Consider the following 144,179-nt stretch of genomic DNA (forward strand, 5'->3'; position numbering starts at 1 on the left):
AAACAAAGTAACAACAATATAAGAGATATAGGAAATACGAGAAAGATGTAAGGTATTAATACACAGCAGATAAAGCCCATCATCAGTAGTTGATCAATAGCATCCTAAGACTAACTCCTAACTGGCTAGTCTCACTCTAGTGCGCTGTAAAAAAGACATCACAATTTCCCTAACCTACAACCTTAAAACATGTAGTAAATCAGATAATTAGGCCAATTTTAATAGTTTAAGCGACCGTGCTCGAACCACGGAACCCGAAAATGCTTAACACCTTCTCCCGGGTTAACAAAATTCCTTACTTAGAATTTTTGGTTTTAAATAAAGTTGATTTCCTCGATTTGGGATTTTAAAAATAAATCGATGACTTGGGACACCAAATAAATTATCCCAAGTGGCGACTTTAAAAGAATTAAATAAAATTATCCCATTTCGAATAATGTCACTTAAGCTGGAAAAACTCCCTTATATCACCCTCTCAGGTGGTAAAAAAGGAGGTGTGACAGCTCTGGCGACTCTGCTGGAGATCAAGAACCCAGAATCTCTGGTTTAGGGTTTAAGAATTCGAGCTTAGAATAACTGTTATATTTGGCTTTATTTATTATCCGAATTCTACATGGTTGTGCCTAATGTGCTAAATGTCATTTTTTACCGCTTTGATATTATTTGAACTGTATATAAACTGTTACGAAACCCTTCTCTTCTTGCCTTCGAGAATGTGTACGCTGGCGTGAGTCCTCTTCTGTTAGTTTCATACCTTAAATTAGAGAGAGGCTCGGACAAGTTACAAAACCGGATGGCCTTTTGGTTCCCGGTACGTAGCCCCCCCTACGGCTCGAGTTGTCCTCTCAGGTACACCAAGTGTAGAACAATATACCCAAGTTTTAAAACCTAGAATAACTTAGTCTCATGTCGGATCCTTAGTAGGAAAGTTTGTTTGAATCATGTGCATTTGATTTTGGGGACTCAACACAGGGGTTGGGTCCGTCTAGGACGGGTGGATCCCAGAATCAAAAGACCATTCTGATGCATTTTTTATGTGCTATTTGTACAATTATTTGCTTCGGTTTACATGTTGACTGGTTGCTAGAATAAGTAGGAAGTTGGAAAAATAAAATTGAGGTATGAGAGAGATGATTACCGCCCTTTGAAAAACCTAGTGTCCAAAATATACCAAAACTCTGCCGAAATTTTGAAAAAAAAAGAGAGAAAAGAGAAAAAAGGAAGAGAAAATGGTTTCAAAATACTTCATGTTTTCTGTTATGTCAAAACTAACCAAATTATGCGAGTTTAATTCTTACCGGATGTGGGATACGTAGGCAACCCTCATCGAGTCCAGCCCCGTTTTTGCAAAAATAACTAAAAAATTTGAAAATGTTGTCATTTGTTGTCAAAAATAAAATGGTGATGTCGTTTTTGTCTTAATGAGCCAAACGCCCCGACGGGGCGCCGGAAGGCTGTATTTGCAAGAATAGTCGTCGAGGGTTTCTTTACCAATTTTTTTGCTACCTAGCAAGCACAGCCCTAAAATCTTCCTTTTCGAAGTGCTGAAGGGCCGTACATGCAAAAGTAGCCATGTTTATTTAAATTTTTTTCAAAAATGACCTCTTTTATCAGTTTAATAAAATTCACTTTGTTTTAAACCAATCATCTTTATCTAAATGTGCAGAATGAGCACGAGTCAAAACTTACCAATGAAGGTCATGACCAATAATCCTTTGGAACTACACATGTGGTGGGAAGATTTGGGTAAGCAAGGACGAGACATGGTCAACTAGTATTTGGGAGCGCTCACCGGATTACTAAAGATTTAGCCTAGGGAGACATAATAAAAGCATTGGTTACATTTTGGGACTCGGCTCACAATGCTCTGCATTTTTCGGACTTTGAACTCACACCTACTTTGGAGAAGATAGCGGGATATGCTAGGTGTACTGAGGCTCTAAGACATAAATACCTGGTCGCTCCAAGGGCTATCACCCCGCACAAGTTTCTAGATTTGCTAAAAATAAGCAGGCAGGTCTAGTATGCAGATTTAGATAATGTGTTTTCCACTCTATACTTCATATACCGGCGGTACAGACACATAGGGGGATTTGAAAGCCCGGAAAGCAGAATTTGTATTAGAAGGAACCAACCAAAATGGGAAGAGCATAGATGCTTCGCTTTCATGGTGGCATTCTTGAAACTTCTAGTATTTCCCAGGAAGGACGGGAATATTGATCTACGGGTAGACGGAGTTGTCAATACTTTGATTACCAATGCCAAGAGCACTGTTGCACCTATGATAGTGTCTGAAACATTCCGATCTCTCATCGCTTGCAAAGCCGGATTGGATTTTTTGAAGGTTGCAATTTGTTGCTACAAATGTGGATGATTGAGCATATATGTCATCATCCTCGGTACATGAATTACAGGTCGACAAGGAAAAACTGCATAGAGGAGTTTGATACAAAGGTCGATGGGTTCAAGATGCCGGAAGGGGTCGTAGATTGGATATCTTGCCTCCGCTCCATAACTAATGATAAGATAGAGTGGACTTTGGGTTGCCTTCCTGTTAATGAGATTATATACATGCCTTCCATCGGTCCTCACTTCCTCCTGATGAGTCTTGGAAGTATCCAGCCTTATGCACCTTACCGGGTTTTGAGACAGTTGGGAAGATGCCAAATAATTCCCAAGGACAAAGACCTTAGCATTCATGCAGTCGAGATCCGTGTTGATGGTCAATTTCATAAAGCAGTGGATCGCCAGATCTGGAGTGAGTGCCAATACCTTACAGCAAACACCCGAGTGCGTGATTTATCCAAGGGTGAAGTCTCGTCCGGTTACCTTGCTAGGTATAAAAGAAGTGTTGAGTTCGGAAGACCAGCCAAAAGACCCCACCTCCAAGAATTTATTGAAGCATCAGAGGAACAATGGGATTGGCTGGCTAAAGAAAATGAGTATATGGCCACCATAAACAAGTTGGAAAAGCAAATCAGGGATCTTAAATTTGATAATGGTTTACAAGTTGCTGCAGATAAGGGTGAAAATAAGAAGTTGGCCCAAGAAAATGAAGTTCTCTAAGCCCAGATCCAAAGAATGAAGATAGCTGTCGAGAATCCGGAAAGGATCCAAACAGATGAAAGACTCATAAATGGTCTAAGGAGGATGATATGTGAGTACGGGAATGATTTGGAAAAATTCGAAGGTAGTCTGGAAAGAGCTCGAGCACAGTTGGCAAAGAACGTAGAGGGACGAGCAGAGTTTGTTCGGCAATTAAAAGGGAAATATGATAGAGAAGTCGCAAGCCTGAAGAAAAAGCTAACTACCCTCGAGAATGAAATGGCTGAACAAGCAAAGAACTTTAAGGCAGAAAGGGAACATTGTTATGCGATGATGTCTCGGCTAGAAGAGGACATGCAACAATTGCAGGGGCAAAACCATAAAGACACCCAAGTCCTGGAAGCGGGGTCTCAACAAATTGGACGCTTACTCCAAGAGAAAGGCATCATTAGGGAAAGGGTTCGAGCAATTGCTGACAATATCGTCATGAAATGCCATGAATGTGAAGACATGACTAGATCTACCTTCTTCGCCGCAGTGATGACCTTTGTTTGCCAAATAATGAATGACCTGGACCGCATCCAAGGAGATCTTTCATGTATGCCCGTGGCTTGATCGACTGATGTCCCGCGGGCCCCTGGAGTAGCTTTGGAAGCACTCATGTATTCTTGATTTTCTTTTCGAGTCTGTATTTCAGTTTCCATTTCTAGAGTCTATTTCGAGTCTGTTTTTAGTTTTTCAAGTCTTAGAAAGGTATGGTGGAGTCATTGCAACAGAAAAATTAGAAATTTTTATTTTAATGAAAAAAATTTGAAAAAAAACAAAAAATGTTTCTTTCTTTTAATTTCGAATTTATTCCTTGAACTAAGTGATGATCTGATTTATGCAGCATCGTGATATGTAGGCAATCCTCATAGGATCCGGTCATGGTTTTAGATAACTCAAATAAGAGAGAAAATGACGAAAAGAGAAAACCAGAAAAAAAAAACCAGAATAAGAGAGAAAACAAGAATAAGATAGAAAACAATAAAAGAGAGAGTGCAAAGAAAAGATAGCAAATAACAAGAAAGAGAAAAAGAAAAGAATGATGCAAAGATCTGGGAGATAAACAAAAGTCGGAATGAGACACGCAACCGCTGCAAAACATGTAGAAACACATTTAACTGTCTAGGTGCATTGCATTCCCCAATGTGTGATTCCCTATGTGTTAATTGTCTCAAACTAACAGGTTTGTTGTGTATGCTGATGAGATCAGGTTATGTTCTTTAAGGTGGTTGGTTTTGTGGTAGCCTGGCTTCGCACCCGTACTTTACAAGGTCCAAAGGAAGTGTCGAAATGACGTCAAAAATTCAGCTACCAACAATTACCCCCTCATATGATAGCTCGTTGTTGGTGATCCCGATGTTAGAGTCAGCAGCCGCTGAAGAGAACAGGTCACTGCGCCGCCGCATGTTGGAAATGTGGGAAGCTTTATCTAATCATAGAGAGCCGCCTAGTGCAATACCTGGTTTTCCTGAACTGATTCCCAGAACAAGTGGGACCTCCAACATCCCTATAAATTACCCGTCCACCCCATTCGGATACCCCACTATGTCAGCCCATTTCACCAGAACGCCTTTTAAGGTTCGTCCCCAGACTCTAGTTTCGGGAGTGTCTTCTAACATATTCACCACACCACAAACTTCGGCTACGATACGGTTAACATTGCCCATTCCAAGTTTTGAGTTGTCATCCTTTACTTTCCAAATACCACCTTTCCAATCAGACATGGCTCATTTCACCACCAATTCTTACCCTGAACAACCTCGGTATGAGTTTACCGTGGGACCAGAGAGAACAACAAAGAATCATGAGCAAGAGGAAATCACTCGAAAAATGAAAAGCATGGAACAAAGCCTCAAGAATATACAAGGCTTGCGTGGCCAGAAAAGTGTATCCTACGCTGATTTATGTATGTTCTCGCATGTTCATTTTCCTATCGGTTTTAAGACTCCCAAGTTTGAAAAGTATGACGGACATGGGTATGCCATAGCTCACCTGAAGAGGTATTGCAATCAGTTGAGGGGAGCGGGCTGGAAAGAAGAGCTCCTAATGGCTTACTTTGGAGAGAGTCTAGTTGGAATTGTGTCCGAATGCTATATGGACCAAGACATCTCCCGCTGGCACATATGGGATGACTTGGCTCGAGACTTTGTTAGACAGTTCCAGTACAACGTGGACATAGCTCCAGATAGAAACTCTTGTCTAATCTCAAGAAAAGGTCTTCGGAGAGCTTCCGAGAGTACGTCGTCGAGTGACGTGAGCAAGTTGCCAGGGTGAAACCCCCGATGGATGAAATCGAGATGGTCAGTGTCTTCCTGCAAGCCCAAGAGGTTGATTACTTCCAAAACATGATGTCCGTTATGGGCAAACCATTTGTGGAAGCCAAAAAGATTGGAGAAATGGTAGAGAATGGTTTGAAAATGGGTCGCATCCTGATCCATTCGGCTATAAGAGCTACTTCTCAAGCAATCCAGAGTAGGTCAGGGGGCGCGGCAAACCAGAAAAAGAAAAAAGAAGTGACAATGATGGCCTCAGGTTTGAGAAACCCCCGTCAACCCCGAGGTTACTTCAGTTCCTCCTCAAACACCCCGCAACATTATTACCCTTACCAAGATGTGGCATACGCCATGACTCCTCAGCCATATGCAGTGATGAATACCAAGCCATACGCTTGGCCACAACAACAGTATAACCAGAACCGAGCTCCACCTCTCGGAAATAACCCTCCTCACCAAGCTCGATATAATCCCTGTCCCCCACAAAATAATTTTCCATATAATGACCCTGCCCGTGAGCCACCCAAAAAGAACAACTTCACACCCATTGGTGAGTCGTATTCCAGCCTCTTCCCAAAGTCGGTCCAAATGGGTCTGTTGCAGCCCCTACCTCCAAACAGACAAAATCCAGAGTCGCCCTCCTACTGACCCAGTACCTGTCGTGCTTATCATTTAGGAGCAGAAGGGCACGACACTGAGGATTGTTGGACCCTAAAAAGGGCGGTTTAAAACCTGATAGAACAAAAACGGGAAGTAATAAGAGATGAAGAGATCCCCAATGTAACCAATAACCCATTACCAGCTCACAACAATGGGATGGTTATTGGGATGATCTGTGAAGACAAAGAGTTTGACCCGGCTTTGAAAGTTATCATTGCTATTGCTAATGTTGAAAAGAAGACCAAAATGGTAGCAAAGCAAGCTAAGGATGAGAAGAAAAGCAATCTCATTCCTCAAAGTGTAGAAAAGGTTGTGGAAACCAAGACCAAGGCAGTACCTTCTAAAGATGTCGTTCTATATGTTCCTAGAGCACCCAGGAAAGAAACGTTTGTGTTAAGACCCCCCAAAAGGTTTGAGAAAAACAAGGTCACGCTGACGGTAACGTACTAAATGGGATTTATGTGGTGCGGGGGCCGGTAATTTCACCCAGGTTGACTGAGCCCATGGTTATCAGCCGCGTACCACAAAAGCCTGTGAAGGATCCTACTGCCATACCTTGGAACTACAACAAAGCAGTAGTGACGTACAATGGAAAAGAAATCATGGGTGAAGTGAATGAAACAAACCCGTCTGGGAAGTACCTCAATGTGGAAGAAATGAACAATGACAAATAGAAGCGTTTTCCGCTTAAAAAGCCAGTCAATGCCGAAGAGGCAGAGGAATTCTTTCGAAAGATGAAAACTATGGACTACGATGTAATTGACCAACTCCTAAAGTCTCCTTCCCAGCTCTCACTTTTATCTCTACTCATAAGCTCGAGTGAATATCAGAAAGTGTTGATAAAAACCCTTAATGAGGCATATGTTCCGGTCGAGACCACTATTGAGCAACTGGAAAGGATGGCGGAATGATTCTTTGAAGTCAACCAGATTTCATTTAGAAGAAATGACTTGCCACCGGAAGGGGCTGCCCATAACAAAGCTCTTCATTTGATAGTTAAATGTGAAGGGTACTATGTGAAAAGAGTCATGTTGGATGGCGAATCTGGGGTTGACATATGTCCTCTCTCAACTCTGCAAAGAATGGAAATTGGGACTGAGAGAATCAGGCCTAACAATGTTTGTGTACGTGCTTTTGATAGAGTCAAGAGAGACACAATAGGGGAGATTGATTTGATCTTAACTATCGGTCATGTGGATTTTGAAGTCGCATTTCAGGTTTCGGACATGGACACCTCCTACAATTTTCTCCTAGGAAGGCCTTGGATCCATGCTGCAGGGGTCGTACCTTCTACTCTACACCAATTTTTTAAGTTTGAACACGAAGATCGGGAAATTGTGGTTCATGGAGAAGATGAGCAATCAATTTACAGGGACCTGTCAGTCCTATGTCTGGAGACTAAAGAAGGTAGCGAGCACATAGTCTACCAAGCTTTTGAGATTGTGGTCGCATACCAATGTGAGGAAGCAACCCCGTGTCCTCAACCCTTCTTGTCTAAAACATCATTCATCATGGTTGCCAGTGAGATGATCAGGCATGGCTACAAGCCCGGGAAAGGGCTCGGGGCATTATTGCAAGGCATTATGAAGCCAATCACCTTGACTTCCAGTGAGAACTTCTTTGGTGTTGGTTTCCAAGCTATAGAAGCCAACGTGAAATGGGCTAAAGAACGTAAAAAAGACGGGTGGGTTCTACCTCAGTCGGTCCTGCATCTCGCCAAAACTTTTGTTAAACCAAGGTACATAGAGGAAGAAGATGGGGCCTTCACAGCCGAGGAAATTGAGGACATCTGTAGGACAATGAGGCAAATATTATATGAGGCTCACATGGTCCAGCTGGGTGAAGGCTCGAGCACTGCTGAGGTGCAGTATATGGGGCCCAATGCCAAGCTTCAAAATTGGAAGGCTACTCCATTCCCAGTCAGGCGGGAATCCCGATAGTTCAGTCTTGCCATCTTTTCTACATTCCGAGTTATTTCATGGTGTAACTCGAATGTCTTTAGTTTATTGTCTTTAAAATTCCAATGTAAACCCTTCTATCTTCAAATTCAATGAAATGAAATCAATATTTCATCGTCTATGAATCTCTTTCTTTACTCTTTCTGATTTTGTTATTTTTCTTATTTCTTCTTTCAGTTCTAATAATGCGGACTTAAATAGCATGACATACTTGCGGACTTCATGCCCATATCCTAACACGCTGTCTAACTGTGAAATAATGAATCAAGAACCAGAATACGATAAAGATGAGGCTTTTAGGGAAATAAATCGAGAATTGGAACAATTTGAGAATAAGACTAAGCCAAACTTAAATGAAACTGAGCAAGTTAATTTGGGTAGTTCAGAAGAGGTCCAAGAAACCATGATAAGCATTCACATGGATGAAAGGACTAGGGATGCATTGATACAACTTTTGTTTGAATTCAAAGACATGTTTGCCTGGTCCTATGATGATATGCTAGGACTGAGTGTTGATTTAGTGGTACATAAATTGCCAACTTACCCTGGTTACCCCCCTGTTCAATAAAAGCAGAGAAAGTTTAAAATGAATATCAGTGACAAGATTAAAGAAGAAGTCACCAAGAAGTTGAAAGCGGGTGTGATCCGAGTGGTCTGATACACCATATGGTTGGCTAATGTGGTCCCAATGCCAAAGAAAGATGCATAAACCCGAGTTTGTATTGACTATCAGGATTTGAACAAAGCAAGACCCAAGGACAACTTTCCATTACCAAACATCCACATCCTTACTGATAACTGTGCCAAACATGAGATACAGTCTTTCGTAGATTATTATATTGGGTATCATCAAGTCCTGATGGATGAAGAGGATGCAGAAAAGATGGCCTTCACCACATCTTGGGGTACTTATTCTTACAGAGTCATGTCGTTCGGTTTGAAAAACACCAGGGCAACTTACATGGGAGCAATGGCTGTCATTTTCCATGACATGATGCACCAAGAAATTGAGGTGTATGTGGATGATGTGATCATTAAATCAAGAACGCAAGATGACCATGTGTGGGATCTGAGAAAGTTCTTTGAGCGTCTGTGTAAGTATGACTTGAAGTTAAATCCAGCCGAGTGCGCATTTGGAGTACCATCTGGGAAAATTTTGGGGTTTGTAGTCAGTCAGAGGGGAATTGAGCTAGATCCAACAAAGATAAATTCTATTCGGGATTTGCCTCCTCCGAGAACCAAGAAATAGGTTATGAGTCTGTTGGGTAGCTTGAATTACATCAGCAGATTCATTGCTTAATTGACTTCCACATGTGAGCCCATCTTTATGTTGTTAAAGAAAGATGCGGTGATTAGATGGACAGATGAGTGTCAGGAAGCTTTCGACAAAATCAAAGAATATTTATCGAATCCGCTAGTGTTGGTTCCACCTGAGTCGGAAAGGACTTTGTTTTTGTACTTGATAGTGCTTTTGGATGTGTTCTCGGGCAGCACGATGTGACCGGGAATAAAGAATAAGCCATATACTATTTAAGCAAGAAGTTCACTAGTTATGAAGCCAAATACAGTTTGTTGGAAAGAATTTGTTGTGCCCTAACTTGGGTCGCTCATAAACTTAGGAATTACTTGTTGGCCTACACCACTTACCTCATAAACAAATTGGATCCTTTGAAGTACATATTCCAAAAGCCGATGCCCACGGGAAGGTTAGCAAAATGGCAAATCCTGCTCACCGAGTTTGACATAGTCTATGTCACCCGCACAGCAATGAAAGCTCAAGCTTTGGCGGATCATTTAGCTAAGAATCCTATTGATGATGAATATCAGCCTTTGAGTACTTACTTTCCAGACGAGGAAGTAAAGTTAGTTGAGGTAATTCCAGAGGACACTAATGCTTGGAGAATGTTCTTCGATGGAGATGTGAATGCAAAAGGTGTCAGTATTGGGGCAATTTTCATTTTGCCCACTGGTCAGCACTATCCGGACACAGCTCGACTTTGATTTTTTTGCACGAACAACACTGCCGAGTACGAAGCCTGCATTATGGGCATGAACATGGAAATCGATCAGGAAATGAAAGAATTGTTAATCATGGGAGATTCTAACTTGATTATCCGACAAGCTCAAGGTGAATGGGAAACTCGAGATGTCAAGCTTCTTCCATATAGGCAACATATGGAAGATCTTAGCAGACGGTTAAAATCCGTCGAGTTCAGGTACATTCCTCGGTTTCACAATAAGTTAGCCGATGCACTAGCTACTTTGGCCTCGATACTGCCATATCTTGGAAATGTCCACATTGACCCATTGGAAATCCAAATTCGAGAAAGACATGGTTATTGCAATACAGTTTAGGTGGAACCAGATGTTCAGCCATGGTATCATGATATGAAAAGATTCTTGAAAACATAGGAATATCCCGAGCAAGCTAGTGGAGACCAAAAAAGAACCATTAGAAGGGCTTCTTCTTGAGCGGAGAGGTCTTGTACAAAAAGACTCCAGATCTGAACCTTATAAGATGTGTGGATACCCAAAAGGATGGAAGAATCATGAATGAAGTGCATATATGAGTGTGTGGACCCCACATGAACGGATAGGTCCTTGCAAAGAAAATCCTTTGGGCAGGTTATTACTGGATGACTATGGAAAAGGATTGCTTCAATCTTGTCCGAAAGTGTCATCAGTGTTAGGTAGACCTATTCATGCACCGCCTTTAGAATTACACCCTATGTCAGCACCATTATCGTTCGTTGTTTGGGGTATGGATGTCATTAGGCCAATCGAGCTGAAAGCTTAAAATGGGCACAGATTCATATTTGTTGCCATTGACTACTTCACAAAGTGGGTCGAAGCAGTCACTCTCAAAGCCGTCACTAAGAAAGCAGTGGTGGATTTTGTGCATTCCAACATTATTTGTCATTTTGGTATTCCTAAAACTATCATTACGGACAATGCTGCAAATTTGAATAGTCATTTGATGAGGGAGATATGCGAATAATTTAAGATCATGCATCTAAATTCTACCCTTTATCGACCCAAAGCCAATGGTGTTGTTGAAGCAGTAAACAAGAAAATCAAGAAGATCCTTAGGAAAATAATTCAAAGTTCTAGACAATGGCATGAAAAGTTGTCGTTTTTATTGTTGGGATATCGCACAACCGTGCGCACTTCGGTTGGAGAAACACCATATCTATTGGTTTATGGCACTGAAGTCGTAATACCCGCATAAGTTAAAATTCCATCTCTTCGAATCATCGTTGAAGCTGAGATTGAGGATAATGAGTGGGTAAAAACCCATTTAGAACAGTTGACCTTGATTGATGAAAAGCGGATGGCCGCAGTTTGCCACGGGCAGTTGTATCAACAAAGAATGGCCCGTGCCTACAACAATAAAGTGTGGCCTAGAAACTTTAAATTGGTGTAACTCATTTTGAGACGTATTATCCCGCATCACAAGGAAGCAAAATGAAAGTTCGCTCCAAACTGGAAAGGTCCATACATTATTAGAAATTTTTTGCCGAAAGGGGCGTTGTACTTGGGAGACAGTGAAGGAAATGACCTGGAAACAGCTATCAATGTAGACGCGGTCAAAAGCTATTACGTTTAACCTTTCTACAGTATCTATATTAACCGATTGGGATGACGAAGGCTTTCATTCCCACTACCCTAAACACTTCAACCCTTTCCTAACCCTTTGAGTTGGTTACCTTTCTTTTATTACCCCCTTTGGAACCCCAAAAAGCTTGTAAAAAAAAGTTTCTCTGAACTACGTTCGACTTTATTCTGAAAGGATACGTAGGCAGCCTCTCTCTGGGGTTCAGTCACACCAAAACAAAAATCCACATTCCCCTCCAAAATTGAAACTGGGGAAGAAGTTATAATGGTTTGGAGACGGTTCGCCAGAAGGGTTCCAAAGTTGTAATTCAATCCAAACTCTTCTTACCCTAAATCCTATTCAAGTCCTTCTGATCAATCAGTGAAGATGTTCAAAATAGGAAGATGTTGGTTACTTGGATCTAATACAATCAAATGAGAGAAATAAAATGAGAGAGTCTTATTGGTAAAAACCCAAACGGGCACCGTAAGGCGATGGTGAGCAGAGAAATTGAAAATGAGATAGTCTTGTTAGTGAAAACTCATAAAAAGCACTATAAGGCGATGGTGAGAAGAGAAATGAGAGAGGTGAGTTGGTGAAAACCTGCAAAGGGCGCCACTGATCGAAAAAGGGAATCACTTACAACCATCGGCACTAATAAGAGTCCTGGCAAGGTTTCTCGGTTTTGAGATATGGAATATGAATGGTCTTTATAAGATTGGGATGGTTGCACGGATCGGGTATCCAGTCCAAGAAGCATGTCATGTCTATTGAAGTTTGCATGCACTCCAGATAAGTCCTTCTTTCCTTCCCCAAAAGGGACACTTCTCGTTAAATTCATTATCATGTTCGTTGTTTACTTTTCTTTGAATCCCTTTCGGTCTAATTTTCCTCCAAAAACTAGTATAGAGAAAATATGGCAAGATTGGTTTTACAGGGTTTTGTTTGACAAAGGTTAAAAGTCAAGGAAAAACAAGCACCCAGCCTCAGCAAGTGCATCAACCCGATCCCGACTGGCCATGTTGGCCGATGCTCTGGAGTCCAAACGTTTGAAAATAAAGTCAAGTAACCATAAAGGCAAAATAAGATGGAAAAGGCCAAGACCCACACGGGTTAATCATTAGGCAGAGTTTGGGGAAGACCACGTTCCTGGGTTTAGAAAGGAAACCAATCTCCAAAAAGCCAGCGAGCAATGGATATTTCCATCGAAAGAGTTGGGCCGAGATCAAGTGATCAAAGCAATCAAGGCCACAAAACTGACCATCGTTTCGAACTAACAAATTGTTCTTTGATTTAAAAACAGGAAAATAGGTGCAGTCTAAAACAATCTTGCAAGAAGCAGGTGCAATCAAAGTAAGTTAGGCAAAAACCAAAACGGTTTTGTAGCTAAAGTTGACCTGAAAAAGGAAGTCCCTTTTCAAACTCTTCATTCATTCTCCTAAAAAAAAAGAAGAAGAAGAAGAAGAAGAAGAAAAAATTCAAAAAGAATCATGGTAGCCTAGGGTCCCCAATCTCTAGCTACGTTTTTCCAACATAGGGTCCCATTCCCTAATCGCTGCCAGCATAACCTAGTAATCTTTTCGAGTATAGGGTCCCACTCCCTAGTTAACCTCCGACATAACCCAAGGACCTTTTTCTGGCATAACTCGATGAGTTTCCTAGCATAACCAGTGGACCTCCCCGGCATAACCCGATGACTTTTCCGGCATAACCTGAGGACCTTTTTCCAACATAACCTGATGAATTTCCCATCATAACCCATGTACCTCCCCGGCATAACCCGAGGACCTTTTTCTGGCATAACCCGATGACTTTCTCGGCATAACCCGTGGACCTCCCCGGCGTAACCTGAGGACCTTTTTCCGGCATAACCTGATGACTTTATCGGTATAACCCGTGGACCCCCCCCCCTCCCCAGGCATAATCCGAGGACCTTTTCCGACATAACCCGATGACTTTAACGGCATAACCTATGGACCTTTCTGGAATAACCCGGTCATTTTTTCCAGCATAACCTGGTAATTTTCCAAACTTAGGGCCTTCAATCCCCATTTGATTTCGTTTTAGATATAAGACTCCACTCTCTAATCTCTTTTTTCCCAAGGATACACAATCATGATTTTATTACTTTCAATAAATTAGTTTAGATTTTTACAATAACTCACAAAATTTTCCTAGTGAAAACTGGGGCAGAAAATTTCATTTGTTTGTTTGTTTTGGTGCCTGATCAGGTTTTTACCTTGACGCTCAAGTTTCGAGACACCAAAAGAAGAAGTCACAATCCAAATAAAAGAAAATAAAAAATAAGAAAAGAAGTTGAACTCTAAGTGAAGAAGCGGAGAAAAGATGTGGGCTGCTCAAAACACGGTTGAAGTCACAAGCTTTGCATGTCCCGCCTTGATCCAAAAAGCTGAAGAAGAAATGAACCAGCGGTTGCAGCTAACGAGCATCAAGATTTAGGTCAGAGTCTGCAGGAAGAACTAGCCAAGACTCAAGATTAAGCTTTAAAGGGTTTATAGATAGGAATCTTGTAACTCATAGTTGATAGGATTAGCTAGTTTAGCTTTTCATCTTTTATTTCGGTGTAATAAGGAGCTCAGCAAGTAGAAACAGTAGTGAAATCACAATTTTCCGGTAGTCCCAACTAACAAAACTTCAAGAACTACACTGACCTAATTCTTTTATAGCCAAGGATATGTAGGCAACCTCCGAAGCAAGGTTCGGTGAGACTTTTTCAAAAGATGCTTCTCATGGAGTTTCAAACGAGCAAATATCGCTCATAATTGCTCATATTATCTTTGCCCGAATACCCTTCGTATTTTCGAGAAAAGAGGGGCAGTTGTGAGCATGTGATTTTTGCCCTATACGAAATACTCCTATAAAATCAAAGAAAATAAATTTTTTCAATTATTTGCCATTTTATAGGATTTTTGTAGGATTTTATTAATTATGTGCATTTTTGTGCACGATTAATTTTTGTAAAAAAAAAAATCAAATCATAAAAAATTGTCAAAAATATCATGCATTGCATTTAGATTTTGTTTATTACATTTTTAGAATTAATTAGTTAATTATTTGTTTTATTGAAAATGAAAATCACAAAATGCCTCATTTTTACATTTTTTTTAATTCTTAGATTAGTGATTTCTCTCTTTTAGTGTAGTTTAGTAATTGCTATTAAATTTATAATTAGATAATTAGTTTAATTTTATAATTTAGATTAATTTAGGATTTTTAATTAAAGAAAAAGAAAAAAAAACAAAAGAAAAAGGAAACAAAAGGTTAATTGAAAAGAATGGATTTGTTTTGAAATTGGGCAATTTTAATGCCAAATCCGTTCCCAAATTTATCCAGGTCCAAGCCCAAATCACCAGCCTACCTGGTCCACCCCTGATGAAATGAAATGACTTCGTTCGCTGGTTTTTCAATCCTAGCCATTGATCTCCCATGATCTAATGGCTAGGAATTGGGCTTTCAATTCATTTATAAGTGTCCGAACTCCAAACACCCCCTCCCCCCCCCCTTTGAACTCCCCTCATTTCCCCTTCGTCTCAATCTCTTTTGAAACCCTAGCCGCCCCTCATTCCCTCATCGGCTCCGCCATCGGAAATCGCTCCACGACAGTGAAAACACTCCAAACACCACCAAAATTACACCCAATAATCCCCTTTCCCTACCCTTTCCAAATCTCCAAGCCATCGCCTTCAAATCCTTACCAAACGCTTCAAATTTTAGATCTAAGTTCGGAATCCAAGAACCCTAAATCACCCAAATGGCCCTAAAATCACACCCCACAGTCCTCACACCCCTTTGAACCCTAAACTACAATCAATTCCCTGTTAATCAGTCCCAATCTCCTCGAATCTTGAATTTGAGACCCCAGAAACCCTAAATTACCCTTTTCGATTTTTGTTTGAGGATGGGTCATATGAACCCAAAACATCCATTAGTCGATTGTTCTGAACAAGAATAGTTGATTAATGGTTGAACAAGTTCATATCTCCCCCTTGAAAACGGGTCGAGTTCATGGCTGGTTGCTCCAACACGAACCTCAGGTCGTTTCTTCTTCTTCTCTTATTCTTCATTTATGGTATCATCTCCGCCTCTTGCCTTCATGTTCGATTAGCCTTTGTTTTAGTTACATCACAAATCATTATGTCTGTTACTGTGTTTAATATTTTCCTATATTTCATATTAGTTAAGAGCATGATGAATTTCATAGTTTTTTAGGAGTTTAATTTCAATTACCTAAAAGTTAGGATAATTAAGTTAATTTTTAGGGTTTTGTTAAAATTTGACAGTTTTGTTTTCTTTTTTGTGTTTAGTTTCCTCTTTGTATCCATTTGTTGGATGTGCATTGATCAGAATGGTTTAAAGGAATTCAATCTATTTTGACAAATCTCTGACTAGTTATTAGAAAACTTTAGCTCTAAGTTAATTACTCTGTCTGATTGCATTTAATTAAGTTAATTGTAGGTTTCTTTGCATTTGGCATGTGTTTGTTTAGTTATTGTTTTGCTCTAGGCTTAAACTTAGTATTTATGCAAGTTTAAATAGATGAATTTGTCATTAGATCCTTAGTACCTTAGACCTTAGTTTAATTCCAGAAATAAATACCCTAGGGCTGCAAATTGAAACATGTTTTAAGAAACCCTAATCACTTACTTTGTTTCTAGAAGGTCCTAAAAGACTTCTTGATTCACAATAGGATCAGATTTGTTTAGAATTGAAATATCTAGCAAATTAAAAGGGTAAAATTGAATTTTTACATAGGGTAAATATTAGAAGGTTCTAGTATTTTGGACAGCATGGATATCCTCGAGGGTTTCCCTTCGAGATTTATACTGAGCATATTCCTTGCTTCTGCTCTCACGGTCAAGAGCCCTTCCCAGCTCAGCTCGAGCATCGGCAGCGCCCTTCAAATAGACCGCCACTTTCTTGTCAGCCTTAGGGCGGCTCATTACGGCTTCGGCCCGAGCATCCACAACTTTGGCCTTCATCTTTAAAAGCTCATACTCGAGCCTTGTAATCATATTCGCTCGGACAGAATTGTTTGAACGAGCATTCCGGAGTTGCACCTCGAGGGCGGAAGCCTTATCCAAAGCATCCTCCTTGGTCGCAACTTGGACATCTGCCTGAGCTTTCAACTTGTTACACTCACGTTTGACCCGGCAAACATCGCCCCAAAGTTGTTCCAGCTCATTCGTTTTGTTCTTCAATTGAAATATCGGAATATTAATCTCCGAAAGTGGAAGGGGAAGCATACATCGATACGAAGTGTAGGTTACCTATCTTTTGAGATGGCTTTCGTAATTCCGACTTCGATTCGCCTCATACCACAAGTATACCAGCTCATCTTCCTTTTTCGTGCAAAGAAGCCTAAGGGACTTCTCCCCATCCAAAGCTTTCCGCATCCTGGCCTCACAGCAAAGTAGATCGGACTTAATCTTGTTAAAGGCATGCAAAAAAAGCTCAATTAGAAAGACACGAAACTGAAAGAAGCCTATACCATCTACTAAAACATACCATGGAGCTAAGCTGCTGAGCCTCACCAAAGGTCGAGCATACATCCGATGGCTTAGCTTCCCCCAAAGTGCCTTCGGTAGAAGAAGAGGGAGGCTCCGGATGACCCTTGTACCTCGAAGTACCTTCGATGGGAACAGGAAATGTTTTTTCGAAAACAGAGACCTCCAAAGCCGGAAGATCGGCCGACTCGTCCCTTTTGAACCTCAGAGAAGGACTCGCTCCATCGCGAGCATCCTCACACCTCGAAGACTCTTTCCGTTTATTATTGATCCTCGACCCTGAGGTTGGCAATCTCTCCTCCTCCCCTAAGGGACACGGCCTTGTCTCAGAAAAACCTCCAACACCTGTGGCGGCAGAGTTAGTGTGCTAAAAAGAAAGTACCTTTCTAAGGAAATAAGACACTAAACACCTACCATGATGCTTTGCCTCCCATCTCCCTTTGGACAAGTCTCGCCATTTGCGCTTATCATAGGTGGAGCAAGCTGCCAGCTTACGAGATCATTCAGCTAGGTCAGGAACCTCATTCCGCAAAGTACCTTATCATCAGCAATATCTTCCAAAGATATGGGTGAGCCTGCGCCAGGGTAACCTGATACCTCTTACAGATGTCAAGCACGACATGGGTCATGATGCTCTCCTCCGAGGAAGGTACCTACAGTACCACTTCTTCTCCCCATCCACAATATTTCCTAATCATCTCGAGATGTTCCTCCCCTATTGAGGAGATGAACCTCGATGCATTCTCCCGATGCCCCTGAACGTTGGGAGGTCTCTCCAACGTAAAGTCTCTCCTCGAGACAAAGCACCTCGAGGTCAGCTCATTGGAAACCGACAGTGTACCACCGACCGAACGCAGAATAGAGGCAGAACTCTCCTCTCCTTGATGAATGGATTTCCATGTGGCAGCCATGGCTACGGTTAAATAGGAAGAGGAGGATAGTCTTTGAGTTGAAATGATGAGAGAACTAGCACAAAGAACAAAAATTCTATGAGAGGGATAGTTACCCAGAGTAGCAGAATCCCCAGTTAAGAAATGAGCAAATGCATATATAGAGGCGAGCGGCGACTGTTCACCTATCCAGAAGACCAATTAGGTCTTGCCATGACAGCACCACTTTTTGGGAAATGTACTGGTAGGACCACCCTGGGGGACCCACTACGGTGTCACATGAATAATGTTGTCACTCGGTGCTTGGGAAATATTAAGACCTCGAGGATTTCTGCTATTATAAGCATCAGCCCCAAAGGAGTTATCGACCTAATCTCGAGATGGTTCCCGATCTCGAGGGTCCCGACTGCCCCCAAATATGGACTCCTAAGAGTCGACATCAAAATTTGAAGATTGAATTCTGCATGATCGCTGAAAAATAAAGAATGCAAGGTTGGAAACAAAAGATCTTTTTTTTACATTACCAAAAATATGTTTGTAAGAGGCACCTTTACAAGACATGTTTCCCCGAGAATACATACACAAAAATAAAAAAGAGAATGAAAGGCGACACAGGCCTACTTTTCATCGCCACTACCCTCTGAACCATCTCCGGGATCTTCATCTAAAGTGACTAAGAGTGCCAATTCTTCCTCCGAATCTTGGGGCTCCTCGATCTCAGCTGAGAGATCGGCACCTTTAGCATTGGCTTCCTCTAAGGCTTGCCTCCTTCCCTTTGCACGAGCGTAAGCGACAGTCCGAGTCAGATTTTGCTCAGCCTTCTCTGATATTTCTTTGGCTAGTTGATTTGCAGTGCCGGCATCCCTCAAATATGTAGCAGCATTCTCTTCGACCTCGGACTTGGCCGCAGATAGCGCAACACCCTCTTCTCTAGTATTTTGGAGAAGACCCTAGGTCGATTCCAACTCTGAGGTCACAACCTTATTTCGCCTTCTAAGCTCGAGGATCGCCATGTTCATAGCAGCAACTTCTTCCCGAAGTCGCCCCGCGAGAACATCCTTCTACCCGATCTGCAAAGGAAAAGATAAGTCACTAAATATCGAATTATGAGAATGGCGAACAAATTTATGAATAACAAGTTACCTGCTCAGCAAGGCCAGCCTTTTCTCGGAGCTCTCCCTCCAAATTCGACCAAAGCTCGCTTAACTCCTCCTCTTTACGAGCAGAGGAGGCCTTCGACTCCTGCAGTCCCGAGGTGAGCTTCTCGAGCTCCTTTCCACGGCATGAAAGCTCGTCTTGGAGCCTAGAGAAGGCATGATCATACATCTTATTAGCCTACAACCAAATAGAAGAGTCAAAAAAATGAGGAAAGGTACTTGAGACTACAAAAGTGTACATAAAAAGCTATCACCTTCTGCTGGAACTTCTCCGCTTCCTCGATAGCGTTGGGAGCGTCGAGATCAATGTCCTCACTATCATCATCAACGCCATCAAGGAAGTTGTCAATCTCATCTCCCCATTCAAGAGGACCATCCATGTTGGTAGCCTTTGGGTCCTGAGCATCCCTAAATTCCCCGAGTGAGAACCGAGGACCCAAATTAAGGCCACACAGGGCGTCGATATCGCCAAGGGGAAAATTTTGTCCCCCAAAAGCTCCATGCCCAGACCTTTGGAACAAGCAGCATCAGTATCCTCGGCAGGGGATGCACCACATCCGGCCAGGGGCTCAGGGACCGTATTCGCGCCCTCCTTGAGGTCCTCCGAAGCATGGGCTCTAGCCGAATCAACCATTCCTGACACAACAGCCCTCGTCACAGGCACATGGGGGGCATCCGTGCCCGACCTCTTCCTTTGTACCAAAGGGTTATCGTCGTCATCCTCATCCTCATCATCGAAACCCACCCCGAAAGTTGAAGACGAGACCTCAGCCTCAGCTCGAGGCCTGCAAGACTTGGGTTTCTTTGATACGGGGGAATCGACAATCGGTGCCTTTTTCCTCTTCTTACCCTCATCGGGCTTAGAGGACCTTCCCTCGCTGGCAGGAGGCGATCTCATCTGCAATCCATTACGAAGTCCTGCGCAAACATATTAATCAAAGTTTATCAGCGTGGAGGATATGGGGAAGAAGTATAAAACATGATAGAGGCGGCAAGAAGGAGTTTACCATGATTCTTGGCCACCCACCGCGTTTTAGCCAACTCAGGCTAAGAATGCTCAGGATAGGGGAACGAGGAATTTAATCCCTTAATCCACCCCAACTGGTTCGAAACAGATTTGGGATATCAAAGGGCAGCTGCATGAGCAAAGGGAAAGTTAGCTTTTTGAGAAGAAAGTAAGAAGACAGTAAAGCATACTCAAAGAAGAGGCACTTACACTTCATGTTCCACTCCTCCGGGAACGGCATCCACTCAGCCGGAATAATATCCAAGGTCCTTACCTGGAGAAACCAGCTCATCCATCCCTAATCCTTGTGTTCATCGATACTCGAGAAAAAGGGTTTCAAAGACCAAGGGTGAAGCTTGATCAAGCCTCAAAAAAGGCGGGGATGTACAGCCTGATCAGATGATCAAGGGTAAAATTTGCACTCTTGGCTTCGCTAGAGAAGTAGCAAAGCATGTAAACTATCCTCCAGAAAGAGGGGTAAATTTGGCCAAGTGTCACCCAGTATTTACGACAAAAGTCTAGAATGACTGGGTCTATAGCCGGAGAAGAAGGGTTCGAGGAGTCGACAGGGCCCAAGATGAACGGGTATGTGCACACATAAAGAAAAATGGCCTTATGGTCTGTTATGCTCTCGTTAGAGCTAGGGATATCAACCAATACTTTTTCCCCAATCGGAAGTCCGCCCGGACTTTGTCTATATCTTTCACAATGCTGATGAACCAGGACACATGTTCGCACCGGCCCAACATAGATGAAGATCTCTCGATGGAAAAATCCTTCATACTATTAAACTCGGTGGGTGTACATTGTTCGGAGGTAGGAGCCACTTTGGGCTTACCCTTGGATTTATTCTTGGATGTTCTAGAAAAATAGGCAACCTCATCTTTCCGAGGCACTGTCTTGGAGGTTCTGGCCATGGCGACCAAAAGGTTTCTTTTCTCAAGAAAGAAGGCAGGAAACCAAGAGCAAAAGAAAGAAAGGCGTAGAGGAAGATGGATTTGGATTTGAAAGATTGAAGGAATCACCAAAGTGTAAGTCATTAAGCAATTAGGGTATTTATAGAAGCCATATGGGCAGTGGAGAAACCAAACCAAAAAATAGTTTGTAGGCTTCTCGATAGTCGTGTTGACGGCAATCTTTGTGCTGCTTTTGGGTTATGGCATTTAATGCTCTGATAGGCTGGCATCATGATGATAGTGCCTAAGGAGTAGGAGTTCAAAATCGTTTCCTATAATTTTATTCTATGAAATGCGGGGACTATCTGTATATGGCAAAAATCGGCAGTTCAATTTTATGGTCACCAAGGTGCCTCGAAGGAACTGCCTCCCCTGAAGGATCAAAGCTTAGCTCGGGCCCTGGCCTCGAGGGTTCTCGACAATCTACTTCGAGGTAGTGTAAGCAATGGTCAGCCTCGAGGCAGGGTAAATCAGTGACGTTAGTGGATCAGTGTGAGGTTCCTAAGGCATGTGACTAGAGCTGGTAAGGTCTATTAGTCTAGTCCAAACTCGTACCATGGCATGAAATGGTTGTACCAACCCCATGTCTTTGTAATAAATGTATTTGTACTATGTTAGGATTTCCCCTCATATATAAAGGGGATCCTTGTCATTTTGTAGACATCTGATGCCCAATATTGAATACACAAGAACATTCTCTCTACTCTCTAACATATTCTCTTGATCTCATTGCTTCCATTTATTGCTTACATTCATTGTGTTCTATTTATTATTCATCATTTATTGCTTATCATTGATCATCAAGAGTCACCCACCTTAGCTCTTATAATTATTAATCCTCCCTCGATTTCTCCAAGCTAGCTACCCAACTCGACCTCGAGGCTTTATATACGACAGCTCGAGGCCCTGATCTCAAGCCGTTTGGTTTGACTATTACATCATTTTTAAGCTATAATCTTGCCTTCGAATCTTTTATTTATAATCTGTTGCCTAACAACTAGCATAAAAATAGATCAGGTATTTTTAGAACGACAAAATCAAATTTAATTATTATTATCATTTTCACGGTAAACATTAGCCTATTCATGCATATTATATCGTCCCTAGTCTCGATTATTGCTATTTGACATATCACATCATTGTTCGGGCATGTATCATGACATATTAGCCTATGTGTGTGATACTAGAGAGTATTGACTAAGTGAGGCCGAGAGCTTGATATTGATTGATAGTATAGGATCGGGTTGCACGCCGTAACAAGATATTGATCATGCCTTTGATGGCATTGATATAGCGCTTGGGCTCAGAAAAGCCCCACTAGAGTCTTTACACTGCCTATGAGCACAGTTGATGATATTGAGGGATGGATCTTCCCTGGACATGGATCTTGTCTGAAGTATTGGTATGGAGATGGATCTTCTCCATGAAGCTGGATTGGCATGTTTCCTCGGTACTGGGTGACTTATAGTCTGTGATGTATATATATATTCTGGGATGGATCTTCCCTGGGCCGAATGGGCCATATACAGTACCGCGTAGTTGAGCACTGTGAGTGGAAGTAGTATATGTAACATTGATCATGCTATCTATGCATTGGTACTTAGAGTTTTCCTGAGCTTTACACTCTGTATCGTTCATACTATGTTTAATTACTGCTGAGATATTACATGAACTGTAAGCATGTCTAATTTTACATATAATTAACTGTTGCAACCTGTTGAGGTTTGGTTCGTCACTATCGTTAGTCCATAGTTTGCACTTGTTACTTACTAAGTTGGTGTACTCACGTTACCCCCTGCACCCCTGTGTGCAAATCCAGGTATCTCGGGGCATGGTAGCAGTTGCTGATCTTGCTGGTTGGAGGCCTTCTGTGGAGATTGCGAGGTAGCTGCCTTGCGATTGCAATTCCGCCTTCTCCTTCCTTATCTTCCTTTAGTTTATTTGTTTGGATATTCTCAGACTGTGTCGGTCATGTTACTTCGAACAGTTGTAGTAGTTTTTAGCTCATGACTTAGTGACACCCGAGGTCGGGATTATGTTTCTTTCCGCTAGATTTGGATTTATAATTTTATCTTATCTAATTTTTGTTAAAATTCTGATTTTCCTTTAAGTTCTTATTTGAAAATGGAGTGTTTGGAAATAAGTGGCTAGCCTAGTATCACGATAGGCGCCATCACAACATGGTTAGATTTTGGGTCGTGACATGTTGGTATTAGAGCCTAGGTTACGTAGGTCTCACGGGTCATGAGCAGGTTTAGTAGAGTCTCGCAGATCGGTATGGAGACGTCTGTACTTATCCTCAGGAGGCTATAGAACTTTTAGGAAAAACTTCACATTCTTGAATTCTTATCGTGCGAATCTGTTGAATCTGGTAACTAAACTTCTGTTATTCTATTCTCTCACAGATGGTGAGGACACGTGCTACCGGTCAGTATGGAGGACCACCAGTACCACTAGTTGGGGCCGCTAGAGGCCGAGGACGCGGTCGAGGCTGCGGTAGGGGCTGGGGTGTGGCCCGCATAGCAGCTAGGGAAACACTTGCAGATCCACCCACTGCCCAATTCATGATTAGGCTCTAACGGGGGATGCTCCAACAGCATAAGCTCAGGCACCAACTATGCCTATTGTTATTTCGGGTTTTCAGGAGACTTTGGCTCAAATTCTGACTGTGTGCACCAGTCTTGCTAAGGAAGTTGTGGTTTCTACTACTGCAGCTACTTCTCAGGTTGAGGGAGGCACTTAGACTCCTACCGCCCGTACACCCGAGTAGGTTATTCAAGGACTCCAGACACCTGAGGCACCAGTAGCCTAGCTGGTTGCATCTTCTCAGGATTTTGTAGTTCAAGTTATGCCTAACGATGAGCAGCATCGATTGGAGAGGTTTGGTAGACTTCAACCTCCGACTTTTAGTGGTACAGAGGGCGAGGATGCCTAGGGTTTCTTGGATAAGTGTCAGAGTATGTTGCATACCGCGAGTATTCTGGAGACTAGTGGGGTCTCATTTATTACTTTTCAGTTTTCTGGTGTTGCATTTACTTGGTGGGAGGCTTATGAGAGGCGTAGGCCTGTTGGTGCACCACCCCTTGCTTGGCATCAGTTCTTCATTCTCATCCTAGAGAAGTATGTACCATATTCCCGCAGAGAGGAGCTGTGCAGGTAGCTCGAGCAGTTGCGTCAGGGGATATGACCATATCGCAGTATGAGATGAGGTTCTCTGAGTTGGCCCGTCATGCTATCTGGCTAGTTCCCACAGATAGGGAGAGGATCAGGAAGTTTGTTGATGGCCTCAACTATTAGCTATTGATGTTTTGACCAGAGAGAGTATTTGGCTCTTCTTACGAAAAGGTGGTTGACATTGCTAAAGAGATTGAGTCAGTTCGTCGCCAGGAGCGAGAGGAGAGAGAGGCCAAGAGGTCTCGGGGATCTGGTAGTTTTAGGGGTTCTTCTTCGATAGGCCAGTTTCAGCACAACAGAGGTCGTTCATTCAGACATGCTCTGCCAGCCCATTTAGGTCACTGTGGTGGGTCATCAGGCCATGGTTCTCATAGTTCACATCAGGGTCACTCACTCTCTCAATGCCCTTCCATCTCAGAGTTCGACTCAAGCACCATCAATTCAGGGCTCATATATACCGGGTTCTTCTAGTGGGCATCCCAGTGTGCGGGGCTCCCTTCAGTCCCAACCGCCACTTGCTGTGAGGGGTTTCTTCGAGTGTGGATATTTGGGTCACATCAAGAGGTTTTGTCCCCGTCTTATAGGAGGTTCATCCTAGGAGAGGAGTCAGCTTTTGGCTTCAGCACCAGTTACTTCCCCACCCACTCAGTCAGCTCGGGATGGAGGTCAGTCAGCTAGGGGTCGCCTTAGAGAGGAGAGGTCGATCGGGTGGTGGTCAGGCCCATTTCTATGCCCTCCCAGCCAGACCATATGATATTTCTTCAGATGCTGTGATTTTAGGTATTATCTCAATCTGCCACAGAGATGCCTCTGTATTATTTGATCCCAATTCCACCTTTTCATATGTGTCATCATATTTTGCTCATTATTTGGATACGCCCCATGAGTCTCTTATTTTGTCTGTTATGTATATACTCCTGTAGGCGATGCTATTATTGTAGATCGTGTATATCGGTCGTGTGTAGTGACTATTGGGGATTTGGATACCCGAGTGGATCTCTTGTTTCTTAGTATGGTTGACTTTGATATGATATTGGGAATGGATTGGTTATCTCCGTGTCGTGCTATTTTAGACTGTCATGCTAAGACAGTGACATTGGCTATGCCAGGGTTGTCACGGATTGAGTGGCGAGGTTCGATCGATTATGTTCCCAATAGGCTGATTTCATTTCTGAAAGCCCAGCAGATGGTTGGGAAGGGTTGTCTTTCAGACTTAGCATTTGTGACGGATGTCAGTGCAGAGACTCCCAGCATTGATTCTGTTCCTGTTGTGAGGGATTTTCCTGATGTATTTCCTGCTGACCTAACGGGCATGCTACCAGCCAGGGATATTGATTTTAGTATTGACCTAGTGCCAGGCACTCAGCCCATTTCTATTCCACTGTATCGTATGGCATGAGCGGAGTTGAAGGAGTTGAAGGAGCAGCTTCAAGAACTCATTGATAAGGGGTTTATTCAGCCTAGTGTTTCACTTTGGGGTTCTCCTATTCTATTTGTGAAGAAGAAGGATGGCACTATGAGGATGTGCATTGATCATAGGCAGTTGAACAAGGTTAACAATTAAGAACAAGTATCCTTTGCCTCGCATTGATGATTTGTTTGACCAGCTTCAAGGAGCGAGAGTGTTCTCCAAGATTGATCTCCGTTCAGGGTATCACCAGCTGAAGATCACGGACTCTGATATTCTTAAGACAGCTTTCAGGACCCGATATGGTCATTATGAGTTCCTTGTGATGTCTTTTATGCTGACCAACGCCCCAGTAGTATTCATGCATTTGATGAATAGTGTGCTTCAGCCTTATCTTGACTCATTCGTGATTGTTTTCATTGATGATATTCTGGTATATTTGTGTAGTTAGGAGGAGCACGCAGAGCATTTGAGAGTTGTGTTGCAGAGATTGAGGGAGGAGAAGCTTTACACAAAGTTCTCCAAATGTGAGTTTTGGCTCAGTTCAGTGGCTTTCTTGAGGCACGTGGTGTCCAATGAGGGTATTTAGGTTGATCCGAAGAAGATAGAGGCGGTTCAGAGTTGGCCCAGACTGTCCTCAGCCATAGAGATGTGCATCTTTCTTGGTTTGGATGGTTATTACCGCCTATCCGTTCAGGGATTTTCATCTATAGCATCACCCTTGACCAAGTTGACTCAAAAGGGTGCTCCATTCAGGTGATCGGATAAGTGTGAGAAGAGCTTTCAGAAGCTCAAGACTACCTTAACCACACTTCTAGTGTTAGTTTTGCCATCAGTTTCAGGTTCTTATATAGTGTATTGTGATGCTTTGAGAGTTGGTATTGGATGTGTTTTGATGAAAGAGGGTAGAGTGATTGCATATGCTTCTCGTCAATTGAAGCCCCATGAGAAGAACTACCCGGTTCATGATTTGGAGTTGGTTGCCATTGTTCATGCGTTAAAGATTTGGAGACATTATCTGTATGGTGTGTCTTGTGAGGTGTTTACTGATCATCATCGCCTCTAGCACTTATTCAAATAGAAGGATATCAATTTGAGGCAGCGATGATGGTTGGAGTTGCTAAAGGATTATGATATTACTATCTTGTACCATTCAGGAAGGCCAATATGGTGGTCGATGCCTTGAGTAGAAAGACGGTGAGTATGGTGAGTTTGGCATATATTCCTATTGGGGAGAGACCTCTTGCAGTTGATGTTCAGGCCTTGGCCTATTGGTTAGTGAGGTTGGATATTTTGGAGCCCAGTTGTGTCTTAGCCTGTGTGATTTCTCGGTCTTCCTTGTTTGATCGCATCAGAGAGCGTCAGTATGATGATCCTCATTTGCTTGTCCTTAAGGATGGAGTTCAGCATGATGATGCCAGAGATGTGACTATTGGTGATGTTGGGGTTTTGAGGATGCAATGTCGGATATGTATGCCCAATGTAGATGGGCTTTGGGAGTTGATTCTGGAGGAGGCCCATAACTCGTGGTATTCCATTCATCTTGGTGCCACGAAGATGTATCAGGATTTGAGACAGCATTACTAGTGGAGAAGAATGAAGAAGGATATTGTGGAATTTGTAGCTCGGTGTCTCAATTGTCAGCAGGTGAAATATGAGCATTAGAGATCGGGTGGCTTGCTTCAGCAGATAGATATTCCTGAGTGGAAGTGGGAGCGGATCACCATGGACTTTGTAGTTAGACTCCCACGGACATTGAAGAAGTTTGATGCTATTTGGGTGATTGTGGATCAGCTTACTAAGTTCGCGCACTTCATTCCTATGTGTACTACCTATTTTTCAGAGCGGTTGGCAGATATCTATATTCGAGAGGTTGTTCGATTGCTTGGTGTCCCAGTTTCCATCATTTCAGATAGGGGTACTCAGTTTAATTCACAGTTTTGGAGGTCTGTAGAGTGAGAGTTGGGTACTCAGGTTGAGTTGAGCAAAGCTTTTCACCATCAGACGGACGGGCAGTCCGAGCGCACTATTCAAATATTGGAGGATATTTTGCGCGCTTGTGTCATTGATTTTGGAGGGTCGTGGGATCAGTTTCTACTGCTCGCAGAGTTTTCTTATAACAACAGTTATCAATCGAGTATTCAGATGGCTCCATATGAGGCTTTGTATGGGAGATGATGTAGATCTCCAGTCAGTTGGTTTGAGCCGGGTAAGGCTAGGCTTTTGGGTACAGACTTGGTGTAGGATTCTTTAGACAAGGTAAAGGTAATCCAGGAGAGGTTTCGTACAGCACAATCGAGACAAAGGAGTTATGCTGACAGGAAGGTCCGTGATGTGTCCTACATGGTTGAGGAGAAGGTTCTACTGAAGGTTTTACCCATGAAGGGTGTTATGAGATTTGGAAAGAAGGGTAAATTGAGTCCTCGGTTCATTGGGCCTTTTGAGGTGCTTCAGAGGCTTGGGGAGGTGGCTTATGATCTTGCTTTGCCACCTAGCTTATCGAGTGTGCATCTGGTATTTCATGTTTCTATGCTTCGGAAGTATATTAGTGATCCATCTCATGTTTTGTATTTCATCACGGTTCAGTTAGATGATGATTTGACTTATGATGTGGAGCCAATAGCTATTTTGGAGCGTTAGGTTCAAAAGTTGAGGTCAAAGGATATAGCTTCAATGAAAGTGCAGTGGAGAGGTCGGCCCATGGAGAAGGCTACTTAGGAGACCAAGCAGGTGATGCAGAGCAGATACCCTCACCTATTTGAGACTTTAGGTATATTTCTTGACCCGTTCGAGGACGAACGTTTGTTTAAGAGGGGAGGATGTAACGACCCGGCCGGTTGTTTCATGCGTTACCTCTCTGTTTCCGCCATTTTTGCTTCTTATTGTCTTGTTCAGTTGTATTATGTGTTATCGGGTTGGTTGGTTTGGGTTCGGAAGAGGTTTTGGAAGGGAATGAGATACTTAGTCTCTTTTGAGTAAGCTTAGGCTGGAAAAGTCAACTGGATGTTGATTTATGTGAAAAAGGGCTCGGATGTAAATTTCGATGGTTCGGATAGCTTTCGGAGGTGATTTGGGATTTAGGAGCATGATCGGAATGGGTTTTGGAGGTCCGGAGTAGATTTAGGCTTGAATTAGCGAAATTGGAATTTTAGCATTTTCCGGTTGATAGGTGAGATTTTGATATAGGGGTTGGAATGGAATTCCAAAATATGGAGTAGGTCTGTTATGTCATTTGTGATGTGTGTGCAAAATTTCAAGTCATTCGGACGAGGTTTGATAGACTTTTTGATCGAAAGCGGAATTTGGAAGTTTTTGAAATTCTTAGGCTTGAATCCGATGATGATTTGGTGTTTTGATGTTGTTTTGAGATTTTCGAGGGTTGGTACAAGTTTGAATGATGGTATGAGATATGTTGGCATGTTTTGTTGAGGTCCCCAGGACCTCGGGTGAGTTCGGGTGGTTGAACGGATCAAATTCATATTGGAGAAGTTGCAGATTTCTGTTGTTGGTGTTGCAGACAATTGGCCTTCGCATTCGCGAAGGGATATGGTGTGAGGCAGGAAGTTTGGCCTTCGCATTCGTGATGTGGGTCTTGCATTCACAAAGGGTGGGGTTCAGCGTTCATCGCGAACGCAATGAGTTCCCCGCTTTCGCGCAGAGTATTTGGGGTAGCTGGGATTCCAGGAGCTTTGTGCTTCCCGTTCGCGTGTTGCCGCGTTTGCGAAGGTTTGATCAGCTGAAGCATCGCGTTCATGAGGGGTCTTCCACATTCAAGTAAGAGGATTTTTGGCCAACGAAATTTTTGTGCTTCGCGAACGCGAGACTTTGACCGCGTTCGCAAAGAAAGAATTTAAATCGTTGGGCAGAATGTTTAAAAGGCCATTTTCGCAATTTTTGGCTATAGTTCACCATTTTTGAGTCGGTTTTGGAGCTTCTTGAGGGAAATTGAAAAGGGAATTCAAGAGAACTTCTTGAAGGTAAGATTTATGGACTTGATACTCGATCCTATTGTGATTTCTACCTAATTAAATATGAAATTTGGGGGATTTGAAGCCTAAAATTGGGGAGTTAGGGCTTGGAAATTGGAGACCTTAATCAAGGATTTGAGGGGTCATTTGTTGTCGGATTTTGGTATTCTTGGTATGTATAAACTCATGAGAGTGTAAGGATTCTAGTTTTGTGATTTTTATTGAAATCCAAGACGTGGGCCCGGGGTCGGGTTTTGACAAATTTCAGGATTTTGATGTAATTTGAATATTTTCGAGAGAGCTTTATTCCCTTAGCATATTTTGATGGTTATATACTGATTTTGGTTAGATTCGGGGCATTGGAGGCCGAATCGAGAGGACAAGGCATTGCAGGCTAGAGTTTGTCTTGGCTTGAGTTAAGTAACACTTCTAAACTTGGTTCTGAGGGTTTGATACCCCGAACTATGTGTTCTATGATTACTATTAAGGTGACGCAAATGCCAAGTGACGGGCGTATGGGTGTGCACCGTAAGAAATGCAGCCTGGGTCATTCCAGAGCATCGCTTAGTGACTCTTTCTTGTTGATAACTGTGATGTATCTATGTGATTAAGTCAATGAACTGCAAATCATGCAAAACACCATGTTAAGGCTTCACGCCAATACTGTTGAGATCCGATAGGTCGTTTCATGTTGTCATGTCATTAGTTTCATTTATTTTCTATACTCAGTCTTGTTCATGCATATTATATCATGCCTCACTCTCGATTATTGCTATTTGACATATCACATCAATGTCCGGGCTTGTATCATGACATCTTAGCCCATGTGTGTGAGACTGGAGAGTATTGACTAAGTGAGGTCGAGAGCCTGATATTGATTGACAGTATGGGATCGGGCTGCACGCCGCAACAAGATATTGAGCATGCCTTCGCTGGCATTGATATAGCGCTTGGGCTCAGAGAAGCCCCTCCGGAGTCTTTACACTGCCAGTGAGCGTAGTTGATGATATTGAGGGATGGCTCTTCCCTGGATATGGATCTTGTCCGAAGTATTGGTATAGAGATGGATCTTCTCCATGAGGCTGGATTGGCATATTTCCTCGGTACTGGGTGACTTATAGTCTATGATGTATATATATTCCGGGATGGATCTTCCCTAGGCAGAATGGGCCATATACAGTACCGAGTGGTTGAGCATTGTGAGTGGAAGTAGTATATGTAACATTTATCATGCTATCTATGCATTGGTACTTAGAGTTTTCCTAAGCTTTATATTCTGTATCGTTCATATTATGTTTAATTACTGCTGAGATATTACCTGAACTGTAAGCATGTCTACTTTTTCGTATAATTAACTGTTGCAACCTGTTAATGTTTGGTTCGTCAGTACCATCAGTCCATAGTTTGGACTTGTTACTTACTGAGTTGGTGTACTCACGTTACCCCCTGCACCCATGTGTGCAGATCCAGGTATCTCGGGGCACGGTAGCAGTTGCTGATCTTGCCTGTTGGAGGCCTTCTGTGGAGATTGCGAGGTAGTTGCTTGGCGACCGCAGTTTCGCCTTCTCTTTCCTTATCTTCCTTTAGTTTATTTCTTTGGACATTCTCAGACCGTGTTGGTCATGTTATTTCGAACAGTTGCAGTAGTTTTTGGCTCATGAATTAGTGACACCCGAGGTCAGGATTATGTTTCTTTCCACTGGATTTGGATATATACTTTTATCTTATTTAATTTTTGTTAAAATTCTGATTTTCCTTAAGTTGTTATTTGAAAAAATGGAGTGTTTGGAAATAAGTGGTTGGCCTAGTATCACGATAGGAGTCATCACGACATGGTTAGATTTTGGGTCGTGACATTATCGTTTTATTCGGTGGTTTAAGACTTTGAGTAGCTTCATATTATGTATTATGACTTGCATGTATGGTTGATTTTGGTTTTCGAGCAGTTCGGAATTGATTTGGAAGAATAATTCTTATTTTAGAAGCTTTAAGTTGGAAGAGTTGACCAATGTTTGACTTTTGGGTAAACAAACTTAGAATCGGGTTTAATTATTCAAATAGGTTTGTATGATGATTTTGAATATGTACACAAAGTTTTGTTAAATTCCGATGAGTTTTGGATAAGTTTGGGTAGTATGTTGATTGTTTTCGATTTCGATGTTAATTTGAGCATAAAGGTTAACATATTGAGCAAACGGCCTTTGATTCGTGTTTCAACCAAACCATGATATCTGTATCATAATTTTGGAACCATAGCAAATGGAATCATCAAGTTTTGACATCGTATGAGGAATATATGGTCATTTTACTAAGAAGTGGGTTGCTAGATTTTTCATATTAATTACGAAATTACCACTGAATTCATATTTAAAAATATGTACTACTTTCAAATATTGAAACCAACATATCTCTTTCATTATAAGGTCAAATGGAGTGATTCAAAAGCCTAACTTAACTGGAATTTCTCGAGGAATCCATTGGAGGCATCAAAAGTGAGTTTTTAGATTGTTTGGCATAATAAACGAGGAGAAGCATAATATCGAGGATTTGTTTATTTGGTCATATTTTAAGTTGGGGAGATCGGATTTGGGAGATTTTGGAGGTGATTTTCACCACATGGATTAGGGTAAGTGTTTTATACTCCGTTTTGGTTATATTTCATAAACTCATCTTTGTTTTTGGTATTTGATTGATGACTTTAAAGAGAAATTTGAGGGGTTTTGTCTAAAATTTCATAAAGTGAATTTCTGAGTTTTGAGCTCCGATTGAGAGTCATATTTGAGTGAAACTAGTATGGTTGGACTCATAATTGAATGGGTTATCGGATTTTATGAGTATTGTCAGATTCCGAAGTACGGGCCCGTATTTGACTTTTTTGTTGATTTTGAGATTTTAATTAAAGATTCCACCTTTATCGATTGTGTTTGTTTCCTTTGGTATTATTTGATGTTCTTGAGTTGTTTATGGCTAGTTTCGAGCCGTTCAGAGATTGGTATGTGCGGAATGGTATTTTTGGATTATTTTTTGGCTTGTTCGATATTGGATTCGGCTTGTTCGAGGTAAGTAATACTTCTAAACTTGGTTCTAAGGGTATGAATCCCTGAACATACGTGTTATGAGTTTGGTGTTGAAGTTAGCCACATGCTAGGTGATAGGTGTGTGGGCGTATGCCGTGTGAATTATGACTTGGTGGATTCTATGGTACTGTGTAGTTACCAAATCTTGTTTCTATACATGAAATTTCTACGTGTTAGAGTAATTGAGTTGTGATCCATGTTAGAAACTATGTTTAGGCTATATGCTTATTCTGTTGGGACCCACTGAGGTCATTTCTATTGTTGAGTTATTTGCTTAAATTGCAATTCATACTCAGTCATATTCATTCATTTTCATATCATATCTCAGCCTCTATTATCATTTATTGTTACATCATGTATCCTTGTTTGGGTTGATTAGTATGAAATTTGTGAGCCCAAGAGACTGTAAAGATTGATGACTGAGTTGAGGCCGAGGGTCTGATTGTTATCGGCCTGCACGTTGCAGCAGGTTTTATTGATTCATGATGGGATCGGGCTTCACGCTGCAGCAGGCCATGTTGGCTTATATTAGCGCTTGGTCAGGATCTGCCCCTTCGGAGTCTGTCATATAAGCAGTAAGCGCATGTACCGAGTGCCGAGTGGTTTAGTCTACCGAGAAATGTACTGAGTTATTGAGTGTGAAATAGTGAGATTAAGTATTTTGAAAGTGTGAGCACATGAGCTCATCACTGTGATGCGTTACATTTGAAATACATACTTGACATGTAGGCATAGAGATGCATTTCCTCATGCTACACGGTTTTATGACATTAATGACTTCACATGAACATGGACATGTAGGCATAGAGATGTACTTTCCTCATGCTATTTGAGAATGAAATATCTTATCTGTTGTTGAAAGTTTTTGGGAAAAATCAAAGTTTTTAGATTTATTCATATTTTGGTGATTTCGGTGAAAGATTTTGGTTTTACTATTATACCTGAAAAGCATGCCTATTTTCCGTAACTGTGAACGACCTGAGTATCATATCTTTGAGTTTGCTTGTATTACTTTTTTATCATATTATAACGAGTTATTCTTGGCTATCGGTGTTGAACTCTTACTATTGTCCAAGCTCGTCTCTGCTTTCAACCTAAGATTAGGTTTGTTGCTTATTAAGTACATAGGGTCGATTTTACTCATACTATACTTCTGCACCTTGCATATAGATTTTGGAGTTGATGATGGTGTGTATGGTGGGAGCTGGTATTGAGATGTACCTGTGTTCTAGTTATAGTTGCCTCTAGTTCTTGGTAGCTTTATATTTATAAATCTATTTATGTACATTTCGAACAGATGATGTATTTATTTCATACCAGCTTTATACAATCTAATTCTTAGAAGATCATGATTTGTACTACCAGTTTTGGGGAGTTGTATAAAATTCAGTTATTTCATTCTTGACTCTTATCATTATCATTATATTGTGGTTTATTATTAATTGGCTTATCTAGCAGGTTGGGTTAGGTGTCATCACAACTAGTTACATTTGGGGTCGTGACAAGTTGGTATCAGAGCTTTAGGTTAATAGGTTCTACGAGTCATGAGCAAGTGTCTAGTAGAGTCTTGTGGATAGGTATGATGACATCCATACCTATCTTCGAGAGGCTACAGGGCATTAAGACAAACTTCCTATCTTTCTTTCATTATCGTGTGGCATTGATTCAGCTTGAAGCGTATCTCTTTAAATTTCCTTTCACTCACTCATATTCATATATGAGTGCTCGGTATCAACTGTGCATCGACGGTATCAGTTGTGCATCGACGACTCAGTATCAGTTGTGCCCGATTTGGACCGCATATTAGGCTCGGTATTTTTAGTTGTGTGAGCATGTACTTTGGACTTCTATTTCTAGTGGTGTCCCTCGAGTGGGACTGGTGGCTCGGTGAATAGTTGGATGGATATATGATGAGTAGGATATTACTGCAAGATGTGTTCAGATGGTTTGAATGTAACAGGAAGAGTTTGATTGAGATATGAAAAGGACTATTGGATGCTCGATTTCTGTGGATATGTCATACAGTCTTGAGTTATGAAGGTTTTTGAGAGATTCTTTCGTGTTATTTCATTAGTGGAACGAAGTAGATTTTCATGTCTTATTGATGAGTTCAGACTCAGGAAGATTAAGTGATTGCATAATAGTTGTGACTGTGAAAGGGTATAGAGAGATGTCAGTTTGAGGCTAAGCAGGTGGGTTATCACCTACGGGGTAATCTATGAATATGTGATCATTATGATGTATTGTGTAGGCTTTTGTTTCCACCAGTGGGCATAGGTGTTACAATTTGAGTTTGGATTGGTTGAGAAAGGTGACCTAGCCATCAGGAGGATAAATGCGAGCTTAGCAGATGATTTGAGGTATTATATGGTTTGTGTTACATGATCTTATGAAGGATTTAGTTGAATCTCACTGCGGTATTATGTCAATAATAGAGTATCGGCATTGTGAGTTATCGAGTGTTATGATATACGGCTTTGAGCCAAGTGCGGGAGTCTGTTATCGACGATTTGATTGCATGGTTACGTGTTGTATTGGTTTTGATATAAGGCATATTTGTGGATCGGTTATGACTTGTAGAGGCTAGTTTTGAGGATGACTTAAGCAAGGAAATTTCTGGATGCATGGTGTATTACTCTTTATAAGTATATGGAAATCATAGAATGATTGAGTTATTATTCGTGAAGGATGTAGTGTGCATGGAGTAGGAATTTGCTCGGTTACGTTAAGGTGAGGTTACTTCATTGGGTGTTGTCATGTTAATGGAGCATAGGTCGTTCGGCCCATTTAGGCGGTGCAATTGAGATTTGAGCACAGTGGATGACTCTCGAGAAGGTTCTAATGGATTTAAGATTTATATGTAACAATTGAGAATTTTTCAAATTTGTATATGGCTAGAATCTAAGTTTTATATTGGATGGTGCCGAGACTCGCGGTATTTCTATATCATGGATTCTACATTTCAATATCATGAAGGTAGATCAAACGACTTTAGATTCACATAAGGTCTCTTCAGAGTGGGTGTCTCGATTGTGGTACTTTTGTGGTGATTAAAAGGGAATATAGTGGCTTATGGGCCTTTAGGCAGTGTGGTTTTATGCTAGGATCTCTTGTGGTGAGCTTTGGGTAAGGATCGTGGTGTTTTGGCAAGGAGAAGTGTCAACTTGAGGGTAATTTAGCAAGATAGATGCGGTGCGTCCTATGGGATTGAGATTTGCATGTACAAGGTGGCGGTTCGGTTTTGGAGGGAAGGTCATGAATTTTGGAAAACATGGACAGTTCTGATGCTTAGATGAATGATATAACTACTTGGTATTGACTGAGAAGGGTGCGCATTTCAGAAGGTGCACTGTGTTCTAACTTCGGATGCTTCATTGGTATTGAGGTACTCGTCTGGTTGATCGACTATTGATGTTCGAATTTTTCTATGTGGCACGGAAGAATTATGGAAGTATTTCTCGTAGAATGATTATGTATGAAGGATGTGTCAGTCACTTGAGTGGTGGACATGGGATCAAATCTGGTGATTCTTTTGTATTCTGGTCGATTGGAGACTAGAAGTCTTAGAGGCAAATTGCTCCTTGGTTGCGGACTGTCAAGGTATGGCCTAAGTCAGATATCTAATAGTAGGTGTTATTGTTAGGCCATTGAGGACTCTTGGAGGGTTATTTATCTATTTGTGCATGATCGGAGTCGATTTGGGGGCCCGTTGGTAGGCCAATAAGGATGTGTTTTCTACACCGGGTCGGATTTGTTGACTCAACACTGTTATTATTGAGGGGTGTGTCATTCAGTTAGAGTTGAGCTTGTTCGCATTTTGATATGTTCTATGTGTTACTCTTCTATGCTATAATGGGTTGTGATTTGTTGGTTATACGCACACTTGATGTGTTTCTACTTCAAGCAAGATGGTAACCGAGGTAGATTAGTCGGTTGCGCCATGATTATGGTCTTTCCTATTGATGGTATATCGTGCTATCCATTCCTTCATGATTATGGTCATGCACTTTGTGTGGTTGTTTTTGACTTGCTTATGCTTGTTGATTTTGAGCACTGGGGCTCGAGGTATTTCATATGGACCGGTGTTTAGATGGGGTCACGCGTTGCAGCGGATTATGTTGAGATATGATCATTTGTATTAGATTAGCATATCTTGGTTATACTATGTGTGATGGGTTCATAGCATTGCGTTTGTGGTGGTACATGTTGATCCTGCGAGACGGATCTCTCATTTGGTTCATTTTTTTTTCATGTTTGAGTACATTGGAATTGTTGCTTATTGGTGCACGGATTGCACGGTTTATGTCTTTAGGTTGTATTGGTGGGGCATGTCCTTAGAATAACTATGTTTGATGAGATGAGGTCATTGGACCTAGAATAGGAAGCTATTATGGTAGAAGTTATTGTTGTGAGCATCTGAGTTATGTAGTATATCATGTGATTACATCTTGGGTTATGGTTATAACTTGATACAGCTTGTTCAGACGTATTGTCCCGGTCGTGATGGTGCCTCTCGTGAAGACAAGGCCAGCCGACACAACACCCAATTCATATTAAACAATTATAATAACACAGTATAAATCATTTATATGCTATTACTCCCAAAATAAAAGTGAACAAGTACAATTTGCGGAAACCTACACAGCCCGACATCGGGGGTGTCACCAGTCCTGAGCATATAAACATGTGTCTAAGAGTCTGAAAAAATTTATACAGTTTATTACAGAACTAGAAACAGAAAGTGAGATAGGAGGGAGAAACACTGGGCTGCGAACGCCGAGCAGCTACCTAGTAGACTCTGAATGGCCTAATGGGAGCAATCAACCCTCACTAGCGGGACCTGAAGCTCTTGAATCTGCACACAGGGTGCAGGAAGTAAAGTGAGTAATCCAACTCAGTGATTAATAATAATAAATGAAGACTGAGCGATAAGAAATCACGTAAAACACAACAACATGCTATAAAGAGGCAGTGTAAAACCAATAAAATGCAATAAAATAGTGAAATCTTATAAAAACACCTTAGTTCAGTACAAGCTTCTTTAAAATACCTTTTTAACAGTTAAACAAGTAAATGAAAAGCAGCTAGAAAAGATAAACACATAAAATCCGCCCCTCGAGCACAATGTCAACAGAATCAGCCCCTCGGACAATAACATGGAACAACACCAGCCCATCAGGCTATATCACATATCACACTGGGTACCCGTGCTCACTGGGGGTGTACAGACTCTGGGAGGGGCCCTTACAGCCCAAGCGCAATGTCAAGCCATCTTGTGGCATAATCAATAGGCTCCCAACCTCATATAAAGCCATATTGTGGTGTACAACTCAGGCCCCCGGCCTTATAATCATAATCAGTACAACACTGTTGCGGCTTGCAGGTCGATCCCATAATAATTCTCACAACACAGGCCCTCGGCCCTACTCAATCAGAAATCTATAAAAGCCACTCGGGCACAGTAAAACATGATGTTATGCCCAAAATATTATTTAAAGTGTTAAAACAGAGTAAACATGGCTGAGTTATGAAAACAGTAAAATATAGCATGACTGAGTATAGATATAAAAATCAAACAGTGAGGAAATAGCAGTAAAAATTCCTCTTACGCGAACGCGATGCCTCAGCAGCTTAAACCATCGCGAACGCATCTGCTCTCTCGCGAACGCGATGCTTCCTGACTCCAACCCTTCGCAAACGCGGGACCTCCCTCGCAAATGTGAAGACCAAATATCCAGCCTCACATCTCAAACCTTTGCGAATGCGAGGCCAATCGCTAACGCGAAGGCCAACAGTCTGCAACACTCACAGCAGATTTCTGCAAATTTTCACAACTTGAAATGGTCCGTTTAACCACCCAAAACTCACCCGAGGCCCTCAGGACCTCAACCAAACATGACAACCTATCCCATAACATCATTCAAACTTGTTCCAACCTTCGGAATGCTCAAAACAACATCAACACACCAAATTTGCATCGGATTCAAGCCTAAGAATTCCAAAATCTTTCAAATTTTGCTTTCGAACAAAAGGTCTATCAAACCACGTCCGAATGACCTGAAATTTTGCACACACATCCCAAATGACACAATGGACCTATTGCAACTTCTGGAATTCCATTCCGATCCCTATATCAAAATCTCACCTATCAACCGGAAAACGCCAAAATTCCAATTTCGCCAATTCAAGCCTAATTCTACTCCGTACCTCCAAAACACATTCTGATCACGCTCCTAAGTCCCAAATCAACTCCCGAAGCTATCCGAACCATCGGAACTCACATCTGAGCCCTTTAACACATAAGTCAACATCTGGTTGACTCTTCCAACTTAAGCTTACTTAAAAGAGACTAAGTGTCTCAAAACTTACCTAAACCTTTCCGAACCCAAGCCAACCAACCCGATAACATAAAATACAGCTAAATAAGGCAATCAGAAGCAAGAATGGGGGAAACAGAGCGGTAACTCATGAAATGACTGGTCGGGTCGTTACATCCTCCCCCTCTTAAACAAACGTTCGTCCTCGAACGAGTCAAGAAACATACATGAAGCCTCAAACAGGTTAGGATATCTTCTCAGCATCTCCCGCTCGGTCTACCAGGTAGCCTCCTCCATGGACCGACCTATCCACTGCACTTTCACTGAAGCTATATCCTTTGATATCAACTTTCGAACTTGACGCTCCAAAATAGCTACTGGCTCCACATCATAAGTCAAATCATCATCTAATTGAACCGTGCTAAAATCCAGAACATGAGACAGATCCCCAATATACTTCCAGAGCATAAAAACATGAAATATCGGATGCACACTCGACAAGTTGAGTGGCAAAGCAAGCTCATAAGCCACCTCCCCAATCCTCCAAAGCATCTCAAAATGCCCAATGAACCGAGGACTCAATTTACCCTTCTTCCCAAATCTCATAACACCCTTCATAGGTGAAACCTTCAACAGAACCTTCTCACCAACCATGTAGGACACATTACGAACCTTTCTGTCAGCATAACTCTTTTGTCTCGACTGCACTATACAAAGCCTCTCCTGAATTACCTTCACATTTTCTAAAGCATCCTGCACCAAGTCTGTCCCCAATAGCCTGGCCTCACCCGGCTCAAACCAACTAACTGGAGATCTACACCGCCTCCCATACAAAGCCTCATATAGAGCCATCTGAATACTCGACTGGTAGCTGTTGTTATAAGCAAACTCTGCGAGCGTTAGAAACTGATCCCATGACCCTCTGAAATCAATGACACAAGCACGCAACATGTCCTCCAATATCTAAATAGTGAGCTCGGGCTGCCCGTCCGTCTGAGGGTGAAAAGTTGTGCTCAACTCAATCAGAGTACCCAACTCTCGCTACATAGACCTCCAAACCTATGAAGTAAATGGAGTGCCCCTATCTGAAATAATAGAAACTAGGACACCATGCAAACGAACAATCTCCTGGATATAGATCTCTGCCAACCGCTCTGAAGAATAGGTACTACACACAGGAATGAAGTGCGCGGACTTGGTCAGCCGATCCACCATCACCCAAATAGCATCGAACTTCTTCAAAGTCCGCGGGAGCCCAACTACAAAGTCCATGGTGATCCGCTCCCACTTCCACTCTAGAATATCCATCTGCTGAGCAAGTCACCTAGTCCCTGATGCTCATATTTCACCTGCTGACTATTGAGACACTGAGCTACAAATCCCACAATGTCCTTCTTCATTCTCATCCACTACTAATTTTATCTCAGATCCTGATACATCTTCGCGGTACCCAGATGAATGGAATACCACAAGCTATGGGCCTCTTCCAAAATCAACTCCCGAAGTCTATCTACATTGGGCACATATATCCGACCATGCATCCTCAACACCCCATCATCACCAATAGTCACATCTTTGGCATCATTGTGCGGAACTCTGTCCTTAAGGACAAGCAAATGAGGATCATCATATTGGCGCTCTCTGATGCGATCATATAAAAAAGACCAAGAAATCACATAAGCCAAAACCCGACTGGGCTCCGAAATATCTAACCTCACGAAGCAATTGGCCATGGCCTGAACATCAACTGCAAGAGGTCTCTCCCTAACTAGAATATATGCCAAACTCCCCATACTCGTTGCCTTCTAGATCAAAGAATCGTCCACCACATTGGCCTTCCTCGGATGGTAAGAAATAGTAATATCATAATCCTTTAGCAACTCTAACCATCTCCGCTACCTCAAATTGAGATCCTTCTGCTTGAACAAGTGATGGAGGCTACGATGATTAGTAAACACCTCACAAGACACACCATACAAATAATGCCTCCAAATCTTCAACGCGTGAACAATGGCAGCCAACTCCAAATCATGAACATGGTAGTTCTTCTCATGGGGCTTCAACTGACGAGAAGCATAAGAAATAACTCTACCCTCCTACATCAACACACAACTAATACCAACTCTCGAAGCATCACAATACACGGTATATGAACCTAAAGCTGATGGCAAAACTAACACTGGAGTTGTGGTCAAGGTAGTCTTGAGCTTCTGAAAGCTCTTCTCACACTCATCCGGCCACCTGAATAGAGCATCCTTTTGAGTCAACTTGGTCAAGGACAATGCGATAGATGAGAATCCCTGAACAAACGGCGGTAATAACCCGCCAAACTAAGAAAGCTACGAATCGCTGTGGCTAAGGACGGTCTGGGCCAACTCTGAACCGCCTCTAACTTCTTCGGATCAACCTAAATACCCTCACTGGACAGCACGTGCCCCAAGAAAGCCACTGAACTTAGCCAAAACTCACACTTGGAGAACTTTGCATAAAGTTTCTCCTCCCTCAATCTCTGCAATACAACTCTCAAATGCTCCGCGTGATCCTCCTGACTACGCGAATACACTAGAATATCATCAATGAAAACTATGACGAACAAGTCAAGATATGGCTGGAACACGTTATTCATCAAATGCATGAACACGGCTAGGGCATTGGTCAGCCCAAAAGACCACCAAGAACTCATAATGACCATATCGAGTCCTCAAAGTCGTCTTATGAATATTCGAGTCCTGATCTTCAACTGGTGATAACCTGAACAGAGATCAATCTTGGAGAACACTCTCGCTCCCTGAAGCTGGTCAAACAAATCATCGATATGAGGCAAAGGATACTTGTCCTTGATTGTTACTTTGTTCAACTGCTTGTAATCAATACACATCCTCATAGTGCCATCCTTCTTCTTCACAAATAGAACCGGCGCACCCCAAAGCGACATACTAGGCTGAATGAACCCCTTATCAAAGAGTTCCTGAAGCTGCTCCTTTAACTCTTTCAACTCCGCTGGTGTTATACGATACGACGAAATAGAAATAGGTTGAGTGCCTGGCACCAGATCAATACCAAAATAAATATCCTGTCCGGTGGCATGCCCGGGACGTCTGCAAAAAACACATCGGGAAAATCCATCACAACTGGAACAGAATCAATAGTAGGAGTCTCTTCTCCGACATCCCTCACAAAGTCTAGATATGAAATACAACACTTCCCAACCACACGCTGGGCCTTCAAGAACGAAATCACCCTACTGGGGTCAAAATCAGCAGAACCCCGCCACTCAATCTGTGGCACACTCGGCATGGCCAACGTCACTGTCTAAGCATGAAAGTCCTTAATAGCACAACATGGAGATAGCTAATCCATGCCCAATATCACATCGAAGTCTACCATACATAACAACAATAAATCCATTCGGGTCTCCAGACCCCCAATAGTCACCACTCATGACCGGTACACACGGTTTACAATAACAGTATCGCCCACCGGGGTAGATACACGAACAGATGAAATAAGAGACTCATGGGGCATATCCAAATAATGAACAAAGTATGATGACACATAAGAATAAGTGGAACTGGGATCAAAGAACATAGAAGCATCTTTGTGGCACACTGAGACAATACCTGTAATAACGCTGTCTGAAGCAATAGCATCGGGTCTAGCTGGAAGTGCATAAAAACGGGCATGACCGCCACCTGATCAACCTCCCCCTCTAGGGCAACCCCTAGCTGACTGACCTCCACCCCTAGCTGGCTAGGTGGGTGGTGGTGATGTAACTGGCACTAAAGCCGATGGCTGACTCTTCTGCTGAGATGAACCCCTAAGACGATGAGGACACTGCCTCCACATATGACCCATCTCTCCACACTCATAGCAACTCCCGGGTGCTGGAGACGGGGACTGATGGGAACCCCTAGCACCGGAATGACTAGCAGATGCACCTGGCATAGAAAAGCCCTGAACTGATGGAGCATAGGATGAACTCTGAGCTGGAAGGGCACTAAGTGATGACTGGCCCTGATGAGAACTGTGAGAACCATGACCCGATGATGCCCCACGATAACCTAGGAGAGCTGGTTGAGCATGCCTGAATGGACGGCCTCTGCCGTGCTGGAACTGACCCCTCAAAGGAGCACCACCATAACTACCAGATCCCCGAGGCCTCTTGGCCTCCCTCTCATCTCACTCCTGGCGACAAACTGACTCAATCTCATGAGCAATGTCTACAACCTCCTTAAAAGTAGCACCAGACACCCTCTCCTTGGTCATGAAAATACGAAGTTGATATGTGAGGCAATCAACAAACGTCCTAATCCTCTCTCTATCTGTAGGAACCAACCAAATAGCATAATGGGCTAACTCTAAGAACCTCATTTCATATTGCGTCATAGTCAAATCTCCCTGACGTAACCACTCGAACTCCCTACGTAGCTCCTCTCTGCGAGACTGTGGCACATACTTCTCCAAAAGAGAACAGAGAACTGCTGCCAGGTAAGGCGTGCTGCACCAATAGGATTATGCCTCTCATAAGCCTCCCACCAAGTGAAGGCAGCTCCAGAAAACTGAAAAGTAGTAAAAGCAACCCCGTTGGTCTCCAGAATACCCGTTGTGCGAAGAATCCTCTAACACTTGTCCAAGAAACCCTGGGCATCCTCGCCCTCTACACCACTGAAAGTCGGAGGCTGAAGTCTACCAAACCTCTCTAACCTGCACTGCTCATCCTCTACATGGTAGGAGCTACATAGTCCTAAGCAGCTATAACCGGCTGGGCTAGATGTGCCCCAATGTTTGAAGTCCCTGCACGACTTGCTCAGGTGTGCGAGCGGCGGGAGACAGAGTGCCTCCCCCCACCTGAGAAGTAGTTGCGGTTGTAGTAACTGAGACCGTCTGAGCTAGGCTAGTGCATACTGATAGAATCTGAGCCAAGGCCACCTGAAGACCCGGAATCACAATGGGCACAGTTGGTGCCTAAGCTGGTGCTGCTGGAGCGTCTGCAACTGGGACCTGATCCTGAACTGGGGTGGCTGGTAGATCTGCAGGTTCTGCCTAGCTGCTATGTGAGCCACACCCCTACCCCTACCGCGACCACGACCGCATCCTCGGCCTCTAGTGGCAACAACTGGTGGTACTGGTGGACGTCCATCCTGACTGGTCGCTCGTGTCCTCACCATCTCTGAGAGAATAGAATAACAAAAGTTTAGTACTCGGATCAATAGATTCGTACGACAAGGATTTCAAAAATATAAAGTTTTTTCCTAAAGGTTCTACAGCCTCTCGAGGATAAATATAGACATCTCCGTACCAATCCGCGAGACTCTACTAAACCTGCTCATGACTCGTGAGACCTATGTAACCTAGGTTGTGATACCAACTTGTCACGACCCTAAAACTAGACTCGGTCATGATGGCACCTCTCGTGAAGACAAGGCCAGCCGACACAACACCCAATTCATTTTAAAAAATTATAATAACACAGTTTAAGTCATTTATATGCTATTACTCCTAAAATAAAAGTGAACAAGTATAATTTGTGGAAACCGACACAGCCCGACATCGGGGTGTCACCAGTCATGATCATATAAACATGTGTCTAAGAGTCTGAAAGAGTTTATACAGTCTACTATAGAACTAGAAATAGAAAGTGAGATAATAGGGAGAAACACTGGGCTGCGAACGCCGAGCAGCTACTAGTGGACTCCGAAAGGCCTGCTGGGAGCAATCAACCCTCACTGGCGGGAATTGAAGCTCTTGAATATGCATACAGGGTGCAGGGAGTAAAGCAAGTACTCCAACTCAGTAAATAATAACAATACATGAAGACTGAGCGATAAAAAATCACGTAAAATACAACAACATGCTATAAAGAGGTAGTGTAAAACCAATAAAATACAATAAAATAGTGAAATCTTATAAAAACCTTAGTTCAGTACAGGCTTCTTTAAAACACATTTTTAATAGTTAAACAAGTAAATGAAAAGCAGCTAGAAAAGGTAAACACATAAAATTCGCCCCTTGGGCACAATGTCAACAGAATTAGCCCCTCGGGCAATAACATAGAACAACACCAGCCCCTCGGGCTATATCACATATCACACTGGGTACCCGCGCTCACTAGGGGTGTACAAACTCCGGGAGGGACCCCTTACGGGCCAAGCGCAATGTCAAGCTATCTTGTGGCATAATCAATAGGATCTCGGCCTAATATCAAGCCACCTTGTGGCGTATAAACCAGGCCCTCGGCCTTATAAGAATAATCAGTACAACATTATTGCGGTGTGCAGTCCGATCCCATAATAATCCTCACAACACAGGCCCTCAACCCTACTCAGTCAGAAATCTCTAAAAGCCACTCGGGCACAGTAAAACATGATGCTCAGCCTAAAATGTCATTTAAAGTGTTAAAACAGAGTAAACATGGTTGAGTTATGAAAACAGTAGAATATAGCATGACTGAGTACCGATATAAAAATCAATTTCCTGGTGAACCCATCATTAAATCCGAACGTTTCCAAGGACTATGTCAGGCTGACACTATTTCCCTTTTCACTGTTGAACATGATTATAGCAAATAGTTTTCAATCAAATACACGGTAAAATAGTCATTCAGGATGGACTAGGTCACAATCCCCAACGGTGCACAACCCCACGCTCGTCATCTAGCATGTGCGTCACCTCAATATAGCACAACGATGTGAAATCCGGGGTTTCATACCCTCAGGATAACATTTACAATCATTACTCACTTCGATCCAGTCCAAATTCTAACCCGTGATGCCCTTGCCTCTCGAATCGGCCTCCGGATGCTCCAAATCTAACTAAAATCAGTGCAAAACCATTAACATATGCTAAGGAAACAAAGCCCACTCGAAAGAAATCAAATTACAATACAAAATCCCAGAATTGGCCAAACCCGACCCCCGGGCCAACGTCTCGGAATCCGATAAAAATTACATTAATGGACTCCTTATCATCCCCGAGTTTATTCATATCAAAAGCACCAAAATCCAACCACATATGATCCCTCAAATCCCTAATTTTAGGTCTCCATTTACAAGCCCTAGTTCTTCAATATTTAGGCTAAAATTCCATAATTTCCATGAATAATTAGGTAGAAATTACATTAGGATTGAGTATTAAGTCCATAAATCTTACCTCCAAGTGTTCCCCCTTGATTCCCTCTTCAATCCCCTTCAAAAAGCTTCAAAATTGCCCAAAAATGGAGGAATTTAGGCTAAAAATTGCGGAATAGGCCTTTTAAACATTCTGTCCAGCTATTTCAATTCCTTCTTCGCAAACGCGGTCAACGCCTCGCGTTCGCAAAGCACAAACTTAAGTTGACCAAAATTCCTCTTACGCGAATGCGATGACCCCCTTGCGAACGTGATGCCTCAGCAGCTCAAACCATCGTGAACGCGTCTGCTCTCTCGCGAACGTGATGCTTCCTAACTCCAACCCTTCGCGAACGTGGGACCTCCCTCGCGAACGTGAAGACCAAATCTCCAGACTCACATATCAACCCTTCGCAAACGCAAGGCCCACTCACGAACGCGAAAGCCAACGGTCTACAACACTCACGGCAGATTTCTACAACTTTTCACAACTTAAAATGGTCCGTTTAACCACCCGAAACTCACCCGAGGCCCTCGGGACATCAACGAAACATGCCAACCTATCCCATAACATCATTCAAACTTTTTCCAACCATCGGAATGCTCAAACCAACATCAAAAAACCAAATTTGCATCGGATTCAAGCCTAATAATTCCAAAATTTTCCAAATTCTGCTTTCGATCAAAAAGTCTATCAAACCACGTTCGAATGACCTGAAATTTTGTGCACACATCCCAAATGACACAACGGACCTACTACAATGCCTGGAATTCCATTCCGACCCCTATATTAAAATCTCACCTATCAACCGGATAACGCCAAAATTCCAATTTTGCTAATTCAAGCCTAAATCTACTTTGTACCTCCAAAACACATTTCGATCATGCTCCTAAGTCCCAAATCACCCCCCGAAGCTATTCGAACTATCAGAACTCACATTCGAATCCCTTAACACATAAGTTGACATCCTGTTGACTTTTCTAACTTAAGCTTACTCAAAATCAACTAAGTGTCTCAAACCTTACCAAAACCTTTCCAAACCCGAGCCAACCAACCCGATAACATAAAATACAGTTGAAAAAGGCAACAAGAAGTAGGAATGGGGGAAGTAGAGCGGTAACTCATGAAATGACCAGTCGGGTTGTTACACGTATACACTGTGTAGGTGCGAGATACAGGTCTTGCAAGGAATTCGGATGTTGGAAATTAGGTTTTAAGGTATATGGACTAAGGTTGAAGTAAGGATCTTCTGTTAAGTAGTATTTTCGGGCTTATATGGATTTGGGTGATGTGGGATCACCCATAGTTATGTGTATGGTGAGGGTATATGGCGATTTGATGTCTTTGGAACGAATCTTGGCACCTTCGACAACGAACGCATGTTTAAGTGGGGGAGAATGTAACGACCCGACCGATTGTTTTGAGCTTTAGCTTTTTATTCAGTGGTTTGAGACTTTGAGTAGCTTCATATTATGTATAATGACTTGCGTGTATGGTTAGTTTCAGTTTTCGAGTGGTTCGGGATTGATTTGGAAGAATAATTCTTGTTTTAGAAGTTTTAAGTTGGAAGAGTTTACCAAGGTTTGACTTTTGGATAAACTAACTCAGAATCGGATTTTAATTATTCCAATATGTTTGTATGATGATTTTGGATATGTCCAAAAAGTTTGATTAAATTCCGATGAGTTTTGAATAAGTTTGGTTTTTATGGTGATTACTTTCGGTTTCGACGTTGATTTAAGCATAAAGGTTACCATATTGAGCAAACAGCCTTTGATTCGTGTTCGACTAAACCATTATATCTGTATCATATTTTGGAACCATAGCAACTAGAATCATCAAGTTGCAACATTGTATGAAGAATTTATGGTCATTTTACTAAGAATTGGGTTGCCATATTTGTTTTTAAATTAATTACGAAATTGCCACTGAATTCATATTTAAAAATCTGCATTATTTCCAAATATTGAAACCAACATATCTCCTTCATTATAAGGTCAAATGGAGTGATTCAAAATCCTAACATGACTAAAATTTAATGAGGAATCCATTGGAGACATCAAAAGTGAGTTTTCAGATTGTTTGGCACAAGAAACGAGATAGAACAGCTGGGCAGAAGTATATAATATCGAGGGTTTATTCATTTGGTCATATTTCGGGTTAGGAAAATGGATTTGGGCGATTTTGGTGGCGATTTTTACCACATGGATTGGGATAAGAGTTCTATACTCGGTTATGATTATACTTCATGAATCCATCCTCTTTTTTGTCATTTATTTGATGATTTCAAAGTGAATTTGGGGGGTTTTGTCTAAAATTTCATAATAATTATAATACTATTGATGAAAATGATGATGAGAAAATTGATCTTGATGAAACTCAACCGGATGATGGTACCCCCACTAATCCTGCTCCTGATGCTAACCCAACTAGTGATAACCCTGCTAATCCAAATGATGACCTATTTGATACTCCTGTTAATGTCCCTACTTTTTCTAGACAACCTACCAAATGGAGGGAAACATCTCTTGTTTGGCCATTTTTCACTCTACTAATTCTACAAAATAAGGCTAAGTATAAAACTTGTAGTATGGAGTTAGCTTTTAAATATTTTGGATCGTGGAGGGAGGGTGACGGGAACTTTGACTAGACACATAAAAAATACCCTAAAGATAGAGTCAGATATGAACGTCTGAAAGCTTTGGCCGAGGGGAAAAGGGTACCTAGTCCTTGTCAGGCTGACCCTGGTACCGGTTCAAATCAATTTCAACCGGAATTAACACTATTACCGGTGGTATTTTATATTATTATCCAAAAAACGATCGGGAAGAATATGCAAAAATGGTAACTATTATGTGCTTATCCTATAGTTTTCCTTCTAACCCTTCATTTGTGCATTATATTAGAAAAACTTTTAATCATACTTATAAAGGTTTTCCTCGCACAACCTTAAAGAGCTATATTTATAAATATAAGCATGAATATGAACAATATTTGCGCTATTTATTCTCATATAAATTATCGTATTGCTATTACAACTGATATTGGTAGAAGTGGCAACGACTGTGATTACCTTATTGTTACCAGTCATTGGATTGATGAGGATTGGATAATGCAAAAGCGCATAGTTGCTTATAGAATAATTGTTGTTACACAGGGCAGTTTATTTCTAGCACAGTTACAGATATTTACAGATATTTTTGCATTAGTGGTAAAATAATGTCGGTTTCAATGGATACTACTACTAATAACACAAATACTATAGACTTTCTTATCACTATGCTAAATCCTACATTTAGTAATATTTTTCATATAAGATGTATTTGTCATATTTACCATTTAATTGTGGGTGATGGTATGAGAATTTTAAATATTCAAATTGAAAAGGTTAGTGTAACGATCCGACTGGTCGTTTTGAGCTTTTGCACCTTGCTCGTCAATTCTCGGGCATGATTTTCCTGTGTGATGTATTATGACTTATGTGAATCGTTGGTTTTGGTTTTCAGGGTAATCGGAATGAATTTGGAAGAACAGTTTTTAGTTTAAAGCTTAAAATTTGAAAAGTTTGACAAAGATTTGATTGTTAGTATAAGATCTCGGATCGGAACTTTCATGATTTGGTTAGCTCCGTTAGGTGATTTGGGACTTAGGAGCGTGATCGAAATGCATTTTGGAAGTCCGTAAAAGATTTAGGCTTGAATTGTCGAAATTGAGATTTTGGCGCTTTCCAGTTGATAGGTGAGATTTTGATATAGGGGTCGGAATGGAATTACGGAACTTGAAGTAGCTCCGTTATGTCATTTTTGACGTGTGTGCAAAATGTTAGGTCATTCGGACGTGGTTTGGTTGGGTTTTTTATCAAAAGCGTAATTTAGAAGATTTTGGAATTCTTAGGCTTGAATCCGATGCGAATTCGCTTTAAGGTTGTTTTGAGCGTTCCAAAGGTTGGAACAAGTTTTAATGATGTTATGAGATATGTTGGCATGTTTGGTTGAGGTCCCAAGCACCTCGGGTGAGTTTCGGGTGGTCAATCGGACCATTTCATGTTATGAAAAATTGTAGAATTGTTGTTGTTGGTGTTGCAGGTTTTTAACCTTCGCGTTCGCGAAGGGTTAAGGTGCGAGGCTGTGGAGTTGGCCTTCACATTCGCGAAGATGGTTCCACGGTCGCGAAGGTATGATGTATTTGGTCATCGCGTTCGCGAGGATCAGGTCGCGTTCACATAGAGGAAGAAGGATAGCTGGGTCCTCAGTGCATTTGTTCTATGCGTTCGCATAGTTGGGTCGCGATCGCGAGAAGTTGAGTGTGTTGTGAATCGTGTTCGCGAGAGCTTTCTCGTGTTCACGTAGAAGAGATTCCGGTCAGTGAAGCAGTGTGCTTCGCAAACGCGAGGGATATGTCGCGTTCGCGAGGAAGAAATGTCTAGGCAGAGAGTTTATATTTTTAAATCGAGGGTTTAAGTCCAATTTCATAAAAACAATTGGAGAGCTCGGCAGAAGGTGGAATTTGAGGATATTTACAGTGGAGCTATTGGGGTAAGTATTCTTCACTCATATTTGGTTTAATTCCATGATTTGGTCTTGAATTTCATCGTTTAATTTGAGAAATTAGAGTAAAAATTGGGGGGAAATGGAAGAAAAGTTTGAGATTTCTTTTGGGGATTTGAATGGGCAGTTGAGATCGGATTTTGACAAAATTGATATGGGTAGACTCGTGAGTGAACAAAAATTTTATTGATGTGATTTTTATCGGATTCCGAGACGTGGGCTCGGGGGCCGGGTTTGAGCAATTTCATAATTTTTTATGCAAATTGGATATTTTCGAGTGGGCTTTGTTCCCTTAGCATATTTTAATAGTTATGTACTGATTGTGGCTACATTTGGAGCATTCGGAGGTCGATTCTTGGGGGCAAAGGCATCACGGGCTAGAGTTTGGACCGGATCGAGGTAAGTAATGATTGTAAATGTTGTCCTGAGGGTTTGAAACCCCAGATTTCATATCGTTGTGCTACTTTGAGATGGCAAACATGCTAGATGACGAGCGTGGAGTCGTGTACTATTGGGGATTAAGAATTGGTCTGTCTGGTATGACTGTTAAGCCGCGTATTTGATTTGAAATCTTATGATATTCCATATTTTAGAGATTGATATTATATTTTGGGTTGTATGCCATGTTTGGGGCCTTGTGTCGACCTGGTGCGAACCTTAGGGGCACTTTCACTATTTTTCCTCACACTATTAGTTTTGAAAGGGTATCCTCAGTCATGTTTTACCTGGTTATTGTTTAAATCTGGTTTTATCACTTTACTTCTTAAAATGTGAAAACTATTTGGGATGAGTTCTATGTCTTACTGATAGTCCGAGTGATCATGAGGTTGATGACTGAGATAGACCGAGGGTCTGATTGTGAGGTTGATGACTGAGATAGACCGAGAGTCTGATTGTGAGGTTAATGACTGAGAGAGGTCGAAGGCCTGGTTGTGAGGATTATATATTTATTGATCGGGCTGCACGCTGCAGCAATATATATATATATATATATATATATATATAGATCGGGCTGCACGCCACAGCGATATATGGATCGGGCTGCACGCCGCAGCGATATAGCGCTTGGACTGTAGGAGCCCCTCCAAAGTCTACATATCCCTAGCGAGCGCAGTCGACTATATATATGGATCGGGCTGCACGCCGCAGCGATATATGGATCGGGTTGCACGCCTCAGCGGTTACTATATGGTACCTATTGAGTGTGAGCGCTGATTGGTAACTGTTGAGTCACGAGTGATTGAGAGGCCTTCCAAGGGGCTATATATATATATATTTACATGAGTGATGCTTTGCCTGAGGGGCTAGTTTATGAACTTACTGTTTTCACTCCTCTTTAAAGTGAGTTTCTATTGAACATGTTGATTTAATTACTGCTTTCACTCATCGTTAAACCGAGCCTCTATTGAAAATGTTAAACAAACGTTTTAAATACTCTTTCATTTAAACTGAAGTTTTTAAGTTATGAAAAGGATTGTGAATTTCTGTTATGCTCGAGGGGCTGTATACGAACTATGTTTTGCCCGAGGAGCCGATTATGGTTTTTATCTCTTTTATTATAAATGGTATTGAACCCCTACTGAAACTGTTGGAAAGCATTTTTCAAATGATTTTCACCAAAAGCTGGATTTTAAATGAGACGATTAACTCGTATTCTGATTTGAAAGTCTGTTGTGCTTATTGAGTTTATCATAAATGTGTGTTCATCATTTCCTACAGCTTAGTCTTTATTACGCTTATTACTTGCTGGGTTGGGATACCCACATTACTCCCTACACCTCGTGTGTAGATTCAGGTATTTTAGAACCCGGCAGCGGGTGTTGATTGCTCAGAGGCGGAGTCGTCGGAGTTAGCAAGGTGGTTGCACGACGTTCGCAGCACTGCTTTCCTTTCTCTCGTTTTCATTACTATATTTAGTATATTTTTAGACTCTAGTTATATTCGGACCTTGGTAGATGCTCATGACTAGTGACACCCCAATGTCGGGCTGTATTTATTTCCGCACTTATTTTATTTCGCTAAATCTATATTATTGGGGATTTATCCTTATAAATGACTTAAACTGACTTATTAAACTGTTAAAAACTGAATTTGGGAATTGTGTCGGTTGGCCTTGTCTTAACGATAGGTTCCATCATGACCAGGTCCGGTTTGGGGTCGTGACAAGTTAGTATCAGAGCCTAGGTTACATAGGTCTCACGAGTCATGAGCATGTTCAGTAGAGTCTCGCGGATCGGTATGGAGACGTCTGTACTTATCCTCGGGAGGTTGCAGAACCTTTAGGAAAAACTTCACATTCTTGAATTCTTATCGTGCGTCCTTGATTCAGCTTGAAAAGTAACTCTTGGAATTACTTCCACGCGTTCGTATGCGTGCATGAGCGCTCGGTATTAGATGTGCATCGATGGCTTGTGATTCCCTGATCGAGGGGCAAGATGTGATCTCTGTGTGTTGATGTTGGGCTAGTCTAGAGGACTCGAGGTCGGATTTTTGCCTATAGCTTGAGCTTTGAGCTGATGATTGCATGAGCGCGTGCTTCTAGACCTACATGTTCTGTTGTGTCCCTATTAAGGGAAGTAATGACCGGATAGCTACATGATGAGTATGTTATGACTGCGAGATACGTTCATATGAACTGAATGAGGCGAGAAGGGTCTGCTTTGGGGTAACAAGGACTATTTGGTGTTTGATTTCCATCTTAATTCAAAGTATAGCCCTGAGTTATAGGTGTGTGAAGAATCTTTTCATGTGTTCTAGTTGGGAGTGAAGTAAATTTCATGTTCCGGTATGAGTTCAGACTCAGGAAGACTAAGTGACTGTGTGATGTTTGTGATGGTGGAAGGTATACAGAAATGTTAGTTGGAGGCAAAGCAGGTGGGTTATCTCCGGCGGAGTGTTCTGAGGTGGTGTGATCCTTATGTTGTCTGTTACGAGGTCTCATTTACAGGTGAATTATATATGTTGAAATTTAAATTTGGGCCGCTTAAGAGAGTGGGCTTGACGGTTAGGAGGGTGAATGCGAGATTTGCATAAGATTTAAAGTACTAGGTAGTCTATGTTCACGAGTGTATGAAGGGTTGAGTTTAATCTCACTATGGTTTTATGACAGCAATAGATTATATGCGTTATGAGTTATTGAGTATTTTTTGATCCATGGCTTCGAGCCAAGTGGGGGAGTCTGCTATTGATTAGTTGATTGCACGGGTATGTGCTATGTTGGTTCTAGTTTGAGACATACTGGTAAATCAGTTATGGCTTACGGAGATTGAGACCGAGGATGGCTCGAGTAAAGGAAAATTTTGACAAAGGTTATGTCATGCTTCATAGGTGTGTGAGAATCACGGAATGTCTTGAGTTATTGTTTGTAAAAGATGCTTGGTGCATAGAGCAGGAAGTTGCTTGGTTCTATTGGAATGAGGTTGCATTCTACAGTGTCTGAAGTGCTAATGAGGCACAGGTTGTTTGGTTCTTTAATCGGGCTAATTGCTATACGAGTAGAGTGGATGACTCTCGAGAATGGTTCTAATGTATTCAAGATTTTACATGTAACAATTGGGTATTTTCAAGTTGTATGTGTGGCTAGAAACTGAGTTTTCATTGGAAGATGTCAAGATTTATGGCATTTCTATATCAATTATGGGATTTTGTGTATCAGTATAGGGTAGGTAAAGGCAATGGATTTAGATTCGCAGAAAGTCTCTTCAGAGTAAAGTATTTTGAATGTGGTGCTTTTGGGAATATTTAAGAAAGTATTCAGCGACTTATGAGTCTTAGACGGTGTGGTTTTGGTGCTTTGGTCTCGTGTGATGAGTCTAGATTGAGGAATTGTGGTGTTGTAGCAAGAAAAATTGTAAAGATGACGGTAGATCAGAAGGAAACTAGGATAGATAGGATAGCTTGGTAGTAGGCCGGATCGGTGTGGTAAGGATATGATTAGTTCTTTGGATGCTTATGAGGTAATGAGTTTATATAGGTATTTCGCGACAAATGCTCTTAGGTTTTAGTGGCCTGCGTAGCTTGGTTGAGTTAGAAGGATTCAGTCCTGACGGTTTAGTTTTGTGCAAATGAAATTCAGAGAGTTCTTGATGGCTTTCTACCACGGTTTGGAGGTGTACGTTTTCTACTGGCATGAGGAGCGTGGGAGGTGCAGTGATTTTCTTCTAGATGGGTTCAATGGAAAGTTCTTGGCTAATTGAGTATGTAGCTTCTTGTAGCCCGGAAGGGATATGAAGTTCTCATGGTTATTCTAGGATGGTACGATTTATGCGGTATGTTGTATAGGATTGAGATTTGCATGTGTAAGGACACGGTTCAGATTTGAAAGGAAGGTCACAAATTCTTAGATATCATGGGCAGCTTCAGGTATCACTTATTGGTGTGGCTTGATGAGGGTATAACATTTCAAAAAGGGCGATGTGTTCGGGTTACGGATGCTTTATTGGTATTGCGGCACTATCTTGTCTGATCGACGGATGATATTTGAGTTTGTTTGGTGGCTCAAACGAATTATAGGTGTACCTCTCATGAGATGATCGAGCACTAGAGGTGTGTTATATATGCGAGCAGCAAAATCGGGATCAGATATGGTAATTTGTGTGCTTTATGGATTTGGAGACTAGAAGTTCTCATATACAGGTTAGCTCGTGGTTGTGGACGGCAAAGATGTGGGTAGGTTAGTCAGATGATAGTGTGTGCTATGATTTAGTCATTGTGAACCTTCGGAGGATTATTTATTTGTTGTGTGTGACTAAAGTTGATATGTGGTTCATTGGTAGATCTATATGGATGTGTGTTTTGCATCGAGACGGTTTTGTTGACTTCGAGTTGCCATTGGTGAGGGATGTGTTGATTCGATTGTTATTGAGCTATTAGTAATCAGGGGGATCTATGAGTTACCTTTCCATGTTGCGAGCAGTTAGGATTTGGTGGTTACAGACACATGTAGTGCGGTGTTATTAGGGCCTCTCAGTGGAATTCGAGTGGGAAGAATGTTGGGTATTGCTCGATGGATGGCGTATCGGTTATGTCCTTTCGAGTTGTGTGGTGTTATGTAATTGCTTCGCTGTGGTTATGATGATTGTCTTGGCTTTAAACATCATATTGCGCACGGTTATCGATTTTGAGCATAGACTTAAGGTGTTTCATGCGGACCGGTGTTTGGATGAGGTCGTGCATTGGAGCGAAGCTATGTGGAGGTATGATCCTGCAGGTTAGATTTGTGTGTTCTGTTTCTATTATGTGAGACGGTTTCTCAGCATTGTGTGTGATGGTACTGGTGAGCTTGCAGTACAACTCATTCATTTGAGTTATTTTCAGGATTTAGGTATGTTTGAATTGTTGCTTATCGGTGTGCGGATTGCACAAGTCGTGGCTTTAGTCTGTATTGATGTGTCATGTTGCCAGAGTAGTTGTGTTGGATTAGATGAGATTGTTGGGATCTTTAATGGTTGCAAACGGATTTAATTCCAGCATGTTGGAAGGATAATATCAAGGTTCAGCTCAGCAATTTGCTATGGTCTTTGCCAAAAGAGAAGTGGCTTCATGAATTGTTGATCTAAGAAAAATAGTTATGGCTTATTGCGTGTTTCATTTATCATTGGCAGTATATGAAAGTGTTGGAATGAGACTTTAGTTGATAAGAGGTTTCCTATCGATATTCGGTTGTTATGTGCAGCTGCTTTGATTAGAAGTTATCGCTGCAAGCATTTGAGTTATGTGGTATATCATGTAATTGCACCGAGGTTGCGGGTATGGGTTATTACAGCTTGTTCGGGCTTAGTCAGAGTATAGATGTGAGATTTTGATCTTGTGGATGATTTCAGAAGTGGAAATGTGGTTCTAAGGTTCATGGGCTAGGTTGGACTGTGAAATTTCAGTTAAATTGTGTCATCGGACCTATACGACATAGGATGATGTGGGATCACCCCTGGGTATGTTCATGGTAAGGTTATTGTCACGACCCAAACTGAAGGGCCGCGACAGGCACCCGGTGCCTTACTCAACCGAGTACCAACGCAACATATATTTGTTATCATATTATCATGAGTAAATGATCCAGAAAACCCGTCATGAGATAACAAGAATAAAACATAAGGGAATACTCAACATATGAAGACCCAACATGATATACAAACTTATATATGTGACATACGGGCCTATAAGGCCGACATGACCATTAGTAAACTCGAAACATAGGCCGACAAGGCCATACAAGTATCCATACACCTGATATCTGTCTACAAGCCTCTAAGAGTACATAAAATCATAAAGGTCGGGATAGGGCCCCGCCATACCAATCAATATATATCCAAAGCATACTGACCAAATAGGAAACTCCGGAGCAAGTGGAGTGCACCAACACCTTCACTGAGTTGATAGCCTACTAGGAGGACTGTCAAGTTATCAATCGGGACTTGCGGGCATGAAACGCAGCGTCCCCAGGCAAAAGGGACGTCAGTACGAATAAAGTACCGAGTATGTTAGGCAGGAAAGCATAAACAAGAACAGTAATGTAAAGAGAGATATAGAGGAGATACAACATGTAACATCTGAGTGCCTCTGGGGGTTACTGATATTAAATGCATAATACATATATACACATAAACTTTTTAAAACATTCGCCTCTGTGGGCATCATCATCATCATATCGTACCCGGCCTCAAAGAGGACTCGATAAAAGTGTACCCGACCATCATAAGGTTTGATAGAATCGTACCCGGCCACGTGGAGCTCGGTAAACCAACTAATCAATGGTTGCACAATAGGTGTCGTACCCGGCCGACTATAGCGTGGCTCGGTAGAGTAAAATAGATACATATATATAATGCATGCTCAACTCATGGAATCACCTTCTAAACCTTTTGGAGTGACTTAAGAGCACTATGGACATCCATACCCTCAATATGAACTTTAGTAGGATTCAAGGATCATACACACTTGCTTAGAATAATTTTATAAGGAAAGAACAACATGGACAACCTTAGTTGCTAGGAGTAGATCCGTTATGAAGTAGCATATTCATTTCACTTTAGATTATGCCAAAATAAAGAAGAAAGTGCCTTAACATACCTTAAACCCGTTGAGTCCCTAATCCCTTCCAATCAATTCTTCAAACAAGTCAACTCAATCTATCATAGTATAAGGAGATTCAAAATCAGTGCTGAGCAAAGGCTAAGTCTATAACTTAAGCTAGTAGCTCGTTTACGTAAATTTGGACAGCATCTCCCTTGTAACAAGGGCCTCCTCCAATACCATATACCAACAACAATTACCAGAGCAATCCGTCAATACATAATTATCAATATCAAGACACCATATAACAACAACAAGTCACAACTACATTACGACGAGCGGCAAGCTCCGATTGGAATCCGTATACCCCTTATCAATCCTTATAGACTTTTTACTTCAACATAAAAGTATCATTAACATGATAATGAAGTTATTAATCAATGATTCCAACCATAAACCATATATTTATAACAACGAAAATAATCCACAACTTCAACTATCCTCAATTAGCAAATTTATTCACTAGTTCATGTCTAGCCCATCCATTTAACTTAATCAACATCAAGATAACCTTAGGCACAAGCAAGATCACAATATACATACCTTATACAGTAACTTCAAGTTGAAATCCAAATTATATTCAGTTTACAACAACCCTTAATAGCAATACAACACCATAGAAGTGACTTAAGCTAATCCAAGTATTATCTTGTAGTTTATCATCCTAACAACTTAACCAACATACAAAAAAGATTAAGCACAATTAGTAGGCTGTTATAATCACCTTAGACAGTAGCAACAACTTGTAATTTCATCCAAATACAGCCCACAACAATCCTCAATGACAACACAACCTCAAAGAGGTGTTGTTCTTCACTAGAACTAAGTTTTGATGTTGAAATATGGTGTAATCACTTTGGAATCACTTCAAACCCTTATGTTATATGTTTAGGAGGGTTAGGAGAAGTTTGGAGACGAATATTAGTTGAAAAATGAGCAAAAATAGGCGTCCAAATCGTTTATAAATTGAAGTAGGTCAACCACCGCCTAAGTGGGTCCCATTGGGAGCTGCTTGCGCGGTCTCGCGAAAACACGAATATCTCTATACTCCAATGTCGTATTGACGAACGATTTAATGAGTTAGAAACTAGACTCGTAGATATTCAATTTGGTAGGTATAACACCCCATTATTCCAAGTATATTTGGAGAAATTCTCAAATACATTTGACCTAAATTTCAGCAAATTTATGAATGTAACTTGTGATGACCTTTGCCAACTCTTGTTCCACAACTTGCTTGCCTTCAAAATGTAGAAAATGAATATCATACGACTAAAATAACTCATATAATAACCTCTTCATCATGTTAAGAACCCTAGTCTCACCCCAAAGTACATGTTATAACATTCCAAACTTATCTACTTTTGACGAAACTTATTTTCTTCAATTGGTTTAGCTTCTAAGATTTCCAACCCTCTTGGTACTCGTTATTCATGATTTTAAATATTTTTAACCTCCAAGGTAACATGATTAACTTACTTTATTTTCTTCCAAATATAATCTCATTTCCGAGCTTACATCAATGACTTACGACGTACTCTCACGTATGAAAACTTGGGGTGTAACATCATTGCCCCCTTTGGAACATTCGTCCTCGAATGTTGACTGATACGCTTATCAGTTCCATAAACTATGGATCTTACGAATACTTTAATGCTCATCTTTCCATCTAAGCAACTGTTTTGTGAATAAATCCAAACGCTTGGGCATTCCCCCCTTTTAGGCCTCTTTGTCACGCCACGACATGTGGTCGGAATTCTTCCAACATCAAAACATTTGCTACCTTATGTCATGCAGTATGTACGACTGTGTCCTTGTAAGAGCGCCTAGCGACTCGTATTCTCTTTTTCCTCCATCTTTTATCCAATCTCTAAGTCTCACTTTATGAACATATACAAAATTATGACAAGATGTCCCTCTAGGCATCTATAGGTGTACTGATGTCTTTCGCTTGGTACTTTATCGAACTTAAGACTATTTCTATCTCTTGTTTCATAGCCTTGTATATCTATCCTTATGGATTTACTACATCTAGGTAGGTTATACTATACCATAAAGCTTACTTCGGTTTATTATTACCGAGGTTTGCTACCCAACTCCAGGTTACTCTCTCGCTGCTTATCCTATATGTATAAATCTAAGTCCTTTAGTGCTTCCTCATTATTATTCATCTAAGAATAACAAACAAATCTCATCTCAAACTTTGGAACTTGTACCCATCTATTTTTTATTCACCTTAATGTTGATCTATAATCTATCACTGATAACTTGCAACCTCTTACGTAATACACTGTCACTAGGGCTCACATCTTATCGGGGAACATATGAAGTGATTTTCCTGATCCACCTAGGGATAATACTATACTTCAATAATCGTATTTCATTGCATCCCAACGCGATTCATCTTATGGGGGTATTCTAATCCCGTGCAATTAATGAAATCCCTTTCTCGTTAAATCGTTACTCAATTAGAGGCCTAAGCATCATCCTCTTATCTATCACAATTAGCTCCTTATTCTACTGCCAGGGCAGCATTCCATCTCTTCCAAATACACCTAGTCTCAGAGTCCTCTGTGTTCATTCAGGCTGTACCGAACTTTTTATTACATATGGAAATCATCATCTCCCTTGTTTTGATGGGTTTAATCCCGAGGACATACATATTCTCGTCACCTTCTCACTCACCTTTTCATATCCTTACTCCTATCAACCTAAAACCTTGTTGCTCTACAATACTTTACCTTAGGACCTACACCGATCTATTTATACTACTCAGAACCTTCCTTTAACTTGCTAGCACCTTAGATTCCCTTTTGTGCATTCTCAGTTGTCTTTAAATGTAAATAATTACTTTTTCTAGTCATTCTGCCACTTGCTACATGGATACTTGGCTTATCATAGTGCCCACGAACACTGGAATTCCCTGTAACTCGTATTCTCTCAAGTATCATCTTTGATGTTTTTTTTCCTTTTTTTTCTGTTCATTAGCCATGATAGGTGCCACTTTCTTATGGAGTGCATGCAATATTATAGTGAGACTACTGTTACAAGATCAAAGATCATTTCCTTTTTAGGTCACTATGCTTAGGTGGAAACCTTCTTCCTTATTTCCTCAGCTAGTCTTTCGTGGTAGTACTTAGGAGACCTTTTGGATCTTGTAAAGTTGTGATCTTGTTATACTATATACTCGAAGGAATTTTTGATATTCTTACTCGCCTACAAACATCCTTACTTACATACCTCCATGTCGTTGTGCTCGTAGGATTACTTGTAACAGATTTTGATTATCTCCTTAGTGGCACCCTCCATTATTCCCGTAATACTTATACAATACCTTTAAATACCCCAACTCCTATATGAGCATTTCTCAAGGTTTATGACGTCATTTATCTGCGAGACTAAATTCACTATGCTGCGGTTCACTACATTTATCTTGCATGATCTATTGGTTTATCTGTGACCTCTTGTCTAGCCATAACTGGGCTCTTCCTGAATCAACTACTAATTACTCGTTGGTCCATATATATATATATATATATATATATATATATATATATATATATATATATATATATATATATATATATATATATATTCTGCATAATCCCTCTTGGGATATATCCTTTGTCTTAACTTATCTCTCGCCACTAGCTCCTGATGTATCAAGTGTCCATTCACACTTATTTATCAATAACATCCTGGCCAGAAACTTTTACTGCCTCTCTCCAGTGTCGTGCTTGTATAATGTTCTGGAGTCGCAACATATCTACAAGAACTGAATAAATGCAACATCATCCCTTTCTCCTTTTTACCACATTCTTTCTTTACCATTCCATAGTTAACTGGACCGCTTAACTCCGACTTAATATCATATCACACCATATTCCCCCCTTCAGGGGAGTACTAAGATTTAGTACTACGACGATCTACCTATAGTTGTTTTACCTCTTCATCTTTGGCGTCTTTTCATATTATCAATGAACCTTAATCACCTTATGGTAACCTTCTGTACCAGAGATAACTAAATTTCTTACGCACGAAGGTGACACCTACGGTAACTGGCACACTTAGTCCCTTAAGATTAACTCTACTCAGAGTGCTTGCTTTAGGTAAGCGACTTCCTAAATAGCCTTTAAAGGTTATTCGTCTGTTGTCTATTCTATTATTGTTGGAGCACTATCTTTGAAATTCTCACGATGTCGACCATTATCAAATCCTCCGGTCCCTAATTCATGTTCGGTTTTATCTTGTTTACCAGCCCATACTGATTTTTATTACTCTGGGGTCTAACCTTTCCTCCTGGTAATCACGTTGAAGTCACCAACTCATTTCTCAAAATAAGAATATGACTTTATGGCTTATACTCTTTTATTGCCTTAAGGCTTGTCACCTCTTGTAGTTTCCTTCACTTGACTATAGACTCTATCATCGTGTCATATTTTGATTTACTGTTATTACCCATATATCACATCTTACTCATGATGCTTCATTTATTTTCTTCTTATTCTCTGGATAATATTTCTTTTGTCTATCACTTTATTCTGAAAACTTCAACAAAAAGTTCTTTCCCTATAAGCTCCCCTAGCTTCATCTCACTGGCTCTTGGGAATGCCTAACATTCTTTTTTTTACTCGGGGCTAGAGTCATACTAAGGTAAATATTTGTCCCTTCTAGGATCCCACTGCCTATCTTCTGAAATTTCTGAATATTCCAGTATTCGTATCTGGTTGTACTACTCTAGAGTTCACTATCTGGGTGTCTTAGAAGGAGATCTATTACCACATTTGCACCATCTTTCGGAAACGTTAGTTAATGATAACAACCTATCCACAATTTTTGGGTTACTCTAACTCCAACTGGATCCTGATATCCCATCTTTCTCTTAAATAATATCTGTTAGCTCCCATAGAACATAACTAAGATGGGTGTGGCCAATTGTACTTACCTCTGTCATTGATGAAGGTACCAAAATGCTTATATTTCTTTGCCTGATTTGAAAATATTGATAATCTTCATTATCTGGGTGCCTCGTACCCCTCTTCACCTTACTTCTTTTACTTGTTAAAACTTGTATCTAGCTTCTGAATTCCTCATAGATTTTCACCATATTCGTGAATAGATATCCGTACCTTAAGGCTCCTTATTAAGAAGCATACACATCTTAGTACACACATGATCTGTTGAAGACCTCATATTTACTCATCATAAGCATGATGTGAAATCGAGTTCCTCTGACTCAACTCTTCCACATCCACATGCAATCTCTTACCAACTGTCTTTGTGGATGTAGGTATCGTTGTATTACGACTAAAGTCGAATTTAGGAGTTTGAATTCTTACAACTGAGCTCTACTGCACGATCTAGAGTAAGAAGAAAGAGTGACAGACCTAAATGCCCTGTAGCCTCCTGCTTATAAGTGTGGTGCACAACACACCCATAAACAAGACTCTACTAGACACGGCTTGTAGACTTCCTATGACAGAACTGCTCTGATACCACTTCTGTCACGACCCAAACCAAAGGGCCGCGACAGGTACCCGGTGCCTTACACAATCGAGTACCAACGCAACATATATTTCTTATCGTATTATCATGAGTAAATGAGCCAGAAAACCCGTCATGAGATAACAAGAATAAAACATAAGGGAATACTCAACATATGAAGACCCAACATGATATACAAACATATATATGTGACATACGGGCCTATAAGGCCGACATGACCATTAGTAAACTCGAAACATGGGCCGACAAGGCCATACAAGTATCCATACACCTGATATCTGTCTACAAGCCTCTAAGAGTACATAAAATCATAAAGGTCGGAGTAAGTGGAGTGCACCAACACCTTCGCTGAGCTGATAGCCTACTAGGAGGACTGTCAAGCTATCAATCGGGACCTGCGGGCATGAAACGCAGCGTCCCCAGGCAAAAGGGACGTCAGTACGAATAAAGTACCGAGTATGTTAGGCAGGAAAGCATAAACAAGAATAGTAATGTAAAGAGAGAGATAGAGGAGATACAACCTGTAACATCTGAGTGCCTTTGGGGGTTACTGATATGAAATGCATAATACATATATACACATAAACATTTTAAAACATTCGCCTCTGTGGGCATCATCATCATCATATCGTACCCGGCCTCAAAGAGGACTCGATAAAAGCGTACCCGACCATCATAAGGTTTGATAGAATCGTACCCGGCCATGTGGAGCTCGATAAACCAACTGATCAGTGGTTGCACAATAGGTGTCGTACCCGGCCGACTATAGCGCGGCTCGGTAGAGTAACATAGATACATATATATAATGCATGCTCAACTCATGGAATCACCTTCTAAACCTTTTGGAGTGACTTAAGAGCACTATGGACATCCATACCCTCAATATGAACCTTAGTAGGATTCAAGGATCATACACACTTGCTTAGAATAATTTTATAAGGAAAGAACAACATGGACAACCTTACTTGCTAGGAGTAGATCCGTTATGAAGTAGCGTATTCATTTCACATTAGATCATGCCAAAATAAAGAAGAAAGTGACTTAACATACCCTAAACCCGTTGAGTCCCTAATCCTTTCCAATCAACTCTTCAAACAGGTCAACTCAATCTATCATAGTATAAGGAGATTCAAAATTAGTGCTGAGCAAAGGCTAAGTCTATAACTTAAGCTAGTAGCTCGTAAATTTGGGCAGCATCTCCCTTGTAACAAGGGCCTCCTCCAATACCATATTCCAATAACAATTACCAGAGCAATCCATCAATACATAATTATCAATATCAAGACATCATATAACAACAACAAGTCACAACTACATTACGACGAGCGGCAAGCTCCGATTGGAATCCGTATACCTCTTATCAATCCTTATAGACTTCTTACTTCAATATAAAAGTATCATTAACATGATAATGAAGTCATTAATCAATGATTCCAGCCTTAAACCATATATTTATAACAACGAAAATAATCCACAACTTCAACTATCCTCAATTAGCAACTTTATTCACTAGTTCATGTCTAGCCCATCCATTTAACTTAATCAATATCAAGATAACCTTAGGCACAATATAGATCACAATATACATACCTTATACAGTAACTTCAAGTCAAAATCCAAGTTATATTCAGTTTACAACAACCCTTAATAGCAATACAACACCATAGAAGTGACTTAAGCTAATCCAAGTATTATCTTGTAGTTTATCATCCTAACAACTTAACCAACATACAAGAAAGATTAAGCACAATTAGTAGGCTGTTATAATCACCTTATACAGCAGCAAAAACTTGGAATTTCATCCAAATACAACCCACAACAATCCTCAATGACAACACAACCTCAAAGAGGTGTTGTTCTTCACTAGAACTAGTTTTGATGTTGAAATATGGTGTAATCACTTTGGAATCACTTCAAACCCTTGTGGTATATATTTAGGAGGGTTAGGAGAAGTTTGGAGACGAATATTAGTTTAAAGATGAGCAAAAATAGGCGTCCAAATCATTTATAAATTGAAGTAGGTCAACCACCGCCTAAGTGGGTCCCATTGGGAGCTGCTTGCGCGGTCTCGCGAAAACTCGAATATCTCTCTACTCTGATGTCGTATTGATGAACGGTATAATGAGTTAGAAACTAGACTCGTAGATATTCAATTTGGTAGGTAGAACACCCCATGATTCCAAGTATATTTGGAGAAATTCTCAGATACATTTGACCTAAATTTCAGCAAATTTATGAATGTAACTTGTGATGACCTTTGCCAACTCTTGTTCCACAACTTGCTTGCCTTCAAAATGTAGAAAATGAATATAATACGACTAAAATAACTCATAGAATAACCTCCTTATCATGTTAAGAACCCTAGTCTCACCCCAAAGTACATGTTATAACATTCCAAACTTATCGACTTTTGATGAAACTTATTTTCCTCAATTGGTTTAGCTTCTAAGATTTCCAACCCTCTTGGTACTCGTTATTCATGATCTTAAATATTTGTAACCTCCAATGTAACATGATTAACTTACTTTATTTTCTTCCAAATATAATCTCATTTCCGAGCTTACATCAATGACTTACGACGAACTCTCACGTATGAAAACTTGGGGTGTAACAGTTATTTAGCAATTGGTTGGCTTTTGGAACAACTCTGGGCACCGAGGACGAACATATATTTAAGTGGGGGAGGATGTAACGACCCGACCGGTGGTTTTGAGCTTTTGCACCTTGCTCGTCAGTTCTCTGGAATGATTTGCCCCGTGTGATGGATTATGACTTTTGTGAATCGTTGGTTTTGGTTTTCAGGGTAATCGAAATGAATTTGGAAGAACAGTTCTCAGTTTGAAACTTAAAATTTGAAAAGTTTGACTAAGATTTGATTGTTGGTATAAAATCTCGGATCGGAATTTTTATGATTTGGTTTGATACGTTAGGTGATTTGGAACTTAGGAACGTGATCGGAATGCATTTTGGAAGTCCGTGGAAGGTTTAGGCTTGAATTAGTGAAATTGAGATTTTGGCGTTTTCCGATTGATAGGTGAGATTTTGATATAGGGGTCGGAATGGAATTCCGGAAGTTGCAGTAGCTCCGTTGTGTCATTTGTGACGTGTGTGCTAAATTTCAGGTCATTCGGATGTGGTTTGGTTTGGTTTTTTATCAAAAGCGTAATTTAGAAGATTTTGGAATTCTTAGGCTTGAATCCGATGCAAATTTGGTGTTTTAAGGTTGTTTTGAGCATTCTGAAGGTTGGAACAAGTTTGAATGATGTTATGGGATATGTTGACATGTTTGGTTGAGGTCCCGAGGGTCTCGGGTGAGTTTCGGGTGGTCAATCGGACCATTTCATGTTGTGAAAAATTTGCAGAATTGTTGTTGTTGGTGTTGCAGGTTTTTGACCTTCGCGTTCGCGATGCATGTCCCGTGTTCGCGAAGGGTTAAGGTGTGAGGCTGTGGAGTTGACCTTCGCGTTCACGAAAATGGTTCCGCGATTGCGAAGGTATGACGTCTTTAGTCATCGCGTTCGCGAGGTTCAGGTTGCCTTCGCATAGAGGAAGAAGGATAGCTGGCCCTCAGTGCATTTGTTCTACACATTCACGTAGTTGGGATCGCGATCGCGAGAAGTTGAGTGTGTTGTGCATCGTGTTCGCGAGAGCTTTCTTGTGTTCACGTAGAAAAGATTCCGGTCAGTGAAGCAGTGTGCTTCGCGAACGCGAGGGATATGCCGCGTTCACGATGAAGAAATGTCTAGGCAGAGAGTTTATATTTTTAAATCGAGGGTTTAAGTCCAATTTCATAAAAAACAATTGGAGAGCTCGGGAGAAGGTGGAATTTGAGGAGATTTTCAGTTGAGCTATTGGGGTAAGTATTCTTCACTCATATTTGGTATAATTCCATGATAGGTCTTGAATTTCATCATTTAATTTGAGAAATTAGAGTGAAAATTGCGGGAAAATAGAAGAAAAGTTTGAGATTTTTTGGGGGGATTTGAATGGGCAATTGAGATTGGATTTTGACGAAATTGATATGGGTAGACTCGTGAGTGAACGAGAATTTTATTGATGTGATTTTTATCGGATTCCGAGACGTGGGCCCAGGGGCCGAGTTTGAGCAATTTCATGATTTTTGATGCAAATTGGATATTTTCGAGTGGGCTTTGTTCCCTTAGCATATTTTAATAGTTATGTACTGATTGTGGCTACATTTGGAGCATCTGGAGGTCGATTCATGAGGTCAAATGTATCGCAGGCTAGAGTTTGGACCGGATCGAGGTAAGTAATGATTGTAAATGTTGTCCTGAGGGTTTGAAACCCAGGATTTCACATCGTTGTGCTACTTTGAGATGACACACACACTAGATGACGAGCGTGGAGTCATGCACCATTGGGGATTGAGACTTGGTCCATCCTGTACGACTGTTAAGTCGCGTATTTGATTTGAAATCTTATGATATTCCATATTTTAGAGATTGATATTATATTTTGGGTTGTATGTCATGTTTGGGGCCTTGTGCCGACCTGTTGAGACCCTTAGGGGCACTTTCACTATTTTTCCTCACACTATTTGTTTTGAAAGTGTATCCTCAGTCATGTTTTACCTGTTTATTGTTTGAATCTGGTTTTATCACTTTACTTCTTAAAATGTGAAAATTGTTTGGGATGAGTTCCCTGTTTTACTGATGGTCCGAGTGATCATGAGGTTGATGACTGAGATAGACCGAGGGTCTGATTGTGAGGTTGATGACTGAGATAGACCGAGGGTTTGATTGTGAGGTTAATGATTGAGAGAGGTCGAAGGCCTGGTTGTGAGAATTATATATTTATGGATCGAGGTGCAAGCCGCAGCAATATATATATATATATATATATATATATATATATATATATATATATATATATATATATATGGATCGGGCTGACACCGCAGCGATATAGAGCTTGGGATGTAGGAGCCCCTCCGGACTCTGTACACCCCTAGTGAGCGCAGTCGACTATATATATGGATCGGGCTGCACGCCACAGCGATATATGGATCGGGCTGCACGTCGCAGCGGTTACTATATGGTACCTATTGAGTGTGCGCGCTGATTGGTAAGAGTTGAGTCACGAGTGACTGAGAGGCTTGCCGAGGGGCTATATATATATACATGTACATGAGTGATGCTTTGCCTGAGGGGCTAGTTTATGAACTTACTGTTTTCACTCCTCTTTAAAGTGAGTTTCTATTGAACATGTTGATTTAATTACTGCTTTCACTCATCGTTAAACTGAGCTTCTATTGAAAATGTTGAACAAACGTTTTAAATAATCTTTCATTTAAACTGAAGTTTTTAAGTTATGAAAAGGATTGTAAATTTCTATTATGCCCGAGGGGCTGTATATGAACTATGTTTTGCCCGAGGGGCCGATTATGGTTTTCATCTCTTTTATTATAAATGGTATTGAACCCCTACTGAAACTGTTGGAAAGCATTTTTCAAATGATTTTCACCAAAAGCTGGATTTTAAATGAGACGATTGACTCGTATTCTGATTTGAAAGTCTGTTGTGCTTATTGAGTTTATCATAAATGTGGATTCATCGTTTCCTACTACTCAGTCTTTATTTACGCTTATTACTTACTGGGTTGAAGTACTCACATTACTCCATGCACCTCGTGTGCAGATTCAGGTATTTCAGAACCCGGTAGCGGGTGTTGATTGCTCGGAGGCAGAGTCATCGGAGTTAGCAAGGTGGCTGCACGACGTTCGCAACACTGCTTTCCTTCCTCTCATTTTCATTACTGTATTTAGTATATTTTTAGACTCTGGTTGTATTCGGACCTTGGTAGATGCTCATGACTAGTTACACCCCGATGTCGGGCTGTATTTATTTCTTCACTTGTTTTATTTCACTAAATCTATACTTATTAGGGATTTATCACTATAAATGACTTAAACTGACTTATTAAACTGTTAAAAATTGAATTTGGGAATTGTGTCGACTGGCCTTGTTTTCACGAGAGGCGCCATCACGACCGCGTCCTGTTTGGGGTCGTGACAGTTAAAATGGCTCTTAACTGATTTTTTTATTCAAACCGTAGAAGTAAACCTATAGAATATCTTAAAAGATGCAATGAATGTGGCCTAAGAGAAAAAAGGTTCATAAACCTTGTCCAACTAGATAGAATTACATGTATGAAAGTTTGGTTGTTGCATATGAATATAGAAACCCCATAAACTCAATGTTTAATGCACATGTAAGTGATGATGATGAGCACCTTACGAATGGGGATTGGGCTAATGTTAAAATGCATGTTGATTTTTTTAGAAAACTTTCATATTGCTACAAATGAATTTTCTAGGCAATATTATCCTACTAGTATTAATTGTTTAGTTTACATTGCAGAACTTGCAAATATGTTTGCTCATTTTTCAAAGGGAGGGGAAATTTGTAAACTTGCTATTGATTCTATGAGAAAAAAGTTTAAATTTTTTTTCCTTATTTCCCTTATTTATGGTGTTGCTGCTTTGTTAAATCCTTGTACGAAATTAGGAGGTCCTTAATTTTGGTATGAAACTACTTATAATGGTTTAGCACTTGAAGATGATGAGTTGCCTCAACTTCCGAAAGCAATAGCCTCAATTAGAACAAATGCTCAAACTATTTATAATGCTTATCAAGTTGCATTAAATCATGTTAGACCAAATGTTCCAACTCCTTCTTCTTCTGACTCTCAATCAGCTAAAGAACCACGGGAGTAAGAGCACTTAGTGCTTGGGCGGGGTTTAGGGGTTCTCAAGGTTCTAGTAGTAATAATTGTTCACAATTAAATGAGCTTAAAGTTTATTTGTTGAAGCAAATTGAGGAAGTGAATCCGGACGGCTCCTTTAATCTTTTGCAATGGTGGAAGGACAAAGAAAAATATTTTCAGTTCTTTCAAGGATGGCCCGAGACATTTTAACTATTCAAGCTTTAACAGTGGCATCGGAGAGCGCTTTCAGTCAAGCAAGACTTCAAATCGGTGATTATAGAGCGTCTATGAGGGAGAGCTTGGAAAAATCAGTACTTTTTAGAGATTGGATCCGTTCGGAAAGAAGAAATTTTGAACTTGCTGAATCACAATTAGAGGAAGACGAAGCTTACGAAGAAATGCTAGCTGACCCGATAATGGAAGCAGCGATGACCAAGCTACTTTTCAGCCACCACCAATGGAAATTTCTCCGGACCTTGAAGGATATATGAAGTTTGTAAGAGATACCATGTAACTTGTACGAACAAAAATTAGTATGTATTATGTAACTTGTATTTTGGCACATCTTGATTAGTTTCAGTTTCTTCTCAATGGTGGTATTAGAACCTTGTTGTGCTCATTCCATAAGGGGGAGGAAGACAAAGAAAGATATTATCATATTTTTTAATGCTATAATAAAATTACAAGGCATTGCTTTGAATATCTCTTTACAATATTTTTGTCTTTAAATTTGAATTAAAAAATTTAGGTCACAATTCTATAATAAATTTATACGGCATTACCTTAGATTTTTTTTAACACCTTTTTCTCTCTAATTTATACCTTAGCTTTGAATACCTTAGATTTATACGGCCTATTGGCCTATTTAGGGCCCGGACCTGCCCACATGCCACCCCTAGCTGGTATTGAAGATGTACCTACGTTCAAGTTATAACTACCTTTTTTTGGTAGCTTTAGATTTATAAATCTGTTTATGTAAATTTCGAACATATGATATATTTATTCCATACTAGCTTTGTAAATTCTAAGTCTTGGGAACTCATGACTTGCACTACCAATTCTTGGGATTTTGTATAGAAAGCTCATTTATTTGATTTATTGATTCCTGTTATCCTATTTAAGTTGTGTTGTCTATCATTTGGCTTACCTAGCGGGTTGGGTTAGGTGTCATCGCGACTAGCTGAATTTTGGGCCGTGACACTTATGTTTTATTTTCTTGACTTACGTTCACATTGTTCTTAATGCTTAATATCTCTTGGCTCCGTGAATACTTGCTTTGATAAGAGAGTCGAAATGAGATCGTCCTTAGTGACTCATGTGTCATGTGTGGTGATATTTGTGTGTAGTTCATGTTATTGCATTCTATTTTAGAACTCACCCGGCATATGAGTTGAAGCAAATTTTAGGAGTTGCTCGATTTGAAAAATGATTTTAGACTTTCTTGACATTTTTGCGCTTAATGCTTATCACAAATAAAATTATTCCAGTTAGCTTTTTTGAGCTTATATACTTTTGTTTGGCACTCACACTAAATCCTATACCATTTTATTCTTAATTGATATTGTTTGATCATGTTACCTCTTAAAGAACTTTAATTGTAACAAGAGCGCGAGAGAGAAGTAAGTAGGGAACTTGGGTGGCTTTTGAGTGGAACCAATGAAACAAGATGTAACGACCCGACCGGTCGTTTTGAGCATTAGCATTCCATTCGGTGGTTTGAGACTTTGAGTAGCTTCATGTTATGTATTATGACTTGCATGTATGGTTGACTTTGGTTTTTCAGTGGTTCAGGATTGATTTGGAAGAATAATTCTTGTTCTAGAAGCTTTAAGTTGGAAGAGTTGACCAAGGTTTGACTTTTGGGTAAACAGACTCAGAATCGGGTTTAATTATTCAAATAGGTTTATATGATGATTTTGAATATGTACACAAAGTTTGGTTAAATTCCAATGAGTTTTGGATAAGTTTGGGTTGTATGGTGATTGTTTTCGATTTCAACGTCAATTTGAGCATAAAGGTTACCATATTGAGCAAACGGTCTTTGATTCGTGTTTCAACCAAACCATTATATCCGTATCATAATTTTGGAACCATAGCAAATGGAATCATCAAATTTTGGCATCGTATGAGGAATATATGGCCATTGTACTAAGAATTGGGTTGCCAGATTTTTATATTAATTACGAAATTACCACTGAATTCGTATTTTAAAATATGTACTACTTCAAATATTGAAACCAACATATCTCTTTCATTATAAGGTCAAATGGAGTGATTCAAGGCCTAACTTAACTGGAATTTCATGAGGAATCTATTGGAGGCATCAAAAGTGAGTTTCCAGATTGTTCGGCATAAGAAATGAGGCAGAACAGTTGGGCAGAAGCATATAATATCGAGGGTTTGTTCATTTGGTCATATTTGAGTTGGGGAGCTCGGATTTGGGCAATTTTGGAGGTGATTTTCACCACATGGATTGGGGTAAGTGTTTTATACTCGGTTTTTGTTAAATTTCATAAACCCATCTTCGTTTTTGGTATTTGATTGATGACTTTAAAGAGAAATTTGAGGGGTTTTGTCTAAAATTTTATAAAGTGAATTTTTGAGTTTTGAACACCGATTCAGAGTCATATTTGAGTGAAACTAGTATGGTTGGACTCATAATTGAATGAGTTATCAGATTTTCTGAGTTTTGTCAGATTCCGAAGTATGCGCTTGTATTTGACTTTTTCGTTTACTTTGGGATTTTAATTAATGATTCCACCTTTATCTATTGGGTTTATTTCCATTGTCATTATTTGATGTTCTTGAGTTATTTTTGGCTAGTTTCGAGCCATTCGGAGATCGGTACATGCGGAATGGTATTTTTAGAGTATTTTTTGGCTTGCTCGATATTGGATTCGGCTTATTTGAGATAAGTAACACTTCTAAACTTGGTGCTAAGGGTATGAATCCCTAAACATACGTGTTATGATTTTGGTGTTAAAGTGAGCCACAAGCTAGGTGATAGGCGTGTGGGCGTGTACCGTGTGAATTATGACTTGGTGGATTCTATGGTACTGTGTAGTTACCAAATCTTGTTTCTATACATGAAATTTCCATGTGCTAGAGTAATTGAGTTGTGATCCATGTTAGAAATTATGTTTAGGCTATATGCTTATTCTGTTGGGACCCACTGAGGTCATTTCTGTTGTTGAGTTATTTACTTAAATTGCAATTTCATACTCAATCATATTCATTCATTTTCATATCATATCTCAGCCTCTGTTATCATTTATTGTTACATCATGTATCCTTGTTTGAGCTGTTGGTATGAAATTTGTGGGCCTAAGAGACTGTAGAGATTGATGACTGAGTTGAGGCCGAGGGCCTGATTGTGAGTGATATTTATGGGATCGGGTTGTACGACGCAGCAAGCTTTATTGATTCATGATGGGATCGGCCTGCACGTTGCAGCAGGTTTTATTGATTCATGATGGGGTCGAGCTTCACGCTGTAGCAGGACATGTTGGCTTATATTAGCGCTTGGTCAGGATCCGCCCCTCCGGAGTCTGACATATAAGCAGTAAGCGCATGTACCGAGTGCCGAGTGGTTTAGTGTATCGAGTGATTAAGTGTACTGAGTTATTGAGTGTGAAATAGTGAGATTAAGTATTTTGAAAGTGTGAGAACATGAGCTCATCACTATGATGAGTTACATTTGAAATACATACTTGGCATGTAGGCATAGAGATGCATTTCCTCATGCTACCTGGTTTTATGGCATTAATGACTTCACATGCACATGGACATGTAGGCATAAAGATGTACTTTCCTCATGCTATTTGAGAATGAAATATCTTATCTGTTGTTGAAAGTTTTTGGGAAAAATCTAAGTTTTTAGATTTACTCATATTTTGGTGAATTCGGTGAAAGATTTTGGTTTTACTATTATACCTGAAAAGCATGACTATTTTTCGCAACTGTGAACGAGTTAAGTATCATATCTTTAAGTTATTGCTTGTATTACTTTTATCATATTATTACGAGTTGTTCTTGGATATTGGTGTTGAAATCTTATAGTTGTCCAAGCTCGTCACTGCTTTCAACCTAAGATTAGGTTTGTTGCCTATTGAGTACATGGGGTTGAATGTACCCATACTATACTTCTGCACCTTGCATATAGATTTTGGAGCTGATGATGGTGTGTATGGCGGAAGCTGGTATTGAAGATGTACCTACTGTCACACCTCCTTTTTGCGCGCTCGCCCCGAAGGGTAAGATGCGCGAGGGAGTTTTTCCCATTTTAAGTGACAATATTCGAAATGGGATTATTTATTTAATTCAGAGTCGCCACTTGGGAAAGGTTTGGCTTTTGGTGTCCCAAGTCACCGGTTTATCTTGAATCCCAAATCGAGGAAAATGTTCGACTTTCCAAATGAAGTCTGCGAACTAGAAATTCTAAGTAAGGAATTCTGTTGACCCGAGGGAAGGTGTTAGGCACCCTCGAATCCCGTGGTTCTAGCACGGTCGCTTAAATTGTTATAATGGCTAGATATCTGATTTAATACATGTTATTACTTATGTGCTTTCATTAAGTTTAAACTGCTTTTATTATTTATCATTTTTATAGAATTACAACGTCGTGAAAATGCATCTCAAACCACGTCACAGTCAATGCACCCATGGTTGTTAATACATTCCGACTCCGTTGAGATTTGAATTTGGGTAACATAAATGCGCACCCAAGTTTAAGAATGTAATTTAATTAAGTCGCGCCTAAAGAGTCTAACGCATTTATTGTCTTTGGGGAAGGCAGTGAAATTCACTAAACAGTCCATCCCAAATTCTAAGTATTTTATTGTGACCAGTTATTGAGGGCCCCACAATTTGCATTGTTTTATTTGGTGAGGCTCGTCTCATTTTATGAAAGGATAAACCTACAATGACTACATTTTCCTATTATGTCTCTATAAAATGAAAGAGAAAAGGTCTTAATTTATTTACATGCTTGAGTTGTTATAGTTGGGTTTCGAATATGATTCATAAATTCTGAAAATGATACAAGCAGTGCAGTCCGTTGCCAATGCGGGCCCAGGCCTAACGTGTATGACATAAAACTAGACCTGGGTCGTCTTATTCACATGTTACTACCTAGTTACATTATACTAGGCATGTTCTCAGTTTGTCAAATTAAAAAAAAAACTTAGCAATCTAATTTTAATCATAAACCATTTACATGCTGAAATTAACCAATATTATTTAACTAAACAATATTCCTACAAGTTTGAAATGGCCTATTCGTTTGATTTTTAACTAGACGGAGTTGCCACACCATTCATTTATTTTTAGGCAATATATATATAGATAGTTCATCCGTTAAGCTATCGTCAGATGTTCAACTATATATATAAAATAGCTACATGATTCTGATTTTTGTAAGCTAAATAATTTATATATACAAATAAAATTCAGAATATAATTAAATATATTTAGAACTTCAACTCTTCATTTTTTCGTATTCATGCTTCCTGTTTCAGTTTACAATAATCAGCGTGTCAGTTGTGTACCTGATATTGGAAGCAAAAGAAAAGGGAGATCAGCAGAAATTCAGTAGCATACAACAACAGCAACCCCAGCAACCAGTAACAACCAGCAACGAGAAACTTAGTGACAGATTTTAAAATCAAGACAAAAATCCAGACACAACAACAACAATCAACGGACAGAAGCAAAGGGAATCTTTTCAGATTTTGAAAGACTAGCTAGTGTTTAACCCTTAATTTCTGAATCCGTATATCAGAATATTTGGATTGTATATCAGGTGTATACTCTTCTTCTTTTGAATTTCCAGAATGTTTTTCTTTTTATTTTCTAAAGTCTTAGTATTTTTTTTCGGAATTTCCTCTCTCTTAAAATTTTCTTCTGTATTCTCCTCCCTTTTTCCTCTCTCCCTAAAATCTGATTCAGTTCTTTTATTTATATCCCATTCCAAAACCCTTTAATCAATTAATAAATCAACCACTTTCTCCTACCAAACCCATTATCTTCCCACTCATCCCCCACTACATTAAACAAATATATCAAACCCACCCCATTACATCTTGTCCCCCATGCCTAACATAAACAAATACAATATTCTCCTCCACTACATTATGTCTTGTCCCCCATTTATATTAAACAATTATATCACCCACACCCCATTACATTTTGTCCCTCATGCTTAACATAAAGAATTACAAAATGTTCAATTACCAAACTACCCCTCTGACCTTATTGCAATTACCATTTTACCCCTGAACGTACTGCGATTTTACCAAACTACCCCATCAGCTATAACTAATCAATTAATCAAACTTAACCAAAATATAGCCAATATGACTAATTTCTAGACAAATTCAACAACAACTCATATGAACACAGATGAACAACATCAAATTAATGTGAATAAATCAACCATATTGGGAACCAATCCTGGTTAACTTAGACCAACAATGGATGAGCAAGGAAACAACAATATTAACAACACAACACATGATTCAAACTAAATCAACAAATCAAAAATATAAACATAAACTCACGTTAAATCAACTGGATTAAAATGAACTTCAAACCAAGATGAACATGAATTAAATCCATTTTAAACAACAAACATGACGGATTCAAACGATTAAACCAATATATTTCCCTATTACAACTAAATTCTTTTAGACAAATAACAAGATCGACGAAGAAACAATTATGAACTTAAACTTGAACTTAACAATATTAACAATTTCTGAAAAATACATAAAACACATGAAACAAATTGAAGAAATAATTAATTAAACTTCAATTTGTATCTAACCAACATTAAACTAACAACTTTTACCTAAACAATAAATAAGAACAATGAAACAAACATGAAACAAACTGAAAAATTCACAAAATAATGAATAAAACAAACATTTACCGATTTTAGATTTGAGAATATCAAAAACAAAATACGGACAGAAATGGAACTCAAAATCCAACTAACCAGGAATGACCAACGACGAACGGAAATGGAAAACTCGGACAGAAAACTCAACGTACCGGACCTCGACTCAACGAAAAACCCTCGAACTTTGACGAAACGAAGAAGATGAAGCAACAGCAGAAGCGGCGGGGAGCAGTTGGAGAAAGAAGCAGAAGCAGCTGCCGCGGCGAGGAAGCAGCAGCGGTTGCGAGCAGCAGGTGAAGGAGCAGAAATAGCAGCAGCAGTCGCGTGGTTGCAGCAGCAGCATGGCGAAGCAGTGGCGACGATGGTCGTTTGGACGCGACGACGATGGTGTAACTGCTGGGAGTCATTGTTGCTCGTCATGGCTGCTCGTTCATGGCTGCTTGGGGCTGTTTGTGGTCGTCCATGACTGGACGTGGTGGAGAAGACGACGAAGAAACAAGGGGGGGCAGCCATGGATGTCGAAGCTTGAAAGTGGTCGTTTGGTTTTAATGGCGGACAGGGGGTCGACTTGGGTGGTCCGACGAGGGGCTGTGCGTGTGTGCGAAAGTGAGGCAGAGGGGGAAAGGGTAGCTGCCATGGTTGCTTGCTTGAAGCTTGAGGAAGAAGAAGGAAAGAGAGGAGGGGGGCAGATGGGTAGTGTAGGTTTTTTTTTAGGGTTTTTTTGTTTTGTTTTGTTTTTTGAAATGCAAGATAGGGGGTGTTGGGTCTTTGGGGTTATGGACCGGGTCGACCCGGTTTGAAATGGACCGGGTCGTGGGGAAGGTTGGGCAATTTTTGGGCTTGTGGTTTGAAATTGAAGAAGAGGCCCAATTCCGATTTTCTTTATATTTTCGCTCTCTTTTCTTCTTTTATTTTTTCTAAAATTAAATTATAAAAAATACTTAAATTATTATTGTCACACCTCCTTTTTACATACCCGCGAGGGTACAAGGGAGTTTTTTCCAATTAAAGGACAATCGAAACGGGATTCGTTTATTTATTTCAGAGTCGTCACTTGGGAGATTTAGGGTGTCCCAAGTCACCAATTTTAATCCCGAATCGAGGAAAAGAATGACTCCATATTACAGTCTGCGCACCAGAAATCCGGATAAGGAATTCTGTTAACCCGGGAGAAGGTGTTAGGCATTCCCGAGTTCCGTGGTTCTAGCACGGTCGCTCAACTGTTATATTCGGCTTGATTATCTGATTTTATACAAATATAAACTTATGTGCAAAATTTTATCTTTTTACCGCTTTCTTACTTATTGTTATTATTTTACGAGAATTGCAACGTCGTGGAAACATATCTCGAACCACGTTACATCAATGCACCCGTAGTTGTTTGGCATATCTCGACTCGGTTGAGATTTGGATTTGGGTCACATAAATGTGCACCCGAGTTAAGGAAAATAAATTATTAAAGGCGCGCCTAAAGCAACTAGCGTCTTGTTATTTTGGGGAAGGCCGTAAAATTCGCTAAACGGCATGTCCTCGAATTCTAAGTATTTTAATATATACATTTAGAGGGCCCCGCAGCTTGTGCATTTTTTGTTTGTCGATGCTCGTCTCATTCATTATTTAAAAGAATTTGCAATGTCATGGAAATACATCTCAGATCACGTCACAATCAATATACCCGTGATTAGAGACACATTTCGATTTCGTTGAGATTTGGATTTGGATTTGGGTCACATAAATGTGCACCCGAGTTTAAGGAGATAACATTATTAAATACGCGCCTAAAGCGACTAGCGCAGGGTTATTTTGAGAAAAGGCCGTGAAGTTCGCTAAGCGGCCGATCCCGAGTTCTAAGTAATTAACACATACATTTGTGAGGGCCCCGCAATCTATATATTTTACTAGGCGAGGCTCATCTCATTTATTTTAAATGGACAAATCCTAAAGCGACTACATCTTTTCTATTAAAATTAGTCTCTAAAATAAATAAAGAAAATCCTAATTAATTACGAGCTTTTTTTTATTTAAGAAAGCATGGCATACTAATTGCTATATTAATACAAATATTGATGAACAAGAATTTTACTAAAAAAAATCGAAATTATAAATAAAATAAAAATTTGACAACTAATATTCAAAAGAATCAAATATAGTTAGATTGAAGCTCGTATTGTTATATATAAAAAAAACTATTGGAATTAATTATTCACAACCATTTGAAACTGGATTTAACCATAATTACTAAAGCTTAATAGAAAGTTTATTAGACTTAAACGTTCTTCTAATTTTGTTTGAACTCAAATCATGCCTTAATACCTAATTCACGAAATTTAGTTCAAATTCATGCCTTAGCTAAATTTAAGTACTTGTTCACAATTAACCTACTGTTGATAATCTTAGAACCTTCATAGCTAGTGAATTAACCCGTTTTGCCAAGCCGATTCATTAAAGACTAACTTATGTTATTTTCTCTTATTCCAATTATTATTCAATAATACATAAAATAGCCTAAATACAATCAATAAAAGGAACAGAGAAAAAGCGAAATTAAAACTTCAAAATTCGATTCTTCATATGTATTCATGCTTCCACATTTTTAGCTTGCAATAACTAGTATTACATTCGTGTACCTGGTATTGGAAAACAAGAGAAGATGAAGCTGAGAAGCAGCAACAGTAGTAACAATGTAGCACAACAACGACAGTCCAGCAACACAGGAATAGACCAGTAACAGTAGGAATAGTAGAAAACCCAGGAGACTATAAACGACTCCAAGTATAGAGAAGAAGTAAAAGGCAGGAAGGTTCTGACTATTTCAGATCTTAAGCGAGGCAATGAAACAGTAACTATTCTTTTTCAACTTCAAAACTCTCCAAAATGAATTCTGCCCCTGTATATTCAGTGTATCCAGAATGTATATCGGGTGTATACTTCTCACTCCGCCCCCTCTTTTTTTCTTCTCTCTATCTAGTTTTTCCTCTTTTTTTTCCACCCCTTCTTCCTAAATTTTCTCTTCTATTTATAGCAAAATTTTCGAAATTTTCAGATTTGTTTTTTTATTATTTTATTATTTTTTTAATTAAAAGAAATCCCACTTACAAATTGCTTTTATTTTTTTAGAAAAAGAAATCCCACCTTTATTTACTTTTATTTTTAAAATTCCAACTTTAATTACTTTATCTTATTTAAAATCCCACTTTTTATTTTTTTAAAAGAGAATCTCACTTTATTTAACTTTTCTTTAAAAAACAAACCACTATCTTTTCTTTTTCTTTTAAAAATGCTACTTTCAATTACTTTAAATTTTTTAAATTTTCAGATACCTTTATATTTATTTTTTAATTCCAACCTTATTTTACTTTTAAATTTTTTTAAAACTTTTTACTTTTTTTAAATTTTCTACATTCTTTTACTTTTTTTATTTTTTATTTTTTATTTTTTTTAAATCATTTCCGAAATTACTATATATATATATTTTTTAAAATAAAAATAATAAATAAAATAAAATATTTTCGGATTTTTTTTTATATATAAAAAAAATAAAAAATAAAACTATTAATAGTGATAATTCACTTTTTATTTTTTATTTTTTTGGTTTTGTTTTGTGTTGGACAAAAATGAAGAAGGGGTGTTGGGTTAATGGAGCGGACCGGATCGACCCGGTTTGAAACGGACCGGGTCATGGGGAAAGTTGGGCAATTATTTGGGCCTGTGGTTTGAAATTGAAGAAGTGGCTCAATCCGATTTTTCTTTATATTTTTGTTCTCTTTTCTTCTTTTATTTTTCTAAAACTAAATTATAAAAGTACTTAAATTATTATTAAGAACTAAATTAAGTTATAAAAGCGCAAATTAACTTCCAATAACAATTAACGCACAATTAAGTAATAATTAAGCATAAAATTGTTCATTTGGACATTAAATGCTAAAAATGCAAAAGATGCCTATTTTTGTATTTTTTATTAATTTAACAAATAAACATGCATAGACAAACATACAAATAGTTACACAAAATATCACAAAAATTGCACACCAAGAAAAATTATTTTATTTTTGAATTTTTTGGGAGTAATTCTCATATAGGGCAAAAATCACGTGCTTACAGCTGCCCCTCTTTGCCCGAAGACACGAATAGTTTTCGTGCAAAGATAAAGCGAGCGATTTTTGCCCATCCGAGTACTCCGTGTGAAGCATTTTTTTTTTATTTTGAAAAAGATTTGACCGAAGCTTTGCTTCAAAGGTTTCCTACATATCCTGGGCTAAACAGGAATCAGGTCAATGTAGTTCGGGAAGTTTTGGTAGCTGGGACTACCGTGGGACTGCAATGTTACTGTTGTTGCATGCTATTACCACTGCTTACCGATCTCTTTGTTACACCGTGCTTAAAAGAAAATAAGAAGCTAGGCTAGACTGCAACTTGTTCTTGTTGCCTTCCTTTCTTGTCGGCTTGTGTTTCCTCCAGTGCTTTTCTTCCGTGAATTTGGGGATGACACTGGCCCTTTGCTTTTCTGAATACCAGTTTTCATCATTTTGTTCGGTCCGCTGGGGACATGACTTCCTTCATTAAGCTTTTTGGCTATTCCTCTGGGGATACGGCTCTCTTCATCAGATCTGTTATGCTGGGCATAATTTAATGTTCACAGGCCGCTTCTTTCAAGACGCGTCTTTTCTTACTTTTGACTCATGCGCTTGAACTTGTGTTGGGACCTCTTGTTGCAACTTTCTACTTTCCGGTGCTGGGGAGTTTTATTGTTTCCTGTTGGGGATTCCTGTTGTAACCTTCTACCTTCCGGTGGGTTACTGATTTTAAGATTTGCAGTATAAGACTCAAAAGTATTCCTCTTGTTATACAGGTGGGTGCCTGAATGCAAAAAAATGAAATGTATGCCCGTATTATACTGGTGGGCGACCTAGAACAGAAATGAAAAGACAGAAATGTATTCCCGCATTATACTGGTGGGCGACCTAGAATAGAAATGAAGAGACAGAAAATGTATTCCCGCATTATACTGGTGGGCGACCTAGAACTGAAAGTATTCCCGCATTTTACTGGTGGGCGACCTAGAGCTGAAAAGTATTCCCGCATTTTACTGGTGGGCGACCTAGAACTGAAAGTATTCCCGCATTTTACTGGTGGGCGACCTAGAGCTGAAAAGTATTCCCGCATTTTACTGGTGGGCGATCTAGAACTGAAAAGTATTCCCGCATTTTACTGGTGGGCGACCTAGAACTGAAAAGTATTCCCGCATTTTACTGGTGGGCGACCTAGAACTGAAAAATATTCCCGCATTTTACTGGTGGGCGACCTAGAACTGAAAGTATTCCCGCATTTTACTGGTGGGCGACCTAGAACTGAAAGTATTCCCGCATTTTACTGGTGGGCGACCTAGAGCTGAAAAGTATTCCCGCATTTTACTGGTGGGCGACCTAGAACTGAAAGTATTCCCGCATTTTACTGGTGGGCGACCTAGAACTGAAAAGTATTCCCGCATTTTACTGGTGGGCGACCTAGAACTGAAAGTATTCCCGCATTTTACTGGTGGGCGACCTAGAGCTGAAAAGTATTCCCGCATTTTACTGGTGGGCGACCTAGAGCTGAAAAGTATTCCCGCATTTTACTGGTGGGCGACCTAGAGCTGAAAAGTATTCCCGCATTTTACTGGTGGGCGACCTAGAACTGAAAGTATTCCCGCATTTTACTGGTGGGCGACCTAGAACTGAAAAGTATTCCCGCATTTTACTGGTGGGCGACCTAGAGCTGAAAAGTATTCCCGCATTTTACTGGTGGGCGACCTAGAGCTGAAAAGTTATCCCGCATTTTACTGGTGGGCGACCTAGAACTGAAAGTATTAAAATTGTTTCCTCGTTCTTCCGAGAAAATTTTTGACAATCAGCAGAAAATTTTCTGCCCCGGTTTTGGTGATTTCCCTGGCATCGCATCCTGCTGCCATCATCAATCCTTCGCTTTCCTGCAGCAGACAAAAGGATTTAGTTAGTTTTAATCATGGTGGGAGGAGGTGTCTTTCCGGTGGATGATTTTTCCTCTCTTTCCCTTTTCTTGCTCTGTGCCCCCATAACTGGTTGGTGGACAAAGTTGCTTGCTGGGGGTTTCCGGCCTGCTGGGGATTGGTTTTCAATTTATCCCCTTTTCTGCTTTCTCTTTACAGTACATGCCGTGGGAGTCTGCTTTTACTCCCGGAAACACTCCCTTTAGGAGTTTACTTCCTCCAAAACTGCAGGGCACAACATTGCATTGCCTGGGGCTAGCCTTTAGGACTGTTGGGGTTACCCTGCATCGGATGAATCCCTCTTCAGTCTCTGGTAGTAAGCTTTAAAAAATCCTTTTCAAGACAAATTTTTAGAAAGAGAAATAAAAAGATAGAAAAGGAGAAAATCTTTCTGAACCAATACTTGGCGGGAAAAGAAATTCAGAAGAACTTATCTGGATGACATGACTGGTCCCCGTGATCATGACGTGCACCATAGATTCCCGACCCAGTCTATTTGTATTAATCAACTTGCCCGATGGTCTTACTTGATGGGGATAAATGAGTGTCCATTTCTTTGCGAATGTGGACCCTTTTGTTGATCTGTCTTGTCGCCTCATAGTGCCCTTCGAGGGGTTTTCACTAATGAGACTCTCTCTTTTCTCTCAACTCCCGGCGCCTTATGGTGCCTGTGAAGGTTTTCACTGATAAGACTCTCTCATTTTATATCTCTCATCTTATGTCGCCTTTCGGTGCCTATGAAGGTTTTCACCGATAAGACTCTCTCATTTTATTTCTTCATCGAGGAATCGAGGTGTTGTCGATGTGACTCTCTCTTCTGGAGATCCCTTTGGACTATCAATTCATTTCCAATTTCATGATCCTCTTCTTTGCTGGGGATCGGCGTATTATTCTCGGCTTTATTTGCATGACTTGGCACCTCTTGGATATTGATCGGGAGGTCTTTTGGACGTCGATGTTGGTTTTGGTGTGGGGCTAAAGCAAGGCTATCAAAATGAAATAATTTGATGGGTGATCTGCTACAACTTTTGGAATCTAACCTTTGTTGGAATTTTTAAAACATAACCTCTGCCCCAGTTTTCTTGCTTGGGGGATTTTATTTTTACTCTAGGTTGAGCTACGTGCGTTATGCACACTGTGCCTATTATGCATACTTATGGACATTATGCACACTATGACCGAGCCGTGAGGCGCCTACGTATCCTCTTCGAGGAATCAGGTCAAACGTAGTTCCCACGGTTTTGTATTTCTTATTATTTTTATCTTCTTTTTCTTTTCTTTCTCCTTCTTTTTTTTCATTTTCCTTTAATGATTTTTTCTCTTTTTTTTTCTTTTTCTTTCATATTTTTTCCATTAGTGATTCCAAAAGAGGGGTATGAAAGAATAACTTAAGGCTCAAAAGGGGGAAACAAGGGTTAAAAGTGTTTGGATAGAAGAAAGAACTGCCTCTGTCATTTCATTATCCAATAAGCACCAAGTACAAACAAACGAACCGATAATTTCCATAATTAAAGAAATTACGCATAATATCTCTTGACTGCATCAGAATTGATAGCCATGTCGACACATCTCCCCTCAATATCTGTCAAACACACAGCACCGTTGGACAACACTCTGGTCACAATATAAGGCCCTTGCCAATTTGGGGCGAACTTGCCTTTGCCTCGACCTGATGCGGGAGGATCTTCTTTAACACCTGCTGCCCTACTTCAAACTTCCTGGGGCGTACCTTCTTATTGTATGTTCTCGCCATTCTCTTCTGATACAGCTGACCATGGTACATTGCTGCCAATCTTTTCTCATCTATCAAGCTCAACTGTTCCAATCGAGCTCTGACCCATTCATCATCATCAATCTCGGCTTCAGCGACAATCCGGAGGGACAGAATTTCGACCTCAGCCGATATTACGGCCTCAGTTCCGTACACCAACAAATAAGGAGTTGCACCTATGGAGGTCCGGACGGTAGTGCGATAACCCAACAGAGCAAAGGGTAATCTCTCGTGCCATTGTCTAGATCCTTCCACCATCTTTCGCAGTATCTTCTTGATGTTTTTATTGGCTGCTTCGACCGCTCCATTCGCCTTGGGACGATATGGGGTGGAATTGCAGTGTGTAATCTTGAATTGTTGGCATACCTCTCTCATCAGGCTGCTGTTAAGATTCGCACCGTTATCCGTGATGATTACTTTTGGGATCCCAAATCTGCAGATGATATGGGAGTGCACAAAATCCACCACCGCCTTTTTAGTTACTGACTTGAAGGTTTTAGCCTCAACCCATTTGGTGAAGTAGTCAATGGTTACTAGAATGAACCTATGACCGTTGGACGCTGCTGGCTCGATAGGTCCAATGACATCCATGCCCCATGCCACAAACGGCCAGGGTGCTGACATCGTATGTAACTCTGTTGGCGGAGAATGAATCAGATCTCCATGTATCTGACACTGATGGCATTTCCTTACGAAAGTGATACAGTCGTGTTCCATGGTGAGCCAATGATACCCTGCCCTGAGGATCTTCCTTGCCAATACATATCCGCTCATATGTGGCCCGCAAACTCCAGCATGTACCTCTGCTATAACCGTCGTGGCTTGACCGGCATCTATACATCTCAACAATCCCAAATCCGGGGTTCTTTTGTACAAAACTCCTCCGTTGAGGAAGAAACCATTCGACAAACGCCGAAGGGCTCTTTTTTGGTCTCCAGTGGCCTGTTCCGGATATATCCCCATTCTGAGGTATTCGTTGATATCATGAAACCAGGGCTCGACATCTGCCTCCTTTTCTACGGCGTTGCAATAAGCGTGCTGATCACGGACCTGGATGTGCAAAGGATCAACATACATTTTGTCAGGGTGGTGCAACATTGATGCTAAGGTGGCCAATGCATCCGCTACCTCGTTATGAATTCTCGGGATATGTTTGAATTTCACCGATCGAAATCGCTTGCTCAAATCGTGCAAGCATTGTCGATAGGGTATGAGTTTCAGATCCCGTGTTTCCCATTCACCCTGATTCTGATGTACCAAGAGGTCCGAGTCTCCCAAGACCAAAACGTCTTGGACATCCATGTCCGCAGCCAATCGCAGACCCAAAATGCAAGCTTCATACTCAGCCATATTGTTGGTGCAATAGAAGCGTAGTTGAGCCGTAACAGGGTAATGGCGTCCTGTTTCAGAAATGAGTACTTGCTCCTATTCCAACCCCTTTCGCGTTTGCAGCTCCATCGAAGAAAAGCTTCCAATCTGGTTCCTCGGGTAACTCCAGCTCATTTGTATGCATTACCTCTTCGTCGGGAAAATATGTTCTTAAAGGCTCGTATTTTTCATCAACTGGATTCTCTGCCAAATGGTCGGCCAGCGCCTGGGCTTTCATGGCTGTCCTGGTCACATAGACAATATCAAACTCTGTGAGCAGAATTTGCCATTTGGCCAACCTTCCTGTGGGCATAGGTTTCTGAAAGATATACTTCAATGGGTCCAAACGGGATATGAGATAAGTAGTATATGACGACAGGTAGTGTTTCAACTTCTGAGCTACCAAAGTTAGGGCGCAACATGTTTTCTCAAGTTGAGTGTACTTGACTTCATATACTGTGAATTTCTTGCTAAGATAGTAGATGGCCTGCTCCTTCCTTCCTGTGTCATCATGTTGCCCTAGTACACAACCAAATGAATTTTCCAGGACCGTCAGATAAAGAATCAAGGGCTTCCCTGGCTTAGGCGGGACCAATACGGGTGGATTAGACAGATACCCTTTGATTTGGTCGAAAGCCTCTTGACACTCTGCCGTCCAACTTACCGCAGCATCCTTTCTCAGCAGCTGAAATATGGGCTCACAAGTTGCTGTGAGTTGAGCGATGAACCTGCTGATGTAATTGAGTCTACCCAGCAAACTCATTACCTCTGTTTTGTTCTTTGGTGGTGGCAAATCTCAGATGGATTCGATTTTGGATGGGTCTAACTCAATCCCCCGTCGACTGACGATGAATCCTAACAGCTTTCCTGACGGAACCCCGAATGCGCATTTGGCCGGGTTAAGCTTGATATTATACCTTCGGAGTCTTTGGAAGAATCTCCTTAGGTATGCTATATGGTCTTCCTGACGCCAAGACTTTATGATCACATCATCTACGTACACCTCAATTTCTTTGTGTATCATGTCGTGAAACACAGCAGTCATTGCTCGCATGTACGTTGCCCCGGCATTCTTTAGTCCGAACGGCATTACCCGATAGCAGTAAGTTCCCCATGGCGTGATAAATGCTGTCTTTTCCGCATCTTCCTCGTCCATTAGGATCTGATGATATCCCGCATAGCAATCCACAAAGGATCCGATCTCGCGCCCAGCGCAATTATCGATCAGGATATGAATGTTGGGCAACGGAAAATTGTCCTTGGGACTTGCTTTGTTGAGGTTGCGGTAGTCGACGCACACCCTGATTTTTCCATCCTTCTTTGGAACTGGTACCACATTGGCCAACCACTCGGGATATCGAGTGACCTGAATGACCTTCGCCTGCAACTGCTTAATCACCTCTTCTTTGATCTTTACACTCATTTCTGTTTTAAATTTCCTTAGCTTTTGCTTGACCGGAGGGTATGCCGGGTCAGTGGGCAATTTGTGAACCACTAGATTGGTGCTTAATCCCGGTATATCGTCGTATGACCATGCAAAAACATCTTTGAATTCCACGAGGGTTTTGATCAATTCTTCCCTGACATTCGGCTCAATATGGATGCTGATTTTGGTTTCTCGGACATTATCAGCGTCTCCTAGATTCATAGCCTCAGTGTCATTTAGGTTAGGTTTGGGTTTTTCTTCAAATTGGCACAGTTCTCGGTTTATCTCTTCGAAGGCTTTATCTTCGTCATATTCAGATTCATCATCACAAACGACCTCTTACATCATTGAGTCAGATTCAGATTGATTTATTAGACTAGGTCGAAGATCCTCTGTGCATGCCATGTCATTAGAACCAGTAAAAAGAGAACTGTTCAGAAAGAAAAAGAACAAAACAAAATTAAAATGGGACAAAAGAAGAAAACTTTATTAAACTTGCGGGATAAAAGGGTTCACACTTTTACAAAACAAAAGTAAAATTTGGATTACACCCTGGAATAATCCGAACAAAACAAAACAAACAAAACATAAATCAAAGCCTACTACCAAGACTCCCCTCGGACAGGAAGAGGAGTAACTGTCCAATTGTTGGTTTTGGCCTCAGGCCCCACAAACTGTATCTCTGCTCTGCTGGAATCTTCTCCAGCTTCTACCATACTGACATCAGCGAATAGCCGCTCGAAACTCTGATTCAGGTCCCCATCCATACCAATCAATGGTCCTAGAATCTTTGGGACCGATGGACTTTTGGCGCTTGCTCTGACAAAAGATCTTGAGAGACGTGGCACGGGTTTGGGAAGATACCAGACTTTCTTCTTCATTTTTCGCGCTTGCTTTACATCTGCTGCGGTTGGTTTGAACCCCAATCCGAAAGTTTCTAGATTTTTAGGCAGGGAGACAGGTTGGACAATCCCCTGAAGCTCGACTCCCGGGCCCTTTCCCGGCACAAATCCATTACCCAGCATTTCCGAGACCATCATGACTGTCGCGGCGGCTACCCTAGGGTGCGGGATGATTTCTCCTTCAGAAATTTTGTTTGCCGACACTGTATCAAAAATCTGGTAGACCCAAGGACCTTTGTCATCATAGGTCTCTATGAAGGGCACAATGGCGCCACCCATGGTGCATGTCGTGTCCTCGCCGTGTAGTACGACCTCCTGCCTATCCCACTCGAACTTCACCATCTGATGTAGGGTGGAGGGTACTGCTTTGGCTGCATGAATCCATGGTCGTCCTAACAGAAGGTCATAAGATACTGTGGCATCTAATACCTAGAACTCCATGGTGAATAGGACAGGAGCGATGGTCAATTCAAGTACAACATCCCCTACAGTAGTTGTTCCATTTCCGTCAAATCCTCGGACACAGATGCTATTCTTGTGGATTCTTCCGTGGTCGATCTTTAACTGGTTTAGGGTGGATAATGGACAAATATTGGCACTTGACCCGTTATCCACCAATACCCGAGTAACTACCGCGTTTTCACATTTGACAGTCAGATAGAGAGCTTTATTATGCTCCGTACCTTCCACTGGCAGATCATCATCTGAGAACGTTACCCTGTTCACTTCGAAAATCTTGTTGGCAATGGTTTCCAGGTGGTTTACAGAAATCTCGTTGGGTACATGAGCTTCGTTCAGTATTTTCATTAGGGCCCGGCGATGTTCCTCAGAATGGATCAGTAATGATAGCAGCGAGATCTGTGCTGGTGTTTTCCTCAGCTGCTCGACCACGGAGTAGTCCTGCACTTTCATCTTCCTCAAGAACTCCTCAGCCTCTTCTTTGGACACAGGTTTCTTGGTTGTAGCGGGGTTGGTTCTTCTTAGCTCCACCGGAGCAAAACACCGACCTGATCGAGTCAGTCCTTGCTCTTCACAACTAACTTCCTCCACTTGTTTTCCTTTGTACATCACCACTGCCCTCTCGTATTTCCAAGGCACAGCCTTACTATCAACCATCGGCAACTGAACTGCGGGCTTTATTGTGACCAGTTCCCTGTATACCCCTTTTAACACAACTGCAGGTGTGGGCGGAGTCCCTGATATTACCAACTTGTTTGGCTCGGGTTTGCTTGTTATGGCGGACGGTCTCTTCCCCAATATCACTACCGGCTTGACGCCTTCTCCCTGGGACTGTACCCCTATTCCTCCACTGGTCGATCCTTCTTTCGGAGCGGCCTGGATCATCATCACTGTTTGTGAGGGTTTTCTCAACTCTCCTCCCTCATACACCAACTCAATCATGTGAGTCTCGTGGTGCGCTAGCAATAGGTTCTGGTTGATGTTAGGAGCTTCCGGTGTCTGGACCTCGATCTTATTGGTATCAATAAGATCCTGTATGGCATGCCTCAATTTCCAACACTTTTCGGTATCATGCCCCAGCATCCCTGAGCAGTACTCACAACTTATTGATCGGTCCAAATTCTGGGGTGGGGGATTTGGTTCTCGAGTCTGGACAGGACTAACCAAACCCAACTGCCTCAATTTGTGGAACAAAACGGTGTAGGTTTCTCCCAACTCTGTGAAAGTTCTGTGCTTCCGCAGCCTGTCATTCCTAGCATCTGGATTTCCCCGAAAACCTGCCCCTGGAGGGTTTCTATATGCCCTTGGTGGATGATAGGTGTTTTGGGGTGGTGCATATGTGTTCTGGGGAGCCGGCGCGCGCCATTGCGGGCGAACCGGAGGCTGAGTGTATGTCTGGGCTTGGTGTATGGAGAAATGTGGTTCTTGGTGTGGATAGTAGTGCTGTGGTAGGCTGTATGGGTAGTTTGGCCCGTGGGGCCTGAGTTGATTGTAGTGGGGTTTGCCAGACCTGGCCCAACTGCTTGCCTCAATCGTGGCAATTTCTTCTTTCTTTCTTCTTCCCAACGCACCTCCCGTGCCGCTCTGAATAGCCTGGGTCGTAGCCTTGAGTGCCGAGTAATTCAGGATTTTGTCAGACCTCAGACCCTCTTCTATCATGACCCCTATCTTCACTACCTCGTTGAAGGATTTTCCGACCGTTGTCACCAAGTGACCAAAGTAGGTTGGATCCAGTGTTTGCAAGAAGTAGTCCACCATTTCTCCCTCTCTCATGGGAGGATCCACTCTAGCTGCTTGCTCTCTCCAGCGGAACCCGTACTCGCGAAAACTTTCCCCGGGCTTCTTCCCGGTCCTCAATAATGTGAGACGGTCAGGGACTATCTCGAGATTGTATTGGAAATGACCTGCGAAAGCCTGCGCCAGGTCATCCCAAGTGTACCATCTGCTGGAATCCTGCCTGGTATACCATTCTAGCGCAGATCCGCTCAGACTTTGGCCGAAATAAGCTATCAGCAGCTCATCTTTGCCGCCTGCCCCTCTCATTTTGCTACAGAATCCCCGCAAATGCGTCATGGGATCACTGTGCCCTTCATATAAATCAAACTTAGGCATCTTGAACCCAGCCGGGAGTTAGACGTCCGGGAAAGGGCATAGATCTTTGTAAGCCACGCTGACTTGGTTGCCCAATCCGTGTAGGTTACTGAAGGACTGCTCCAGGATTTTGAACTTCCTCAATACCTCATCCTATTCAAGGGCTTTAACCGGCTTTTCAATCTCTGCCGGTACCTCCAAGTGCGGGTTGTAGGCCTGTGGTTCGGGTGCATGGAATGTAGGCTCAGGGGGATAGTATTGCGTATTAGGAGCCTGAAACAATGGCTCGCTGGTTGATCTTTGCAGGGTGGCTGATGTGGGTCCCATAAAAGTGGGAACATTTGGTGTTGGGAGAGGTTGATGGGGTGGTGGAGCTTGGGAATCATGTGGGCTTCTTTCCTGATGATAACGGGGATTCGGGAGGCTTGTTGAAGGGCCGGAGTGAGGGTATTCCGGCATGTGCCCCAGTGGCTCAGGGCTCTTTTGTGCTTTGGCTAGAGCTAGCTGCATTGCATTCATCTCTAGTCCCATCCTTTCAATCTTTTCCATTGCTTCTTTTAACAACTGGCTCATCAGCCTTTCTTCCTCGTTACTATTCTCTGAAGTAGTCATGCTTGTTGCTACTGGTCCTTTGGATCTGATTTGGTAAGAGTGTGTTGCCAGAATTCTTTAACAACTAACTTGTCTGGAAACAGACAACAACAAACTTTGTTAGCGTTAGATTTTAACAGATTTGATCACAACACATAGAGGATGCAATGTTCCTAGGCAGTTAACTGTTTCTACATGCTTTGCTTCAAACAACATGCGCCATCCCGGCTTACTCATTTGTCCCTTTTTTAAAGTACTTTGGGAAACGCTGTATTTTATTTTATTTCTCCTTTTTTTCTTTCTTAAAAGCGGTCGAATCTTATGGGGATTGCCTACGTATCACGTCCCCGCGCGAATCAGACCAGGTGTAGTTCTGCCATAAGGTAAAGACACACAAAATTCTTTTTGGAATCATTAAGTTCATCATCAAAATTTGCTATTACAAATTACTTCCAATAAAGAATAGCAACAGTACAGACTCCACAGTTTTTAACTTGATTTGGCTAAAAGAAAAGAAAACAACACATGGGAAAGCACAAAGCCTGAACAGGACTCGACCGAAGATTAATTTCCCAACTTAGGGGCCCACGAGGCATCATTCGGCCTTTTCGCGGCTCTAGGTGTGAGGTCTCTCTGCAAGCTTTTCAATTCATTCATGATCCGATGGACGCAGCCCATGATGGAAACAAGGAGGGTTTTCCGAGGCATTTGCTCACATGCTAGGCATCTCATGTAGATGTAGTGCCCAATCTCGTCGATCCTTCCTCGAATGTTGTCCCTTTCAATGAACAATTGCTTATCTGTCGGTTTTTTAATCCTAGTGCTTGCGCATTGTCGGCAAGCTGATCCTGGAACATCTCCATTTGTCTTTCCATGCAGGCCATTGCATCGTAACAACGTCTTCTGTCAGCCTGGGCATCTCGTGCTTGTTTGCTGATCCGATCATGCAGAGTGGAGTTCGTTTTCCTTAATATCCCGATGCTCATTTCATAATCCCTTATGACTTGTTGCAGGTGCTGCCTCCGGGCCATGGTACTTTTTGCCCACTTGGTTCGTAATCTTGCTGTGCTAGCCTTGGCTCTTTCCAAGTCTTCCTGGCTTTCCGCAACCTGATTTTTTAACCCTGCTATCAATCTTTTATCCGCCCGGCTTCTCAGTTGGTTGTCGGCCTCCCTTTTCATCTTCCGGATCTGAGCTTTGAGGATCTCGCCTTCTCTGATTAATCTGTTCTTTTCTCCCTTGTGGGTAGCGGACTGTAATTGGCTTTCAAACTTCATATCCTGAACTTGTTGCTTCAGTTTGCCTGTCTCAGCAAGATATTCCCGCTCTTTGGCCAACCAGTCCCACTGCTCTTGTGAGGATCTGGCAAACTCTTGCAGGTGCGGTCTTTTAGCCGGCCTTGCGGATGACGTTTCCCCTTTGTACCAAGCCTGATATCCGGGCGAAACTTCCCCTTTTGTCCGATTCAATACACAAGTATTTGCCTCTAAGTATTGGCATTGGCCCCACATTTGGCGAACCCTTGCTTCAGGAAACTGGCCATCGGGACTGATCTCAATCACCTGGGTGCTTAAATCCTCGTCTTTTGGCACTATTTGACATCTCCCAAGTTGCCTTAAAACCCGATGCGGCGCATAAGGTTGAATGCTCTTAAGTCCCATTAAGAGAAAATGGGGCATGGCTGCTGGCATGTATATAACTTCGTCGATCGGTAACCAACCCAGCGTCCACTGTATTTGACTGGCGTTGAGGGCACGGAAATATGAGGTCCATGCCGAAACTCCTTTAGGTAGGTAGGCCTCATTAACTCTGGTATAGAACTCCTCTATGTAGGTCCTGTCAGCGGATCCATGGCTCAGAAACTGAGCTCGGTGACATAGGTGTTCAGTCATCCACATTTGCAACAACAAGTTGCAACCTTCGAAAAAGTTTCCTCCGGCCTTGCAGGACGTGAGAGCCCGGAATATATCGGATACAATCATGGGCGCCAGCGTGCTATCTTTCTGTGTGAGCAAAGTACTGACGACCCCCGCTATCTTTATGTCGATATTCTCGTCTTTTCTTGGGAACACTAAGAGCCCTAAGAAAGTTATCATAAAAGCAACCCGTCTATGTTCATCCCACTTTCGACGGTTACTTTTGCTGCACAACTGGTTTTCTGGTTTGTCGAATCCTCCTATGTGACCATATCTTTGGTATATGAAACTCACAGTGCAAAAACCTTTTGCCAAGTCAGGGTTACGAATTGTTCTGACTATCTTTAATGAGTCCAGAAACCGGTGTACTGCCACAGCTCTTGGAGCAACCAGGTATTTATGCCTCAATGGAGCCTCAGCACTGCCGATATACCCTGCTATTTCTTCTAAAGTTGGGGTAAGTTCAAAGTCCGAGAAGTGGAAGACATTGTGCGCAGGATCCCAGTGAGGGACTAGTGCCCTTATGATATCTCCCCGTGGCCTGATATCCAACAAACTCGTGAGGCCTTTCAGATATTTCTTGATTTCGTCATGCCCTTCTTTGCCTAAATCATTCCACCAAAGCCGCAATTGGAGGGGAATTTTATTCATGATTGCAAAGGGTTCATTTGGAGTCGTGCTCATTCTGCACATTTATTAATAAGATTTTAACAAACAAAACTTATTTTGATCAAAACAAAAAAAACATATGCTCACTTTCCTCAAGAGGATTTCTGAACACGACCTCTCAGCACTTCAGGGACGAAGATTTTTAAGGTTGTGTGAAAAAACAAGAGGTGGCCATTTGTACAAAGGCAGCCTTCCGGGTTCCTTTTGGGAACATTTGGCTGTTTTTGATATAAATGGCGTCACCCGACCCTATGAAAGAAAAATACACTTTTGGCGTTTTTGCTACTTTATTAATTTTCAAAAAAAAATGGGAGGTTGGACCCAGCGGGGGTTGCCTACGTATCTCACATCCGGTTAGAATCAAACCCGCGTAGTTCGGGAAATCAAGAATAAGTAGATGAACTAACTTCCTTTTTTGAATTTGTGAAAGAACTACTTTAAAAGGAGAAAGGAAATATTTTTGATTGATTTTCTTTTTAAAAGAAAGACTTCTAAGATATATTTTTTTTTTAATTTCCATTTGTTTTTTTTCTTATTCTAAAGGAAGAAGAAAATATTTTTCGGAATTTTACCTTTAATAAAAGAAATGCTTCTAAAAAATATTTTTTTTTTGAATTTTGAATTTTCTTTTCAATTTTGAAAGAAGAAAAATATTTTCGGATTTTTTTCTATCTTATTATACATTTTTTTTTAAAAAAAAAATAGTTAAAAGACTTTCTAAAGAAGTTAATAATGGAAAATATTTTTGGATTTTTTTTTTGTTTTTGAAAATTGGGGGTCTAAAAACCTTTCTAGACTTTTTGGCAAGACAAATATTTTTGCAACAAATAAAGACATATATATATATTTTGGAAATAAAAACTTTTGGATATATATATATATATACATGTATATATTTGTGACAAATGTATATATTTGTGACAAATAATGAAAGACTCTTTTTTTTATTATTATTATTATTATTTTTTGAATTTTCATAAAAAACCCATTTTAAAAAAGTAAGACTCTTTTTAATTTTTATTTTTATGACAAGACAAACTATATATTTCTATATATTTTTTTTTTGAAAAACAAAACAGAACAACGATTTTTTTTTCTATTTTTCCTTTGCTTTTAATAAAACAAACTAATAAGATGTTTTTTTTTCTTTCCAAAATTTCGGCAGAGTTTTGACAATATTTGGGTATTGGGTTTTTTCAAAAATAAACAATCAATTCCCTAACCGCTATTTCCTTTTTTTCAATTTCACAATATTCATAATATTCAAACACCGGTCAGCATGCGGGCATGAGACAAATAAATGCACGGAAAACAAATAGGATGCATCAGGATGGCCTTTTCATATCAGGTTGCTAGTCCTAGACGGACCCAACCCCTATGTTGAGTCCCCTAAGTCAAATGCAACGTGATGCAAATAAGCGTTCCTACTAGGGATCCGGCATGAAGTCACGTTATTCTATGTTCAAAACCTGGGTCGGTGTTCTAGACAGTGTACCCGAGCGGACCACTCGAGTTGAGGAAGGAGCTCCTGTCCGGGAACCAAAAGGCCAGCCGGCTTAGAAACTTTCCGAGCCTCTTTTATTTAGGGTATGACACTAACAGAATAGGGAGTCTTAACCAGTAAGCACATCCCCGGAGGTAAGAAGAGTAGGTTTCGGCACAGTTTATATACAGTTCAGATAATATCAAAGCGGTAAAGGCAACATTTAGCACATTAGGCTCAAAACATGTAAAAATCAGATAAAGCCAAATATAACAATTTATCTAAGCTCGAATTTCTAACCCTGAACCAGTGGTTCTGGTTTAAAGTATTCCCCAGCAGAGTCGCCAGAGCTATCACACCTCCTTTTTACATACCCGCGTGGGTACAAGGGAGTTTTTTCCAATTAAAGGACAATCGAAACGGGATTCGTTTATTTATTTCAGAGTCGCCACTTGGGAGATTTAGGGTGTCCCAAGTCACCAATTTTAATCCCGAATCTAGGAAAAGAATGACTCCATATTACAGTCTGCGCACCAGAAATCCGGATAAGGAATTCTGTTAACCCGGGAGAAGGTGTTAGGCATTCCCGAGTTCCGTGGTTCTAGCACGGTCGCTCAACTATTATATTCGGCTTGATTATCTAATTTTATACAAATATGAACTTATGTGCAAAATTTTATCTTTTTACCGCTTTCTTACTTATTGTTATTATTTTACGAGAATTGCAACGTCGTGGAAACATATCTCGAACCACGTTACATCAATGCACCCGTAGTTGTTTGGCATATCTCGACTCGGTTGAGATTTGGATTTGGGTCACATAAATGTGCACCCGAGTTAAGGAAAATAAATTATTAAAGGCGCGCCTAAAGCAACTAGTGTCTTGTTATTTTGGGGAAGGCCGTAAAATTCGCTAAACGGTCTGTCCTCGAATTCTAAGTATTTTAATATATACATTTAGAGGGCCCCGCAGCTTGTGCATTTTTTGTTTGTCGAGGCTCGTCTCATTCATTATTAAAAAGAATTTGCAATGTCATGGAAATACATCTCAGATCACGTCACAATCAATGTACCCGTGATTAGAGACACATTTCGATTTCTTTGAGATTTGGATTTGGGTCACATAAATGTGCACCCGAGTTTAAGGAGATAACATTATTAAATACGCGCCTAAAGCGACTAGCGCAGGGTTATTTTGAGAAAAGGCCGTGAAGTTCGCTAAGAGGCCGATCCCGAGTTCTAAGTAATTAACACATACATTTGTGAGGGCCCCGCAATCTATATATTTTACTAGGCGAGGCTCATCTCATTTATTTTAAATGGACAAATCCTAAAGCGACTACATCTTTTCTATTAAAATTAGTCTCTAAAATAAATAAAGAAAATCCTAATTAATTACGAGCTTTTTTTTATTTAAGAAAGCATGGCATACTAATTGCTATATTAATACAAATATTGATGAACAAGAATTTTACTAAAAAAAAATCGAAATTATAAATAAAATAAAAATTTGACAACTAATATTCAAAAGAATCAAATATAGTTAGATTGAAGCTCGCATTGTTATATATATAAAAAAAACTATTGGAATTAATTATTCACAACCATTTGAAACTGGATTTAACCATAATTACTAAAGCTTAATAGAAAGTTTATTAGACTTAAACGTTCTTCTAATTTTGTTTGAACTCAAATCATGCCTTAATACCTAATTCACGAAATTTAGTTCAAATTCATGCCTTAGCTAAATTTAAGTACTTGTTCACAATTAACCTACTGTTGATAATCTTAGAACCTTCATAGCTAGTGAATTAACCCGTTTTGCCAAGCCGATTCATTAAAGACTAACTTATGTTATTTTCTCTTATTCCAATTATTATTCAATAATACATAAAATAGCCTAAATACAATCAATAAAAGGAACAGAGAAAAAGCGAAATTAAAACTTCAAAATTCGATTCTTCATATGTATTCATGCTTCCACATTTTTAGCTTGCAATAACTAGTATTACATTCGTGTACCTGGTATTGGGAAACAAGAGAAGATGAAGCTGAGAAGCAGCAACAGTAGTAACAATGTAGCACAACAACGACAGTCCAGCAACACAGGAATAGACCAGTAACAGTAGGAATAGTAGAAAACCCAGGAGACTATAAACGACTCCAAGTATAGATAAGAAGTAAAAGGCAGGAAGGTTCTGACTATTTCAGATCTTAAGCGAGGCAATGAAACAGTAACTATTCTTTTTCAACTTCAAAACTCTCCAAAATGAATTCTGCCCCTGTATATTCAGTGTATCCAGAATGTATATCGGGTGTATACTTCTCACTCCGCCCCCTCTTTTTTTCTTCTCTCTATCTAGTTTTTCCTCTTTTTTTCCACCCCTTCTTCCTAAATTTTCTCTTCTATTTATAGCAAAATTTTCGAAATTTTCAGATTTGTTTTTTTATTATTTTATTATTTTTTTAATTAAAAGAAATCCCACTTACAAATTGCTTTTATTTTTTTAGAAAAAGAAATCCCACCTTTATTTACTTTTATTTTTAAAATTCCAACTTTAATTACTTTATCTTATTTAAAATCCTACTTTTTATTTTTTTAAAAGAGAATCTCACTTTATTTAACTTTTCTTTAAAAAACAAACCACTATCTTTTCTTTTTCTTTTAAAAATGCTACTTTCAATTACTTTAAATTTTTTAAATTTTCAGATATCTTTATATTTATTTTTTAATTCCAACCTTATTTTACTTTTAAAATTTTTTAAAACTTTTTACTTTTTTTAAATTTTCTACATTCTTTTACTTTTTTTTATTTTTTTATTTTTTATTTTTTTAAAATCATTTCCGAAATTACTATATATATATATATTTTAAAATAAAAATAATAAATAAAATAAAATATTTTCGGATTTTTTTTATATATAAAAAAAACAAAAAATAAAACTATTAATAGTGATAATTCACTTTTTATTTTTTATTTTTTTGGTTTTGTTTTGTGTTGGACAAAAATGAAGAAGGGGTGTTGGGTTAATGGAGCGGACCGGATCGACCCGGTTTGAAACGGACCGGGTCATGGGGAAAGTTGGGCAATTATTTGGGCCTGTGGTTTGAAATTGAAGAAGGGGCCCAATCCGATTTTTCTTTGTATTTTTGTTCTCTTTTCTTCTTTTATTTTTCTAAAACTAAATTATAAAAGTACTTAAATTATTATTAAGAACTAAATTAAGTTATAAAAGCGCAAATTAACTTCCAATAACAATTAACGCACAAATAAGTAATAATTAAGCATAAAATTGTTCATTTGGACATTAAATGCTAAAAATGCAAAAGATGCCTATTTTTGTATTTTTTATTAATTTAACAAATAAAAATGTGTCGCACCTCCTTTTTCCGCCCCCGCGAGGGTGCAAGGGAGTTTTCTCCAATTAAAGGACAGTCGAAACAGGATTTGTTTGTTTGTTTCAGAGTCGCCACTTGGGAATTTTAAGGCGTCCCAAGTCACCAATTTTAATCCCTGAATCGAGGAGAATATGACTCTGTTTATTATTCTGCGAACCAGAAATCTTGAGTAAGGAATTCTGTTAATCCGGAAGAAGGTGTTAGGCATTTCCGAATTCCGTGGTTCTAGCACGGTCGCTTAACTGTTTTTATTCTTGGCTTAATTATCTCGATTTTACATTTTTATTGCATGATTTTGTTACCGCTTTTGTTTAGATTGTTTATAATTAAAGACCCTTCTTCGAATCGAATCACGCGTACGTGTATTCGTTTTATATATTATATATTTTTTAACGTGAAAAATCGTGTCACGCGTACGTGTACACAATGATATTGATAATATATTTATTATAAAATAATTATTTTTTCGAAATTGTGTTTTAAATAAAATCAAGAACATTCGCACTTTTTGTATGATTAAGTAGTAAACCGCACATCTCGGGTTTTATGAAATTAATTTAAGATCCTCCGACGAATCTCTTTTTAATAAAAATTTGCTCGAAGTTGCGCGAACGCATAATCCGAATTGCCTTTAGAAGTATAATCAACTCACGCGAACGCATCCTTAATTATGCAAATATTCTTAACAGTAATATAAATTCTCTACAAATGTTTAGTGCATCCATCTATTTTTTAAATGTAAGAGTCATGGAGAATCACCGATTGGGATGCCACCAAATTTCTTGACAAAGAATTCAAAATTTATTAGGCGTTTCTACAAGTCTTATTTTACGCGTATGAATTATATACCTCAAAACTATTCAAATTTTAAAGAATTAATGATATGAAAAAGAAACAAACAACATGTAACTAAAAATACTACCATTTTTATCGTGGATACAACATTAATATATCAAAAATCGAATCGCATATAAAACTGGAAAAAAGAATTAATTTTATAAACAAATTAATAGTTTCTGAAGAATTTTTATTGTTATATTTAATGCGAACTCTATTTCTACATATCCTTGACATAAAATGTTGCAATTCGTGCTTATAAATCCCATATCCTTCTTATATGCTTGTTTTTAGTCCAAAGTTATAATTGTTTGGTTAATTTGTTTCCAATAGTAGATAAGAATCAAGTTGATAAGAAAGAGAACTATTATACAAATTGATTCAATAAAATTGCATCACATGCAATATAGTTGTACGTTTGAACCATTCCTAATATTCTAAACTCGTAACGAATTATATCAACTCACCTTTCACTTATGGTTATACATGTAACTGTTTATCACGCCATGTACGAACAACATACAAATTTCATCAATCTAGCTTTAAATAAAATCGGACTTTTGTGACAAAATATGCTAGTAATGTAGTTTCTTGATACTTCCATACTATTCCATATTTAGCCAACAATATCATAAGATTTAATTAATGGCTAGCTTTCTGCCATGTTCCCTATCTTATAATTTGAATATAGCTATACTTAATGAAATTCTGAAATAAATAACATTATTACAAAGCTTATGCAAATTTCAAAGGATGATTAACTAACAGTTCTCACATCAAATGTAAGCTACTATATTAACCAGCTGAAACAAAACTGAAATTTAAACTAATAGATTTAAACGAGTAAAAGACATAATTATAATTCCGAACTTCATTTATTTGGCAATGTTGAAGCTTTCCACAACATGAGTCTAAAATATATACCTGATATTGGAAGCAAAAGAAAATGAAGATGAGAATCAGCAGCAGTAATAACAGTACAACAACAACAACTGCCCAGCAACAGTAACAACCCAGTAACAGACCGGTGGAGTAGTAATCCCAAAAACAAAAGCTTTAAGCTTTGAATGAAACAACAACCATTAATACTAATTTCAAACAAAGAAAGAAAGTAGAAGATTTTTTAGTTTTTATTTTTATTTTGAAAGCTTAAATATTTTTCGGAATTTTTCTTTCTCTTAAATGTTCAGCCCTTTTTTCTCTCTTCTATTCTCTGTCCATTTTTTTTCTCTCTATCTGTATGTGTATTTTCTCTCGTTTATCTCTCTGTATTGTCTATGTCTTGTGTTCAAGACTTCTTCTTATAACCCATCCCATAAACCTTTCAATTAATTAAAATCCATACTTTTTCTCTACCCAACCCATTATCTTTCTACTAATCCCCATTACATTAAATAAACATATCACACCACCCCATTATATTTTGTCCCCCATGCTTCATTTAAAATAATGCAAGATTCCCCCTTTAAATTAAATCTTGTCCCCCTTTATATTAAACAACTATATCACAACCCACCCCATTTCATTTTGTCCCCCATACTTCAAATAAACAATTTCAAAATGTACAATTCCTAAACTACCCCTCACGACCTTACTGAAATTACCAAACTACCCCTGAACGTACTACAAATTACCAAACTACCCATCAGCTATAACACATCATTTAATCAAACATAACCAAAATATAGACAATATGATCAATTTCTAACAATGTTCAAACAACAATATGAACACGGATGAACATCATAACAACAATATCACATGAACACGATTTTAACAACATTTTAACAACAAATCACACGAACACAAATTGAACAACAAAGAACAACTAAAATTTGATTGAACAAATTTTTAGCAACAAACAATCCTATTTTCGGATTCAACAATTACAACAAACAAGTATATTTAGATTTCTAACTTCAATCATATTGAACTTAAAATCAACTACTCTAACAACATTACAACAACAATTCCTATATTAAACTTTATGAGACAAATTCAAGAAATAATCACAAATGGTAAACAAGAAATCAAGCTATACAAATTTCGGATTCAAGAACAATCAAACAAAGTATGAACATGAATTAAATCTATTTTAAACAACAAACATGATGGATTTAAACGATTAAACCAACATATTTCTCTAAACACAACTAAATTCTTTTAGACAAATAACAAGATCGACGAATAAACAATTATGAACTTAAGCTTAAACTTAACAATATTAACAACTTCTAACAATACATAAACACATGAAACAAATTGAAGAAATAGTTAATTAAATTTCAATTTGAATCTAACAAACATCAAACTAACAAATACTTACTTAAACAATAATACAAACATGAAATAAACATGAAAACAACTAATTAAACTTCTATTTTGAAATCTGAAAATTAATTTAACAAACAACATGAACACACTAGAAAATTATTTCAAAGATGAACAACGAACAAAACAAGGATTAAATCATTTAACGATTTTAACTTTTAGAAATATAAAAACGAAATATGGACAAAATAAAACTCAAAAACAACTAACCGGAGATGAATCAACGAAGAACTTTGATTGTAAACAAATCTGTCTGAGCCTCGACCAAAGCTCGAACAAATGACGACGAAGACGAAGAGAAGATGAAGCAGCCCGTAGCTACTGCCGCGACGAGCAGCAGCAGTAGTCCGTCCAACACCTGCTGCGACGAGCAGCAGCAGCACGACGTCGAGACAGCAGCAGCGGCGGCGACAGGCAGCAACAGCGGCGGCGACAGGTAGCAGCACAGCGCGGACAGCCATGGATGCTTGGTTGGAGCTTTGGAAGAAGAAGAAGAAGATAGGAGAGGGGGGCGGATGGTTTAGATTTTAGGGTTTTCTTCTTTTAGTTTTTGTTTTGTTTTGTAAAATGTAAGACAAAAGGGGTTATGGTCTTTTGGGTTATGGACTGGGTCGACCCAGTTCGAAATGGACTGGGTCGTAGGGAAGATTGGGCCATTTTTTGGGCCTATGGCTTGAAATCGAAGAAGAGGCCCAATTCCGACTTTCTTTATATTTTCGCTCTTTTTCTTCTTTTATTTCTCTAAAACTAAATTATAAAAATACTTAAACTATTATTAAGAATTAAATTAAGTTATAAAAGCGCAAATTAACTCTCAATAACAATTAACGCACAATTAAGTAATAATTAAGCATAAAATTGTATATTTGGACATTAAATGCTAAAAATGCAAACGATGCCTATTTTTGTAATTTTTAATTTTTTGTAAACAAATTTAATTAGTAACAATTATAGAATTAAATCCTACATGCAAATGCGACATATTTTTGTATTTTTTTATTAATTTAACAAATAAACAAACACAGACAAATACAAATAATTATCCAAAATATCACAAAATCTCACAAAATTTCACACCAAGGAAAATCATTTTATTTTGAATTTTTTTGGGAGTAATTCTCATATAGGGCAAAAATCACGTGCTTACAGCTGCCCCTCTTTGCCCGAAGACACGAAGGGTTTTCGTGCAAAGATAAAGCGAGCGATTTTTGCCCATCCGAGTACTCCGTGTGAAGCATTTTTTTGAAAAAGATTTGACCGAACCTTTGCTTCAAAGGTTTCCTACATATCCTGGGCTAAACAGGAATCAGGTCAATGTAGTTCGGGAAATTTTGGTAGCTGGGACTACCGTTGGACTGCAATGTTACTGTTGTTGCATGTTATTACTACTTGCTTACCGATCTCCTTGTTACACCGTGCTTAAAAAGAAAACAAGAAGCTAAGCTATACTGCAATTTTTCTTGTTGCCTTGCTTTCTTGTCTACTTGCATTTTTTCCGGTGCTTTTCTTCTTTTTGACACATGCACTTGAGTTTGTGCTGTGACCTCTTGTTGCAACCTTCTGTTTCCCGGTGCCGGGGAATTTTATTGTTTCCTGCTGGGGATTCCTATTGTAACCCTCTGTTTTATTGTCCTCTGACTTGATCTTGAAATGTATGCCTCTATTATCTGGGCGGGCTCCCAACTTCAATACTTGAAAATTAAAGACTTGAAATGTATGCCTCTGTTATCTGGGCGGGCTCCCAACTTCAATGCTTGAAATGTAAAGACTGAAATGTATGCCTCTGTTGTCTGGGCGGGCTCCCAACTTCGACGCTTGAAATATAAAGACTGAAATGTATGCCTCTGTTATCTGGGCGGGCTCCCAACTTCAATGCTTGAAATGTAAAGACTGAAATGTATGCCTCTGTTATCTGGGCGGGCTCCTAACATCAATAACAACTTTAGAAATAAACGCCATTCCTCTCTTCAGGCGGGCTCCTGACTTCAACAACAACTTTGAAAATAATCGTCATTCCTCTCTTCAGGCGGGCTCCTGACTTCAACCAATACATCGCCATTCCTTTCTTTAGGTTGGCAAGATTTCAACAAAAAATGCCTTTCCTCTCTTCAGGCGGGCTCCTGACTTCAACAACAACTTTGAAAATAATCGTCATTCCTCTCTTCAAGCGGGCTCCTGACTTCAAACAATACATTGCCATTCCTTTCTTTAGGTTGGCAAGATTTCAACAATCTTTTTTTTTTACGCCTTTCCTTTCTTCAGGCGGGCTCCTGATTTCAACCAATAAATCGCCTTTACTTTCTTCAGGCGGGCTCCTGACTTCAACCATTTTTTTTTCAATTCAAACTTCCTTTTTTTTTAAAAAAAAATTATCCTAGGAGAAAATTCATCAGACTAGGATTTGATATCTTATCTTAGGAGAAAGATTCATCGGACTAAGATTTGATATCTTATCTTGGGAGAAATATTTCATCAGACCAAGATTGTGACTCTAGGAGATAAATCGTCAGACTAGGTCCATTTTGTTGTGATCTTAGGAGAAAGATTCATCCGACTAAGATTTTATTATATTATCTTGGGAGAAAAAATTTCATCAGACTAAGATTTTGACTCTAGGAGATAAATCGTCAGACTAGGTCCATTTTGTTGTGATCTTAGGAGAAAGATTCATCCGACTAAGATTTTATCTTGGGAGAACAATTTCATCAGACCAAGATTTTGACTCTAGGAGATAAATCGTCAGACTAGGTCCATTTGTTGTGATCTTAGGAGAAAGATTCATCCGACTAAGATTTTATCTTGGGAGAACAATTTCATCAGACCAAGATTTTGACTCTAGGAGATAAATCGTCAGACTAGGTCCATTTGTTGTGATCTTAGGAGAAAGATTCATCCGACTAAGATTTTATCTTGGGAGAACAATTTCATCAGACCAAGATTTTGACTCTAGGAGATAAATCGTCAGACTAGGTCCATTTGTTGTGATCTTAGGAGAAAGATTCATCCGACTAAGATTTTATCTTGGGAGAACAATTTCATCAAACCAAGATTTTGACTCTAGGAGATAAATCGTCAGACTAGGTCCATTTTGTTGTGATCTTAGGAGAAAGATTCATCCGACTAAGATTTTATCTTGGGAGAACAATTTCATCAGACCAAGATTTTGACTCTAGGAGATAAATCGTCAGACTAGGTCCATTTGTTGTGATCTTAGGAGAAAGATTCATCCGACTAAGATTTTATCTTGGGAGAACAATTTCATCAGACCAAGATTTTGACTCTAGGAGATAAATCGTCAGACTAGGTCCATTTTGTTGTGATCTTAGGAGAAAGATTCATCCAACTAAGATTTGATATCTTATCTTGGGAGAAAAATTTCATCGGACCAAGATTGTATCGGGAGGTAAATTCATCAGACTAGGACTTTTTATCCTAGGAGAAAAATGTAGTAAAGATCAATGATTTGAGAAACTTACCTTCGTAATTTCTTCTTTTCTTTTCTCCTTCCTTCGCGCTGCTTTGTTCTTGCTTGCTGGGGATAATACCACTGCGGTAGTTTTCTTTCTTCCCCTCCTTCAAATTCAATTTTTTTTTTCTCTTTTTTTCAGAATTTATTTTCTCTCAACACTGCTGGGGATAAAAGTGTTATCTTCTTGGGATAACGTCGTTGAGGATAACGTTGCTGGGGAATTTTATCCCTTCAAATCGATGCTTCATTCTTCTGGAAGCTCCTAGGGATGATAATGGCTTTTGTTTTTCTGAGCACAAATGTCATCCCTTTGTTCTGTCTGCTGGGGATCAATTTCCTCCATTGGAAACTTATTATAATGGGGCAACACTGGTTCAAAGACCACTTCCCTTGAGACTGGTGTTATTTTTTATTCTTCCTCAAATGGGTACCTAACTTCCAGAAAATTTTCCAAAGTCATCAATGTCATTTCTTTTACCTGTTTCAAAACAAAATTTGTTAGCTTAAAGCGTGGTAGTTGGTTGTGATACTCCACTGGGACGGCTTTTCCCTTTTTCCTTCCTTGCTCTGCATTCCACAAGGGATGATATTATTTGCTGGGGATAATCCTTTTCTGCTGGGGATATCCCTCTTCTTTCGTGGCATGGCTCGGAGACTTGCATTTTCCCGACCTTTTAGTCTCGCATGAATTTTCCAAGTCATGCTTATTGCTCTCCTTGTTTTGTCCACGGGCCTTGGCCTTGAGGTTTTAATAACCTCTGATTTCGGCAAGGATATCCCTCTTGACACTCGTCGATCCTTTTGTCAATTCCCTTTTGCTGGGGATATCTTTCTTGACATTGGCCTCGCGCTTGTTCCTTCCTGACTATATCACTTGGATGTATTAGTCAGATCTTATCTTGGAAAGCTGATGGCCTATTTTGAAGTCATTTCCTACTGGTTCCGACCAAACAGACTCTACTGGGGAAATTTCTATGAAAGGAAAAGATAAAAGGGAACAGAATAAAAGACAACGGAAAAAGATGACTCTTTAACAAAAGAAACTATAAATAAAAACCTATCAAACGCAAATACCGACTCTAATGGTCATGACATGCACATGTGGCCCATCCTCTGCCGTCAATCGTCTTTCAAGACCTTCAATTGGCGATTCCCCATCTGATTCCCAATCTTATTCGACTTGTAGTGCCCGAAGGGTTTTCACTATCAAGCCTCTCTCATTTTGGTTTTTCTCTCAGCTTTCATCGCCTTATGGTGTCCGTGAAGATTTTCACCGATAAGACTCTCTCATTTGTATCACTTTCTAGCTGGGGATTTGGAGTGTTGCCGGTATGACTCTATCTGCTGGAGATTAGAGTCCTTTCTACTGTGGAACAGAATGTTATGTTCGCTGGTAAGACTCTCATTCGTCTGACTTGACATCTTTTGAAGACTGATCAGAAGGTCTTTCTTTGAACCGTAATGCGGGTTTTGGATAGGCTAGAAAGAAAGGGTATTAAAAGGCTCAAAAACAAAATAAATTTGGGGTTTTAAAATTACAACCTTCGGAACCAATTTTGCTTACAACGAGTACAACTCTTGCCCCAGTTTCTTGCTTGGGGATTATTTATTTAAATTTTTTTATTTATTTATTACACCATGCATACCATGCACATTATGCACACTATGCACCCTATGACCGAGCCGTGAAGCGCCTACGTATCCTCTTTGAGGAATCAGGTCAAACGTAGTTCCCAATTCCTCTTTTTTCTTTTGACTTTCTTTTGTTTTTTTCATTTTTCTTTTTCTTTTTCGTTTTTTTTTTTGATTTTTTCTTTACCTTCCAGGCTCGTATTTCCTAGTCGTTGCTATTGATTCCGAACGAGGGGTATGAAAGAAAATAAATAAGGCTCAAAAGGGGTAACGAAGGATAAAGTGTTTAGGTAGCAGAATAAAATGCCTTCGTCATTCCAGTCTTCAAAACATGCCAAGTGCAAACAACACAATTGAACATAGATTTATAGTCTCTTCCGATGGTGCTGGACTTGACAATTATGTTAAACACTTGCTTTTTCATTTGTCATTTCTAAAGCACTGCTGGGCGACACTCTCACTCTCATGCACGACCCTCATGCCAATTTGGCGAATCTTGCATTTAACGGTTTTTTTTATGTTTTACTTGCCCCAGTTCCACATGACTCGGGCTTCAAATAATCTCAAACCGTTCTTATTTCCTTTAAATGCTTTGATCACCTTCCCAGGGTTTTATGATTAACTTTATAGACTAGGCCCAAACTGTGTGCGCATGTCATATCACTGGAATCGGCGCTGAACAAAATGATAAAAGGACTAAACAAAAGATGACTGGAAACAATAAATGACCGGCTTTTGTATTAGTACCGGTGAAATGGTTTGAATAATAAAACAAACAAAACAACCAGAATAAAATCTTAACACAACCTTGACAAAACTTAAACAAATTGATATGACAAACTGGAAAGATAAGAAGGTTTGACACAAGACAATATTCGGATTACAACCCTAAGAATAATCTGGACAACAGAAATGACAACAAAATAAGACACCACCCGCTTCTCTTTTGCTAACCAAGGAACGGAGCGTCCTCCCACTTTATCAAAATTGACATCTTTAGCCACTGAGCTTTGCATCAGCATTGTCTAGACCATTTCCAACTTCGATATCGTCAACCTTAGTCAACAAGTCCCAATAGGATTCGAGTGCTTCTGCTATCAGGCCTGATCCCCGCAAAGTGTGCTTCTGGGTCTTGTATTTCCGGCTTACCACAAACCAACCACCTTCTTTCTTTGCGATTCAAAACAGGTTAGAATGGACTCAGTCGGTCCTCATTATTAACAACATCTTTTTTTTCATTTTTTTTTCTTCATTTTCTCTTTTCTTTTTTTTCGATTTTTTTTTTCTCATTTTTTGTTGTGGTCGAATCTTATGGAGATTGCCTACGTATCATGACCCCGCATGAATCAGACCTTGCGTAGTTCGGACCAATAGACTGGGTAAGAACAATGAAACACATTTTTTCTTTGGAATTATCAATTTTCATAATAAAACAACTGGATTTCAAAGGTTTAAAGATGACCTACAAACTTGAAAATCAAACGACCCACATATTCTAATCAAAAGATTTATAACCTCAAAACAAAAAGGTCAGCTTCCTTTCCCCGTTTTGACAAATGCAACCAAACGGTTATTTTTGCAAATGTGGCCCCTTCCAAATTTTGAGGCCGGAGAGGATTATTTTATGACACTTTACACACTTGTCCGTCTTTTACGAAAATAGCCTTTTGATAACTGAAAGATACTCTAAGTCTATTTTGGCAAGAACGGTTTAAGATGCGGCCGAAGCTGGCTCGGCTTATTTTGATCCAAAAAAAAAATTCAAATGGTATTCACCTAACCGCTGACACTTTGTTTTTTTTTATAATAAAAACTAGGTGTTGCAACACGGCCCTTCAGCGCCTCGGGGACGAAGATTTTTTTAAGGCTGTGTGGGTCAACTGGACCAAATTTTAAAAGTGACCCAAAGGAGGCTGTTTATGCAAAGTCAGCCTTCCGGCGTCCCTTTCGGGAACATTCGGCTATGTCTTGATAAAACAGCGTCACCCGATTTCTTTATGACAAAATTAAAATTAGACATATTTTTTTTGGCTATTTTTTTTTTAGCAAAAGGGGAGGGTGGACACTGCCCGACTTATTTATGACAAAATTAAAATTTTGACACGTTTTTTATTTATTTATTGGTTTTTGGCTATTTTAGCAAAAAAGGGGGTTGGACCCGATGAGGGTTGCCTACGTATCTCACATCCGGTGAGAATCAAACCCGCGTAGTTCGGGCAGGTCGTGAATAAAGTAAATAAACTAATTTTAAAATTTTTTTTTTGAATTGGTAAAAGAACTGCTTTAAAAAAAGAAATGAAGTATATATATTTATTTTTTTGATTTTTGATTGATTTTCTTTTTGAAAGAAAGACTTCTAAGAATTCCTTTTCTTTTGATTTGAACTTTGAGAATTTCAAAAGTAAAAGGAAGATATTTTTTTTGTTTTTTCTTATTCTAAGAAGAAAGAAAATATTTTTTTTGGAATTTTACCTTTAATAAAAGAAATGCTTTCTAAAAAAAATATTTTTTGAATTTTGAATTTTCTTTTCAATTTTTAATGAAGAAGGAAAATATTTTCGAATTTGTTTTATTTTATTATATATATATATTTTTTTAATAATTAAAAAGACTTTCTAAAGAAGTCAATAATGGAAAATATTTTTGGATTTTTTGTTTTGAAAATTGGGAGTCTAAAAAACTTTTCTAGACTTTTGGCACGACAAATATTTTTGCAACAAATAAAGATATATATATATTTTTTGAAAATAAAGAAATACTTTTTGGATTTTTATATATATACATATTTGCAACAAATAATAAAACCACTTTCGACGCGACTCTTTTTATTTTATTAATTATTTTTATTTTGGTATCTAAACAAATAAATAAATAAAAACTCATTTTAAAACAAGACTCTTTTTCATTTTCATTTTTTATGGCAAGACAAACTATTTTTTTTCTAATTTGTTTTTTTTAAAAAACAAGACAGAACAACGACTCTTTTTTTTTCTATTTTTCCTTTGCTTTTAATAAAACAAACTAATAAAACATTATTATTTTTTCATTTTCTCAAAATTTCGGCAGAGTTTTGACAGTTATTTGGGCATTGTTTTTTTTTCAAAAATAAACAATCAATTCCCTAACCGCTATTTCTTTTCTTTTTTTCAATTTTAAAATATTATTCCTGATATTCAAAAGTTAGTCAACACACAAGTCCGAATCAAATAAATGCGCAAATAGTTGCAAGTAAGATGCATCAGGATGGTCATTTTCATTTTTGGTACACCTGTCCTAGACAGACCCAACCCCTGTGTTGAGCCTCCAAAGTCAAATGCACGTGATGCAAACAAACGTTCCTACTAGGGATCCGGCATGTAGCTGAGTTATTCTAAGTGAAAAACCTGAGGCATATTGTTCTAGCCCTGGCTTACCCAAGTGGACAACTTGAGCCGAAATGGGGGCAACGTACCGGGAGCACGAAAGTCTGCCCGGCCTAGTTACTTGTCCCAACTTCGTCTTATTTGGTATGGCTTCTAACAGAAAGGTGGGTCACGCGCACGTGTACACCATAAATTTAGAAGACTCAGAAAGAAGAAGGGTTTCGTAGCAGTTTTATATACACAATTCAGATAATATTAAAACGGTAAAAGTATCATTTAGCACATTAAGCATATATCATGTAAAAATCAGATAATAAATAAAGCCAACTATAACAGTTATTTTAAGCTCGAATTCTTGAACCCTGAACCAGTGGTTCTGGGTCTTTATCCCCAGCAGAGTCGCCAGAGCTGTCGCACCTCCTTTTTCCGCCCCCGCGAGGGTGCAAGGGAGTTTTCTCCAATTAAAGGACAGTCGAAACAGGATTTGTTTGTTTGTTTCAGAGTCGCCACTTGGGAATTTTAAGGCATCCCAAGTCACCAATTTTAATCCCTGAATCGAGGAGAATATGACTCTGTTTATTATTCTGCGAACCAGAAATCCTGAGTAAGGAATTCTGTTAATCCGGAAGAAGGTGTTAGGCATTTCCGAATTCCGTGGTTCTAGCACGGTCGCTTAACTGTTTTTATTCTTGGCTTAATTATCTCGATTTTACATTTTTATTGCATGATTTTGTTACCGCTTCTGTTTAGATTGTTTATAATTAAAGACCCTTCTTCGAATCGAATCACGCGTACGTGTATTCGTTTTATATATTATATATTTTTTAACGTGAAAAATCGTGTCACGCGTACGTGTACACAATGATATTGATAATATATTTATTATAAAATAATTATTTTTTCGAAATTGTGTTTTAAATAAAATCAAGAACATTCGCACTTTTTGTATGATTAAGTAGTAAACCGCACATCTCGGGTTTTATGAAATTAATTTAAGATCCTCCGACGAATCTCTTTTTAATAAAATTTTGCTCGAAGTTGCGCGAACGCATAATCCGAATTGCCTTTAGAAGTATAATCAAGTCACGCGAACGCATCCTTAATTATGCAAATATTCTTAACAGTAATATAAATTCTCTACAAATGTTTAGTGCATCCATCTATTTTTTAAATGTAAGAGTCATGGAGAATCACCGATTGGGATGCCACCAAATTTCTTGACAAAGAATTCAAAATTTATTAGGCGTTGCTACAAGTCTTATTTTACGCGTATGAATTATATACCTCAAAACTATTCAAATTTTAAAGAATTAATGATATGAAAAAGAAACAAACAACATGTAACTAAAAATACTACCATTTTTATCGTGGATACAACATTAATATATCAAAAATCGAATCGCATATAAAACTGGAAAAAAGAATTAATTTGATAAACAAATTAATAGTTTCTGAAGAATTTTTATTGTTATATTTAATGCGAACTCTATTTCTACATATCCTTGACATAAAATGTTGCAATTCGTGCTTATAAATCCCATATCCTTCTTATATGCTTGTTTTTAGTCCAAAGTTATAATTGTTTGGTTAATTTGTTTCCAATAGTAGATAAGAATCAAGTTGATAAGAAAGAGAACTATTATACAAATTGATTCAATAAAATTGCATCACATGCAATATAGTTGTACGTTTGAACCATTCCTAATATTCTAAACTCGTAACGAATTATATCAACTCACCTTTCACTTATGGTTATACATGTAACTGTTTATCACGCCATGTACGAACAACATACAAATTTCATCAATCTAGCTTTAAATAAAATCGGACTTTTGTGACAAAATATGCTAGTAATGTAGTTTCTTGATACTTCCATACTATTCCATATTTAGCCAACAATATCATAAGATTTAATTAATGGCTAGCTTTCTACCATGTTCCCTATCTTATAATTTGAATATAGCTATACTTAATGAAATTCTGAAATAAATAACATTATTACAAAGCTTATGCGAATTTCAAAGGATGATTAACTAACAGTTCTCACATCAAATGTAAGCTACTATATTAACCAGCTGAAACAAAACTGAAATTTAAACAAATAGATTTAAACGAGTAAAAGACATAATTATAATTCCGAACTTCATTTATTTGGCAATGTTGAAGCTTTCCACAACATGAGTCTAAAATATATACCTGATATTGGAAGCAAAAGAAAATGATGATGAGAATCAGCAGCAGTAATAACAGTACAACAGCAACAACTGTCCAGCAACAGTAACAACCCAGTAGCAGACCGGTGGAGTAGTAATCCCAAAAACAAAAGCTTTAAGCTTTGAATGAAACAACAACCATTAATACTAATTTCAAACAAAGAAAGAAAGCAGATGATTTTTTAGTTTTTATTTTTATTTTGAAAGCTTAAATATTTTTCGGAATTTTTCTTTCTCTTAAATGTTCAGCCCTTTTTTTTCTCTTCTATTCTCTGTCCGTTTTTTTTCTCTCTATCTGTATGTGTATTTTTCTCTCGTTTATCTCTCTGTATTGTCTATGTCTTGTGTTCAAGACTTCTTCTTATAACCCATCCCATAAACCTTTCAATTAGTTAAAATCCATACTTTTTCTCTACCCAACCCATTATCTTTCTACTCATCTCCATTACATTAAATAAACATATCACACCACCCCATTATATTTTGTCCCCCATGCTTCATTTAAAATAATGCAAGATTCTCCCTTTAAATTAAATCTTGTCCCCCCTTTATATTAAACAACTATATCACAACCCACCCCATTTCATTTTGTCCCCCGTGCTTCAAATAAACAATTTCAAAATGTACAATTCCTAAACTACCCCTCACGACCTTACTGAAATTACCAAACTACCCCTGAACGTACTACAAATTACCAAACTACCCATCAGCTATAACACATCATTTAATCAAACATAACCAAAATATAGACAATATGATCAATTTCTAACAATGTTCAAACAACAATATGAACACGGATGAACATCATAACAACAATATCACATGAACACGATTTTAACAACATTTTAACAACAAATCACACGAACACAAATTGAACAACAAAGAACAACTAAAATTTGATTGAACAAATTTTTAGCAACAAACAATCCTATTTTCGGATTCAACAATTACAACAAACAAGTATATTTAGATTTCTAACTTCAATCATATTGAACTTAAAATCAACTACTCTAACAACATTACAACAACAATTCCTATATTAAACTTTATGAGACAAATTCAAGAAATAATCACAAATGGTAAACAAGAAATCAAGCTATACAAATTTCGGATTCAAGAACAATCAAACAAAGTATGAACATGAATTAAATCTATTTTAAACAACAAACATGATGGATTTAAATGATTAAACCAACATATTTCTCTAAACACAACTAAATTCTTTTAGACAAATAACAAGATCGACGAATAAACAATTATGAACTTAAGCTTAAACTTAACAATATTAACAACTTCTAACAATACATAAACACATGAAACAAATTGAAGAAATAGTTAATTAAATTTCAATTTGAATCTAACAAACATCAAACTAACAAATACTTACTTAAATAATAATACAAACATGAAATAAACATGAAAACAACTAATTAAAATTCTATTTTGAAATCTGAAAATTAATTTAACAAACAACATGAACACACTAGAAAATTATTTCAAAGATGAACAACGAACAAAACAAGGATTAAATCATTTAACGATTTTAACTTTTAGAAATATAAAAACGAAATATGGACAAAATAAAACTCAAAAACAACTAACCGGAGATGAATCAACGAAGAACTTTGATTGTAAACAAATCTGTCTGAGCCTCGACCAAAGCTCGAACAAATGACGACGAAGACGAAGAGAAGATGAAGCAGCCCGTAGCTACTGCCGCGACGAGCAGCAGCAGCAGTCCGTCCAACACCTGTTGCGACGAGCAGCAGCAGCACGATGTCGAGACAGCAGCAGCGGCGGCGACAGGCAGCAACAGTGGCGGCGACAGGCAGCAACAGCGGCGGCGACAGGCAGCAGCACAGCGCGGACAGCCATGGATGCTTGGTTGGAGCTTTGGAGAAGAAGAAGAAGATAGGAGAGGGGGGGCGGATGGTTTAGATTTTAGGGTTTTCTTCTTTTAGTTTTTGTTTTGTTTTGTAAAATGTAAGACAAAAGGGGTTATGGTCTTTTGGGTTATGGACTGGGTCGACCCAGTTCGAAATGGACTGGGTCGTAGGGAAGATTGGGCCATTTTTTGGGCCTATGGCTTGAAATCGAAGAAGAGGCCCAATTCCGACTTTCTTTATATTTTCGCTCTTTTTTCATCTTTTATTTCTCTAAAACTAAATTATAAAAATACTTAAACTATTATTAAGAATTAAATTAAGTTATAAAAGCGCAAATTAACTCTCAATAACAATTAACGCACAATTAAGTAATAATTAAGCATAAAATTGTATATTTGGACATTAAATGCTAAAAATGCAAACGATGCCTATTTTTGTAATTTTTAATTTTTTGTAAACAAATTTAATTAGTAACAATTATAGAATTAAATCCTACATGCAAATGCGACATATTTTTGTATTTTTTTATTAATTTAACAAATAAACAAACACAGACAAATACAAATAATTATCCAAAATATCACAAAATCTCACAAAATTTCACACCAAGGAAAATCATTTTATTTTGAATTTTTTTGGGAGTAATTCTCATATAGGGCAAAAATCACGTGCTTACAACATGCATAGACAAACATACAAATAGTTACACAAAATATCACAAAAATTGCACACCAAGAAAAACTATTTTATTTTTGAATTTTTTGGGAGTAATTCTCATATAGGGCAAAAATCACGTGCTTACAATTATTAAGAACTAAATTAAGTTATAAAAGTGCAAATTAACTCCCAATAACAATTAACGCACAATTAAGTAATAATTAAACATAAAATTGTATATTTGGACATTAAATGCTAAAAATGCAAACGATGCCTATTTTTGTAATTTTTATTTTTTTGTAAAACAAACTTAATTACTAACAATTGTAGAATTAAATCCTACATGCAAAATGCGAAATATTTTTGTATTTTTATTAATTTAACAAATAAACATGCACAGACAAATACAAATAATTAATCAAAAATATCACAAAATTGCACACCAAGGAAAATCATTTTATTTTTGAATTTTTTTGGGAGTAATTCTCATATAGGGCAAAAATCACGTGCTTACAGCTGCCCCTCTTTGCCCGAAGACACGAAGGGTTTTCGTGCAAAGATAAAGTGGGCGATTTTTGCCCATCCGAGTACTCCGTGTGAAGCATTTTTTGAAAAAGATTTGACCGAACCTTTGCTTCAGAGGTTTCCTACATATCCTGGGCTAAACAGGAATCAGGTCAATGTAGTTCGGGAAATTTTGGTAGCTGGGACTACCATGGGATTGCAATGCTTGTTGTTACTGCTGTTGCTGTTGCTACTACCGTTTTACTGACCTCCTTATTACAACCAAAGGAAATTGAAACTGCTTGACTCCTTTTAGAGCTGTCAACCGCTAGTTACAAGATTTCTATCTATAATTCTTTTGCAACTTGATCTTGGGTCTTAGCTGATTCTGCTTGTAGACTTCGATCCAAATCTTGATGCTTGCAAGTTGTAGGCGCTTGTTTATTTCTGCAGTATTGAATGAAACGGGATTGGCGGAGCTCGGGAATTTGATCCAATTTTTGAGCGACCTGCCCTTTGTTTGTTCCAATATGTGGGAACATCTTCTTCTTTTTTTTTGTTCTTTTCTTCTTTTCTTTATTCTGGATTGAGACTCATCCCGTAGGTCGTCTCGATCCATGCACCTCAGGGTCAGACCTGCTGAGACAAACAAAACAAACGAACGAAATTTTTCTGCCCCAGTTTCACTAGGAAAATTTCGTGAGTTAATTGCCATAATAATCTACAGCACTGATGCGGGGATTGGAAAATGTTGCTAGATTTTATTGATGATCTACAGCACTGATGCGGGGATTGAAAAAAAAACCCTAATCTACGAAGCGCAACTCAGGGATTGGAGCCCTAACGTCGCAAAAGGTAAAAATGTGCAACTCAGGGATTGGAGCCCTAATGCTGGCTAAAGGAAAGTTTCTCAACTCAGGGATTGGAGCCCTAATGCTGGCTTAAAGAAAAATTGCTCAACTCAGGGATTGGAGCCCTAATGTCGGCTAAAGACAAATTGCTCAAATCAGGGACTGGAGCCTTAATGCTGGCTAAAGGAAAAATAAATTGCTCAACTCAGGGATTGGAGCCTTAATGCTGGCTAAAAGCAAATCGCTCAACTCAGGGATTTGAGCCCTAATGTTGGCTAAAGGAAACTCGCTCAACTTAGGGATTGGAGCCTTAAATTGGGAGGATTACCAGGTTACGCTGGAAACTGTCCGGGTTGTCGGGAAAAAAAAATGAAAGAAGGCTCCTAGGTTATGCCAGGGAGGTGCACGGGTTATGCCGTGAAGACAAAAAAGGTCCTCGGTTTATGCCGGTAAAGTCATCGGGTTATGCCAGAAAAGGTCCACGGGTTACGCCGGGAAGATTCATCGGGTTATGTCGGAAAAGGGAAAGAGTTCTCGGGTTATGCCGGTAAAGTCATCGGGTTATGCCGGAAAAGGTCCAACGGGTTATGCCGGGAAGATTCATCGGGTTATGTCGGAAAAGTCATCGGGTTATGCCGGGGAAGGTCCACGGGTTATGCCGGGAAGATTCATCTGGTTATGCCGGAAAAGGTAAGAGTCCTCGGGTTATGCCGGGGAGATTCATCGGGTTATGCCGGAAAAGGGAAAGAGTTCTCAGGTTATGCCGGTGGGTCATCGGGTTATGCCGAAAAAGGTCCAACGGGTTATGCCGGGAAGATTCATCGGGTTATGCCAGAAAAGGGAAACAGTTCTCGGGTTATGCCGGTAAAGTTATCGGGTTATGCTGGTAAAGTCATCGGGTTATGCCGGTAAAGTCATCGGGTTATGCCGGAAAAGGTCCAACGGGTTATGCCGGGAAGATTCATCGGGTTATGCCGGAAAAGTCATCGGGTTATGCCGGGGAAGGTCCACGGGTTATGCCGGGAAGATTCATCAGGTTATGCCGGAAAAGGTAAGAGTCCTCGGGTTATGCTGGGGAGATTCATCGGGTTATGCCGGAAAAGGGAAAGAGTTCTCAGGTTATGCCGGTAAAGTCATCGGGTTATGCCGGTAAAGTCATTGGGTTATGCCGGAAAAGGTCCAACGGGTTATGCCGGGAAGATTCATCGGGTTATGCCGGAAAAGTCATCGGGTTATGCCGGGGAAGGTCCACGGGTTATGCCGGGAAGATTCATCGAGTTATGCCGGAAAAGGTAAGAGTCCTCGGGTTATGCCGGGGAGATTCATCGGGTTATGCCGGAAAAGGGAAATAGTTCTCGGGTTATGCCGGTGGGTCATCGGGTTATGCCGGAAAAGGTCCAATAGGTTATGCCGGAAAAGGTCCAATGGGTTATGCCGGGAAGATTCATCGGGTTATGCCCGAAAAGGGAGAGAGTCCTCGGGTTATGTCGGGGGAGTCATCGGGTTATGCCGGAAAGGAGAAAGAGTCCTCGGGTTATGCCGGGGAAGTCATCGGGTTATGCCGGAAAAGGGAAAGAATCCTCGGGATATGCCAGGGAGGTCCGTAGTTTATACCGGGATAGTTGAGGAATGAGGTCCTATGCTACCACGATTTGTTTTTCTTTTGGGATTTTCATTTTTATTTTTTGTCTTCTCTTTTTTTTTTTTTTTTGGTTTTCCTTTTATATTTCCTTTTATTTATCAAAATACTTGAAAGAATTCTGGGGAAACTTCCTTTTGGTCGTTTTCCTGCTGCAAAGTTGTTTCAACGCTCGCGCACTTCATTTCTTTTGGGCTACACCTGCTTCTTGCACGGTTGCTTTGGATCGCACCTGTCTCAATTTTCCTAAACAAAGAAAAATTGTCAGTTTGAAAACGATGGTTAGTTCGGTGGCCTTGATCTTTCCAATTGCTTAGTCTCGGCCTAATTCCTGTTGAGAAACTCTGCCATTGATTGGATTCACAGGCGACCTCCTTTCAAACTGATCAAACTCGCATTTCCGGATTTTGTGATGATTTGCCCGTGTAAGGCTTTGGTTCTTTCATCCCATTCTGCTTGGGGATTCTTTACGAGGCCAACTCAGTGGGGATTTTTATTGGGGAGACTCTGTGGGGATTTGTACAAGGCAAACTCGTTGGGGATTTGTTGGGGCAGACTCTTTGGGGGATTGTACAAGGGGAGACTCTGTGGGGATTTTCACAAAGGGAGACCCTGTGGGGATCTGTACAAAGGGAGACCCTATGGGTATTTGTCGATTTTTTTTTTTGTGTCAGGGATTTTTTGATCCTCAAACCTATACTGCAGTGGCTAATCGCGTGGGACTTAACCTTTCCAACTTTATTTTACCTTTGTAGGCCTTTCTTTTCTGTCTTCTTTCTTCCAACTTCAATTTTAGAGTATTTGGGGGTACCTTGGTTTCTTCAACTTCGCTGAGGCGATTAACCATGTGAAACTCAACCCTTTCAACTTCAATTGTCTTTATAGGTTGCCATGGCCAGTCGAGGTCGTCTTGATGCCCCTGCTGAGGCTGGGTGCCTTTTGCACATTAGCGTGTATCAAACGAAAGCCCTGTAAATCAGTCTTGCCATCCTTTCTTTGTCTTAGTTTTGGAACAGTGTTAGACCAAAAGGGATTCAAAGAGAAACAAATAATTGAATAGAGAATGAGTTTAAAACTAGAAGTGTCCCTTTCGGGGAAAGGAGAGAAGGACTTATCCGGAGTACATGCGGACTTCAATGAACATGACATGCCTTTTGGAATGGATGCCTGATCTGTGTAAACCGTCTGACTCTTAAAAATTCATCACAACTTTGCCTTGAATACCGAGGAACCTTGCTAGGACTCTGTTGATGCCGATGGCTGTGAGGATCTTATTTTCGATCATGGGCGCCCTTTGTGGGTTTTCACGAGCGGGCATTTTTCATCTCATTTCTTACCATCTCCTTATAGTGCCTGTGTGGGTTTTCACTAAAAAGACTCTCATTTGATTTCCTTTGCTTACCGTCGCCTTATGGTGCCCGTGTGGGTTTTCACCAATAAGGCTCTCTCATTTCATTCCTCTCATTCTGTTGTATCAGACCCAAATAACTCCATCCTCCCATTTTGAAACGCTTTGTCGATTGATCAGAAGGACTTGAACAAGGTTTGGGGTGAAAAGAATTTGGATTGAACTACAACTTTGGAACCTTTTAGGCGGGATCATTGCTGAACCGTTATAACTTCTGCCCCAGTTTAACTTTTGGGGAAAAACTGGACTTTTGTTTTGGTGTGACTGAACCCCAAGGAGAGGTTGCCTACGTATCCTTTCGGAATCAAGTCAAACGTAGTTCAGGAAACTTTTTCTCTTTTTTGTTTTTCTGTTTTGCTTTGTTTTTCGCTTCCTTTCCCTTTTTCTCATTTTTTTTGTATATATATTTTCTTATTTTTTCTAATTCTTTCTTCTTCTTCCTTTTATTATTTGTCTTTTTTTTTTCAAATTTTCTTTTTCTTTCATTTTATTTTCAATAATACTTTCAGGTTCCAAAGAGGGTAATCAAAGAAGAGTAACCAACTCAAATGGTTTTTGCAAGGGTTGATAGTGTTTGGGTAGCGAGGATGAAAGCCTTCGTCATCTCAAACGGAAAATATTAGAACTATATATTGGATCCAATATAGTACCTTTTGACTGCATTTGCATTGGCAGTTATTTCAAGGGCATTTCCTTCGATGCCGCCCAGATACAAATGCTCCTTCTGGAAATAATTTCCATGATGTATGGACCTTTCCGATTATGAGCAAACTTTCCTCGTGCTTCCTGGTGATGATGAAGAATACACCTTAACACCAGTTACCATGTTTCAGTTTTACAGGCGCGGGCCATTCTTTGTTGGTACAATTGCCCGTGACAAACTGCAGTCATCCGTTTCAATTAAGGTCAATGTTCCATATGAGTCTAGACCCACTCACTGTCCTCAGACTCTGCTTCAGTGACGGACATTTCCCAAACCATGAACCAATTTTCTTCAGTTGTTCCTATTCTTTTCTTTTAATTTTCTTAACATCCTATATTCCAATTTTTGATTCATTATTTCGAAGTCTAACAGAGTTATTTGGATCTGGGCATGAAGTCCGCAAGCATGTCATGTTATTTAATGCTGCATTATCAGAATTGAAGAGAACTAAAAAAGAAAATATAGCAAAACTCTGAAAAAGGAGGTGAACGATGAAACATGATTTCATTTCTTGGAATTGGGAAGATAAACAGGGTTGACATTCAAGAAATTAAAAATAGGAAACTGAATAAAACATCTGAGTTACACCCTGGGGTAGCTCGCGATGCAGAGAAAGTGGCAGGACAGGTCCACTAGGACTCCCGCTTGATCAGGAATGGCGTAGCCTTCCAGTTTTGAAGCTTGGCTCTTGGTCCCATGTATGATACCTCAGCGGTGCTAGTGCCCTCTCCTGGCTGGACCATGTGTGTTTCGCATAGCTTTTTCCTCATCGCCTCACATATTTCCCCACTCTCTTCAATCGTGAACACCTCATCATCTTCCTCTTTACTGTACTTTGGCTTCTGTGGTATGCGTCCAATAGCCACTGGCTCATTCAGCCGAGGTGGTTTGATCATCCCCCATACACATAGGCCTGCTTGGATACATCAATTTTCTTTTCCGGTTCAATCTCGGTGATTTTACTCTTCTTTTCCCCTTTCTCTTGCTTCGGGGTTGCCTTGCGCTTCCTTTCTGCATTAGCAATAGCAATTATGGCCTTAAGCGCCGAATCAAATTCTTTGTCTTCACAAATCATCCCGATCATCGGCCCGTTGTTATGAGCGGGCAGCGGATTATTGGTCACATTTGGGACATCCTCATCTTTCAACACAATTTTCCCTTGCTCTAACAAATTCTCTACCGCTTGTTTCAATGTCCAACAGTTGTTTGTATCGTGCCCTTCTACCCCTGAATGGTATGCACACCTGACACCCGCTGATATGATGGTGATTCCGGGTTTTGCCCGTTTGGGGGTATGGGCTGCAGCAAATTCATCTGGACAAGCTTAGGGAATAGGGTGGAGTAGGGTTCACCGATTGGTGTATAGTTGGGTCTCCTGGGTGGTTCCCGAGGACGGAAGTTATTCTGGGAAGGTCGAGGATTATAGTGGTTTTGGTGAGGAGGCTGGTTTCTTTGGAATGGAGGTTGATTTCTGTTAGCCTGTGGTTGCAGTCGGCTGAAAGGTTGAGCATTCATAACCGCATAAAGTGGTGGAGCATAGACCATATCAGAATGAGGATAGTAGTGTTGAGGGGTTATTTCAGAGAACACAGGTCTAGGGGCCTAGTATCTTCTTCCCCATGATGCTGCCATGGTTGTTTCTTCTCTTGTCCTATTCTTTGCCATTCCTCCAGACCCGCCTTGGATGGCTTGGGAGGTTGCTCTAATGGATGCCTGACTTAAAATCCTACCTGTTTTCAAACCGTGTTCTACCATGTCACCAATTTTGATGGCCTCTGCAAAAGGTTTTCCCATGGCCGACATCATGTTCTGAAAGTAATCGGGCTCTTGGGCTTGCAGGAAGACAGTGACCATTTCTATCTCGTCCATTGGAGGTTTCACTCTTGAAGCTTGTTCGCGCCACTTAACTGCATATTCTCTGAAATTTTCTGAGGGTTTCTTCTTTAGATTTGTCAGAGAGTTCCTATCTGGAGCAATATCAACGTTGTACTGGAACTGCCTGACGAAATCTCTAGCAAGATCATCCCAGATGTACCAGCGAGACATATCCTGGTCCATGTACCACTCAGATGCGATGCCAACCAGACTTTCTCCGAAATAGGCCATGAGTAGTTCTTCCTTTCCATCGGCTCCTCGCAGCTGATTGCAATATCTTTTGAGATGAGCAATAGGATCACCATGCCCATCGTACTTCTCGAATTTTGGGGTTTTGAATCCCAATGGAAGGTGTACATGAGGGAACATGCATAAATCGACATATGATATACTTTTCTGTCCGCTCGAGCCTTGTATGCTTTTGAGACTCTATTCCATACTCCTCATCTTCCTCACAATCTCTTCTCGCTCATGAGTTTTGGTGGTCTTTTCTTGTCCCGCAGCAAACTCAAATTGGAGTGGTTGAGGGTAAGTGCTGGTGGTAAACCGAGTTGGTTCCAATGAGAAGGATGGTGCTTGAAATGTGAATGAGGACGAGTCAGAATTAGGCCTGTGTGTAGCGGGTCGTGCCACGATTGGACAGGGTGGTGCCGCGAATGTACCTGTAGCTACATCTGTTGTTGACCTCCGGGGATAAGAATCAGAGGGTGATCCAGCAGAGTGGGCTGAAATGGTAGGGTACCCGAATGGGATAGTTGGATAACTTATGGGGATGTTGGAAGTCCCACTTGTCCTGGAGAACAACTCAGGGAACCCAGGGATTATACTTGGTGGCTCTTTTCCGTTATTCCAGTCATCCAACATTTCCAACATGCGGAGCCGCAGGATTCTGTTTTCCTCAGCAGTTGCTGACTCGGGCGTCAGGACGGCCGAGATTGAACTTTCCTCAGAGACAGGAATTGTCGGCAAAGGGATTTCTGAAGACATCTCTATGCTTCCCTTTGATCTTGTGAAGTAAGTATGTGAGGACAGACTTACACCGAACCAAACCACCCTTTTTTTTTCCTAAAAACCTGAAGTACTCAGCAGCAAACAAACGGTTAGTTCGAAAAAAAATAACAGATAGGTAACCTCACGTTGGGGGCATGATGCACCTATACAGTTAAGTGAATTTCTACATGTTTGCAACAAAGACATACGTCATTCCGGCTTCTCTTAAGGCTTTCCTTTATTTATCGTTTTTTTATTATATTTTTTATTTTATTTTATTTTATTATTTCCTATTATTATTGTTTTCATTATTTGCAGTTAAAAATGTGACCGGATCCGATGAGGATTGCCTACGTATCACGATGTCGCGTGAATCAGATCTTGCGTAGTTCGAGAATCGAAAATGGAGTAACTAAACTAACCCTTTTTTTTGGAATTTTTGAAAGAAATGCTTTAAAAGAAGAAAGAAAATATATATATTTTTATTTTGCTTTTTGTTTTATTTTTTTAAAGAAAGACTTCTAAAAATTTATTTGCTTTTGACTTGAACTTTGGGAATTTTTTTTTGGTTGATTTTTTTTCATTTGTTTCACCCTTTTTTACGGAAGAAAGAATATATATTTTTTGATTTATGATGTTGCCTCTTAAATTTTTGAAAGAGGGACTTTAAGAAAATGATGTGGAACTTCTGAATTTTTATTTATTTACAAAAGTACTTCTAAAGAAAAGCTCTAATATTTTTGGAATCAATTTTTCAAATATATATTTTTTTTATGGACATTTACAAAAGAAAGACTAAAAAGAAAAGAGTATTTTTGGATTTTTTGTTGCTGATTTTTAATTCTTATTTCATTTTTTCGCATGAAAGACTTCAGAAAGAAGGAAACTATATATATATTTTTTTTATTTGAGTTTAAAAAAAACTTCTATATTATTTTTTATTTCTTGTTTTTTTTGTAGTTTCTAAAGAAAGATTTATAAAGAAGGAACTAAAGGAAAATATTTTTGGATTTTTTTTTTTTGAGAATTGGGGTCGGAACCGATGAGGTTTGCCTACGTATCTCACATCCGGTGAGAATCAGACCCGCGTAGTTCGGTTAAATTAACCGAATTATTTTAGAACAAAATTCTTTCCTTTTTTTTTCAACAAACAACTTTCCAAAAATAAAAGACTATTTTTCTATCTTTTTGTTTTTCTTTTTCTTAGTAAAGCAAATTATTGAAAATAAAACATTTTTCCTTTTTATTATCTCAAAATTTCGGCAGAGTTTTGACAGTAATTGGGCATTGTTATTTTTCAAAGTAGAAAATTAACCCTATACACTGCTATTTATCTTTTTTCTTTTTTTTTGTTTATATTTTTCAAATACTCCAAAGTCAGTCAACATGCATGTCCGAGACAAATAAATGCACGGAAACAAATAGGATGCAACATGATGGTCTTTTTCATTTCAGGTTGCTAGTCCTAGACGGACCCAACCTCTGTGTTGAGTCCTCTAAGTCAAATGCAACATGATGCAAATAAGCGTTCCTACTAGGGATCCGGCATGAAGTCATGTTATTTTATGTTCAAAACCTGAGTCGGTGTTCTAGACTGTGTAACCAAGCGGACAACTCAAGTCGAGGAGAGGGCAACTTACCGGGAACCAAAAGGCCATCCGGCTTCGTAACTTGTCCGAGCCTCTTTTTTATTTCAGGGTATTGACACTAACAGAATAGGGAGTCTCGACCAGCGAGCTTCTCCCCGGAGGTAAGAAGAGAAAGGTTTCAGGACAGTTTATATACAGTTCAGATAATATCAAAGCGGTAAAAGACAATTTTAAGCGTGTTATGCCCAAAACATGTAATAAAGATCAGATAATAAAGCCAAATATAACAATTATTCTAAGCTCGAATTCTGAACCCTGAACTAACGTTCTGGGTTCTATGTCCCCAGCAGAGTCGCCAGAGCTGTCACACCTCCTTTTTGCGTGCTCGCCCCGAAGGGTAAGATGCGCGAGGGAGTTTTTCTATTTTAAGTGACAATATTCGAAATGGTATTATTTATTTAATTCAGAGTCGCCACTTGGGAAAGGTTTGGCTTTTGGTGTCCCAAGTCACTGGTTTATCTTGAATCCCAAATCGAGGAAAATGTTCGACTTTCCAAATGAAGTCTGCAAACCAGAAATTCTAAGTAAGGAATTCTGTTGACCCGAGGGAAGGTGTTAGGCACCCTCGAATCTCGTGGTTCTAGCACGGTCGCTTAAATTGTTATAATGGCTAGATATCTGATTTAATACATGTTATTACTTATGTGCTTTCATTAAGTTTAAACCGCTTTTATTATTTATCATTTTTATAGAATTACAACGTCGTGAAAATGCGTCTCGAACCACGTCACAGTCAATGCACCCATAGTTGTTAATACATTCCGACTCCGTTGAGATTTGAATTTGGGTCACATAAATGTGCACCCGAGTTTAAGAATGTAATTTAATTAAGTCGCGCCTAAAGAGTCTAACGCGTTTATTGTCTTTGGGGAAGGCAGTGAAATTCACGAAACAGTCCATCCCAAATTCTAAGTATTTTATTGTGACCAGTTATTGAGGGCCCCGCAATTTGCATTGTTTTATTTGGTGAGGCTCGTCTCATTTTATGAAAGGATAAACCTACAATGACTACATTTTCCTATTATGTCTCTATAAAATGAAAGAGAAAAGGTCTTAATTTATTTACATGCTTGAGTTGTTATAGTTGGGTTTCGAATATGATTCATAAATTCTGAAAATGATGCAAGCAGGGCAGTCCGTTGCCAATGCGGGCCCAGGCCCAACGTGTATGACATAAAACTAGACCTGGGCCGTCTTATTCACATGTTACTACCTAGTTACATTATACTAGGCATGTTCTCAGTTTGTCAAATTAAAAAAAAACTTAGCAATCTAATTTTAATCCTAAACCATTTACATGCTGAAATTAACCAATATTATTTAACTAAACAATATTCCTACAAGTTCGAAATGGCCTATTCGTTTGATTTTTAACTAGACGGAGTTGCTACACCATTCATTTATTTTTAGGCAATATATATAGATAGTTCATCCGTTAAGCTATCGTCAGATGTTCCACTATATATATAAAATAGCTACATGATTCTGATTTTTGTAAGCTAAATAATTTATATATACAAATAAAATTCAGAATATAATTAAATAAATTTAGAACTTCAACTCTTCATTTTTTCGTATTCATGCTTCATGTTTCAGTTTACAATAATCAGCGTGTCAGTTGTGTACCTGATATTGGAAGCAAAAGAAAAGGGAGATCAGCAGAAATTCAGTAGCATACAACAACAGCAACCCCAGCAACCAGTAACAACCAACAACGAGAAACTTAGTGACAGATTTTAAAATCAAGACAAAAATCCAGACACAACAACAACAATCAACGGACAGAAGCAAAGGGAATCTTTTCAGATTTTGAAAGACTAGTTAGTGTTTAACCCTTAATTTCTGAATCCGTATATCAGAATATTTGGATTGTATATCAGGTGTATACTCTTCTTCTTTTGAATTTCCAGAACATTTTCTTTTTATTTTTCTAAAGTCTTAGTATTTATTTTCGGAATTTCCTCTCTCTTAAAATTTTCTTCTGTATTCTCCTCCCTTTTTCCTCTCTCCCTAAAATCTGATTCAGTTCTTTTATTTATATCACATCCCAAAACCCTTTAATCAATTAATAAATCAACCACTTTCTCCTACCAAACCCATTATCTTCTCACTCATCCCCCACTACATTAAACAAATATATCAAACCCACCCCATTACATCTTGTCCCTCATGCCTAACATAAACAAATACAATATTCCCCTCCACTACATTATGTCTTGTCCCCCATTTATATTAAACAATTATATCACCCACACCCCATTACATTTTGTCCCTCATGCTTAACATAAAGAATTACAAAATGTTCAATTACCAAACTACCCCTCCGACCTTATTGCAATTACCATTTTACCCCTGAACGTACTGCGATTTTACCAAACTACCCCATCAGCTATAACCAATCAATTAATCAAACTTAACCAAAATATAGCCAATATGACTAATTTCTAGACAAATTCAACAACAACTCATATGAACACAGATGAACAACATCAAATTAATGTGAATAAATCAACCATATTGGGAACCAATCCTGGTTAACTTAGACCAACAATGGATGAGCAAGGAAACAACAATATTAACAACACAACACATGATTCAAACTAAATCAACAAATCAAAAATATAAACATAAACTCACGTTAAATCAACTGGATTAAAATGAACTTCAAACCAAGATGAACATGAATTAAATCCATTTTAAACAACAAACATGACGGATTCAAACGATTAAACCAACATATTTCCCTATTACAACTAAATTCTTTTAGACAAATAACAAGATCGACGAAGAAACAATTATGAACTTAAACTTGAACTTAACAATATTAACAATTTCTGAAAAATACATAAAACACATGAAACAAATTGAAGAAATAATTAATTAAACTTCAATTTGTATCTAACCAACATTAAACTAACAACTTTTACCTAAACAATAAATAAGAACAATGAAACAAACATGAAACAAACTGAAAAATTCACAAAATAATGAATAAAACAAACATTTACCGATTTTAGATTTGAGAATATCAAAAACAAAATACGGACAGAAATGGAACTCAAAATCCAACTAACCAGGAATGACCAACGACGAACGGAAATGGAAAACTCGGACAGAAAACTCAACGTACCGGACCTCGACTCAACGAAAAACCCTCGAACTTTGACGAAACGAAGAAGATGAAGCAACAGCAGAAGCGGCAGGGAGCAGTTGGAGAAGGAAGCAGAAGTAGCTGCCGCGGCGAGGAAGCAGCAGCGGTCGCGAGCAGCAGGTGAAGGAGCAGAAATAGCAGCAGCAGTCGCGTGGTTGCAGCAACAGCATGGCGAAACAGTGGCGACGATGGTCGTTTGGACGCGACGACGATGGTGTAACTGCTGCTCGTCATTGATGCTCGTCATGGCTGCTCGTTCATGGCTGCTTGGGGCTATTTGTGGTCGTCCATGACTGGACGTGGTGGAGAAGACGACGAAGAAACAAGGGGGGGCAGCCATGGATGTCGAAGCTTGAAGGTGGTCGTTTGGTTTTAATGGCGGACGGAGGGTCGACTTGGGTGGTCCGATGAGGGGCTGTGCGTGTGTGTGAAGGTGAGGCAGAGGGGGAAAGGGTAGCTGCCATGGTTGCTTGCTTGAAGCTTGAGGAAGAAGAAGGAAAGAGAGGAGGGGGCGGATGGGTAGTGTATGTTTTTTTTAGGGTTTTTTTGTTTTGTTTTGTTTTTTGAAATGCAAGATAGGGGGTGTTGGGTCTTTGGGGTTATGGACCGGGTCGACCCGGTTTGAAATGGACCGGGTCGTGGGGAAGGTTGGGCAATTTTTGGGCTTGTGGTTTGAAATTGAAGAAGAGGCCCAATTCCGATTTTCTTTATATTTTCGCTCTCTTTTCTTCTTTTATTTTTTCTAAAACTAAATTATAAAAAATACTTAAATTATTATTAAGAACTAAATTAAGTTATAAAAGCGCAAATTAACTCACAATAACAATTAACGCACAATTAAGTAATAATTAAGCATAAAATTGTATATTTGGACATTAAATGCTAAAAATGCAAACGATGCCTATTTTTGTAATTTTTATTTTTTTGTAAAACAAACTTAATTACTAACAATTGTAGAATTAAATCCTACATGCAAAATGCGACATATTTTTGTATTTTTATTAATTTAACAAATAAACATGCACATACAAATACAAATAATTATTCAAAAATATCACAAAATTGCACACCAAGGAAAATCATTTTATTTTTGAATTTTTTTGGGAGTAGTTCTCATATAGGGCAAAAATCACGTGCTTACACCTATGTTCTAGTTATAGCTGCCTTTTGTTCTTGGTAGCTTTAGATTTATAAATCTATCTATGTACATTTCAAACAGATGATGTATTTATTTCATACTAGCTTTATACACTCTAATTCTTAGAAGCTCATGATTTGTACTACCAGTCCTTGGGGAGTTGTATAAAATTCAGTTATTTCATTCTTGACTCTTATCATTATCATTATATTATGGTTTATTATTAATTGGCTTACCTAGCAGGTTGGGTAAGGTTTCATCACGACTAGTTACATTTTGGATCGTGACAATTTGGTATTAGAACTCTAGGTTAATAGGTTCTACGAGTCATGAGCAAGTGCCTAGTAGAGTCTTGTGGATAGGTATGATGACGTCCATACCTATCTTCGAGAGGCTACAGGCCATTTAAGATAAACTTCCTATCTTTCTTTCATTATTATGTGGCATTGATTCAGCTTGAAGCATATCTCTTTGAATTTCCTTTCACTCACTCGTATGCGCATATGAGCGCTCAGTATCAGCTATGCATCGACGGCTTGTATTTCTATAGATGAGGTACGAGATGTGTTTTCTGTGTTTTGGTGATGGGCCAGTCTGGAGGACTTGAGGCCCGATTTGGACCGCAACTCAGGCTCGGTAGTTTTAGTTGTGTGAGCATATGCTTTTGGACTTCTATTTCCAGTGGTGTCCCTATGAGTTGGCTCGATGAATAGTTGGATGGATATAGATGAGTAGGATATGAGTGCAGGATGTGTTCAAATGGTTTGAATGTAACAGGAAGTGTTTGCTTGAGATATGAAAAGGACTATTGGATGCTCAATTTTTGTGGATGTGTCATACAGTCTTGAGTTATGAAGATTTTTGAGAGATTCTTTCGTGTTATTTCATTAGTGGAACGAAGTATATTTTCATGTCTTATTAATGATTTTAGACTCAGGAAGATTAAGTTATTACATAGTAGTTGTGGCTATGAAAGGGTATAGAGAGATGTCAGTTTGAGGCTAAGCAGGTGGCTTATCAACTGCGAGGTAATCTACGGATGTGTGATCATTATGATGTTGTGTGTAGGATTTTGTTTCCACTAGTGTGCATAGGTGTTACAATTTGAGTTTGGATTGATTGAGAAAGTTGACCTAGCCGTCACGAGGATGAATGAGAGCTTAGCAGATGATTTGAGGTATTATATGGTTTGTGTTACATGAGCTTATGAAGGATTTAGTTGAATCTCATTGCGGTATTATGGCAGTAATAGAGTATGGGCATTGTGAGTTATCGAGTGTTATGATCTATGACTTTGAGCCAAGTGCAGGAGTCTGTTATCGACGATTTGATTGCATGGTTACGTGTTGTATTGGTTTCAATCTGAGGCATACTTGTAGATTGGTTATGACTTGCAGAGGCTAGTTTTGAGGATGACTTAAGCAAGGAAATTTCTGGATGCATGGTGTATTACACTTTATGGGTATATGGAAATCATGGAATAATTGAGTTATTATTCGTGAAGGATGTAGTGTGCATGGAGCAGAAATTTGCTCAGTTGCGTTAAGGCGAGGTTACTTCTTTGGGTGTTGTCATGCTAATGGAGCACAGGTTGTTCGGCCCATTTAGGCGGTGCAATTGAGATTTGAGCAGAGTGGACGACTCTCGAGAAGGTTCTAATGGATTTAAGATTTATATGTAGCAATTGAGAATTTTTCGAATTTGTATATGGCTAGAATATAAGATTTATATTATATGGTGTTGAGACTCGCGGTATTTCTAATCATTATGGATTCTACATTTCAATATCATGAAGGTAAATGAAACAACTTTATATTCACATAAGGTCTCTTCAGAGTGGGTGTCTCGATTGTGGTACTTTTATGGTGCTTAAAAGGGAATATAGCAGCTTATGTGCCTTCAAGCGGCGTGGTTTTATTCTAGGATCTCTTGTGGTGAGCTTTGGGTAAGGATCGTGGTGTTTTGGCAAGGAGAAGTGTCAACTTAAGGGTAATTCAGAAGGAACTCGAACAAATATGACTGCTTGGTAGTAGGTTGGATCAGCACGGTAATGGATATGATTGGTTCTTTGGGTACTTATGATGTGGTGAGTCTCTGCAGGTATTTTTTGGCAATAATCTTGAGCTTTGGCAGCCAGCATAACTTGGTTAAGTTAGAAGGGTTCATTTTCGATGACTTGGCTATGTGCAAATGTGTTCCGAAGTGTCCTCGATAATTTCTGCCACAAGTTGAGATGGGTATTATCTACATGTACGAGGGGTATGTGGCATGTTTTGATTCTATCCTGAATGGGATCAAGCAGAAGATTTCTGACTGACCGAGTATGTATTCTGCGTGTGACTCAAATTTGATTACGAGATTCTCGTGCCTTTTATATGATGGCAAGATAGATACGGTGCGTCCTGTGGGATTGAGATTTGTATGTACAAGGTGGCGGTTCAGTTTTGGAGGGAAGGTCGTGAATTTTGGACAACATGGACAGTTCTGATGCTTAGATGAATAATATAACTACTTGGTATTGACTGAGAAAGGTGCGCATTTCAGAAGGTGCACTGTGTTCAGACTTTGGATGCTTCATTGGTATTGAGGTACTCGTCTGGTTGATCGACTGATGATGTTCGAATTTTTCTATATGGCACGGAAGAATTATTGAAGTATTTCTCATAGAATGATTATGTATGAAGGATGTGTTAGTCACTTGAGTGGTGGAGATGGGATCAGATCTGGTGATTCTTTTGTATTCTGGTGGTTTGGAGACTTGGAGTCTCAGAGGCAAATTGCTCCTTCGTTGCGGACTATGAAGGTATGGCCTAAGTCAGATATCTAATAGTAGTGTTATGGTTAGGCCATTGAGGACTCTTGGAGGGTTATTTATCTATCTGTGGATGATCGGAATCGATTTGGGGGCCCATTGGTAGGCCAATAAGGATGTGTATTCTACATCGGGTCAGATTTGTTGACTCAACACTGTTATTATTGAGGGGTGTGTCAGTTAGAGTTGAGCTTGTTCACATTTCGATATGTTCTATGTGTTACTCTTTTATGCTATAATTGTTTGTGATTTGTTGGTTATACGCACACTTGATGTGTTTCTTCTTCAAGCGAGATGGTTATCGAGGTAGATTGATTGGTTGCGCCATGTTTATGGTCTTTCATGTTGATGGTATATCTTGATATCCATTTCTTCATGATTATAGTCATGCACTTTGTGTGGTTGTTTTTGACTTGCTTATGCATGTTGATTTTGAGCATTGGGGCTCGAGGTATTTCATATGGACCGGTGTTTAGATGGGGTCACGCGTTGCAGCGGATTATGTTGAGATATGATCTTTTGTATTAGATTAGCATATCTTGATTATACTCAGTGTGATGGGTTCATGGCATTGCGTTTGTGGTGGTACATGTTGATCCTGCAAGACGGATCTCTCATTTGGTTCATTTTTTTCATGTTTGAGTACGTTGGAATTGTTGCTTATTGGTGCACGGATTGCACGGTTTGTGTGTTTAGGTTGTATTGGTGGGGCATGTCCGTAGAATAACTGTGTTTGATGAGATGAGGTCATTGGACCTAGAATAGGAAGCTATTATGGTCAAAAGTTATTGTTGTGAGCATCTGAGTTATGTGGTATATCATGTGATTACATCTTGGGTTATGGTTATAACTTGATATAGCTTGTTCAGACTTATACACTGTGTAGGTGTGAAATTCGGGTCTTGCAAGGAATTTCGAATGTTGGAAATTAGGTTTTAAGGTTTATGGACTAAGGTTGAAGTAAGGATCTTCTGGTAGGTGGTATTTTCGGGCTTATATGGATTGGGGTGATGTGGGATCACCCATGGTTATGTGTATGGTGAGGGTATATGGCGATTTGATGTCTTTGGAACGAATCTTGGCACCTTCAACGACGAACGTATGTTTAAATGGGGGAGAATGTAACGACCCGACCAACCGTTTTGAGCTCTAGCATTTCATTCATTGGTTTAAGACTTTGAGTAGCTTCATATTATGTATTATGACTTGCGTGTATGGTTAGTTTCGGTTTTCGAGCGGTTCGGGATTGATTTTGAAGAATAATTCTCGTTTTAGAAGTTTTAAGTTGGAAGAGTTTACCAAGGTTTGACTTTTGGATAAATGGACTCGGAATCGGGTTTTAATTATTCCAATACATTTGTATGATAATTTTGGATATGTCCACAAAGTTTGATTAAATTCCGATGAGTTTTGGATAAGTTTGGGTTGTATGGTGATTGCTTTCGATTTCGACGTAGATTTAAGCATAAAGGTTACCATATTAAGCAAACGGCCTTTGATTCGTGTTCGACTAAATCATTATATCCGTATCATAATTTTGAAACCATAGCAACTAGAAGCATCAAGTTTCAACATCGTATGAAGAATTTATGGTCATTTTACTAAGAATTGGGTTGCCAGATTTTTTTAAAATTAATTATGAAATTGCCACTGAATTCATATTTAAAAATCTGCATTATTTTCAAATATTGAAACCAACATATCTCTTTCATTATAAGGTCAAATGGAGTGATTCAAAAGCCTAACATGAATATAATTTCATGAGAAATCAATTGGAGACATCAAAAGTGAGTTTTTGGATTGTTTGGCACAAGAAACGAGATAGAACAGCTGGGCGGAAGTGTATAATATCGAGGGTTTATTTATTTGGTCATATTTCGGGTTAGGAAAATTGGATTTGGATGATTTTAGAGGCGATTTTTACCACATGGATTGGGATAAGAGTTCTATACTCGGTTATGATTTAATTTCTTGAATCCATCTTCGTTTTTGTCATTTAATTGATGATTTTAAAGTGAATTTGGGGGGTTTTCTCTAAAATTTCATAAAGTGAATTTTTGAGTTTTGAACATCGATTCGGAGTCGAATTTGAGTGAAACTTGTATGGTTGGATTCGTAATTGAATAGGTTATCGGATTTTATGAGTTTCATCACATGTTTGACTTTTTGATTGACTTTGGGCTTTTGATTATAGATTATATCTTTAGCGATTGGGTTTGTTTTCTTTGGCATTATTTGATGTTCTTGAGTTGCTTTTAGATAGTTTTGAGCCATTCGGAGATCGGTACGCACAGGATGGTATTTCTAGAGTATTGTTTGGCTTGCTCGGTATTAGATTCGGCTCTTTCGAGGTAAGTAACACTTCTAAACTTGGTGCTGGGGATATGAATACCTGAATATACATGTTATGAGTTTGGTGTTGAAGTGACCCACATGCTAGGTGATGGGCGTGTGGGCATGCACCGTGTGAATTGTGACTCGGTGGATTCTGTGGTACTATGTAGTACCATGTGTAGTTACCAAATCTTGTTTCTATCCATGAAATTTCTACGTGCTAGAGTAATTAGGTTGTGATCCATGTTAGAAACTATGTTTAGGATATATGTTTATTTTGTTGGGACCCATTGAGGTCATTTCTACTGTTGAGTTATTTGCTTAAATTACAATTTCATACTCAGTCATATTCATTCATTTTCATATCATATCTTAGTCTCTGTTATCATTTATTGTTACATCATGTATCATTGTTTGAGCTGATTGGCATGAGATTTGTGAGCCCAAGAGACTGTAGAAATTGATGACTGAGTTGAGGCCGATGGCCTGATTGTGAGTGATATTTATGGGATTGGGTTGTACGGCGCAACAAGCTTTATTGATTCATGATGGGATCAGGCTGCACGTCGCAGCATGTTTTATTGATTCATGATGGGATCGAGTTACACGCCACAGCAGGCCATGTTGGCTTATATTAGCACTTGGGCAGGATTCATGTACTCATACCAGCAGTGTGCACATGTACTCATATTTTGGTGATTTCGGTGAAAGATTTGAGTTTTACTATTATACCTAAAAAGCATGTCTATTTTCCATAAATATGAATGAGCTGAGTATCATATCTTTGAGTTATTGCTTGTATTACTTTAATCATATTATTACGAGTTGTTCTTGGCTATTGGTGTTGAACTCTTGCCATTGTCCAAGCTCGTCACTGCTTTCAACCTAAGGTTAAGTTTGTTACTTATTGAGTACATATGATTAGTTGCACTCATACTACACTTCTGCATCTTGCGTGCATATTTTGGAGCTGATGTTGTTGTGTATGGAGGAAGTTAGTATTGAAGATGTACCTGCCTTCTGGTTATAAATGCCTCTTGTTCTTGGTAGCTTTAGATTTATAAATATGTTTATGTACGTTTCGAACATATGATGTATTTATTTCATACCAGCTTTGTAAACTCTAAGTCTTATAAGCTCATGATTTGTACTCGCAGTCCTTGGGGAGATGTATAAAATTCAGTTATTTCATTCTTGACTCTTATCATTATCATTATATTGTGGTTTATTGTTAATTGGCTTACCTAGCGGGTTGAGTTAGGTGTCATCACGAATAGTTGGATTTTGGATCATGACAGAAGAAATGTGCAGTTGTATCGTAAAAAATACACCACCAGTAAAAATTATAAATACAAGAAAAATGTGAGAATAATAGTTGAAAGAAGAAAAAAGGACAAGAAAAATCAATGAGAAAGAAAATATAGCAATAATAAGATCTTGTGTGTGCTAGTGAGTGTGAATTAAAGTAGTGCTTAAAGAAAGAAGGAACATTTTTAGGGGTGATCTTGTTTGTGAAATTGAAGTTGGGTTGAAGAAAAATATGCTTAAAGTTAATTATGTGGTATGTTAAAGTGCTTATGAGAGTGATTCACTATTCTTAAATATATTTTACTCATCCATTAGCCCACAATACAACCATAAAAAAGTCCTAATTGATTTTAAATTTAGCGGGTCTACATTAGCAGAAGTTTACATAATGGACAAATCTATGGTACTATTTTCATACATGTGACTTTTTTATAAGGGTGAGTGATTTTCTTCATATGTATGTGTCCTTAAACTGTATTTGAGTGTGAGATTCAAATGTGTGGACTGCTTATTCTTTTTTATTTTGTTGTGAGGTACATAATTTCACGATAGATAGGATAGGTTATCAAACCTCTCTATGATGTTGAGTATTCAAGCCTCGAGTGCATTGTGACATTGAGTTGCTTTTTGAGGCTAAGATTGTTATGAACATGTTGTCTATATTTTGAAGTATCGCATGAGTTATGGGATGTGTGTGTTGAATGCATATGCTATCTATATTTTGAAGTATCGCATGAGTTATGGGATGTGTGTGTTGAATGCATATGCGGCTTATTTGTTGTTATCAATCATGATCATAGGTGTAGTATGCTTTGAATGTGCTAAGTTGTAGAGTACTCAAAGATAGAATAAATTATTGGTTTACTCGAGGATGAGCAACGTTTAAGTGTGGGTGGTGATGTTTGGCTATAATTTTATATTTTAGTACGTTACTACCTTATATTTTGGTATTTTAATGATAAATTGTGCGACGTTTGAGCTTAATTGAGTTTATTTTATGTGTAGGACCATTTGAACTCAAAAAGGAATGAAAGTTGCACAAAATAATATTGAAAATACAACCAAAGAGCCCAAAAGGATAATCAACACAAAGCAAGGAGGGGACCAAGCCCCAGACCTTGCCCCACTTGGCCAGAGATGAGGTCCATCTTGCCCCAGAGCTTGCCCCACCTGGCTAGAGGCGAGGTCAATCTCGCCCCACACCTGGACTTACAAGAAAACAAGCACGCCCCAGTCCAGGCCTTAGCCAGGTCCCCCTGTCCGGTAGAAAAATATTTTCTTGTAGAGTTTGGACTTGAAGACGTCAACCCTAACCTATAAATACTCCCTAAACATATCTAAGAGGGGTTGGATGTATTTTAAAGGCAAGAAGGGCTAAGTAACACAAACAAGCACGAAATCATCTCATCTTCAATCCTTAATATCGTATTTGTAGTTCTTATGATTCAAAATAATAGTTTGATTATTCATATGATCATGAGTGGCTAAAACCTCTCTTGCTCTGGCGTTATGGGTTGTTCTTGACTATTGATGTTTGACGGTTATTGATATTACTTGATTTAATTATATTAATTTATTTGTTCAATCTTGTGATTAATTATTTTACTACGTAGCTAACAGTAGAATACTATATACAAATCATTAGTTGAACGCGAAAGTGAAACTAAAGATTGAATAGAGTAAGTTCTTGAATTCGGGCATCGGGGAATAGATTCACGGTTAAGATAGACATATTCTGGTTGCCTTACTTGGTTATTATTGTAGGTTATATACATGTATTCTAGTTAACTCTAATTCTATAGATGTGTGAATAGGTGGGCGAGGCGTCGAAAGAACCTCGTTAGCATAATAAACCCTGTTAATCAACAAATCAGATAGATCAAGCAATTGAATCAATCAAAAAACTTAATAGGATAGATATAAATCTCATAACCCCAGAATATCCCCATCTCATTAAATTTGTTCTAAATTGTTAGTTTGCTTTGTTTGCGTTCTTATTCTCTTGATTACTTGTAGTTTTCGTAGTAATTTTAGTTTAGTAAAATTCACAATCATTTTCCTCAAAACCATTTGAACGAATAACTCGTACCTAGTTTAGTTTAGACAATAGTTGAGCATAAATTCTCTTGAGAACGATAATTTCTTATCACTTTATTATTTATCGAGCGCATATACTTGTATGTGCATTGGCCCTACAGCGGCTGTGCTAAATACTGGTAGGTTCCAAGTGGCATTATTAGCACGGATAGGTTTCAAAGTGGCGTGGTGAGCACATGTAGGTTTCAAGTGATTATGCTAAGCACAGGTAAATTTCCAATGACCTACTAAGTAAGGTTTGTTCAAGATAATGACAGAAAATATTAGGTAAAACCACAAGTAATCATACTGTTCGAGAAATTGTCAAAATAATTCACACTTCCGTTTCCACTCTAATATATAAATAAGGTTATCTATTGTACCTTGAGCTGAGCACCAAGACGTTAACAGAGAAGCTTCTAGATGAGGCCGAAACTTTTTTGATGCTTTTTTGGACAAAAAGCATGTTTCTAATGTTAAAAAAAAATATTACGTAATTATGTAAAATGCAGTACTATACTGCATTTTACTTTAACGGAAATTTGGCCGTTAAAGTAAAACACAGTATAGTACTACGTTTTATTTTAAAAAGAAAATATTTTACTAATTCGCAGTACTATACTGCGTTTTACTTAAAATCTGGGTCCAGCTTTGTATTATTAAAGCAATTCGCAGTATTATATTGCGTTTTACTTAAAACGCAGTATAATACTGCGAATTGTTTTAATAAAATAAACCCCTTCTTCTTCCTTGGACCACAGAACCGACGACCCCTTCTTCTTCGGATTCTGCTGGTCCCCTCCCCCCTCCCCCCGCGTCCACCCCGCGTCACACTTCAAAAAAAAAATTTGGGCCCCACCCATCACCTAAAGAGCAAGGAGTGTAGGTCCCACATACAAGACAAGCTTTGGATTCCTTCTTTCGGGTGCAAAAATTCGATTTCAATCAAATTTAAAAAACTTAAATCGAGGTATTTCAATTTTGTTTATGTCGAAACTCATATAGTACATGCATATTTGTATTGTTTAATGTGTTTCCATGTTAATTTGTGTTATGTTTGTGTTTAAATTTGTATCTTATTTATACCCGGATTGATTTATTAGCTTTGGTACAAAAAATTGTTAAAATTTGATAAATTATTTGTATTGTTAAAAAATTAATATTATTTATTTTGTTTGTTGTTCATATTTGTATTTTATGTTAGTTGTTTTTATATGTAATAGTGACCTTTTAGCGTAGTAAAATAAATAGTCTTTTAGCGTAGTAAAATGTAGAGCCTTTTAGTGTAGTAAAATATAGCCTTTTAGTATAGTAAAATATAGAGCCTTTTAGCATAGTAAAATGTAGAACCTTTTAGCGTAGAGTCTATATAGTTTAAGTATGTAGTAACTGCAAACTCTATCCAATTACACTTTACAAAATTAATTATTTAATTTATAATAATAAATTTACAAAAGTAACAAATTAATATATATTGTAAAATTAACTCCAATATCAAGTCTGGAACCCATACATAATTATTTAGTCCAATATTAAACATAATTAATTATTTAATTCCCTTAAACTAACAAAATTCTAAAAAAGTTGAAATTGACGTGCATAATAATTAAGGATAACTTGGTGCTACCGGGTCTCAAATATCGAGCCTGGAACCCATACATAACTATTCAGTCCAATTCAATAATTTATAATTTAATTCCTTATACTAGTAAAATTCTAAAAATGTTGAAATTGACACGCATAATAATTAAGGATAATTCAGTGCTACCGGGCCTCAAAAATCAAGCCTGGAACCCATACATAATTATTCAGTCCAATATTAAACATAATTAATTATTTAATTTATTAAGCTAACAAAATTCTAAAAATGTTGAAATTTACACGCATAATAATTAAGGATAACTTGGTGCTACCGGGCCTCAAATATCGATCCTGGAACCCATACATAATTATTCAGTCCAATATTAAACATAATTAATTATTTAATTCCTTAAACTAGCAAAATTCTAAAAATGTTGAAATTGACAAGCATAATAATTAAGGATGACTTGGTGCTACCGGGCCTCAAATATCGAGCTTGGAACCCATACATAATTATTCAGTCCAATATTAAACATAATTAATTATTTAATTTATTAAGTTAACAAAATTCTAAAAATGTTGAAATTGACACGCATAATAATTAAGGATAACTTGGTGCTACCGGGCCTCAAATATCGAGCTTGGAACCTATACATAATTATTCAGTCCAATATTAAACATAATTAATTATTTAATTCCTTAAACTAACACACACAATTAATTTTGTTTAAATTATAGTAGACGACATGGACTTTCCTCCGCCTGCGCATCCTGGACCTGCCGAGGATCAGCTACTAGTGTTGCAGGGCGACCATAGGTCCTCCTTTGTATGGGAAGGACAGCTATCGATGCAGGCTCTCCGCCCCAGGAGACCTGACGATTTGTGGGAGTTCATCGTGGATCACCCTTTCCATGCCCGTGTAGTCGCGCGCCTACAGGATACGAGCTTCTATACGATTTTTGAGCTTGGACGGATGCAGCTTGATTGGTCTCTCATCACGGCCTTGGTAGAGCGGTGGCGACCGGAGACGCACACTTTTCACTGCCCACTGGAGAGGCCACCATCACGCTGGAGGATGTTCAGGTTTTATACGGGCTGCGCGTAGATGGATGGGCCGTGGAACTGCCCCAGTACATTAGATCCATGACGCATGCACAGTTTTTGGATATGATGGGGTATTTTACTGGTTATAGACCTCAGGGTGACGCTGGGGGCATTCGCATTGCTTTGTCAGCCATTAGAGATCATATGGTTGTTTTGCACCCAGACATTACCGATGAGACGGAGGATCTCCATATTGAGAGGTACACGCAGTTGGCGCTGCTCCTATTTTTTGGCTGTGTCTTGTTCCCGAACACTTCGGGGAGTCTCGTGAGTATGCGCTTTCTCCATCATCTTCAGCAGCTTGATGTTTTACCTAAGTATAACTGGGGTGCTGCTGTTCTTACATACCTGTATAGGAGCATGTGTCGGTCGAGCATGGTCCCAGCGGTGGACATATGTGGTTTTCTGCCCCTCCTACAGGTGACAACATTTTCGAATACTCTGTTCATTATTCCGAATTCTATATGGTCGAAATGACGCATAAATTTTACATCAACCTTTTATCTTAGGTTTGGGCCTGGCAGCAGATTATGCCGTTGCAGCCACCTCTACCACCACTTGCGCCCGGTGAGGCTTATCCGTTTCTCCCTCTAGCTTCTAGGTGGATTCTCCGGCGTGGGAACTACCGAAGGACCGATGCTCATCATAATCTCCACCTTATCAGGGATGTGCTAGATATGCTGGTGGACGGACAGGTAAATATGTACCTACACTTACTTGTTTTAAATTGAGTTGTGTTGCGCATACTCACTTTTATGTTATTATTTGGTAGTTCATCTGGACGCCATACAGCGAGGAGTTTCTAGCTCAGCTGCCCATTTATTACTCAGTCGATCGACTGCTTTGGAGCACCTCCGTCCCGATGATCTTCTTCGATATGGTTGAGTATCATGCCATAGAGCGTGTGCTTCGCCAATTTCACCGTCCCCAGCCTATACCGGGGGAGCCTGGATGGGTGACTACACACTATCAGCGGGATGACCATGCCAGGATGGATGATATATATATGGGATGGCTAGAGCAACAGGTCCATATTTGGGAGGAGGAGCGAGCTAACCGTATTTTGCCAGCACCTACATTTACCCAGGAGGCCACTATTCATTTGTATGAATCATGGTACCTCCGTCACACCCCGACTAACTATCGAGAACCCCATTCATGTACTTGGCGAGCACTACAGACCATACGCCGGGAGGCACGAGGCACTGGTATGTTTTTTGGCTTATTAATATCGTATAATTGTGATATAGCATTATTTAATTAATATTTTAAATATTTCACAGGCTATTGGGCATCATCACCTCTACCAGTTGGGACAGGAGATGCATCAGCATACCGACATCCCTACAGTCGTTGACTATGGTCGGCGGGTGGCATAGTTGGCTCGTCGGACCCTGTTTCAGGCGAGAGATGCCGCGAAGTTGGACCACGAGGCTCAATATGCGGCGCTAGAGGACTACCATCGGGGTAAGGGTGTCCCACGAGGCAGGGGTAGGGCACGAGGGAGGGGTGCCCCACGAGGTAGGGGTGCCCCACGGGGTCGCGGGGGATGGCGAGGAGGTAGTCCCCAGCAAGGGGGCGTTGAGGCACCTGTCGACCCACCTGTTGAGGGACATGATGAGGACTTTGGAGTTGAGGCGCTTGGAGATGATCAACCGGGTTGTATACCTCGGATAGATGAGCCTTCCAGCAGCATGCCTTCGTACAGCCTTCAGCTATCTCTGCCAGCATCGCAGGTCACCCCGTCAGGAGCATTGTTTATCACGGGTACATTCGACAGGGATGTAGACCAGTACTTTGCATGCCCATCTACCGCAGCTGAGGATCGGCCTACCCGAGACGTGGATGGCGGGCGCAGTTTGAGTTATGCCTCATCCCCGGCGGTTGATGCGGATCTACCACAGGGGCAGGTATGTTTGTATTACTTTAAAATTTCAATTTGTTTTCTTTTCCTTAATGAGCTGACATTAATTAATTTTTAACTGTCTTATGTATGTTATGTCCCAGCCCATCTTTGAGGCCACTACATACTTTGATGAGGACACCACGGATGCATATACTCAGGCGGCCGATGAGACCACGGTGAGAAAATATATTTTGACTCAACACGTACAATACAAATATACTTTTTCACATGCTAAGATTACTACTTGTTTTGTAGGTTGCTGACGGCCCGACGCCATATTCTTCCGATCCTGCCAGCTATGGTGTCGATGCTGCTGCACATCCTCACATAAAGAGGCGGCTTGATGACGATGATCCAGATAGTGTACCCGGGCGGCAGGGGATGCGACTTAGGCCGGAAGCAGCACTGAAGCACACAGGCTACGGGACTCACTGATTTACTTATGTTTTTAGTTTGTGTAAATAGTGCATTATGTAAATAATGGTAACAATTATCTTTTAACAATATTTTTATTTTAATTGCGTTTGAAGAACAATTTTACTTAAACAGTACACAAGAAACACAAACATTGCAAACGTAACATAAAAACAAACAGTAGAACTAAAACCATCACTGCACAAAGGATAACTAAAACCATAAAACGCAGTACTATACCACGCGTTATATTAATTTTTTCTACAATAAACCAGCTTTTTCACATAGTTTTCATTTTTTTCAGAACGACAAGACAACTCCATAAAACGCAGTATTATACCACGCTTTATATATTAAATTTTTCTGCAATAAAACAACTTTTTCACATGGTTTTCATCTTTTTCAGAACGACAAGACAACTCCATAAAATGCAGTACTATACCACGCTTTATATATTAAATTTTTCTGCAATAAAGCAGCTTTTTCACATGGTTTTCATCTTTTTCAGAACAACAAGAGAACTCTATAAAACGCAGTACTATACCACGCTTTATATATTAAATTCCGCCTATAAATAACGGACTCATTGTAGTTATTTTGTGTGCTCAAAAATTAGTAAAAGCAAATATTTCATTAAAAGTAAGGTTTTTTACTAAAAGCAAATATTTCATTAAATGGCTCAACCTCTTCGTCCACCAAAGTGCAACTGTGGAAAAAAATGCTCGATGCAAAATTGTTGGGACGGTGGTGAAGTTGGACGCCGCTACTGGTGCTGTATGAACCAGTTATACAAGGTTCCCGGCGAACCTATTTGTGATTTTGAGGAATGGGTTGATAAACCATGTTATCAGGAATGCTACAGAGAACAACTGCAGTTTCTTCATAATATGTGTTTATGCCAACGGGAAACACAAAGAGAAAGCGATAGAATTATTGTAGAAATGAGGGCGAAACTGAAGGAGGTGGGAGAAGAAAAATAGAAAGCATAATGGAATTGTGAAGCACAAAAGGAATGTAAAAAAAATATAAACGGGAACTTGCGGAGGTGAAGGAGAAACTGAAAGAGGTAGAAGAAGAAAAAAACAAATAGAAGAACGATTTAAGTGGTTGGAGCGGAGAATAAATGGCAACCGGCACTAAACATTGGCATGTATGTGTTTAGTGTATTTTTCATATTTCATGTATTTTTATTATGTTGGCCTGTTATGTTTGTGTTGTAGTAATGTTTTATTTTAATTGAAGTGGCATGTATGGCATGTATTGAAGTGGCATGTATGACATGTATGTGTACTAAGTTTATTTGATATATATTGCAACATACACAAATACAAACATGTATTACAAAAAACAATACCAAAAC

This window comes from Nicotiana tabacum, chromosome 8 (genome assembly GCF_000715075.1).
Source record: "Nicotiana tabacum cultivar K326 chromosome 8, ASM71507v2, whole genome shotgun sequence".
Taxonomy (NCBI): domain Eukaryota; kingdom Viridiplantae; phylum Streptophyta; class Magnoliopsida; order Solanales; family Solanaceae; genus Nicotiana; species Nicotiana tabacum.